Source organism: Helianthus annuus, chromosome 7 (assembly GCF_002127325.2).
Source record: "Helianthus annuus cultivar XRQ/B chromosome 7, HanXRQr2.0-SUNRISE, whole genome shotgun sequence".
NCBI lineage: Eukaryota > Viridiplantae > Streptophyta > Magnoliopsida > Asterales > Asteraceae > Helianthus > Helianthus annuus.
The window spans coordinates 30,376,978-30,521,156 of record NC_035439.2 but is presented as its reverse complement, the minus strand read 5'-3'; the positions used below and the strand labels follow the sequence as shown (position 1 = coordinate 30,521,156).

At 38.3% G+C, this 144,179-nt stretch overlaps 6 protein-coding genes and 1 long non-coding RNA gene across 7 annotated transcripts; 6 read left to right on the top strand and 1 right to left on the bottom strand.

Annotated features, from left to right (window-relative positions):
* The first annotated feature begins 81,768 nt into the window (after positions 1-81,768).
* On the top strand, positions 81,769-83,347 carry LOC110866267. Its single transcript, XM_022115500.2, has 6 exons — positions 81,769-81,805; positions 81,912-81,966; positions 82,090-82,383; positions 82,484-82,756; positions 82,848-82,940; positions 83,034-83,347. The coding sequence occupies exons 1-6, from the start codon at positions 81,777-81,779 to the stop codon at positions 83,307-83,309; spliced, it is 1,020 nt and encodes a 339-aa protein (XP_021971192.2). The 5' UTR covers positions 81,769-81,776; the 3' UTR covers positions 83,310-83,347.
* An 844-nt stretch (positions 83,348-84,191) lies between these two features.
* LOC110943722 lies at positions 84,192-84,845 on the top strand. Its single transcript, XR_004863113.1, has 3 exons — positions 84,192-84,313; positions 84,404-84,705; positions 84,793-84,845. It is a non-coding gene; the product is annotated as an uncharacterized LOC110943722 (long non-coding RNA).
* Positions 84,846-85,196: 351 nt separating this feature from the next.
* On the top strand, positions 85,197-86,050 carry LOC110939242. The gene is made up of 4 exons (XM_035974886.1): positions 85,197-85,202; positions 85,323-85,502; positions 85,599-85,667; positions 85,770-86,050. The coding sequence occupies exons 1-4, from the start codon at positions 85,197-85,199 to the stop codon at positions 86,010-86,012; spliced, it is 498 nt and encodes a 165-aa protein (XP_035830779.1). The 3' UTR covers positions 86,013-86,050.
* A 19,211-nt stretch (positions 86,051-105,261) lies between these two features.
* LOC110943720 (ATP-dependent DNA helicase PIF1-like) lies at positions 105,262-105,849 on the top strand. Its single transcript, XM_022185454.1, has one exon. It carries the CDS (start codon positions 105,262-105,264, stop codon positions 105,847-105,849), a length of 588 nt encoding a protein of 195 aa, XP_022041146.1.
* Positions 105,850-106,368: 519 nt separating this feature from the next.
* Positions 106,369-108,035, top strand: LOC110941481 (acyl-lipid (9-3)-desaturase). The gene has a single exon (XM_022183116.2). The coding sequence runs from the start codon at positions 106,522-106,524 to the stop codon at positions 107,863-107,865; it is 1,344 nt and encodes a 447-aa protein (XP_022038808.1). The 5' UTR covers positions 106,369-106,521; the 3' UTR covers positions 107,866-108,035.
* Positions 108,036-108,899: 864 nt separating this feature from the next.
* On the bottom strand, positions 108,900-110,191 carry LOC110943719. Its single transcript, XM_022185453.1, has 2 exons — positions 109,213-110,191; positions 108,900-109,102 (listed from the first exon to the last, which is right to left on the bottom strand). The coding sequence occupies exons 1-2, from the start codon at positions 110,189-110,191 to the stop codon at positions 108,900-108,902; spliced, it is 1,182 nt and encodes a 393-aa protein (XP_022041145.1).
* Positions 110,192-125,391: 15,200 nt separating this feature from the next.
* Positions 125,392-128,013, top strand: LOC110943718. The gene has a single exon (XM_035974885.1). It carries the CDS (start codon positions 125,392-125,394, stop codon positions 128,011-128,013), a length of 2,622 nt encoding a protein of 873 aa, XP_035830778.1.
* Positions 128,014-144,179: the final 16,166 nt, after the last annotated feature.

Below are 144,179 nucleotides of genomic sequence, written 5' to 3'. Positions count from 1 at the left end.
GGCTCTAGATATTCTAAGGTAGGCTTGCGTTTATTGAGGAGCTCAAAACATGTTTTATTATGCTTCTTCACAGTAAGAACCCGGTTGAGTGTATAGCAAGCGGCAGATACAACTTATCCCCAAAAATTGATGGGAAGCTTTGAATCAGCTAACATCGTTCATGCCGTTTCTATCAGCGTCCGATTCTTTCTTTCTGCAACTCCATTTTGCTGCAGAGTGTACGGCGCGCTGAACTCTTGCAATATACCTCTTCGGTCACAGAATTCTTCCATATTGTTGTTTTTGAACTCTGTACCATTATCACTTCGTAATCGACAAATGCGGGACTGGTACAAGTTCTCAATCTTTTTGAACAATTTCAGCAAACTCTCGAATGTTTCATCTTTGGACTTCAAGAACATCACCCACAAAAATCTTGAATAGTCATCGGTAACCACTAGATAGTATAAGTCTCCAGTAATACTCTTGGTTCACAGGACCAAAGAGATCCGTGTGAAGTCTTTCAAGTGGCCTAGAGATTGAGTTCTCCATTTTTCTAGGATGAGATTTCTTGTGTTGCTTTCCTTTCAGACAACTTATACACTCTCCCTCCAGATGGAAACTCTTCAGATTAACACCTTTAACAAGATCGTTGTGAACCAGGTGATTCATCTTACGTAGGTGAATGTGGCCCATTTTCCGATGCCACAGCACTGACTCCTTCTCGGTAGCTTTCGATACGAAACACTAAGAATGACCCATAGTAGTTGTAGCAAGGCTCATATGTAGCACATACAGATCGTTTACCCTCGGAGCTCGCATAATGATCCACTCCTCGGGGATAACAAACCTTGGCTTCAGAATCAGACACTCCTTATCGGTAAAATGCGTTGTGTACGTCTTGTCACAAATCTGAGAAATGCTGAGTAAATTGTTCTCCAGTTCTGGTATGTAGTTGACTCGTTCAAATGTAACGACACCGTTAGATAACGTGCCCTCCGTGATAATTCGACCACCTTGGTTTCCAGCGAAACCAACATAACCACCATTAAAGCCTCTAACGTCGTACAGTAGGGTCTTCCGCCCTGTCATGTGCCGGGACGCTCCACTATCCATAATCCACTTTGAAATAGATCTTGGGAGCTCCTGCACATATCACAAGAAATTAGTTAGAAGTTGAAGCAACCCAAGCCTCCTTTGACTCGGGTAGCTCGACGTTAATTTGAGTTTTCGTTGGGTACATTTTCAAACTTTCCTCAGTTCCAACCTCAACCTCTTTGTATAAAAAGAATTCTTCCTTTTTAGGTTGACCAGATGGTTGAACCTTCTTTGCAACATACTTCTTTCCCAGTGGGGTCGAAGAAGTTTGTTTTTCAAGTTTCTCATACAAATCCAAAGGTACATCCATATTAAACGGTTTGGTTGAAGACGTTTGTTTTGACTGAACCTTTGGTTTTACATCATTTGATGCCTTTGCTTGCGATTTTGGTATCCATGTTTGTTGTTGTCACACCCTGACTTTTGCGGAAGCGTGATTATGTGTGACTAGCTTAATATCACTGAATTCAACCATAACAAACAACTATTTGATAAAACTAAGATGTTCATCCATTAATTTAAGTTTAAAACATCACAAACGACATCGTCTTAATATCCAAACACAGAATTCAAATCCACAATACGAACCATGCAAATTGTTTAGAGTTCTCGACAAAGACTTTAATAAAAACTAGGCTTTGAAAGATGTGTCTTAACCAGGATAAGAAACACTATCCAAACCCTTAGACTCCGGATGACATCTTTTATTTCCAACATTACTTGAAACTTCCAAACGCCCGCCGGATCCAAATTTAATTGCCTGAAATACATGTAGTTTGAAAACATCAACAAAAGTTGAGCGAGTTCATGTGTTTAGTGTGTGAGCTCGAATAAACCTTGTAATCATTGTAAGTAAGTATGTATTCGTAAAACCCTGGTATGAAAGCAAACAAGGAAAACAGATCGATTAATGGTTTGCAAGGCCATTAATATGTGTGACGTGATACAGAAAGGCTCAAACCTAGTAGATTTTGCACCGGGCTTCAGTTTGAAGACATAGTCACCTCATGAGCCAAACCCCGGTCCACATGGGTGTGGGCTCGCTACACCCAAATAGATCTATCACTCATGTCCCTCGGTCCTGCAACGAGGATTAATGGTCTTAAGCGTTGTACCCACCACTCACATGATCTAGCAGTACCTTTCCATAGCTACCATACCACATATAAACGTTTGTAAACAGTTTGTAACATGTACTTCACCCCCGAAGTTATAAAACTGAAAACAGTTAGAAGAAAAGGGGGACATGAACTCACAGTTTTGCGTTCTTCAACTCAATCCAACGTAACTCACAGCTGATACTCGTGTGCACGACTACCGACAACGTACTACGGTCTATTAGACGAGCGGGTCGTGCCTTGACTTAGTCTTATTTAGTGCCATTGAGTTACGTTTCATTGTGTCTTTAATATTATTCCAAGTTATATAATTATTTGTTAAAATAATAAATATTTTAACTTAATTATATTTATTATATTTTGGAATAATAGTTAAAATAATATATTTTAACTTGTTGCTTTTTATGTATTTATACATGTATATCCTTCCCAAGGATGGGTGTATTTGTATTCGCATTCTTATACTTGTATATTTTTGCCAAGTATCGATGACGTATTCCGGTGTGTATTTATACGTACAAAAATACGTATTTTCTTGTGTTTAATAAGTATCATTATACTTAATTTTGTATTAGCTTTTCCGGAATAATATCTTTGATAAAAAAATACATCAATATATATTTCCAAAATATATATTTTAAGAAATATTACTTAGAAAAATTATTCATAATTTTTCCCTTGGCAAAATATTTATAAATCTCATACAAGTCTCAAAAATAGTATATTTCCAAGTCTAACTTAGAAAATATATATATAAACTTATTATTTTTTTTACCCAAAAATAATGTATTCCATGTGTATCCAAGAAAATATATTTTCACTCCAAAAATATAGTATTTCATGTTTGTTTGAGAAAATATATATTTTCTTCCAAAAATAATACATCTTCTAATAATTTCAAGAAAAATATATTTTTACTTGCCAAAAATAATATATTTTCTCCTTGTCAAAAACATGATATATTTTGTAATAATTGTAAAAATCATATTTTTGTTCTTTTAGTTTCCAAAATATTAATTACCAAAATATTCTTATGAATAAAATTTCCGTAATTTTTTACAAGTTATATTCCTTGTTCGGTTTCCTCCAATATTTTGGGTATAATTTATATATTCATTCTCTTGGAAATTTTGGTAATATTTTGGATTGTAATTTTTGGTATTTTGATGAGTTATATTATTTCAAGTCCTAAAATAATATAACTAATACAAATAATATACAAATAATCACGCACACGGTGACATCTAAATATATATTCTCCTAAATACATATTTAGTCACTTTCATTTACAAAAACCAACTTCCAATATTTATACTTTTTGTAACAAAAATTATGGCAAACTTTATATAAAATTCATGGTTTAAAATATACTTGTAAACATTCGTTTAAAAATATTTTTCTAAATGTTTAATTTTTAGAAAAATTTTGCCACAGTTTCCCATAAAAATGGAGGTTTCCATGCCTTCAAGGCATATCATTTTCTTTTGTAAATCAACACAATCAACAACAAATTAATCCACACTTACGAATTTTGCCAAAATCAAGCATAAACTACTACCTCATGAACTTGAAAATTTATAAAAATGTGTAGTAACTTACTAGTGTATTTAGTAAGCTTAATTACCCTTTAAAGTGTTTATTTAAAAACATCATTATTAAAGAAGTTAGGTGTTTACAACTTGTAAACAAATTTTCTAAAAATATTTCTTCTTGAGTTTTTCTTGTTAAATATATATGTCTACACTTGATTAACCACTAAAAATATGGTTAATCTCCTTAAGAACCAAGCTTATGTAAATCTTGTATTTTTAACTTGGTTTCTTGAAAAATACTTCTTGAAATAATAGATATACAAGACTTTACACTCACTTTGATCATCACTTTACAAGAAAAACATTTTACACTTCAAGTTCATGATTTACATATGGATGATTACTTTGATCTTAACATAATCATCCTCTCATCTTGCTAGATTATGTCTCTAATCACTATCTAGCAAGATCACATGATGTTTAACATCATAAACATGAGCAATCAACAATCAAATAGCATAACAACACTTAAACATTATGTATTCTTATGATTTTAGTCTTATGTTATAGTTTTATGTTCAAGATTCATAGTGTCCTTCAAGATTACCAACTTGTATCATTCTTTAACCACTTAAACATGATGTAAAATGTAGTGTAGAAGATCTTACTACTAGCTCAAGGCTAGGGATGATCACAAGACGAAAAAGAAGTGGATAAAAGCTTGTGTGAGTGGTCCTTCAACTTCCGAAAGCTCCAAGCTTCCTTGTATGGCTTCTAACACCTTTGAGCATATGTGGATTAGATGGAAAATGATTGATGATGATGGTAGTGTGATGGGGTGTGTTCGGTCATGAGTGAAGGGAGGAGGAGAAGAAGTAGTGTGTGTTGTGTGAATGAAAATTATTAACTCTAAGATCTTCTTATAATCCACCACCCATGTTTAGTCTAATGGTTTTTGTGTTTAGTAAAGGAAAAACATGATCTAATATAATAACAAAATAAAATCACAATGTGGGGCCCTTGTTGGGCCGTGAACTAGGTGGGGGGGGGGTCTAGTCTTAGGTTGAAACTAGATAGTTTGTTTATGGTCAGATTTCAAGTATCTAGTTAGGTGTTTAGTTATTCGTATGATATATAGTGTGTTATGATGTTCGGGGACCATAACTAGCTTGGTAATGATAAAACAATGCTTCTAGTGAAAATTTGGTGTTTCGGGTAATGTCCGGTTGTTTGGTTAGTTACCGGTTCGTTAAGGTGCTAAACTATGCAGTTTAGTGTGCTTTATGTTACCTTTTATGACAGTTTTAATTCCTGACACTTAGGAAAGCATTCAGGGCCATTTAACCATATTTCTGCATGATATTAGAGTGTTTAAATGCTGAATATTGCTAATTTTTGATGATTTCTGCAGTTTAAGTGAGTTTCAGGCACTTTCCGGCACTTAAACTATCTCAAGGAAGGCAGTTTTGTGATCCTTACTTTCCTACACACTATACTAGTGTAATACTTGGGTTTTGGCTCATTCTGTGTCTTAACACAATGTCTGTCTATGTACTGAACTCCGTCAGCATTTTTCTGATTTGTCTAATAACTGTGTTGCCGGTGTTTCGTGCATCATTCGAATAAAAAAAGTTTGCATGCAGTAATGATATGTCATTTGCAATATATGATGCACATATATGTATATGGCAACAATCGGAAAGCAATTCAAGTCATTAACTGTAATTCAGCATAGTCATTAAGCACTAATCATTGTTTAATAATTGTATGGATGCATGGAAATTTGATAGTTGTCACATTCTCCCCCTATTAAGAAAATTTCGTCCTTGAAATTTATTCTACATTAACTCCTTAAGGTTACCTTATGAGTGTATGGATATGAATAACAGCAAAGTGATTAACCACGAAGCCGAAACAAGACTTATTCGAATCAGGTGAATCCAAGGACATATTACAACAATAAGAACCCAACGGTTAAAAGGTATGTGTTTCAGAATTTGATGTCAAAGGATACGAGACGTATAGATGTACATTCTAGTGTAACTTACTTCACAGGAGTTCAATAAAAGAGGAGTTTTGACCAATAGAATTCCAAACGATCGTTCACAATAAGCAAATGAGTTATAGAAACAGTAACATCTGCTAGATGAACTCAGAATCAACAAGCTCAAATGTAATAGTGTCATGAAAATGATTCGTCAACTTTCCAACAAAATGCGAGGGATGGTAGGGGTCTGAGGTCGACATGGAACACGGTGGGGACCATCGGAATGGCTCATCAAGTGGTGAAGAAGTAAATGGAGCAAACGGTGCAGACTGAGGGATCTGTGGAAAAGTTGCTGAAACAAAAGGATCATCACACGGGTGGTGGCTTGAAGTACCTTCCCTTGGACGGGGTGCGGGTGTGTCCTGCAAGAAAACGGTAGGTAAATAAACACGATGGACATCGGGCTCCACAGGATGAAAAGGAGCAACATCAGCGGGTGCGGGTGCAAGTGGATAAATAAGTGGCTCAATAAAAGGAGGGTCAACGGGTGCAGGAACTGGATCAGGTATGAGGGGTGCAATGTCAGGTAAGCCAAAAGGAATAGGGTTATGATAAGGTAAGGGCTCAGGATCAGCAGGTGCAACATCGAGCTGATCAACAGGAACAAAATCTAGCTCAAGATCAGGCTCGGGATCGTGTGGAGGAGATGGTGCAGCTGACATCGCAGTATCATCATCAGAATTAGTGGCACAGTGCTGTAATCCAACTGCCTGCAAAGCTGAAGACGTCACAGACTTAAAGGAATCTAAGACAGATTGCAAACTAGTATTAAAGGAAATCTCAATAACAGGGATCTCAAGAAGCGGAATAGCAAAAACGTCCTCGTCTAGCTCTCCATCACCATGGGCGTCATCAGGAGGACCATCAACAAACAGATCAAAGTCATCATCAAACAGATCATCAAAAGGCCAATCCTTGGGCGGAATGACCATGAGTGGAACAGGTTCGAGGATCGGAACCACAATATGCTCACCATCGGGATGCCCAATGATAAGATGATCATGGACTAGAATGGGAACAACAAAAGGATCCTCGTCTAGAATACCATCAGCAAGCGGTAAGTCATCTCCAAAATCAGGCAACGCGAACGGCTGAAAGTCGTCCTCGTCGTCTGACAGCATATCTGGGTCGCTCTCAGTATCAGATGTAAAGAACTCCGTTTCTTGGGCAATCTCGTCATCGGACACAATAGCCATGGGGTCATCAGTGTCAGACAATCCGCTCTCGGATGAAGACATAGTGTCTGTAACAGAACAGTCATAATATATGCACATATATTAACCACTGTCATTTAGTATGCAATCAAAGACAATGTATCATGAAATCATGTATCCTCATCATTCCTCACAAATCCTTTCTATCCTTCCTAGTCTCCCAGACTAAACTGTCACACCCCTCCAAGACCCCACCCCGCCTGGGAGGCGTGACATGCCCAGGATCATAGCCACCAATCATATTGAACAAGCATGTAGTTTACTTATAAAATCCAACACAATACAATTGGTGTCAAAACATAGTTTGAGTTTACAGTGGAAGCAAAACTTAAGTTTAATATAAGTTTTTCCCCACAACGACCACGCCTCCCAGTGCAAGCTCCTTAAGCTAGGGACCTAACAACCTGCAAGGCATGTAACAACGAGTCAACAACAAAGTTGAGTGAATTCACGGTTGGTTCACTGGCTTACTAGCCCGTATCGCGGTCTCCCAGACATGTGTGCGAAGGTTAGTATCCGTATCACGTCGCATCGCATATAATTACATCGCGGCCCTCCAGGCATGTGTGCGAAGATTAGTGGAGTGGCATCCTACCTCTGGTGGATGGCCGTGCCTTTTAGAAAGTTTGTGAACTCACCTTTGCTTTTGCTTTGCTCGGTTTGCTTATCTTCTTTGATTGTAAGGGTAGAGTTTAGCCTACTGATAAGCCTAATAATCTAATGCACACGAAATTAGGTAAGTAACCAATACAACATTTACGATAATTCACGAGATTAAACCCTCACAACGATTAACAAAGTGCAATACTTAACAATTCAGCGGATTCACAACGAATAACAGAGCATAGTCCGAACTCGAACAGCACTCAAATATTCAAGTCGAAATCACGACGAATCAATAAAGTATCAGCTCAATTTGAGCAGCACTTAATCATAGGTTGGATAGTTACAATCGATCGGACGTTGAATCGTAGCAGCGATCGAATTAATACCCTGAATCGTAGCAGCACTTAGTGATTGTGTGTGTTTTTGGACTGATTCTGCTATAACTCGACGTCAATTTGAAGTTTGAGCGTCGTTTTTGTGCCCAGAAGCAAGTCCCGAAGCCAGCTATTTATACACGAATTTGCTCCTGCTTACGGACCGTATGCCTTATCCCTTACGGTCCGTAAGGGACACCTATAATTCTTTGGCTTGCCCTCCACGGGACTAGCCTTGATGAGTCAACAGTTTTGACCAATTAGATTTCTACAACGAGTTATGTGGATAATCATCAAGTAGGAAATACCCCCCCTGAGTTTTAGGGGCCCTGATCCTAATTCTGATTGTTCTGAAAATCTTAGGGTTTCTGCAGAATCACTTGGGTTTCTCAATTTGGGTTTCCAATTAGACTAATTAAAATAATAAATAGGACTTTTAGTGAGAGTTGCTACATAAACCACAAAAGTAACCTTGCCTTGTGTTTCGTGTCTTTCCGTTTGTAAAAATGTTTGTTTCCCTGGATCTGGGCGTTTCGTGTATGCAATGAAAAACATGTTGTAAAAATATTTTCGTGAGAGCCCTAATGATTGTAGTCTAGACTCGAGAAGGAATCCTAGTTCGCTACAATCGAAGCTCTGATACCAAATTGTCACACCCTGACTTTTACGGAAGCGTGATTATGTGTGACTTGCTTAATATCATTGCATTCAACCATAACAAACAACTATATGATAAAACTAAGATGTTCATCCATTAATTTAAGTTTAAAACATCACAAACAACATTGTCTTAATATCCAAACACAGACTTCAAATCCAAAATACGAACCATGAAAATTGTTTAGAGTTCCATAAGGACTCGACAAAGACTTTAATAAAAACCAGGCTTTGAAAGATGTGTCTTAACCAGGATAAGACACACTATCCAAACCCTTAGACTCCGGATGACATCTTTTATTTCCAACATTACTTGAAACTTCCAAACGCCCGCCAGATCCACATTTAATTGCCTGAAATACATGTAGTTTGAAAACATCAACAAAAGTTGAGCGAGTTCATGTGTTTAGTATGTGAGCTCGAATAAACCTTGTAATCATTGTAAGTTAGTATGTATTCGTAAAACCCTAGTATGAAAGCAAACAAGGAAAACATATCGATTAATGGTTTGCAAGGCCATTAATATGTGTGGGGTGATGCAGGAAGGCTCAAACCTAGCAGATTTTGCACCGGGCTTCAGTTTGAAGACATAGTCACCTCATGGGCCAAACCCCGGTCCACATGGGTGTGGGCTCGCTACACCCAAATAGATCTATCACCCAAGTACTTCTCTGTCTATTATGCCAATTTTATCTGTCAGCTCCTAGAGTCTCGTTATTGAGAGATATTCGCGTGTGTTGCAGACTTTGCACTCTTTTGTGCAACCTCTCCAAACATTTTCAGTTTTAGCACTTTCATCCTTACCTGGTTCATTATCTGTACCACTAATCATGACCTTTTTTCATGACTCATACTTAGAAGCAGACTTGGAATCTACCTCAAGGGCCTTTGCCATTAAGATTTGATCTGCCATCTTTGTCAGATTTTCGGCTATCATCTCTTTTTCAACGTTGATAATCCCTTCGTCCACTTTCTTTGGCTCCAGAGACCTCAGATATCTCTCATGTCTCTCCTGTTTGCTGCATCTATCTTGATTTGTTCCTCTACTTGCGGGATTGATTTAATAAGAGCTTCTAAATCAATAGTTGGTGGATCAATACAAATGTTTCCCTTTGGATCCAAGTAACACTCTCGGTCTGGATCCCATCTTTTTGCCTTTTTAGCTTCTTTGTAAGCTAGGTAGATCTTTTTCTTCTTTATTTGTGCCAAACTTCTTTCTCGGTTGTATGTTGAGGGTGGTGCTAGTGGTTCGATATGTGCCATAAATGCATAACCGACAGCATCCTCTTCAGGAAGAAATTCACTCTAGTTAAAACCCTCATCGTCTTGGATCACCGCCATAGCTCTCGACTTTTCTTTCAGATTGTCTTCAATCTGCTTCATTTTCGGTGGCTCCTCACGATTTCGATGATAGACTGCCTTTCTGTAGTAATCGTCGTGAAACGGGTTTGCAGTCTCGTCAGCAGCATAATTTCGGCATACTCTTTTGAAGTGGCCCTTTTGCTTGCATTTAAAGCAAGTAACCTTCGACTTTTCGAAACCTAACTTTGTTGAAGGTCCTCCAATTGAGTTTCGCCCGGTAATTTCCATGAATCTCTGAGCTCAGCGAATCACGGTAGCCATACACTAGCGAATGTCGATAAGTTCCATCTCTTCCGGATCTATTTGATTGTAGTCCTCTTTGGTGAGATTGGTGTTGCCAATTTTCCCGGCGACTAGGCTCTCGTAGGATTCCAGAAATGATGCTAGAAACACCATTTGCTGCTTAGCCATTTCTTCATTGAAGTTCTGCGAATTGTTCAGATTGACGGCTGTGTTGCACTGGAAGACATTGGATTTTGGAGCAGTTCATGATTGCTGATTGTTTGATGCAGTTGATGAAGATGCACTAGAACCAGTACCATGGTAACCGTGATTGCCTGATGAAGACCCACTGTTAGATTTCTCTGGTGCAACAATATTTAAGCTTTCGGCGCTAAAAGCAGTTTTTGGTGAAGTCGCTTTTGAAATCAAACTGCCTCTATAATACAGATCAACATTTTGTTGACGCTGTGTGTTGCTTACTTTATTCATCATCTTGATTTCCAACTTGTGCTCCTCAAGTCGTTCAATCAACCAGTTAAGTGTCATTTTTGTCGTCGGCTTTGTGTTTTTGAGCACTAGACCAAAGTACTGCCAATCCTGCTCATTCGGCAATGCCTCAAACATCTTGTCAACCAACTCTTCCTCATCTTTCTTGATTCCGAATCTTGCTAATTCTGCCTTTAAATGACAGAATCTTTCGATCATTTGGCGCATATTTTCATTTTTCATACACGTAAATAAATCGAACCCCTTTTTTAACAAAGATTTCTTATTTTTCTCTATCTCTTCACCACCAGTACATTTCTTTTCAAGCTTTCCCCACAAATCCTTCAAGTTGTCATAATCGATCAGCGAGATGATATCGTCTCTGACAGACTGATGTAGCAAAGCAATGGCTTTTTGTTCAGCTACAAACTCTTCTTGCTCAGTATCGTCTAAGTTCTCATAGTCGCGCCTTGAAGCAGTGTAACCTTTCTTAAGACATTTCCAACTGTCATAGGCGAACGCTCTCAACCATCCATCAAACCGCTTTGCCCAGCGATTGTAATCCTCTATCGCCATGAGTTTTGGAGGTTTGTTGTAAGTGTCATACGCGTTGTCGACACTTAGCGAATCAGATATCGCCTTCGTAGCAGTTTTGGGATTTGCATTGGAAGATGTGTCTCCTGTGTTGTAGGCAAAGATATCACCAATCGGATTCATGAACTCGTCTCCCATGATTAACGTACTTGAAAAGTCAAACTTGGTCAAATTTAAAAATTCAAACACAAACAGTTGAACGAATGGTCGTTCGTCCGAATGACTGTCCGGACGGATGACCAATATGAAATAGGTAACAAGAGTGTCAGGTGACGAATGGCCGTCCGGTCGTATGGAAATCCGATCGAATGGTCGTTCGCTGATTGAGCCTTTAACTTTCAAACACTACAATACTGATCCGGTCGGATGTCAATCTGATCGGATGAGTATGACGTCAGCAAGTAATAACTAGTGATAACAAAGGCAATTCGATCGGATGAGTGACGTCAGCAACGTTTGGTTCAAAGTTCATGTTTTTGATCGATTTCAATGTGTTTTAGCTCGAATTTTGCCATGAAAATTTGTAGGAATGATCTATAACAGATTGCGAACCAGATTAGATCAATTTTAGTCCATTTTATCCGTGAATTCTATGTCAATTTTGGATTTTTAGCAGTTTTAGGTGTCAGAAGATACAACACAGATAGAAATGAAGAAAAAGATGAAGAATCAGGCAAAATATCCGGTGAGATTGGCTGAAATCGGCTGAAATCTTCGTGAAAACGCTGTAATCCTCTCCAAATCCGACCTCCTGGTGCTCTGATACCACTTGTGATTGCCTGAGGAACGGTTCTCGAATGAAGAACGTAGATCGGATCGATCAATGCAGAGGTGCGTAATCCCTATGCAATGTCAAAGATGAATCAACAACGAAATCAACGATTAACGCATCCATTCTCATTTAAATATTGTGAAAATACAAGGTTCCATAGAGATCTGGACAGAACTTCACCTAGAGACAAACTGCCAAAAGTTCTAACAAAGTGACCCCTATGTCTCTATTTATAGGCAAAGCTGGACTAGGAGCAATAATGCCATTCGGTCGGAGGGTCATCCGTCTGGATGGTCATTCGTCCGGATGACCTATACCATCCGACTAGATGAGCTTAACAATATACGCTTCACTCCCGTTTCACCCAGTTATAATATAGCATTTACACAAAACTATACATAGACACATACAGGACAAAATATAGTCTCAATACAGACGGAAGCTATAGACATATTGCACCTACAATCTTTTTCAACAGTGCCTCGTATCTCGACAGAGAGACTACCCTCGTTAATAGAGGCATATTGGGCTTTACGAATTCGACTCTTAAGGTCATACACGAGTTGGAGACAACGAATACTCTTCACATGAATTTTACGACTAAGCGCGTCGGCTACTACATTCGCTTTACCTGGATGGTAGTGAATTTCGCAGTCATAATCGTTTAAGAATTCCACCCAACGACGTTGACGCATGTCAAGTTCCTTTTGGTTGAAGATATGTTGAAGGCTCTTATGGTCGGTGAAGACCACACACTTAGTACCATAAAGGTAGTGTCGCCATATCTTCAAGGCAAAAACAACTGCACCAAGTTCAAAGTCATGGGTAGTATAGTTCTTCTCATGTATCTTGAGTTGTCTCGATGCTTAGGTGATAACCTTGTCTCGTTGCATGAGGAAACAACCAAGACCAAGGTTTGAGGCATCGCAATACATGACGAAGTCATCGTTACCATCGGGAAGTGCGAGGATAGGAGCATTACAAAGCATGTCCTTAAGAGTTTGAAAAGATCCCTCTTGTTCGGGACCCCAAACAAAAGGTCTCTCTTTTTGAGTCAAAGAGGTTAGATGAACTACGATCTTAGAGAAGTTGGAGATGAAGCGACGATAGTAACCAGCAAGACCAAGGAAAGAACGAATTTCAGATGGAGACTTTAGTGCAATCCAATTCTTTACAGCTTCGATTTTAGCGGGATCAACGTGAATACCAAGTTCGTTGACAGTGTGGCCAAGGAATTGAACCTCTTTTAACCAAAATTCACACTTGGAGAATTTGGCGTATAGACGTTCAGTACGAAGAAGTTGAAGGATAAGACGCAATTATCGCTCATGCTCTCCTTGTGTCTTGGAGTAGATAAGAATATCATCGATGAACACGATCACGAAACGGTCCAAGTATGCTTTGCACACGCGGTTCATCAAATCCATGAAAACGGCAGGTGCGTTGGTTAAACCAAAGGGCATGACCATGAACTCGTAGTGACGGTAACGTGTTCGAAAGGCAGTCTTAGGTATATCTTCCTCGAGGATTTGAAGTTGATGATACCCAGAACGAAGATCGATCTTTGAGAAGCAGGTCGCGCCTTGCAACTGATCGAAGAGGTCGTCAATGCGAGGAAATGGGTGTCGGTTCTTGACAGTGAGCTTGTTGGGAGCTCAAGATATTCAATACACATTCAGAATGACCCATCTTTCTTTTTGACAAACAGGACAAGAGCGCCCCAAGGAGATGTACTAGGGCGTATAAAGCCTTTATCAAGAAGCTCTTGAAGTTGGCTCGAAAGCTCTTGCATCTCAGAGGGTGCTAAGCGGTAAGGAGACTTAGCGACAGGCGTAGCGCTAGGCACTAAATCGATACGAAAATCGACAACGAGCAGGAGGCAGACCAAGAAGATCGTCGGGAAACACATCAAGAAAATCATGTATGACAGGAACGTCACTCATGCTTGGGCCTTTGTTCTTCTTTTCCATAATGTGGGCGAGAAAGGCGAAGGTACCCTTGCGCAAGCACTTTTTCGATTGGATACACGACATCAACTTGAGACCTTGAGAAGGTTTCTCGCCATAGATGTGCAGGGAATCACCATTTGGAAGAGGAAGACGTATAAATTTTTTAGAACAAACGACTTTAGCACGAACTCGCCTAAGCCAGTCCATGCGTACTATGATGTCAAAGCTACCCATTTGGATAGGTATAAGATTGATTGAGAATGTATGATCGTTGAGAATTAAGGAATACTTGGAAAGAACGGAATCGACCGCAACGGATTTACCATCAGTGACTTCGACAGCGAAAGATCTTGGCAACTTATAGCATTTACACTTAAGCAAAGGTTCAAATTCTAACGACACAAAACTTTTATCGGTACCAGTATCAAATAAACACGAAGCATAAACATGGTTCATAAGAAACGTACCAGTAATGACGTCGTTTGCATTATGCGCTTGAGCGATGGTAAGGAGAAAAGCTCGGCCTCTAGCAGGTTGTTGTTGAGGCTGCTGTTGTGGTTGATTACGCTGAGGATACACGTTGGCGAGATGATTAAGGTCGCCACACTTGAAACATGCTCACACAGGAGCAGCTTGAGGTTGAACCTGGGTAGGAGCATGGTTGGCAACAATGGCTTGGTCTTGAACAGGCTTTTGGTTAAAACGACAGTGATTGGCGAAATGCCCAAGCCTATTACAGGTTGCGCATTTGCGATATGGGGTGCCAGTAGGGTGATGGTAAGAGCAGTGGTTACACTTGGGCCATGTCCCAGTGTAGTTTCTTCTTTGAGGTTCGAGAGCGTGGAACTGATTGTAAAGGCTGAGGGTTTGGCGGAGTGATGACCGCAAAATTTTGGCTTGAAGCCTTCCGCTTCTTACCTTTGTTCTTTTTGGGTGGTTAGGAGGGTGAAGGTTCAACAATGGTGGTATCGGTTGTGGTTTGGTGCGCACTCTTCGTTGAAACCTTGTCATAGGTTCCATGAAGAACGCAGTTGTTGTTAAGCTCAGTAGCAATACGAAAAGCATCTTCGGTGGTTCTGGGACAAGTGGAGGCAACATGGTTCATCAAGGAAGGTGAAAGACAGTGGATGAATTTGGCTACAGATTTGGGGACAGTGTCGACCTATCCAGGGCAGAGGACACTAAGTTGCTTAAAACAGGTAATCAGACCATCGATGTCGCTCCCCTTCTGTGTTAGGTTCCAAAACTCGTTCTCCAACTTTTGGAGCTCGTGAGGAGGACAAAATTGGTCCTTCATAAGTTGCTAAAGCTCGTCCCAAGGTAAGGCGTGTGCAGCATCGTTTCCCCTTTTGTTGCGTTCGATGATCCACCATTCGAGTGCCCTCAAACGGAAAACTCCAGTTGCATTTAAGGTTCGTAGGTCATCAGGACACCTACTTTGCAAAAATGTGAGTTCAATCACGTCGAACCAATTCATTATGGCGGTAGCGCCATATTTGCCAGTATACTCCAAGGGTTTACAAGCCATGAATTGCTTGAATTGGAACGTCGGTTTGGGGGTTTCGACTGTCGAATCAACAGAAGCATGGGGGGAGTCGGTGTTGGTCTGGATCCGACTGACAGTATCTGGTATGAGCTTGGCCATGAATTTCATACAATCCATTTTCGACATGGATTCAGAGTTGGCGTTGGAGGTCGAATCTTTCTTCGATGTGGAGTCGGGGGTGGATTGATTCTTGCTCTTCTTTGTCAATTTCTTTGAGACGGCATTGGACGACATCTAAGAATCGAAAAGACAAGGAATGGATGAGACTTGGTCATAAATTCAAAATAAGTTTTGCATGTATGAGCATGTAAGCATGACGTATCACGTATGGTTCACATATTTAGCATGACTTTAACAAGTATTCAACAAGTATAAACATGTATGAATGCGTAAAAAGAGTATAAATTAAGTTTGTTCATGAGAATTATTATTGTTTTTTATTGCGCGAGACGTGCGAATTGTGTAACGGTTTCGAAATGAACGAAGTAACAAGTATAAAAATCACATAAAAATTGAATCACATAAAAGAGAGGCTGATAAAACATAGGATTGTTTCGGGTAGAGAAACGTCGACTATTCCAAAGTGAATCGAAAGTCCTTTCAAATTAGAGAAACGTGTTTTGGCCTATAGGTAATATACTCTCGTCGAGAAGCGATTAACGGTCTCTTACCCTTCCAGTTACTACACGTCTCTAACCGATTGAAACAATCGAAACTTTGACGAGATTGAAAATCGAGCAATGAGACTTAATCGACAAGATGCGGGTTTTACCCCTAACTTGACGATCTCGTACCCTAATTTGGTTGGTACTTGTCGGGTCAAAATATAATTTCGACACCTTGACGAGGGTCCACTAGAGTTTGAATTGGAAATTTACCATTAAGGTGTGGATTTCACTCCTGACTTAATGGTGTAATTTCGTGCAAAATAAAGAATAAGTGGAATGAGAGCCGTTCACCAAATTGTGGGTTTCACGCCAATTTTGGTAAACTCGTCTCTTTTGTATAAAGAGTGTCTTCAAGTCTTCAAGTGTATTGTGTAAAATGTCTTAGGAAAGACATTATGTAAGCATTAAGACCAAAAAGAAGAGAAAGAAGCAAAGTAGGAAGAATAACATTTTAAGCATGAAACAAGAATGGTTAAAAACATGGTTCCTACTATAGACTAGGTCGAACATGACAATTCTACCTAATTCTCTATAGTTATGTCTCTCATACCAATCTGTCACACCCCAACTGATGGCGGAATCATCAGAGTGAGACGAAATAGATTGCAAGAGACTTCATAACACTATTTGTGACAATATTTAAATCCAAAAACCGTTTTTCATTAATAATCATAAACTGTCAATACAACAAAAGAAATATAAGTAAACAACATGGAAATGACAAATATGACAACAATAACATAACAAAGCATAATCAAATCTAGTAATTGTGAGCGTGTTTCTAGTCATCCCTACTAGATTCATCATGGCATCAACATCAACCTGTAACATGTTTAAAATAAAGTTCAATGCAAAAGCAAAGGCGAGTACACAAGGTTTGTATAAATAGCATGAGTATAAAAGCATTTTCTCGAATGCACATGGCAATTTGTAAACAAGGTAACTAGCATGCATAACAATACGTCAAACCCAAGTGTCCCCTAGTATAAAGCATGTATAATCTAGCATGAACCTAAGAAAACAAGTAGCATGTATAACGGATTAAGAGAATAAAGTATGTTTTAAGTGTGTGAATGTGAAATTTGTATAATAACATGTTACAACCTAAAGTGTTTTTAAAAGGTAAATGGGTCAAGTATACTCACGGTTTTGCAAGCTTCCACTTGATAAATACGCGAGAGTTGTTGGTTGATTAGGATGGAACACCGATTCCTTCTACATGAAGAAACAAGGCGTATGAGTATTGGAGTATAACGGTGGAGTAAAGATTCAGAATTTAAAAACGTATAAAGATAAACATAAGAAAGTAATCATATTTAACACATAATACTTGTTTGACACTATGAAACCCCAAGGGTTAGAATGTTTTCATGGGTAGAATACCCATTAGAATCATAACAAGATATTAGGTCTTAGATGATGCAATCTAGTACTTTGACGAATGAACATAAATTCATCATCAAAGGTTCGAATATTTGGATAGTATATATAAGTATTATATAAATTATGTATATCAATAAGTCCAATAGTTCAAGCATGAGGTAGGAGGATGAATCCTCCATTTAGGAACCTCTTTTGTGTCATAGAAGTCATGTAGGAGGTAGGAAGAACAAGTCTTCCATATAGGTACCTCTAGGTGTTCACCACTACACTTGATGTTATTCAAGGAGGGTCATGAACATACAATAAAATAGGAAATAAGACAACTAATCTATGGAAAAACATCAAGCAATGTGTGGATTCTCAAGTAGGATAGCCCAAGCTAATCCTAAATCACATAATCATCAAGCTTTAGGCTTGAACATCACTTGTGGGTTAAAGCCTTGAATAAAACAGAAAGTTTGTGAGGTTTACACCTCTGATTTTACATGTCTCAACCTTGTTTTTAAGCCTAACTAACGATAGATGTGGTTATAAGTATATGGACATAGGTTTGAGATGAGATAGCTCAAGTTTAATCAAGTTTAACAAAGATTGAATCAAAACAAAAAGATCAGTCAACTTTGGAGCCTTTTTATGGACATTCCAGACCTTGGTTTTCCATGGAGAACCTGTGGAAATGTTCCTAAGGTCAATCCAAGCAAGTAGGAAAAAGAATCAAAGAAAATGGTTAAGAAATGAGTGAGATATGCTCACTTTTGTAAGAAGGTATGAATCTGTCTTGTTCACTGAATTCAGCTGCGAATTTGAGAGTTTGAGAGTGAATGGAGAGTGTTGAGAAAGTGTGAAATGCTTGGAGGAGGCTTGGTTTATATAGGGGATGGATTAGGGTTGGGTTGGTGAGGTTTAAATGCATGAAACACACCTTAAACCAATAAAAACACACCAAAAATCGACCAACCAGCGTGCTGTTTATGCTGAACCTGGATTACACTGGCTCGCGGCCCGCGTAAATGTCTGAAGGGCGAGTCGCGGCCCGCCAGAACTACCCAGACGAGTTTTCAAGTTTTGTTTGTTGACAACTTTAGTCCCTTAGGTTTGTTTCAAGGGTCCTTTTTGTCATATAAGCATATTATAAGGCTAAAACAAGTAATATTAACATAGAACAAGTATAATGAAGTATGTTTAGGCGTTGAATGCATTCGAAATACGTATGATTAGCTTGTTTCACGTATTTGCAAGTTTAACACATAGTTTCCAATAATTCTAAGTAATCATCAATTGTTTCACGAATTTGAATGTACGAACATGTATCAAGTATGTATAACACGAATTTAAAGAAATACAAGTTTTATTTATGATTCAAGTCTCGGATTTTACAACGATTACAACGAAAGAACGATTATAAGAACACAAGACTTCCAAAAATAGAAATACAACCATGACCTTTTAATTATGGAAAGTACGAAGAAGCAGGGCGTTATAGTTTTAGTTTGGGTCATGACCACACCCTTTGGATTAGAGGTAGGTGACATGACACTGACTTGAAGGGTCATGGTGATCATGAGGGTCATGACTACACCTTATAGCCTAAATATCGTATTTGGATAGCAAGTTAATTTCCATTCATGGTCTTAGTTAAACATACTTGTTTAGACGTGAAATTAAGTAGTTAATTGCATGGCAAACGATACTGTGATAGATTTTTTATATAAGAGTCTTTGGATTTTTTATTATTTTTGCATAAATGATGTAGTTAACAAGAATGTACACTTCCTTAAAAGAACAACATAACCATTTGTAAAAACACGTCAGGAAATGTGTTCACTATTTTTTATTAATGTCTAAAGGTCACTATTTTATTTTAAATGTGAAAAAGTTGGTTTCAAATAAGAGATGAGTCAACCTTTCAAATAAGGGATTAGTTTTGAACATATAGGAAAAGAGAAAATCAAAATATGGTATTTTGTGACCTTGTCATTTTTATGATATCTGATTCCGAAGGTTTTTTATATATACTACCTTATTAAGCAAACTAGGTTTTCTACCCTTGTGGTAATTTTACATTGTGTACACATTTTGAAGCAATATGTACAAGAGAGCCAAACTATTTTAGACGGAGTAAACTTCCGCATTGTCCAAAAATTTTAAAACACTTTAGGGGCAATATAGGAATTTTAACAATGAAATCTATTTTTCTTTTAATGACATCGTCTACTCAAGTGTAAAACCGCCCTCATCAATGGAGAATTTAGATGGTCTTCCTCTTCACCACCATGATACTAGCTCTTTTTAACCAACGTTAGTTGTCTTCCTCATTCTGAACACTAACGTCTCTGCTAACCCAAATGAAAATTAGGTTTATCAAGTTTCAACAATATACAGATCAAATTCGGTTTCTATTCACATTTTTGTCATAAATTCGATCGGTATTAGACGGGTCGATTCAGGTTTCTCCCAAACCCTAAATTACTCCACCACAGGTACTTGGAGTCATCTCGCACTTCTACATTTCCGACGAGTAATTAACGACGCATAAATGATATTTGGAGATCGTGTACGATGTCTGGCTATTGTGCGGAGGAATTAATTGTCGCTGGTTAGGTATGGATTAACATGTGTTTCGAGCTCTGCTACTGCTTCATTTGTTTCTGGTGGTGGTGCGATGTGGCGGAGGTGTGTATGGTTGCGGTGGTGGCGGGGGAGAGGTTAAGGTTAATCAAATTGTTGTTGGAGCTGATGATGCTTCTGCTCTTTGGTCTGATGTGATTGTTCTAGATGTTGGAGTAAGTATTTTTCTTCTCTTTGCTTTTGTCTGCTTATAGTTGATCTTTATAAAGGATAATTGATTATGATAATTATCTTTGCCACATTTAGGGCTTGGACGAGTTTGTTTGGTCGCATATGCCGAATATCAGAGCTCCAGTGACTAAGAAAGTTATGACTCTCACTGTAAGTATTTTGATAAATTAAATTGGTTTTTGAGATTCAAATTTAAGTTTAGTTTATGCAGAGTTTCGTTAACAGGTTGTTGTGAAATGTAAGGTGACTCTTCTCTGAGAATTTTACAAGTTTTTCTGATGGATTTGTTATGTATGAAAGAGTAAATGTGTGTGTACTCATAGGAACATGGAATTTAGCCAGTATCCGATTTCTTTTTGCCATCAGTATAGTAAACGTTATTCCATTTTGGCATTAAAAAAGTGGACTGATTTGTTTCTTTTAATTGTATGATTACAGGTGTATGAAAAGGGCACTAAAGTCTAGCGCATGTACAAAACATTATTGGGAAGCCAAGGGTTTCGAAAGGTAAAGAAAGATGTTTACGTCGTTATTTTGTGATAAAACTGACACATTTTTATTTTAGGGGACGGATTTGTACTTTGAAAGGCACGATGGACAAGCGGTAACTTGTGAAGATTTCTTTGTTGCTATGCAAGATGCTAATCATGCAGATTTTGCTAATTTCTTATTATGGTATTTGCCATACTTTTTTTACACAGGTTTTTCAATATTTATTTCCTAAATTTTGTGACTTTATGGTGCAAATATAGGTATTCACGAGCGGGGACTCCTATTGTGAAGGTTACTTCTTCTTACAATGTTGAAGTTCGTATATTTTCTTTAAAGTTTAGGTAACTTTTTTTTTCTTTAAAGTTTTTACTATGTGTATATTTTGTAATAACCCGTCCATTTTGACTTTTTTCAGTCAAACAGTGCCACCTACTCCATGTCAGCCGGTAAAAGAACCCATGTTTATTCCTGTGGCAGCAGGGCTTCTTGATTCAAGCGGCAAGGATATGCCATTATCATCAAACAAAAACTGAGCATTTAAAAGACGGTGTTTAACTATTTTCATTGTTATTACAGTTGGGAAGCTGGACAAATATTGGTGAGGAAATTGATGCTTAGCCAAGTTGTTAATTTCCAAAAAGGTTGTCCATTGGTTCTAGATCCACAATTTGTTCATGGTATTAAATGAAGGTGTGCCTGCTCTTCATATTGCTCCACTATATGGGCATGTTGATAGTTTGTGTTTACTACTTGACTTGTGTGACAACCGGTAATTAACGGCTTCTAATTACGCGATTAACAGGCGTTTAGGTGATAACAAAGAGTGTTTAAGACACAAATTAGCTTAATTAGGCTTTTGGAATGCCTAGGAACGCCTTCTATCTCTACAATGCACGTATAGTGAGTTTCGGAAAAACTGCTGAACGATAAGCGATAACGAACTGACACCGGACAAAAATACTGACAACGCCGACTAATACAAATTTTATATGTATGTTAAATACACATGAACTTGATTTCACGGATTTATCGTGCTTCCAAACATCACAAAACGCAAAGGTGAAAAAAAACGAAAACGAGCGTTGGTGTATCGTGTCTAGTACACTGTAGAAGATGCTGGCATGGTTTCAATATTCCTCCTGGAACTTTAAAATTTATGGTATTATTCTTTGTTTTGTATGAATAATAGATAAAACTTATTACGGATAAAAAGGTATCGTATTCTTTCTATTTATCGCGTAAAGTTTAGTTCAATTATGTTTTAACATGTATACTAGTCGTTTTTCAGCAAACAATGTCTGATTTTGTGACGTTTCATTTTGTCTAGTATGTATTATATCCTAACTAATGGATTAATGCAACATTAGAAAACCTAAACATGCAAGATAATTTAAACACCTAAATATCTCAACCTATGCCATTATTGCAAGTAACAATAGTCAAAACCCAATTCACCAACCCAAACTCCCCCATACGTCAACCACCCACCCCCATCCCCTTCTGTCTTTATGAGTTGATTGATTGGAAATTGGGGTCTTGAAAAGAATGGTATGGCAAGAATTTCTTTACTGGACAAATGGAAAAGTCAGCATATAAACTACATGTAGAATCCAAGAGAACACAACAATTGCAAATTTCCTTTCCCTCTTTTCCTTAAACTCTCTGCCGAACACCCCTATTTCCCTTTTCTTTATTCTTTTAAACCTCCATTACACACACACACCAACTCCATGCTCCTCTCTCCTGGCTACATACAAACATACACACCTGCACACCATGTTCCATCTCTATCTCTTCCGGCGACCGGAGTAACTCCGGCGCCTCTCCTACTCGACCGGCCACACCCCTAAAACACATCCTCCCTCTTCACCTTTGATTACCCGCAGCCCCCCCTGTTAATCAGCCAACCACCACCATATTAGGGTGATGGCGGACTACAACAACAACACCACCACCACAGGCGGCGGCGCTGTGGTGGGTGGTGCCGGTCGAGACGACTAGCGAGAAAGAGAGAGAGAGCAGCGAGAGTAAGGGAGAGCAGAGACAGAAATGGGAGGCAACGGCGAAGAGGCATCACGCCGACGACCGGAAACACGGGTATCGGTGGCTGTTGGAAGTGATTCTGGTGAAAGTTTCTTTACTGTTTCGGGTAAACACTCGTTTGAACACATTTGCTAATTTTTTTTGAGCTTGAAAATGGTTGTGGTGGTGGCCGACGGAAATGTCGGTCGACGACGGGGACGAAGGCAGCCAACAGTGCGGCTCGAGTCACAGCTCTGGTTCGGGTCAGTTCTGGGTGTTACTGTTCAAGTTTCGAGTGTGGTTCAAGACCGGTCAAAATCAGTCAAACTACGGATCCAAGACAGTCAACGGTTTGTTTCAGGTCTCGGTTCAGATTTCGGTCACGGTTCTCGGTTAAAGCAGCAGGTTCGGGTCATAGATGGTGCTTGGTTCGGGTTTAGTTCATCTCAGATGTGGATCGGGATTTATTTTGATGTTCGGTCAACTCAGTCAACTGTTAGTCAACTGAGGTCAACACGAGTCAACGGGTCAACCGGTCAAACTGTCGGGTCCACGATTAATTTGAGACGCGGTAAAGTTTAATTGACGCGAAATTTATGAAATTATTGTTATTGCGTTATTTTTAGAATTCCAGTTATACGTGACCGAGCTCGACCCGCTTCGACTAAATATTAGTTATGTTATGACATATGACGAGAAAAATATATATAGTTATTACATTGTGTTAAAATGTTGTTGATTTGCGTCGCGTTGAATTTCGATAAAAATATATCAACACTTTAGTTGTCGGGTCGTCTAAAAACAGAGGAAACTCTGTCCGTTTTCCGTTAAAAACCCGTTATACGACACGCGAATTATATTCTAAAACGACACTTGTCGAAGCTCAAGTTTCTTATGAAATAAATATATATGTATATTTACTTTTGACGAAGCTTTACGACGTATAAAATGAAATCATAAGGTTTCGACAAAACACGAGTTACTAGTTTACGAAAACCGATACTTATATAAAGTAAATATAATTATTTATATTTATTTCGAACACGTAAAACTCGGAAACTTTTACAACATAACTATAGTTATTTATATTTCGTTCAAACATCATTATCCGTATAATTTTTATAAAATAAATATAATTGTTTATATTTATTTCAATTAATGAGGATTTGAATATTCTTATAAAATGAATATATTTGGTTGTATTCGTTTCAAACGTCGGGTTTCCGAATATATATAAATGTATATATATTTATTTTCTTCCATCCTACGAAAACTACAACGGTATATTACCGACTCACTTACGACATTTTGCATACATACCATTTCATCTACGCCCTCTATCGCTACGACTATCATGACTTCGCGTATATATATTTGGTTATATACATAAAAATAAGTATAAACCTTTTAACACTCGAAACTAAGTCGATTTCCAAGACTTAGTTTTATCCGTCAAAATAACAACACCTTTGGAGAGTCGTTTTCTTTACGACTCGGTAGAGCTCGGACACGTAGTTTAGCTACGTTTAAAATAGAAACTGATAAGTTATTCCCTGTTAGGAATACTATAGATGCACGCTAGCTAATGCACGTTCTTGGAACGACACTTCGGAATCACGCTAGGCTAGCTTTGCATAGGAATATTCAGGTGAGTTCATAACCCCCACTTTTTACTGTTTTACATTTTCATAAATGTTTTCGGGGGTGGAAAGACATGCAAGTTTTGCAAAATCACACAAGGTTTCGTCAAATGAATATTACATATTTATAAACCATTTTGCGACAGGATTTTAACAAACTCAAATGGTTTACGAAAAGATTATGCTAAACATACCGGTTTTATAAAAACATAAGTGTTTTTCAAAACATGCATGAGTTTTAGTAACACGAATGACGTGGGCAAAGGCCCAAGGACATGGGAAGAGGCCCAAGGACATGAATAACTCTCACATTATACGTTAGCTAGGGTATGGTTAAGCTAGGGAATGAACTGTTAGATCAGGTGAGCGAATAGTAATCTCTCTTAAGTGCCATTAATCTTGTATAAGACCGAGGGCAAAAGTGGTAGATCTATCGGGTGTAGCGAGCCCCACTCTTGGGTCCTTGTGTGGCCCATGTAGTGCTTTTGTTGTTCTAACCGGGTGGACCGGGGGAAATTCGCTAAGGTTGAGTGCTTCCTATGTCGCCACATATATTAATGTCCTTGCAAAACATTAATGATCTGTTCATAGACGCTTACATACCAGCTTTTGATACTCAAGTTTTCAAATGTTTTTAAGATTCATTTGATGGAAACTCACAAATACATGGATTTACAAACTTTGGTAACGCTTTTCAAATTATACCTAAGTAAGAGGACGCGCTGATCCTGCTTACAAAGGCTCGTTTGGGCTTGGCCCATTCTCTCTCGTGCAATGCACAAAGACTCTCGTGGGCTAGACTCACAGTTTTCATATATCATGCCAAGAAAATGATTTTACTATATTTTCTCAACAACTTTAAAACCGGTTATCAAACAGATTTAATTCAAATCTTTTCAAAACAAACTATGAACTCGCTCAACATTATGTTGACTTTTTCGCATGTTCTTTCTCAGGTTACATTTTCAAACTACGGAACGGTTGGAGTAGGAGAACCCACGGGATTTCGAGTACTTAGCAGGCGTTCAATTTCTAGAAGCCTTAGCTTATTTGCTTCCGCTGTGCAATGAAGATAGCGGTCCAGTCATGCCAGCTCTGATATTTCGGGGTGTGACAGATTGGTATCAGAGCTATAGGTTTCAGCGAATTAGGTTTCTGTAGAGATACCTAGGCTTTAACCTCACTTTCCTCTGAGGACTTAGATTATTAAGACTTGAACACATACAAAATGCCTAAGACTCGAATATGGTCTCTAACCGTTGCCAAAAACAATGAGTAAACATTTTGGTTTTAAAAATATACAAATGTTGTGTCGATACACAGTACACGAAACAATTACACACAAAAAGCAAAAACTTTGAGAGTTTTGGTAACACGCATTTAGGACCTTTGGAAAACTCTTGATGAGAACTTATGTCGAAACTCATTAAAGGTCCTCACGTAGGAGCCGCGATTATTAACTCGCGCAAACGCCATTATATTATGTCTTCTATGCTTTCCTAATTACCCGAGCAGGTAGTCTACGTGGAACGAAACACTAGTGCGCGAATATACGTGAAACTTAAACTATACGTCAGCGGACGTCGAAGCACATCACACACGACTTTCGAGACAAGCCTTGAGGAAAACAATAATGGTCACGACAACAACGATGCTTCCCGTCAGCGGGAGAAACAACAATCGAAATGCAATACTTTGCCACCATGATCCTACGAATGGCACTAGTCACACTGAGGTACGTTAAAACAAGATTTCATAACAGTCGATGCTTAGTCCGAAGAGACTCACAATGGTTGGCACTGCAAAGGATGTCACACGTCTTCGCATTCCCCATATTCTATTAATGGCGACTGCACTATGTTCGACATTCCAGGGTAATGTCAACTAACAACCGGCCATCACTTAAAGTTCCAGGTAAAGTCCTTAAACTTTTTTTCTATTGAAATCCTGACTTTTGCATATAGTGAGTAGATTTTCGCATTTCTACCCCCCCCCCAATGGTCGTTTCATCACGGAGATTTTATTTCATAGTAGCGAACACTCGATTGCTCCATTTCTTGACAAATTCATATGTTACACATGCATTGTTTGTTACGCATGTGTTTTCACTTCGAATGTTGGTTTCATTAACGTTTCATATATTATTTTGCTATACTCTATCTTTGCATTGTGATCTATATGACACGTATTATTGTTAGTGTTGACTCCTTGGTATCGAGTCAATGGATCTCTTGGAAAACTCATTCTCTTTTGATACATAAATTCATTGTTGGATTATGTTTCAACCAAGTTTAATTGATTGAACTTGCTCGTATTATATATTCGATTCAAGATTCCATATGATGGATAGAGGCCATCATATTCGAAATAATCCCGACAAGCACTTCGTTTGCTTTGAACCATAACATGCTTGTCTGGTCTTCGACTTCGTTGAATCGTTTCTTTAATCACGATCACCTTGTGGTGGCGTTTTTCACAAGTTTGAAGCTTGCGCTAATCTCGTTGCTTACCTCATATACGGATTTAATTATTTATTTTTTTTATTGATATTAAATCCACTTTGTTGGTTTATCATATTAAAGCAATCTTAACACAATCGTGTGTTAAGATAATGGTACACAAATTCATGTCATATTCCGGTGTACCTCCTAACGGTTCTTTCAGCATCGATCGAACATTTTTTGATATTCATTGCTTTTTCATCTTCGATCAGAAAACATTATTTACTTGTTTCATTTTCAATTAGAAATCCTATGAGATTTGTTTGAAACAAATATTCAGATTCACTTCGTTGAACCTTTCATCTGATTTCAAACACGGTGAACTTGTTCGATCACCGCTATTATTGAATTGTTTCAATCACTACGACACCTTGTGGTGTCGGTATAAACTTGTAGCTTGTGCTAATCACGATCATCCGCCTCATGCGAACTATATATGCTTTTCGTTTGACACATCATTTAAATAGTCTTAATGCAACTATGCATTAAGACGATGATACACCAGGTTCGGTTGTATTTCATTTCGGTGTATCCTTGCAATTCAACAATGTTAACACGTTGATTTGTCTTATTCATTTATTGGTTCGATAGTTGACAAATCATTTCATGATTCTATCTGTTTGAGCTTGTTGATTCAAGTTTCAATCATACAACAACCAACACAAGTTTCCGTTGGTAGAAAATTCGATTGTTTCCAAAAGTTGATTTGCATATTGTGAACGCTCATTTGGAATTCTACTGGTCGAAATTTCTCTTTTTTCGAACCCCGTAAACTTAGGCACATTGGTGATAGTATCACTACGCTTCGTTCACTTGACATCGGTTTCTAGAACAAACTCAGTTGAACCATTGGGTTCTTATTGATGCAAAATGTCCTTGCATTCATGTAATTTGAACAAGTCTTGGTTCAATCAAGTTGTCATTCACTTTGGCATTATTCGGACTTACCTAGGAACGACATAACTCTGAGTAGATAACATAGACAAAATCTCGAGGACGAAATTTCTGCAACAGGGGGAGAATGTGACAACCGGTAATTAACGGCTTCTAATTACGCGATTAACAGGTGTTTAGGTGATAACAAAGAGTGTTTAAGACATAAATTAGCTTAATTAGGCTTTTGGAATGCCTAGGAACGCCTATCTATCTCTACAATGCACGTATAGTGAGTTTCGGAAAAACTGCTGAACGATAAGCGATAACGAAGTGACACCGGACAAAAATACTGACAACGCCGACTAATACAAATTTTATATGTATGTTAAATACACATGAACTTTATTTCACGGATTTATCGTGCTTCCAAACGTCACAAAACGCAAAGGTGAAAAAAAAACGAAAACGAGCGTTGGTGTATGGTCTGGTACATTGTAGAAGATGCTGACATGGTTTCAATATTCCTCCTGCAACTTTAAAATTTATGGTATTATTCTTTGTTTTGTATGAATAATAGATAAAACTTACTAAGGATAAAAAGGTATCGTATTCTTTCTATTTATCGCGTAAAGTTTAGTTCGATTATGTTTTAACATGTATACTAGTCGTTTTTCAGCAAACAATGTCTGATTTTGTGACGTTTCATTTTGTCTAGTATGTATTATATCCTAACTAATGGATTAATGCAACATTAGAAAACCTAAACATGCAAGATAATTTAAACACCTAAATATCTCAACCTGTGCCATTATTGCAAGTAACAATAGTCAAAACCCAATTCACCAACCCAAACTCCCCCATACGTCAACCACCCACCCCCATCCCCTTCTGTCTTTATGAGTTGACTGATTGGAAATTGGGGTCTCGAAAAGAATGGTATGGCAAGACTTTCTTTACTGGACAAATGGAAAAGTCAGCATATAAACTACATGTAGAATCCAAGAGAACACAACAATTGCAAATTTCCTTTCCCTCTTTTCCTTAAACTCTCTGCCGAAGACCCCTATTTCCCTTATCTTTATTCTTTTAAACCTCCATTACACACACACACACCAACTCCCTGCTCCTCTCTCTCGGTTACATACAAACATACACACCTGCACACCATGTTCCATCTCTATCTCTTCCGGCGACCGGAGTAACTCCAGCGCCTCTCCTACTCCGACCGGCCACACCCCTAAAACACCTCCTCCCTCTTCACCTTTAATCACCCGCAGCCCCCCCCCCCTCTGTTAATCAGCCAACCACCACCATCTTAGGGTGATGGCGGACTACAACAGCAACACCACCACCACCACAGGCAGCGGCGCTGTGGTGGGTGGTGCCGGTCGAGACGACTAGCGAGAAAGAGAGAGAGAGCAGCGAGAGTAAGGGAGAGTAGAGACAGAAATGGGAGGCAACGGCGAAGAGGCATCACGCCTGTCACGGCCCTCGGCCCCGGTTTGACCCGGTCCAGAGCCGCGAGGCAGGAAATCTCATGGTATTAAATTTAAGTGACAGCGGAAGTCTTTTTAAGCAGGATCTTGAAATATTAAAACTGCCTGTTTTCATAACTTAGGGATAAATCCCATAATTTACAATAAGGTGATTTCACTGGGAAATCTTTATTTCTCAAAACATGTTTCTTTATTTATTTACATTGAGCCACTTTTCTAAGCTTTGTAGTGCTTTATGGCACTTTTTCTTTGCTCACAACAGATCACCTGAAACATGTTTGAAAAAGGTTTTGTCAGCGGGGAAATACTGAGTGAATCATTCATTTTACTAAAACGACTCATTTGTTATAATTTACAGTATTAAGAGAGATTACAATGTTTCTGATATCAAACCAACTACCCACAGTATTTGTCACTCGACTTATTTCGGTGACTGTGGTCATATCCCCCATTGGCTGCCCCAATGGTGACGAATATCACTAATTAGGTTCGCCCACCTAAAGTGATAACAATAGTAGTAATGTGCACAATACCCCACATACCGGCTGTAATTTGGTGATTACATAAACTTAATCACTGTAATTATAACTCTGAAAACAATTTGGAGTATTGTAAAATAGTTGATAAAAAGAGAATGACTCACATTGCAGATTTAACGAGCAGAGTATAAGCCTACTGATTAGCCTTGATTAACCTAATTTAAATAACAATGCACACACAAACGGGTTAGTAACTAATACAGCAGTTACGACAATTCACGAGATTAAACCCTCACAACGATTTACAAGTGCAATACTTAACAATTCAGCGGATTCACAACGAATGACAGAGTATAGCCCGAGTTCGGACAGCACTCAAACATTCAAGTCGAAATCACGATGAAGAATAAAGCAAAAACTCAATTTGAGCGGCACTTAAACAATCGTTGGATAGTTTCAATCGATCGGACGTTGTATCGTAATAGCGATCGAGATATTACCCTGTTTGTTGCAGCAGCGTTCCGTGATTTGTGTGTGTTGATAGTAATTTGCGTATAACTTAACGTATACTGTGAATTTCTACGTCGAAGTAAAGCAGAATGTCAAGTGCCAACCCCCTCTATATATACTGAAAATTGGAACCGCTCGCGTGTCGCGAAGGGTTCCTTGGTCCCTGTCGCGTGTCACGGGGCACACCCCTATGGCCTAGGGTAGCCTGGTCATCTGCATAGCCTAGGTGAGTCGACGTTGCTCGAAAATTCAATTTAGACAGCGAGTTTTTATGATAATTATCAATCAGGGTTTACCCCCCTGAGTTTTAGAGGCCTTGATCCTGATTCCAATTGTTCTAAAAATTTTAGGGTTTATGCAAAATTACTTGGGTTTCTCAATTAGGGTTTCCTTAATAGATAATTAATATACTAAGTATTAATTTTAGTGAGAGTTGTTACATCCTCCCCACCTTAAGAAAATCTCGTCCTCGAGATTTACTGGAATAGATGAGGGTATTTTCGCTTCATTTCTGATTCCAGCTCTCAAGTGTATTCTGGTCCTCTCTTTGAATCCCATTTGACTTTGACTAGCACTAGACGTTTGTGCTTGAGAAACTTGATTTTTCTATCTTCTATCTGTAGTGGTTTCTCTATAAATTTTAATTTTTCATTTACCTCTACATCTTGAAGAGGTACTACCAGGGACTCGTCAGATAAAAATTTCTTGAGATTGTATACATGAAATACATCATGTACTCCAGCTAGTTCTTCTGGTAGTTGTAAGCGATAAGCAACTGGTCCTATTCATTGCATTATTGAAAATGGTCCTACGTATCTTGGACTCAGCTTTCCTTTCTTACCGAATCGTACTACTCCTTTCCAAAGAGAGACTTTCAAAAGTACTTTCTCTCCGACTTGAAACTCTAGTTGTCACACCCTCAAATTACCACCTAGGGAGTGTCCCTGTTAGGCGTGTGACGACTAGCAATGAGCCACCAATTACATTGAATCACAAGATTAAAATGAAGTTCCATTGTTTAATAATACTGAAATCCCAAACATAAATTATCCAAAACCATAAGTTCAGCGGAAGCGTAAATAATTCATAAAGTAAATACTAAACGATTATAATAAATAAGTGTTCGATAAATAAGTCCTCAGCATGACCATGACCACTCCTGCTCTCCAGCCAACAAGCTCCTGTTCCAATCACCTAATGACCTGCGAGCATGTAACAAGTGTATCAGACAAAGCTGGCGAGTTCACAGTTTTAGAAAACGTTTGTTACCAGTTGTATGTAAAGCAGTTCAATAACCAATGCAAGTAATATTGTTAATATCTCAATTCCGAACAAGACGGCTCCCAAAATACATGACTGCCCTTCCCACGTACTCCTATCTAGTACTGGGCCACGACTGGGTCATTAGTTCACATCCGTCCTATCTAGGAGCGGTGTGAGGGTGCCAAACCTAAGTAGCGCTACCAACTAATACCCGTTACCCTCCAGGTAACATAATAAGGGACTTACAAGAATGATAGGTGAGATTATTAACCAATATACCCGTTTTTTACCCAAAAGACTTATCCCTCCATAGGATACCCACTGACTGTCCCCAACCACTGGGACGCATGCTCGAATGTAGTGAACTCACCTCAGAGTGCTCGGTTGGTTACGTTTCTTGTGTATAGTTGATTTACAGTGGATCAAAGACTCCCTATCATGAGTACCAATATAAATCAGTTTTGAATGCACTTATTTTTGACATATCATGCATGTTTAATTCACATACTCTCTAATCACATACCACACAGTTCCATGTACATGTGACACACTCACACTATACTTTGCATTGTAACAGTTAACTATGAAGTGAAATCAGCCACATACATCATCATATCACATAATCATGCAATCAACATTTATTGTGGTCTAAGATTTCCCCAAATTCATGTCGGCCGACCCATGTTTATACGGCCCAACACTACACCCGGCCCCCAAACAACAATGATTTTAGTTGTGTGGGCCGAACAGCATGGTAATGGCCAACACAGTCCATTAGTGCTATCTAATCATGTTTCTGGCCCAACTAGCAAACTCATCCAATAGTTTCTACCAATTCATTACCAAGCATTAACCCAAACAATATGTATATGTAACCTGATAAGGTATTCGATCCAAACAAAATCCAAGTCACGTGTTCGATGTATACATCAGTAGTCCGAAAATCATCCTAATCATGTGGTCTAAGAAACAATCAAACCATGCAATCATGAGTAGCATCATTATCATTCTTATTTAGTGAGTACTAGAATCATGTTATGCATACTGTCCACTTTCATAAGTTTCAATCACACACACAAAGCATATTCTCATCATTAACATGATAAGATTTATCACTTTTGACCAATTTTTCTACATATTCAGGAGGTGGCCGCCATTTAAATATCAATACTTCCACATCACTAGTTTAATCGGTAATTCTTGTCTCTTGTCAAGTATTAAATATTGGTGAGGGTTTAGTCAAATATCAAGTTCACAGATCCCAACATAACCCACCGAATTGTCATATCACATTGGCTTTGATGTAAGTCCCACTAGCATTGGTAATTATCCATATCAAGTAATTACTCTCACAAATATTTCATGCATATCACCGATTTATTCACCATTACAAACCCTACATGTATACATCATCTACTACTTATTAGACCACAATTATTCATGGTTATCATATTACATAAAACCGTCTTATAATTTTCTCATGATTATATAACTGATCACCAAACACTCATAATCTTGCAATTGATCGACGCACATGATATCATGAACAACATAAATAATCGAAACAACTATCACTCATCCTTATGCCAATCGGCTCCCAGTTACTATCATAACAAACATACATAAGCACACGCTTTATTAATTTAGCATCCACATAACAAAATCAATTTATTAAAATTAAACATCAAAGCAATATACTAACCAAGAGGCTGTTCAACTTTGGTGACCCTTGAAGGTGATGATGTCTACTGCCGTAAGAACTATGGAGATGCTTAGGGTTTGCAACTAGTGGGGATGTGAGACTTAGAGCATGATTTACGTAATATAAGAAGGGAAAATCAGATTTTTGGGCCACTAATCCACTCAATAGGTTTGGGCCGAGGTACTAGGGAAAAATCGGAGAATTGGGTTGGGTGTTAACTAACAACATAATGGGTTTGGTTATGGGTTTTGTTTGGGCGACACAATAATAATCCGGTTGGGCCTGGTCTGCGCAAGAGATCACAACAAAAAAATGCAAAGGTTGTATCCACAACAACCGGCCCAGTCAACAGGCCCAAGTCTAATCGTGGTCGGTAGTGTGGTCCAATACAAGAAGTAAAACAGAATTACCACAGTTTAACGGGGCTAAGGTCATAAGATTAAGACGTAACTGACCTTGAAAGTTCGCATTGTCACATCATCCCCAACTTGAAAGAAATTTCGTCCCAAAATTTGACAAGTAAACACAAAGGAGTGAAGCGAGAAATCAAGATTGTTGCAGATTTTGCTCAGGTGTGACATCATCCCCAACTTGAAGGGGAATCTCGCCCCGAGATTCACCAGTTTTGCTTGACTCTGCGTTGTCTTTGGGAAAGAGGTGAGGGTACCTTAGTTTCATCTTATCCTCGCGCTCCCACGTGAACTCCGGTCCACGTCTTGAGTTCCAACGAACCCTAACGATGGGAATACGACTGTGTTTACGCACTTTGACCTCACGGTCCATGATCTCGATGGGTTCTTCAATAAACTGTAGCTTGTCGTCGATCTTTAACTCTTGAAAAGGTGCCGCTAATGGGTCGTCAGCATAACACTTCTTTAACTGTGATACATGAAATACGTCGTGAACATTACCCAGCTCAGTAGGTAACTCCAACCTATAAGCCACCTTACCGATACGCTCCAGAACCTTAAACGGCCCAACATAACGTGGGTTCAGCTTGCCACGTTTCCCAAAGCGTACAACCCCTTTCCACGGTGAGACTTTCAGCATGACTCGGTCATTCACTTCAAACACTACCTCTTTGGCACGCTTGTCCGCATAGGCCTTCTGGCGGTCACGAGCAGCTGCCATACGTTCTCTGATTTTCACGATCATATCTGAAGTTTCGAGTACCATCTCAGGACCTGTGATCTGACTATCACCCACCTCAGCCCAGCAGAGGGGTGAACGACACTTCCTCCCATACAGTGCCTCAAATGGTGCCGCTTTGATACTAGTGTGGTAGCTGTTATTGTAGGAAAACTCTACCAACGGCAAGTGCTTCTCCCATCCTTTCCCAAAATCAATAACGCATGCCCGCAGCATATCCTCTAGTGTCTGAATAGTGCGTTCACTCTGACCATCCGTTTGTGGGTGATAGGCCGTGCTCATATCGAGACGCGAGCCGAACGACTTATGCATAGCCTGCCATAACTCCGAAGTAAAACGAGGATCTCGATCAGAAATAATAGAAGTCGGCACCCCGTGCCTAGAAACCACCTCTTTAAGGTACACTGCTGCGAGCTGTGAATACTTATCTGTCTCCTTGATCGCTAGGAAGTGTGCTGACTTTGTGAGACGGTCGACGATCACCCATATAGTATTGTTCCCAGCCTATGTTCTAGGTAACCCCGTAACAAAATCCATAGCGATCTGTTCCCATTTCCACATGGGTATCTCTGGCTGCTGAAGTAGACCCGAAGGTTTCTGGTACTCTGCTTTGACCCTAGCACAAGTCAAGCACTTACTCACGTATGTTGCGATGACAGCTTTCATATTCGGCCACCAATACAAAACCTTGAGGTCCTGGTACATCTTATCGGACCCTGGATGAATAGAATATCGTGACTTGTGTGCTTCGTCCATCACAAGCTCTCGAAGATCACCGAATGAAGGAACCCATATTCGTTCCATGAAGTAGTAGATATCGTCTGACCGTTGCTCGAACTTCTTCTTGTGTAGACCTCGTAATCCTTCAGCTTCGATATTTTCTTCCTTTAATGCTTCAATCTGAGCTGAACGAATCCGAGCAGGTAAATCAGAGTGAATAGTAAGCTGTAGGGCACGAATACGCTTCGGCTTTGGTTCCTTGCGGCTAAGAGCATCCGCTACAACGTTAGCTTTACCCGGGTGGTACTTGATGGCACACTCGTAATCATTGAACAACTCTACCCAACGACGCTGACGCATATTCAATTCTCTCTGGTTGAAGATATGCTGAAGGCTCTTGTGATCAGTATAGATGGTGCATTTCGTGCCGTATAGATAATGCCTCCAAATCTTCAGCGCAAAGACCACAGCTCCTAGCTCCAAGTCGTGTGTCGTGTAGTTTTTCTCGTGTACTTTCAACTGACGAGAAGCATAAGCTATCACCTTCTCGCGTTGCATCAACACGCAACCGAGACCCTGAATCGAAGCATCACAATAAACCACAAAATCCTCGGTACCATCTGGTAGAGATAGAATTGGAGCGCTGCATAATTTTTGTTTCAAAAGCTGGAAAGCATCCTCCTGTTTCGTTCCCCAAGAGTAAACTACCTTCTTCTGTGTTAATGAGGTGAGTGGCTGAGCAATCTTCGAGAAGTTCTGAATAAAACGATGATAATACCCTGCTAGACCGAGAAATTGCCGCACCTCCGAAGGATTCCTTGGTGCCGCCCAATTTCTAATGGCGTCGATCTTGGCAGGATCCACATGTATGCCCATCTCATTAACTATATGCCCCAGAAAATGTACCTCCCGTATCTAAAAATCACACTTAGAAAATTTCGCGTACAACTGCTCCCTCCTCAGGAGTTCTAAGATAAGGCGCAGATGCCGCTCATGATCTTCCTTGTTCTTGGAATAAATTAGAATGTCGTCGATAAAAACGATAACGAAGTCATCAAGGTATGGCTTGCACACGCGGTTCATGAGATCCATGAAGACCGCGGGTGCGTTGGTCAACCCGAATGGCATAACCAAGAACTCATAGTGACCGTATCGCGTCCGAAACGCTGTTTTGGGAACGTCTTCCTCTCTGACTCGCACCTGATGATATCCCGACCTTAAGTCGATTTTTGAATAAAAACTTGACCCTTGCAACTGGTCAAATAAGTCGTCAATACGAGGCAAAGGATAACGGTTTTTAACCGTCACCTTGTTGAGCTCGCGATAATCTATACACATCCGGAAAGACCCATCCTTCTTCTTCACAAATAGGACTGGGGCTCCCCAAGGGGAAGAGCTAGGTCGGATGAAACCCCTATCCAACAGCTCTTGGAGTTGGTTTGACAATTCCTGCAACTCCCCTGGCGCAAGACGGTATGGCGCACGAGCAACCGGGGCTGCCGCTGGGGCGAGGTCGATCTGGAATTCCATCTGACGATGTGGAGGTAAACCAGGGAGTTCCTCAGGAAATACGTCAGGATATTCACGAACAACTGGAAGATCTTCAATCTTCCTTTCATCAGACTGTGAATCAGTGACAAGAGCGAAAATAGCAGGATAGCCCTTACGCAGATACTTCTGAGCCTTCATTGCTGAAACAATACTAACTGGGGTCCCACTGCGATGACCCTGAACCGATAAAGATTCTCCACCAGGAAGGGGGACACGTACGATCTTCTCCTTACAGAGAATCTCCGCCTGATACTTGGACAACCAATCCATACCAATAATCACGTCGAAGCTTCCAAGAGTAATGGGAAGTAGGTCAATGTCGAATACTTGACCCAGAAGATCGAGTTTACACCCAACTAGGACATGTGAGGCTTCGATTGTTTTACCATTTGCTATCTCTACTATGTGTTTCATTACGAGAGGTGTAGGACTTAACCCTAACTGAGAACTGAACCCCAAAGACACGTAACTCCAATCGGCACCAGAGTCGAATAATATAGAAGCAAATACACCGTTCACTGAAAACGTACCAGTAACCACATTGCCGTCGTTCCGCGCTTCCCCAGCTCCTAACACGAATCCGCGCCCACGCGCTACATTACCCCCATTGTTTCCAGCATTGTTATTCCCGTTGTTACCCCCTGTGTTCTGCTTCAGCTGAGGGCAGTCTCGCTTGAAGTGCCCCTCAGCCCCACACTGATAACACCCTTTTTGAGTACCCTGGTTCTGCTGAGTCTGTTGCCTACCCGACTGCTGTGATGGCTGCTGCTGAGCTGGAAGTGTGGCCCTACAATCCCTAGCCACATGCCCTGATTGGTTACAACGATGACAAACCCGAGCACACTGTCCCTTGTGATGATAGTTACACTTGTTGCACAAAGGTAGTTTCCCCGCATATGATCCCTGCCCTGGCTTGTTACTCTGGTTTTGATTCACTGATGATGACTGACTGAAACTACGGTTGTTGCCAGTATCCGTCTTCTTCTGAGGCTGAGCAGAGTTGGACCCCTTGTCCATATCGTTCCACTTACGTTTGCTATCAGCAGCAGATGCAGTGGAAGTAGTAGCGGCTGTAGCAGTGCTGGAAATACGTGGTGGCAATGAGTTGCTTTCCACCTCCTGATCAATGATCTTGTGAGCCAAACGAACAATGTGAGTTAAATTATTGAGGTTTGCTGCCGTAACCAAACCTTTCACCCGTGGAGGTAACCCCTTGATGAACAACTCAATCCTTCGAGGCATAGGTCGGGACAAATTCGGACACAAATCAGCCAACTCATACGACCGCTTCACGTACGCTTCAATTTCGGATCCCACCATTTTCAGATCATAGTACTCATTTTCTAATTTCTGTATTTCATCACGAGGACAATATTCCTCCCTCATCAATTCTTTAAAGTCGTCCCACGTAGTGGCGTTCGCCGCCTCGATGCCTAACAGCTGAACCTGGGCATTCCACCAGGTCAAGGCACCATCTTCGAGTGTGCCCGCAGCAAATTTCACTTTGTCCCCAACCGGGCAGTTACACATCGCGAATACGGACTCTGCCTTTTCGAACCAGCGCAAGAGTCCTACAGCCCCTTCAGTCCCACTGAAGGTCTGCGGCTTACAATCCATGAAGGTTTTAAACGTACAAACAGGCGGTTGGTGCGGATTCTGTTGCACCTGTTGACCTATTAAAGAAAGAACATAAAACAAACGGGTAAGACTCAAGCATGCGACTCAAGGATAAAGAATGTTTGGTACTCATCGTACCAGCCTGATAAGCCGCTAAGGCTTCAGCCACGCGAGTGTGAATAAGATCGGTTAACTCAGCCTGAGTCATAGCTATATGGCCACGTCCACCACCGCGGCCTCCACCATGTCCACCACGACGACCTCCACCACGTCCGTTCATGATTCTATAAATATGGGAAAAAGGAATGAATTAACAGACAAGTTCAAGTAGATGTCAAGTATTGCTAGGGTATTCCCAGTTTTCGACGTTCTAATACATGATTGACTAACAACGCGGAATTCCTTTTTCACACTAGTCGAAATTTACTGGGACTCACATGCACCCCACGTTGTTATTATGTGTGCACCCATAATAATAACCCAATTTGCATGTTTATCTCAGTTCCTCCCAACTCATGTTAAAAGGTTTCCCCCAAATTCAAGCAGCACGACCAATGACATCACAACATAGAGCATGTAAGTTCAAGAAGAGTCCTACTCTTAAAACACGTAGCATAGACTGTTAACATATGAGTTCATATTGTAGTGTCAAGTATGCGGTTGAGTGTGATACTAATCATGAGTATGTACTAAATAGGCTATGCATTAGTAAATAGAGACGAACCTTGCTGCCTGGAGCTGAGTGTCATGGTCAATGTCGGATCAGTTCAGTTATAGTCTGGTTTTATAAAACGTTTTTAAAACCGAGTTCACTATAACCAGTGGCTCTGATACCAAACTGTCACACCCTCAAATTACCACCTAGGGAGTGTCCCTGTTAGGCGTGTGACGACTAGCAATGAGCCACCAATTACATTGAATCACAAGATTAAAATGAAGTTCCATTGTTTAATAATACTGAAATCCCAAACATAAATTATCCAAAACCATAAGTTCAGCGGAAGCGTAAATAATTCATAAAGTAAATACTAAACGATCATAATAAATAAGTGTTCGATAAATAAGTCCTCAGCATGACCATGACCACTCCTGCTCTCCAGCCAACAAGCTCCTGTTCCAATCACCTAATGACCTGCGAGCATGTAACAAGTGTATCAGACAAAGCTGGCGAGTTCACAGTTTTAGAAAACGTTTGTTACCAGTTGTATGTAAAGCAGTTCAATAACCAATGCAAGTAATATTGTTAATATCTCAATTCCGAACAAGACGGCTCCCGAAATACATGACTGCCCTTCCCACGTACTCCTATCTAGTACTGGGCCACGACTGGGTCATTAGTTCACATCCGTCCTATCTAGGAGCGGTGTGAGGGTGCCAAACCTAAGTAGCGCTACCAACTAATACCCGTTACCCTCCAGGTAACATAATAAGGGACTTACAAGAATGATAGGTGAGATTATTAACCAATATACCCGTTTTTACCCAAAAGACTTATCCCTCCACAGGATACCCACTGACTGTCCCCAAACACTGGGACGCATGCTCGAATGTAGTGAACTCACCTCAGAGTGCTCGGTTGGTTACGTTTCTTGTGTATAGTTGATTTACAGTGGATCAAAGACTCCCTATCATGAGTACCAATATAAATCAGTTTTGAATGCAGTTATTTTTGACATATCATGCATGTTTAATTCACATACTCTCTAATCACATACCACACAGTTCCATGTACATGTGACACACTCACACTATACTTTGCATTGTAACAGTTAACTATGAAGTGAAATCAGCCACATACATCATCATATCACATAATCATGCAATCAACATTTATTATGGTCTAAGATTTCCCCAAATTCATGTCGGCCGACCCATGTTCATACGGCCCAACACTACACCCGGCCCCCAAACAACAATGATTTTAGTTGTGTGGGCCGAACAGCATGGTAATGGCCAACACAGTCCATTAGTGCTATCTAATCATGTTTCTGGCCCAACTAGCAAACTCATCCAATAGTTTCTACCAATTCATTACCAAGCATTAACCCAAACAATACGTATATGTAACCTGATAAGGTATTCGATCCAAACAAAATCCAAGTCACGTGTTCGATGTATACATCAGTAGTCCGAAAATCATCCTAATCATGTGGTCTAAGAAACAATCAAACCATGCAATCATGAGTAGCATCATTATCATTCCTATTTAGTGAGTACTAGAATCATGTTATGCATACTGTCCACTTTCATAAGTTTCAATCACACACACAAAGCATATTCTCATCATTAACATGATAAGATTTATCACTTTTGACCAATTTTTCTACATATTCAGGAGGTGGCCGCCATTTAAATATCAATACTTCCACATCACTAGTTTAATCGGTAATTCTTGTCTCTTGTCAAGTATTAAATATTGGTGAGGGTTTAGTCAAATATCAAGTTCACAGATCCCAACATAACCCACCGAATTGTCATATCACATTGGCTTTGATGTAAGTCCCACTAGCATTGGTAATTATCCATATCAAGTAATTACTCTCACAAATATTTCATGCATATCACCGATTTATTCACCATTACAAACCCTACATGTATACATCATCTACTACTTATTAGACCACAATTATTCATGGTTATCATATTACATAAAACCATCTTATAATTTTCTCATGATTATATAACTGATCACCAAACACTCGTAATCTTGCAATTGATCGACGCACATGATATCACGAACAACATAAATAATCGAAACAACTATCACTCATCCTTATGCCAATCGGCTCCCAGTTACTATCATAACAAACATACATAAGCACACACTTTATTAATTTAGCATCCACATAACAAAATCAATTTATTAAAATTAAACATCAAAGCAATATACTAACCAAGAGGCTGTTCAACTTTGGTGACCCTTGAAGGTGATGATGTCTACTGCCGTAAGAACTATGGAGATGCTTAGGGTTTGCAACTAGTGGGGATGTGAGACTTAGAGCATGATTTACGTAATATAAGAAGGGAAAATCAGATTTTTGGGCCACTAATCCACTCAATAGGTTTGGGCCGAGGTACTAGGGAAAAATCGGAGAATTGGGTTGGGTGTTAACTAACAACATAATGGGTTTGGTTATGGGTTTTGTTTGGGCGACACAATAATAATCCGGTTGGGCCTGGTCTGCGCAAGAGATCACAACAAAAAAATGCAAAGGTTGTATCCACAACAACCGGCCCAGTCAACAGGCCCAAGTCTAATCGTGGTCGGTAGTGTGGTCCAATACAAGAAGTAAAACAGAATTACCACAGTTTAACGGGGCTAAGGTCATAAGATTAAGACGTAACTGGCCTTGAAAGTTCGCATTGTCACACTAGTGGTTTGCGGCGATTATCTGGATAGCTTTTCTAGCGATCTCGAGCCGTCTTCAGTCTTTCTTTGATTTAAGTTATCTTGTCTGTGGTCTCTTGTACAATTTCTGGACCTGATAATTGACTTTCTCCTATTTCTGCCCAACAAACTGGAGTTCTGCACTTGCGTCCATAGAGTGCTTCGAATGGAGCAGCTTCGATGCTTGAATGATAACTATTGTTATAGGAGAATTCAATTAAGGGTAAGTGGTTATCCCAATTACCACCAAAATCAATTACACATGCTCGGAGCATGTCTTCCAAGGTCTGGATCGTCCTTTCACTTTGTCAGTCTGTTTGAGGATGATATGCAGTACTTAAGTTGAGTCGGGTTCCCATTGCTTCCTGGAAACTAGTCCAGAAATGGGAAGTGAAATGACTATCCCTATCTGATACAATGGAGAGTGGGACTCCATGTAAAGATACTACTTCATCTATGTACAACTTGGCTAGCCTTTCCATGCTAAAAGTTTCCTTCATTGGTAGAAAATAAGCTGATTTGGTTGATCGATCCACAATTACCCAAATCGGATCATTACCTTTTCTGGTTTTGGGCAACTTAGTAACAAAATCCATTGTTATGAGTTCCCATTTCCATACAGGCATTTCCAACTGTTGTAGTAGTCCTGAAGGTTTCTGGTGTTCTGCCTTAACTTGTGAACAAGTAAGACATTTTGATACGTATTCAGCTATATCCTTTTTCATTCCTATCCACCAGAAATTGTTTCTTAAATCTTGGTACATCTTATTGTTTCCTGGATGTACGGTATACCGAGATTTATGAGCTTATTCTAAAATCTTATTTCTTAATTCTCCCTGCTTAGGTACCCAAATTCGTTTCTTGTGGAATCTCCAAGTTCCATCATTTCCTTGCTCTAGTTCTTTTACATAACCTTTCATTCCTTCAGCATCGTCCTTGATTGCTGTTTCCTGAACTTTCTTCAATTGTTCCATTAAATCTACTTGTAGATTTAATCTAAGAGCACGGACTCGTTTTTGCTTCTCCTGATACTTACGACTTAAGGCATCTGCGACTACGTTCGCCTTTCCTTCGTGATATTGAATATCACAATCGTAATCGCTTAGGATTTCCATCCATCTTCTTTGCCTCATATTTAACTCTTTTTGCCCAAATATGTACCTTAAACTTTTATGATCTGTATAAATAGTAAACTTACTTCCATACAGATAATGTCTCCAGATTTTAAGGGTAAAAATTATGGATCCTAATTCTAAGTCATGAGTCGTATAATTTTCTACGTGCTTTTTCAACTGCCGGGAGGCATACGCAATTACCTTCTTGCGCTGCATCAACACACATCCGAATCCTAATTTTGAAGCATCACAATATACTTCAAAATCTTCTGTTCCTTCAGGTAAGGCTAAAATTGGAGCATTCGTCAATCGGTGCTTTAAAATCTTAAAAGCTTCTTCTTGTCTATGTCCCCATTCAAACTTAACGGCTTTACAGGTCAAATTAGTCAAACGTATAGCTATCTTAGAGAAATCTTTAATAAGTCGTCTGTAGTATCCAGCTAAGCCTAGAAAACTTCTAATTTCCATAGCTGTTTGCGGGACTTTCCAATTGGTGATTGATTCTATTTTAGTAGGATCTACGTGAATTCCTTCGTGATTCACCATGTGACCTAAAATTGCACTTCCTGCAACCAGAATTCACACTTTGAGAATTTAGCATAAAGCTTTTCCTTTCTTAACAAAGTTAAGAGTGCATGCAGGTGCTTGCAATGTTCTTTCCGACTTTTGGAATAAATAAGTATATCGTCGATGAATACGATTACAAATTTATCCAAGTATGGTTTACAGATCCGATTCATCATGTCCATAAATGCTGCTGGGGCATTTGTTAGTCCAAAGGGCATGACTGTAAACTCATAATGTCCATACCTAGTTCTGAAAGCAGTTTTAGGTATGTCTTCTTCTTGTATTTTCAATTGATGATATCCGGAGCGCAAGTCTATCTTAGAAAAATACCTAGCTCCTTGAAGTTGATCAAAAAGATCATCAATCCTAGGTAATGGGTATCGATTTTTAATTGTAAATTTATTTAGTTCCCTATAATCGATACACATCCTCATCGATCCATCTTTATTTTTCACAAACAACACTGGTGCTCCCCAAGGGGATGAACTAGGTTGTATAAATCCTTTGCTTAGTAATTCATCTAACTACCTTTTCAATTCTAGCATTTCGGTGGGTGCTAATCGATAGGGTGCCTTGGCTATTGGTGTAGTACCCGGAATTAGATGAACTCTAAACTCTACTTCTCTGTCGGGTGGTAACCCAGGTAATTCTTCAGGAAAGACATCTGGGTATTCTGAGACTATAGGGATGTCCTGGAGTTCTTTACTTTTAGTGTCAATGATTACAAAAATCATATACACCATTTCTTGTTTTCTTGAATAACTAGCCAACTTCATTACTGAAATGAATTTCAGTGGCTTTCGAGGTTTATCTCCTGTAATTAAAATTACCTCTCCTGTGGGAGTACGGATTTCTATGGAATTCTTATCACAAAGGATTCGAGCATGGTTGGCTACTAACCAATCCATTCCTAATACTCCATCGAATCCGACTAATTTCATAGGTAATAGGTTTGCAGAAAACTTATGGCCTAAAAGTTTTATCTTTCCTTCTTGCAAAACTTTATCTCTGTTAATATAATTCCCATCCGCCGTTTCGACTGTAAACATCTGCCTAAGGGTGGTTAAAGGTAAGTTAAGAGCTTGGCAGAATGAAGTATTGATAAAACTTTGGTTTGCACCAGAGTCAAATAATACTTTTGCAAACACGTCATGAACTAAGAACGTACCGGCTATCACATCTGGAATGAGTTCTGCTTCCTGGGTGGTTAGCTGGAATGCTCGGGCATTCTTCTTTGTTGTTCCATTAGCTGGTTTGCCTTTATTGTCTGTGGTTTTGATCAATTTAGGACATTCTGTTTTGTAATGTCTTGTTTCTCCACAGTTATAGCAGACTATGGTTTTCTTTTTGTAGTTTTCTTCACTATGTCCTATAGCTTTGCAAAAAATTGCAGGTCACATTGCACCTTCCAAAGTGTTTCTTCCTACAATTTATGCAAAAAGGAGGATTTGAGGATTGCCCTGTTCCTCTTTTCTTTGTATTACCCATACGAAATCCTTGGGTAATCTTTTGAGCCAAATCCTTCCTCCTGTTTTCATCTCTTGTGCGTACCAGTTCATCGGTTAGGGTATTAGCTAATTCCACAGCATCGTCAATAGTACGAGGTCGTGCAGCCTTAACGATGTTACAGATTTCACTAATTAGTCCCCAAATATAGCGAGAAATGAGTACCGATTCTGGCGAAGCCAGTGTTGGTACCACTCTAGCATATTCAAAGAATGTCGAGGTATAACCGCGACACTCTACGCCTACCATACGATGGCTTAGGAACTTATTCGCCATTTGTTCCTTTTCATATTCGGAACAGAATTTTCTTTCTACAAGATTCTTAAATTCTTCCCAGTTCATAGCATAAGCCATCCTTCTTCCTTTTGCTTGTAATACAGTGTTCCACCACTCTAGCGCCCCTTCTTTGAACAAATTTGAAGCATACATGACCTGATCTTCTTCGGCACACTTACTTATTGCAATTACTGCTTCGGTTTTCTCTAACCAACGCAGTTTTGCAGTTGCCCCTTCATTACCTGCAAATTCTGCTGGTTTACAAGCAAGGAATTCTTTGTAAGTGCAACCAGGCATTGCAGCTTTTATTTTCTTAGGAAGTGGGGCCTGTCGTGGATTATTATCGTCATTATTGCCGCCTCCATTTATGCTGTTACTATCGTTATCTTCCGGAGTACGTTTACTAGGAATGATTTGTTGTGGTTCAGCAGGTTTCTGAGCAGCAGCCATAATTGTTGGAATAGCATTGGCTATCCCTTGAGCAATGATATTTTCAATATCCTGCCTAGTCATATATTGATTTTCTTGATTTTGCTCAGACTGGTTTACTTCATTAACTGGTTCATTTGCGTTTTCCATCTGATAATTAGTATTGATATGAATTATTAGTATCCAATAATTGATAGTTAGATGTAACAAACAATTACACATAAGCACATAAAATCTTACAACACATATATATATCCAAAGTCGTCGATGTCTCGACTTCTATTTTGTTTTATAGGTTATATAGGCATCCATACACACTGTTTATCTTACAAGGTTTTATTTCCCATTTTACAGAGTTATATTTTACTATTACTGTTATGATACAGACATATTTCCCCCCTACTATTCTTTGGTCAACTGGCAGTTTAGTAACGATGCTCCCTTTCATCATATTTCCAGGAGATTTGTTCCCCCATTTCCCGGATTCTATTCCCTGTACCTATCAGTTCTTCACCGAACTGACGAAGTTCGGCTAAGTTTTCGTTGCTCATTGGAGGATTGGGGATAGGTTCTGGATCAAACTGTGGGAGGAAGGAATAAGGACTATTAATCATGTTTTGGAATTGCCAGTCATTCGTCCACCATTCTTCCATTTGGCCTAAAGGTCGAGTGTGGATTAGAGGGTCTAGAATAGCTAGTTCCAGATTTACGGGAAGTTGGATTTCGGCCGGGTAAGGGTATAGATTGTTGTTGATAGGGCTAATGACATCACAATTTGCCAATAGACGGTCTATTTCGTCTTGAAATGTGATTTCTCCAGGTTGTCTAGAGCTCTCTCCAATTTCTATTCCTTTTTGTTTAGAATTTTCCCTGATTTCTATCTCTGCTGGCTTAGAACTCTCTCCGGTTTCGATTCCTTTTCCTTTGTCTATAGGGTTTTCTACTTTGGGGAGTTTCCTAGTGGTTGGCTTTCTCCTGTGCATTTTCCTCCATCCTACATATCTTCTTCTCTTTTTAGGTTTTGCTTTTTCCAGCGGTGGAGCTTGGAATTCCAGAGGTTCCTCTATGTCAGCAACATAACCAGTAAAGTCATGGGAGACTTCAATTGCTACTGGGTAGAGGTTGAGATTCTGAAATGCTTCTGATATCTAACTCATGTTGTATAGCATATATGCAAAATGCACAAACATGCTAAGTTAAAACTTTGGAACAAAGTTTTACAAATAATCATTGAAGTTTTATTGCATACTAATTTGTCCAAAAGACAACAGGAAAGAGAACACACTAGGATTTATTTTTTTTATTTACTGGGTAGTAATTTTCTACTAGACCAGGCTTATTGGTAGTTTAGAGGTTTGCAATTCTCTGCTACAGTAGCTAGCATATAAAGATTTGCCCATTTTTCATCTAATTTGTCTTCCCAAGGTGAATCATTGCCTAATTCCTGGATTTTTGGATTGAACCTCACTTTCTTGAGTTGGGGTTTCTGGCTTTTCCTAATAATCGAATTTCTTTTCTCTGGGGTAAGGGGATTTTCATATTTTGCTTTCCGGACAAAAATCCCTTCTTCCAGTTTTGCTGGGTGTTTTGAGGAAGAGGTTCCTTTTTCTGTGGGTGTAGTATCTAATTTGTGGTAGATAGCAGAAAGCTTTTGTTTACCCATACTGTAACTTAACAATTAATCAGTTAATAAAACATATATTCACAGAATGGCAATTAGAATTCCTAAGTATTTCTCATTTACTTTAATAGGCTAAAATCAATAGTAAGCTTAAATCAGTGGCTCTGATACCACCTTTTTCCTGTCACGGCCCTCGGCCCCGGTTTGACCCGGTCCAGAGCCGCGAGGCAGGAAATCTCGTGGTATTAAATTTAAGTGACAGCGGAAGTCTTTTTAAGAAGGATCTTGAAATATTAAAACTGCCCATTTTCATAACTTAGGGATAAATCCCATAATTTACAATAAGGTGATTTCACTGGGAAATCTTTATTTCTCAAAACATGTTTCTTTATTTATTTACATTGAGCCACTTTTCTAAGCTTTGTAGTGCTTTATGGCACTTTTTCTTTGCTCACAACAGATCACCTGAAACATGTTTGAAAAAGGTTTTGTCAGCGGGGAAATACTGAGTGAATCATTCATTTTACTAAAACGACTCATTTGTTATAATTTACAGTATTAAGAGAGATTACAATGTTTCTGATATCAAACCAACTACCCACAGTATTTGTCACTCGACTTATTTCGGTAACTGTGGTCATATCCCCCATTAGCTGCCCCAATGGTGACCAATATCACTAATTAGGTTCGCCCACCTAAAGTGATAACAATAGTAGTAATGTGCACAATACCCCACATACCGGCTGTAATTTGGTGATTACATAAACTTAATCACTGTAATTATAACTCTGAAAACAATTTGGAGTATTGTAAAACAGTTGATAAAAAGAGAATGACTCACATTGCAGATTTAACGAGCAGAGTATAAGCCTACTGATTAGCCTTGATTAACCTAATTTAAATAACAATGCACACACAAACGGGTTAGTAACTAATACAGCAGTTACGACAATTCATGAGATTAAACCCTCACAACGATTTACAAGTGCAATACTTAACAATTCAGCGGATTCACAACGAATGACAGAGTATAGCCCGAGTTCGGACAGCACTCAAACATTCAAGTCGAAATCACGATGAATAATAAAGCATAAACTCAATTTGAGCGGCACTTAAACAATCGTTGGGTAGTTTCAATCGATCGGACGTTGTATCGTAATAGCGATCGAGTTATTACCCTGTTTGTTGCAGCAGCGTTCCGTGATTTGTGTGTGTTGATAGTAATTTGCGTATAACTTAACGTATACTGTGAATTTCTACGTCGAAGTAAAGCAGAATGTCAAGTGCCAACCCCCTCTATATATACTGAAAATTGGAACCGCCCGCGTGTCGCGAAGGGTTCCTTGGTCCCTGTCGCGTGTCGCGGGGCACACCCCTATGGCCTAGGGTAGCCTGGTCATCTGCATAGCCTAGGTGAGTCGACGTTGCTCGAAAATTCAATTTAGACAGCGAGTTTTTATGATAATTATCAATCAGGGTTTACCCCCCTGAGTTTTAGGGGCCTTGATCGTGATTCCAATTGTTCTAAAAATTTTAGGGTTTATGCAAAATTACTTGGGTTTCTCAATTAGGGTTTCCTTAATAGATAATTAATATACTTAGTATTAATTTTAGTGAGAGTTGTTACAACGCCGACGAGCGGAAACGCGGGTATCGGTGGCTCTTGGAAGTGATTCTAGTGAAAGTTTCTTTACTGTTTCGGGTAAACACTCGTTTGAACACATTTGCTAATTTCTTTTTTTTAGCTTGAAATTGGTTGTGGTGGTGGCTGACGGAGATGTAGGCCGACGACGGCGACGAAGGCAGCCAACAGTGCGGCTCGAGTCACAGCTCTGGTTCGGGTCAGTTCTGGGTGTTACTGTTCAAGTTTTGAGTGTGGTTCAAGACCGCTCAAAGTCAGTCAAACTATGGATCCAACACAGTCAACGGTTTGTTTCAGGTCTCGGTTCAGATTTCGGTCACGGTTCTCGGTTAAAGCAGTAGGTTCGGGTCATAGATGGTGCTTGGTTCGGGTTCAGTTCATCTCAGATATGGATCGGGATTTATTTTGATGTTCGGTCAACTGTTAGTCAACTGAGGTCAACACGAGTCAATGGGTCAACCGGTCAAACTGATGGGTCCACGATTAATTCGAGACGCGGTAAAGTTTAATTGACGCGAAATTTATGAAATTATTGTTATTGCGTTATTTTTAGAATTCCAGTTATACGTGACCGAGCTCGACCCGCTTCGACTAAATATTAGTTATGTTATGACATATGACGAGAAAAATATATATAGTTGTTACATTGTGTTAAAATGTTGTTGATTTGCGTCGCGTTGAATTTCGATAAAAATATATCAACACTTTAGTTGTCGGGTCGTCTAAAAACAGAGGAAACTCTGTCCGTTTTCCGTTAAAAACCCGTTATACGACACGCGAATTATATTCTAAAACGACACTTGTCGAAGCTCAAGTTTCTTATGAAATAAATATATATGTATATTTACTTTTGACGAAGCTTTACGACGTATAAAATGAAATCATAAGGTTTCGACAAAACACGAGTTACTAGTTTACGAAAACCGATACTTATATAAAGTAAATATAATTATTTATATTTATTTCGAACACGTAAAACTCGGAAACTTTTACAACATAACTATAGTTATTTATATTTCGTTCAAACATCATTATCCGTATAATTTTTATAAAATAAATATAATTGTTTATATTTATTTCAATTAATGAGGATTTGAATATTCTTATAAAATGAATATATTTGGTTGTATTCGTTTCAAACGTCGGGTTTCCGAATATATATAAATGTATATATATTTATTTTCTTCCATCCTACGAAAACTACAACGGTATATTACCGACTCACTTACGACATTTTGCATACATACCATTTCATCTACGCCCTCTATCGCTACGACTATCATGACTTCGCGTATATATATTCGGTTATATACATAAAAATAAGTATAAACCTTTTAACACTCGAAACTAAGTCGATTTCCAAGACTTAGTTTTATCCGTCAAAATAACAACACCTTTGGAGAGTCGTTTTCTTTACGACTCGGTAGAGCTCGGACACGTAGTTTAGCTACGTTTAAAATAGAAACTGATAAGTTATTCCCTGTTAGGAATACTATAGATGCACGCTAGCTAATGCACGTTCTTGGAACGACACTTCGGAATCACGCTAGGCTAGCTTTGCATAGGAATATTCAGGTGAGTTCATAACCCCCACTTTTTACTGTTTTACATTTTCATAAATGTTTTCGGGGGTGGAAAGACATGCAAGTTTTGCAAAATCACACAAGGTTTCGTCAAATGAATATTACATATTTATAAACCATTTTGCGACAGGATTTTAACAAACTCAAATGGTTTACGAAAAGATTATGCTAAACATACCGGTTTTATAAAAACATAAGTGTTTTTCGAAACATGCATGAGTTTTAGTAACACGAATGACGTGGGCAAAGGCCCAAGGACATGGGAAGAGGCCCAAGGACATGAATAACTCTCACATTATACGTTAGCTAGGGTATGGTTAAGCTAGGGAATGAACTGTTAGATCAGGTGAGCGAATAGTAATCTCTCTTAAGTGCCATTAATCTTGTATAAGACCGAGGGCAAAAGTGGTAGATCTATCGGGTGTAGCGAGCCCCACTCTTGGGTCCTTGTGTGGCCCATGTAGTGCTTTTGTTGTTCTAACCGGGTGGACCGGGGGAAATTCGCTAGGGTTGAGTGCTTCCTATGTCGCCACATATATTAATGTCCTTGCAAAACATTAATGATCTGTTCATAGACGCTTACATACCAGCTTTTGATACTCAAGTTTTCAAATGTTTTTAAGATTCATTTGATGGAAACTCACAAATACATGGATTTACAAACTTTGGTAACGCTTTTCAAATTATACCTAAGTAAGAGGACGTGCTGATCCTGCTTACAAAGGCTCGTTTGGGCTTGGCCCATTCTCTTTCGGGCAATGCACAAAGACTCTCGTGGGCTAGACTCACAGTTTTCATATATCATGCCAAGAAAATGATTTTACTATATTTTCTCAACAACTTTAAAACCGGTTATCAAACAGATTGAATTCAAATCTTTTCAAAACAAACTATGAACTCGCTCAACATTATGTTGACTTTTTCGCATGTTCTTTCTCAGGTTACATTTTCAAACTACGGAACGGTTGGAGTAGGAGAACCCACAGGATTTCGAGTACTTAGCAGGCGTTCAATTTCTAGAAGTCTTAGCTTATTTGTTTCCGCTGTGCAATGAAGATACCGATCCAGTCATGCCAGCTCTGATATTTCAGGGTGTGACAACTTGGGGGCATCTGTGATTAAAAAGGTAAAGTCCTTACCCATTTTGGTATGTAGTACAAAACTAGAGGTGTCAATTTCAATCTGGTGTTTTATCTCAATGTGTCAAAACAGAGGTCCCTAGCTACAAATCTGTACTAAACTACTTGACCCGCGTTGACTGAATTGACCGGGTTTGACCCGTGTTGACTGAGTTGACCCTAACTACAAATCTGGCCTGAAACTTAAAGCATGAACAGAAACATGATGAACCCGAATCTTGAATCGAATCTGATGTTAACCTGGCTCATGACCGAGTTATCCCAAACCAAATTCGAGCATCTAAACTGCATCGAGCCGAGCCCGTGTTTCATTGTAAACCAAAACCGAGCCAGATCTGTACCGATGTAACAACCCGCACTTTCGCGCTTGTTACCCTCGTTACTCTCGTTACGCCTAGAACCAGAGATTCGGATCATAATGTAAACTATATCGCTTACTACGCTACTTCGCATATTTTCGCGCTACTTCGCTTATTACACACGCTATATCGCACATCACAACGCATACGCTTATATCCTGCTTACACGATGACATCACGTGAGTATCTAAACTACTCGCTCTCACTCATCACAACGCAAACACAAACTCTAAACGCAGATACTTATGCTATGACCTATGATATTATATTAGCTATAAATATCTAAGTATTAAAACTTGTTTAAACGCGCACACGCGGGCATGCGCAACTCAACTTATCGCACTGAAACGCAACATAACACGTTACTACTTATCTCGCTAAAACACATAAGGTACCCACAATGCTTAACGCAACAAAAGGCACCAAACGAACCAAGTTGGAAACTAACAACAAACACACTCGGTCGACCGAATGGGCCATCCGCCCGGATGGAACCCATCTGCCCGGGTGGAGTTGTCACACCCTGGCTTTGCGAAAGCGTGGTTAATTTTGGTGTGACTTCTTAATACCATAGCTTAATCATAACAAAGCTATATGAAGTAAAAACCATGCAAGATCATCCATTAAATTAAGTTTTAAAAACCAAATACAACAACATTGTCTTAGGACGTTGACTCAAGCAACTGAAACTACAACCTGATAACATATATCATTGTTCAGAAAACACAAACATCGACATGAAACAAACACAGTTTAAGGACTGTGACTCGTCCAGGAAAAAGTCACATCCCCTAAACCCGGATGACCTCGGACTCTTATGCAGCGGGAAAACGCAACATACCGCACCAGATCTTTAGTTCCCTGAAATACATGTAAGTTGAAAAAAAATCAACAATAATGTTGAGCGAGTTCACGTGTAAGTGAGTAATAAAACCTTTGTATGTATAAAATCCTGGTATGTAGCAAATAAGGAAAAAGAGATCACCAATGGTTTGCAAGGCCATTTATATGTGTGAAGTGCAAGTAGGAAGACTCAAACCTAGCGGATTTATGCGTTGGGCACAAAGTCACCCCGAGGTCCGTTATGCTAGGCCTGGGGCTGGGCTCGCTACACCCAGATAGATCTACCGCTCCTGTCCCTCGGTCCTACCCTGAGGATTAATGGCCTCAAGTTTCCGCCTACCCACTCACATGATCTAAGTAGTAAACCTTCTTACGCTAACCATACCATGTATAAAGTATTCATAAATATAGTAACATGTATTTTACCCCCGCAGTTTAGAAAAACTGAAAACAGTTAAGAGAAAAGGGGGACATGAACTCACAGTGGTGCGTCTCTAATAAGAAGATCTCCTGATCAAACCCCTGAGCGACGACCTACACGTACTAAATCTATTAGACGGACGGCCGTGCTTTAAGGTTTAAGTTTTGGGAAATAGTTAGACAACTATTTCGTAATTACACTTAGTAATTATTTTGGTAAATAAATTCCTTCCCAAGGATGGAGGATTTAATACATGGGCGTTCGTAAAATTCGAAATATATTATTAAGTCTCACTTAAAATATATTTTATTTCTAACTCCAAAATATAAATATTTTTCCCAAAAATATTATATTTCAGTACATATGATTTTCCCAAAATAATACCTTGACAAAATACGCGTTCATAAATATTTTCTTAAAAAGCATAAGTTACGTTGTAAAGATCGGGTGGTATTAACTATACCGTTGTAACTTAAATATTTATCGTAAAGGCGTTCGTATTATTTTGGAATCGTTAACATTTTGTAATATTATTTTTACCCTAAAAATAATATTTGTATAGTTCACAGAATAATCATAAACATTTATACAAGTGATGTTGCGGAAAATATATATACTAAATATATATTTTAGCAAGTTTTATTTCGTGAAAATCCCACCTCCGACACTTAGAAATTTTGTAAATAAAGTCATGGCGAAATCTATATTTGAAAGCAAGTTAAAAATATATTTATAACACTTGTAGTGAAAATATTTTCCAAGTGTTAGGTTTTTGGAAAAATTTCGCCAGAGTTTCCCCTGTAACTGAAGGTGGCCACGCTTTCAAGCGTATCATTTTCTTTTAAAATTCAAATCAACAATTTTCTCGTTCACAATAACAATTTCCAAACCATCAAACTAGTCAATATATATGTAAATCGCAAAAAAAATTACATGAACTTGTGGTTTGTCCAAAATATGTAGTAATTTCCATTACTTTCAGTGGATCTTTGCAATAATCTACTTGGTTTCTTGTGAATCTCGTTTTTAAAGAAAATATATTTTCACATCTTCTTGTAAAATTTGACAAGAATAATTCTTTGTCGGAACTTAGTGTTACACAAGTGTTTACACACTTGTGTGTTTAAAAATCACTCTTGTTCATGAAAGATCCGGTTTTAAAGTATGTTTTCTCTTAACACTTGGTCCTTTGAAAATACCGTTTGTAGATCCGTAGATCTACTAGTTTAGAACACTATTTCGTAAGTAAAATCGTTTTTACACAAGTTCATGCTTCGTAAGTGGTAGTGTTCATCATTTAACCCCTTTTTACACTTAAACATACTCTATGTCATGATCCATGATCATGACTAATCCGGGTTAGATGATGATTACCACAACATAGATCGGCACTAAATAATTACACAAAACAAGTCTTACAAGATTTACACAACTCTTATGCTTTTAACCAACACATTTAACATTTATGTAAACTTTTATCATGTCTTCTTGTATGTTCATAAATTTTAACCGACAAAGTTCGTTTTAACCACTTTAAAATAGATCAAGAGTGTGTTTAAGGCAACTTACTACTAGCTCGAGGCTAGGGAAGAAACTAGTCGAAGAATGAGTGGATAAAAGCAAGGAGGTGAGGTTCTTCACGATCCGAATGCACCAAGCTCCTTTGTATGAGTTCCTTGACACTTGTAGGCACTTGGAAATACAAGATCAAAATCGAAAGATGGATGGGTGGATGTGGGAGTGTTCGGCTGAGAGTTTGAGGAGAGGGAGAGAGAGTGATGTTTGAGTGTTGTGGTGAAGAATATGGTGTGTTCTTGTTTATACTTATAGACAAAATTCTTCACTACTAACCAATGGATTTAGTGTCTAAGTGATATGGGACAAGGATGATTAAATTAACCAACAAGTACAAAGAGTGTCCCCCTAGGGGACGAGTTCGGTTAGAGAGGGGGGGTCTTGGTTAGAATTCAACTAACAGTTAGCCATTTAGTTAAGTGATTAGAAGGTAAACTCGGTTACTAACGTGTTATGCATTATAGCGGGTGTTAGGGTATTCGGGGACCCTAACTGGCTCAGAAAAAGAAAAACAATGTTATTGGCAATATTTTTATGTTCCGGGTAAAGTCCGGTTGTTTGGTTGGATAGTGATCCGTTAAAGTGCTTAACAAAGCTTTAAAGTGTCGTTATTACTATTTTTAGTGACACAACTTATTCCCGACACTTTGGAAAGTGTCTAGTAATATTTTTCTCATGTTTTGGCACTTTATTAGTTAGCTAAATGTTGAATTTTAATTAAAGTGCTGAATTTTGTACTTAGAGTACGTTTTAGGCACATCCGGTCACTGTAACTTATACCTAGTGACGCAGTTCTACAACCTTCTTTTCCCTACACTCTCTACTAGTGTAGTAAACTATCTCGGGCTCATGCAGGCCTTAGAGGCAGTACCTGCCTGGTGCTAGTTATGACAGCACGTTCAATAGGTTATCTGTTTATTGTGCTACTGTGCTTTTGGTGCATCAAGGTTGTCACTAGAGTTTTCCATGTAGTTAATGGAGTGACAGCAAATAAAGTATGATGCAAGCATGTACATGTATCAGTATTCAAGTAGCAGTTTATCCATAATTTCAATCAAGCACAGTAATTAAGCAGTAATTAATTATTAATTTAAGTCGTACAGATACCTGTTTTGGTGAGGGTTGTCACATTCTCCCCCCGTTAGAAAAATTTCGTCCCGAAATTTTAAGTTCTGCTCCTAGAAGCAGGGTTCTTGGGAAATAAGTGGGGGTATTTCTCTTTCATCCGGTCCTCACGCTCCCAGGTGTATTCAGGACCATGTCTGGCATTCCAACGAACCTTAACGAGCTTGACACTGCTCCGGCGGGTTTTGTTCACTTTTCAATCCGTAACCTCAACAGGTTCTTCGACAAAATGGAGCATGTCGTCAACATGAATCTCGTCGGTGGGAATGACAACGGTATCTTGCGTTGGACTTTTCTTCAAGTTTGCTACATGAAATGTATCGTGAACACCATTTAGTTCGGCAGGTAGATCCAACTTGTATGCTACTAACCCAATTCTTTCCAAAATTCTGAACGGACCAATATACCATGGATTCAACTTTCCACGCTTCTCGAAGCGTGCCACACCCTTCCAGGGTGATACCTTCAACAAAACCATATCACCTACCTCAAACTCTAGAGGTTTCCTTCTTCGGTCCGCATAACATTTCTGACAATCACGAGCCGCCTTGATGCGATCTCGGATCTGTGCGATCTTGTCTGTGGTTTCCTGGACCATATCAGGACCAACCAATTGCCTATCACCTGCATCAGACCAACAAAGCGGTGATCTGCACTTGCGGCCATATAGAGCTTCAAATGGCGCGGCACCAATACTGGTATGGTAGCTGTTGTTGTATGAAAATTCGACCAATGGCAAATGCTTATCCCAGCTACCGCCCAAATCCATAACACATGCTCTCAGCATATCTTCCGAAGTCTGAATCGTCTGTTCGCTTTGTCCGTCGGTCTGTGGGTGAAATGCAGTGCTCATATTCAATTGTGAGCCAAAAGCTTCTTGGAAGGATTGCCAAATCCTTGATACGAACCTTCCGTCTCTATCAGAGATGATTGAGAGAGGTACTCCATGGCGCGTAACGATTTTTCTCATGTAAATTTCAGCCAACTTGCTCGTATTATCCTTCTCTCTGATAGGTAAGAAGTGCGCTGACTTCGTTAATCGGTCCACTATTACCCAAATAGGGTCATGGCCTCTTGGCGTTCTTGGCAACTTTGTAATAAAATCCATGGAGATTTGTTCCCATTTCCACTTGGGAATTTCTGGTTGTTGCAGAAGTCCTGAAGGCTTCTGGTATTCCGCTTTCACTTTAGCGCACGTTAAACACTTGCTTACATAAACAGCAACATCGCCTTTCATCCTAGGCCACCAGTAGTAATATTTAAGATCTTGGTACATCTTATCCGTTCCTGGATGGATAGAGTACGTGATTTGTGTGCCTCATCAAAAATAACTTTTCTCAAACCACCAAACAGAGGAACCCAAATCCTTTTCTCAAAACATAACATTCCTTCCTCGTTTGGCACCAATTTCTTCTCCATCCCACGGAGATATTCTTCTTCAAGGTTTCTTTCCTTAAGAGCTTCTTTCTGCGCGGCACGAATGCACAAGGAAAGATCGGTTTGGATAATCATCTCCAAAGCCCTAACCCTTATGGGCTTGATCCTTTCTTTTCGACTTAGGGCATCGGCGACCACATTCGCCTTCCCTGGATGATACTTTATCTCGCAGTCGTAATCATTCAACAACTCAACCCAACGTCTTTGTCTCATATTCAACTCCTTCTGATTGAATATGTGTTGTAGGCTCTTGTGATCTGTGAAGATCGTACATTTCGTACCATATAGGTAGTGTCTCCAGATCTTTAAAGCAAATACCACTGCGCCGAGTTCCAAATCATGTGTGGTATAGTTCTTTTCGTGCACTTTCAGTTGGCGCGATGCGTAGGCTATAACTTTCTGGCGTTGCATCAACACGCAACCCAAACCTTGGCGTGAGGCGTCACAGTATACCACAAAATCATCCGTACCTTCCGGTAGTGCTAAGATTGGCGCATTACAAAGCTTATCCTTCAACAGCTGAAACGCTTCTTCCTGTTTGATTCCCCAATCAAACTTCTTATCTTTCTGCGTGAGGAGCGTCAATGGTTGAGCGATCTTTGAAAAATCCTCAATGAACCTTCGATAGTAGCCCGCCAAACCCAAGAATTGCCGAATCTCGGTTGGCGTCTTTGGCGTTTCCCAATTCTTGATCGCTTCGATATTGGTGGGATCCACATGAATTCCATCTCCATTTACCACATGTCCAAGAAATTGGACTTCACGTAGCCAAAACTCGCACTTCGAGAATTTGCCATACAACTGTTCTTTCTTCAGCAGCTCCAAAATAGCTCTTAGATGCTGTTCGTGCTCAGCCTTTATCTTTGAATAAATCAAAATGTCGTCGATGAACACAATCACGAACTTATCCAAGTACGGCTTGCAAACTCTATTCATCAAATCCATAAAGACTGTAGGTGCGTTTGTCAAACCAAACGACAAAACTAGGAACTCGTAGTGTCCATAGCGAGTTCTGAAGGCTGTCTTCGGGATACTTTCCTCCTGTATCCTTAGCTGATGGTATCCAGATCGCAGATCGATTTTTGAATAAAAGCTTGAACCTTGCAGTTGGTCAAATAGATCATCGATTCTTGGCAGAGGGTATCTATTCTTGATCGTCAACTAGTTCAACTCCCGGTAGTCAATACACATACGAAAACTACCGTCCTTCTTCTTGACAAACAGGACCGGGGCTCCCCAAGGCGAGAAGCTTGGTCGGATAAATCCTTTGTCTAGCAACTCTTGAAGTTGTGTCGATAATTCCTGCATCTCAGACGGGGCAAGTTGATAAGGTGCCTTAGCCACAGGCGCGGCACCTGGGACTAAGTCGATGCGAAACTCCAGTTGCCTCTGAGGCGGCAATCCAGGCAAGTCCTCTGGGAAGACTTCTGGATATTCCCTCACGACAGGGATGTCTTTGATTTTTGGTTCTGCAGCTTTCTTGTCCACAATGTGTGCCAGGAAGGCAGCACATCCCTTCTGTAAACACTTTCGCGCTTTCAGGCAGCTGATAATTCTCAAAGGCGTATCACGCTTCTCTCCATGAACCACAATTGTTTCACCATCTTCGGTCGGGATCCGAACGACCTTTTCGTGACAAACTATCTCAGCCTTGTTGCCTGATAACCAATCCATTCCTACCACCACGTCGAAGCTTCCCAACTGGACTGGTAGTAGATCCAGAGCAAACTCACGCTCTCCCAATTCGATTACACAACCTCTGACAACTTCATTGGCTTCTACTAACTTTCCATTCGCCAATTCGATTGAGTAGGGAATATCTAACTTACTAGCGGCTAACCCAAGCATATTCTTAAACTCTAACGATACGAAGCTATAATCGGCACCAGTATCAAATAAAACGGATGCATAGCGTTGGTTTACAGGGAACGTACCAGTAACGACATTGGGATCCTGGCGCGCTTCCCTTGCTTCAATATTGAAAACTCTTCCACGGGCTTGGTTCAATTCTGGGCAGTTTCTCTTATAGTGCCCAATATTACCACAGTTAAAGCATCTAGGTCTTTGCCTGTTTCCACCTCCATTTCCAGCTTGATTATTCCTTTGGTTACGATTCACGGCGCCCGCTTGATTCACATTATTGCCTCGATTCCCATTACCTCCATTGTTTCCTTGTGGGCGATTTCCATTTCCACCCCGGTTATTATTTCTGTTTCCAAATCCTCCTTGGCCTCCCTGGCCAACAGTGGCCCAACAAGAATCCTTCAAGTCGCCAGGTTTCCCACACGCTTCACATACTTTCAAACCACATCGGCCAGAATGGTGACGCTGGCAGGTGTTGCACTTGGGCTGGGTGCCCATATATCCCTTTCCTTTCTTTCCACTACCAGCTGTAACCTGAGCTGGCGCGCTTGACTCTCCTTTCTTAACAACCCCACTAGTGCCTTGCTTGAAGTTTGAGAACTTTCTTTTGTTACCTCCGGATGACTCGACGTGAGTCTCCTTTTTCTTTGTCTCGACATCATCGAACTTGTTTAGGCGGATAGCCTCCTCAGTGAGAGCCACGCTCAGATCAATTGCCTCAGTGATTGTCGCAGGCTTGGATGAGGTCACCATACTTATGATTTGAGGAGCTAGTCCCCAAATGAAGCGCTCAATCCGCTTGAATTCTTGAGTGACCATATAAGGTACCACATGAGACAGGTCATGAAACCTCTGAACATACTCTGCGATCTTCGGACCTTCCATTTTCAAATGCCAAAACTCAGTTTCCAGCCTTTAGATTTCAGCGCGAGAGCAATACTTTCGACGCATAAGCTCTTTCAGCTTGGTCCATGTCATTGCGTAGGCTGCGGCTTCTCCAAGAGTCTGCACTTGTAAATTCCACAATGACAGGGCTCCGTCCAAGAATAGCCCGGAAATGTAGGTAACTTGCTGGTCTGAAGCACACTTGCTCATGCGGAGAACTGAGTCCATCTTCTCGGCCCGACGAACAAAAGCGATAGCACCTCCGGTGCCATCAAAGTTGACAGGCTTGCAGTCTAGAAACTGCTTGTAGGTGCACCCTGCACATACGTTACAACATATGAATGGCATTAGCAACCTTGCTAGAGATATCCAATTAGGTCATGGTATGTCTTAATGACTTAGTATTACCATGAGGTGGATTGTTGTTGCCAGAATTACTTCCACTAGTCCCTCCTTGAGAGGCGGCGTACTGTGCGATGGCAGCAGCGATGACTTGCTGAAGCTCTGCCTCATTGGTAGGCATCGGCGTTTGACGTCTCGGCGGCATCTTCTAAAAGATGAGTTCACGTGGGTCAGGCCATAGTAAAGCGTACGTATATAATGATAGTAATAGTACATAACATCTCATGTTATAAATAGACCAATCACATAACATCCCATGTTACAATCATATCAATCACACAACATCCCATGTTATAAATATATCAATCAAACAACATCCCATGTCGTAACACATAAATAATCAATCAAAACATCACATATGATGAGAATACTGCGATTGCATTGCTATAAATCGAGACCACATGGTAAAGTGTACAAGTACATAATAGTGTCATACATCATCATCGACTAAGGGCTACATCACCCCAGTCCAAAAGAATATCAAATCAGTGTCAATACATCCCATATACATGTCAACAAAAGTCAGAATCAGAATGCAGTCTCCAAAAAGTAGCTGTGCAATCAGAGCAATCGCCGTCTTCTCACCAACATCCACCCATGCTGTACTAAAGATGCCCTATACTGATGGCGGTGGAGGAGGGGGAAAATGGGAATAAAACAAACGTCGCAAATGGAGCCAGTCCTCCTCCATGGCTCTCTGGGAACGCAACCAGGACGCCATCTGCTGCTCTAGTGCCAAAAGGCATGCAGCAGAGTCCTGTGGTAATGGTCGAGAGGGCTGCGAAGAAGCAGGGTGGGTCTGACCCTGACACTGGCACGGCGGTGGCTGAGCTCTCTCGAGCTCCTGAATGCGTCGTGTGAGTGCCTCCTGTTGGACAACAAACGACATCAGAACGTCCTCAATAGAATACCCCATATGGAAAGGATGGTAGGGGTCGGTCGGTGGCATAACAGGCGGTGACGTCCAGAGAAATGGCTCACTGGCTGGATCGAAAGGTGGCATAGAGAATGGAGGAACAGGGGGAATAGCAGTAGAAAACTGTGGTACCACTGGGATAGATGCCGGCACATGTCCAAAGGGATGAGCCGAGGAACCCTCTCCAGGTCGAGCTGGAGGTGTGAACTGAGGGAACGAAAAAGAGAAATCAATGTGACGTGCATCGGTGGTATGAGGGGGAACAGGTGGGAGCTCATCATCAGCGTCAATCCACCCATTCTGGGTGTGTGCATACCGGGGATCAATGTGGGTCGCGAATAGTGCATGCTCGGGCTCCAGGGGAACAGGATCAGGTAGGGGAGCAACAACAGGGTCAATGGGTACGTCAGCGATGAAAGGGACATCAGCCTGATCAGCAGCAACAACATGATCGCCCTCCAGAAGTGGAGCATCGCCAGGGTGATCATCAATGGGTAGATCAGCAATCACGGGATCAATAATGGGTGCGCCGGCATGAATCGGGTCATGCTCAAACACAGGGTCTGGAGCGGCTACCGGCTCGAGGGTCATGGCAGGCTCGGGGTCATCGAACGCCATCTCAAAATCAAACGCAGGGTCAATGGGATCAACTGGGCCAACTGGGTCAACCGGGTCCTCCATAGGCTGATCCAGTGGTATAAACTCTATGTCCTGATCTGGGTCGAACCCAGGGGGAAAGACAGGATCGGAATCCTCCTCAATATCGTGCTCGAAAGCAAAGCTCGGGGCAGGGGCAACAGAGGATGCCCTATCAGGATCTGAACCGTGTGAAAAGTGCTGCGCACTCCGAGTGTGTAATGGTGCGGAGGCCACAGACTCGAAAGAGTTTGGGACCGGTGAGTGAGCAGGTGACTCCTCAGCGGGAGCATCTGCGAGCAACAAAAGATCACCAGCAGCTAGAAGGGCCTCGCCCTCAACATCATCCTCTAGGGGCTCATCATCAAATAGATCGACGTCGTCGTCAGCGTCGGCGTCGAGGAGCATATCGTAAGCAGGATAAACAGCCAAAGGTCTGGGAGCAGGGATCTCTACGAGCGGTAGGTCCCCAGCAAAAGGGCCATCAGCGGGCTCATCGAAAACGTCGGGTAACGCAAAGGGCTGGAAGTCATCCTCATCTGTGCTGGTAACATCTGATGTGTGGACCTCGTGCTCCGAAGACTCTAGGTCGTCTGATACAATGGGCCTAGGGCCCGTGGTGTCCGAATCACCAGTGCCTGACGAGTCCATGGTGTCTGTAACACAAACACAGATATGCACAAATAATCAATCATACAATCAGATAAACACATTAGTCACCAATTAAATAATCAAATAGTTCTCCTAGTCCCACTAGCCTCCCAGCCTCCCAGACTGATCTTCCTAGTCCCACTAGCCTCCCAGCCTCCCAGACTGCTCTTCCTAGTCCCACTAGCCTCCCAGCCTCCCAGACTGCTCTTCCTAGTCCCACTAGCCAATTCTCTCAGCCTCTCAGACTGACTCCCTAGTCCCACTAGACAACTACCTCGGTCTCCCAGACCGAGCCTCGGCCTCCCAGACTGAGCCTATAAATAAATAAATAAAATGTGCTCAACATTTGTTTGTAAAAACGTTTTGTATCTGGACTTAAGTGGTATGCAGTGGAAAAATGTTTTCGTGAGAGCCCTAGTGATCATAGTCTAGACTCGAGAAGGAATCCTAGTTCGCTATGATCAGAGCTCTGATACCAAGCTGTCACAACCTGGCTTTGCGGAAGCGTGGTTAATTTTGGTGTGACTTCTTAGTACCATAGCTTAATCATAACAAAGCTATATGAAGTAAAAACCATGCAAGATCATCCATTAAATTAAGTTTTAAAAACCAAATACAACAACATTGTCTTAGGACGTTGACTCAAGCAACTGAAACTACAACCTGATAACATATATCATTGTTCAGAAAACACAAACATCGACATGAAACAAACACAGTTTAAGGACTGTGACTCGTCCAGGAAAAAGTCACATCCCCTAAACCCGGATGACCTCGGACTCTTATGCAACGGGAAAACGCAACATACCGCGCTAGATCTTTAGTTCCCTGAAATACATGTAAATTGAAAAAAAATCAACAATAATGTTGAGCGAGTTCACGTGTAAGTGAGTAATAAAACCTTTGTATGTATAAAATCCTGGTATGTAGCAAATAAGGAAAAAGAGATCACCAATGGTTTGCAAGGCCATTGATATGTGTGAAGTGCAAGTAGGAAGACTCAAACCTAGCGGATTTATGCGTTGGGCACAAAGTCACCCCGAGGTCCGTTATGCTGGGCCTGGGGCTGGGCTCGCTACACCCAGATAGATCTACCGCTCCTGTCCCTCGGTCCTACCCTGAGGATTAATGGCCTCAAGTTTCCGCCTACCCACTCACATGATCTAAGTAGTAAACCTCCTTACGCTAACCATACCAAGTATAAAGTACTCATAAATATAGTAACATGTATTTCACCCCTGCAGTTTAGAAAAACAGAAAACAGTTAAGAGAAAAGGGGGACATGAACTCACAGTGGTGCGTCTCTAATAAGAAGATCTCCTGATCAAACCCCTGAGCGACGACCTACACGTACTAAATCTATTAGACGGACGGTCGTGCTTTAAGGTTTAAGTTTTTGGGAAATAGTTAGACAACTATTTCGTAATTACACTTAGTAATTATTTTGGTAAATAAATTCCTTCCCAAGGATGGGGGATTTAATACATGGGCGTTCGTAAAATTCGAAATATATTATTAAGTCTCACTTAAAATATATTTTATTTCTAACTCCAAAATATAAATATTTTTCCCAAAAATATTATATTTTAGTACATATGATTTTCCCAAAATAATACCTTGACAAAATACGCGTTCATAAATATTTTCTTAAAAAGCGTAAGTTATGTTGTAAAGATCGGGTGGTATTAACTATACCGTTGTAACTTAAATATTTATCGTAAAGGCGTTCGTATTATTTTGGAATCGTTAACATTTGGTAATATTATTTTTACCCTAAAAATAATATTTGTATAGTTCACAAAATAATCATAAACATTTATACAAGTGATGTTACGGAAAATATATATACTAAATATATATTTTAGCAAGTTTTATTTTGTGAAAATCCCACCTCCGACACTTAGAAATTTTGTAAATAAAGTCATGGCGAAATCTATATTTGAAAACAAGTCAAAAATATATTTATAACACTTGTAGTGAAAATATTTTCCAAGTGTTAGGTTTTTGGAAAAATTTCGCCAGAGTTTCCCCTGTAACTGGAGGTGGCCACGCTTTCAAGCGTATCATTTTCTTTTAAAATTCAAATCAACAATTTTCTCATTCACAATAACAATTTCCAAACCATCAAACTAGTCAATATATATGTAAATCGCAAAAAAAAATTACATGAACTTGTGGTTTGTCCGAAATATGTAGTAATTTCCATTACTTTCAGTGGATCTTTGCAATAATCTACTTGGTTTCTTGTGAATCTCGTTTTTAAAGAAAATATATTTTCACATCTTCTTGTAAAATTTGACAAGAATAATTCTTTGTCGGAACTTAGTGTTACACAAGTGTTTACACACTTGTGTGTTTAAAAATCACTCTTGTTCATGAAAGATCCGGTTTTAAAGTATGTTTTCTCTTGACACTTGGTCCTTTGAAAATACCGTTTGTAGATCCGTAGATCTACTAGTTTAGAACACTATTTCGTAAGTAAAGTCGTTTTTACACAAGTTCATGCTTCGTAAGTGGTAGTGTTCATCATTTAACCCCTTTTTACACTTAAACATACTCTATGTCATGATCCATGAACATGACTAATCCGGGTTAGATGATGATCCGTGCTACCACAACATAGATCGGCACTAAATAATTACACAAAACAAGTCTTACAAGATTTACACAACCCTTATGCTTTTAACCAACACATTTAACATTTATGTAAACTTTTATCTTGTCTTCTTGTATGTTCATAAATTTTAACCGACAAAGTTCGTTTTAACCACTTTAAAATAGATCAAGAGTGTGTTTAAGGCAACTTACTACTAGCTCGAGGCTAGGGAAGAAACTAGTCGAAGAATGAAGAATGAGTGGATAAAAGCAAGGAGGTGAGGTTCTTCACGATCCGAATGCACCAAGCTCCTTTGTATGAGTTCCTTGACACTTGTAGGCACTTGGAAATACAAGATCAAAATCGAAAGATGGATGGGTGGATGTGGGAGTGTTCGGCCGAGAGTTTGAGGAGAGGGAGAGAGAGTGATGTTTGAGTGTTGTGGTGAAGAATATGGTGTGTTCTTGTTAATACTTATAGACAAAATTCTTCACTACTAACCAATGGATTTAGTGTCTAAATGATATGGGACAAGGATGATTAAATTAATCAACAAGTACAAAGAGTGTCCCCCTAGGGGACGAATTCGGTTAGAGGGGGGGGTCTTGGTTAGGATTCAACTAACAGTTAACCATTTAGTTAAGTGATTAGAAGGTAAACTTGGTTACTAACGTGTTATGCATTATAGCGGGTGTTAGGGTATTCGGGGACCCTAACTGGCTCAGAAAAAGAAAAACAATGTTATTGGCAATATTTTTATGTTCCAGGTAAAGTCCGGTTGTTTGGTTGGATAGTGATCCGTTAAAGTGCTTAACAAAGCTTTAAAGTGTCGTTATTACTATTTTTAGTGACACAACTTATTCCCGACACTTTGGAAAGTGTCTAGTAATATTTTTCTCATGTTTTGGCACTTTATTAGTTAGCTAAATGCTGAATTTTAATTAAAGTGCTGAATTTTGTACTTAGAGTACGTTTTAGGCACATCCGGTCACTGTAACTTATACCTAGTGACGCAGTTCTACAACCTTCTTATCCTACATTCTCTACTAGTGTAGTAAACTATCTCGGGCTCATACAGGCCTTAGAGGCAGTACCTGCCTGGTGCTAGTTATGACAACACGTTCAATAGGTTATCCGTTTATTGTGCTACTGTGCTTTTGGTGCATCAAGGTTGTCACTAGAGTTTTGCATGTAGTTAATGGAGTGACATCAAATAAAGTATGATGCAAGCATGTACATGTATCAGTATTCAAGTAGCAGTTTATCCATAATTTCAATCAAGCACAGTAATTAAGCAGTAATTAATTATTAATTTAAGTCGTATGGATACCTGTTTTGGTAAGGGTTGTCACAGGAGTATGACCATCCGTCCGGGCCCATCCGTTCGGATGGAGCTCGCCCATCCGGACACAGCCATCCGAACCTTGCCATCCGGAAGTTGCAGACCTTGTCTCAACTATAAATAGGGGCCTTGTGTCTTATTTCAACACTCTTGTTTCTCCAAACACTCTCAAACACTCTCCAAGTCCCGGATTGCGATCAAGACCATTTTGAAAGCTCTTCTCTTCCGATTTCCATCTCCTTTTCGCTTCTATTCCATCTCCTTCATCACAATCACACACACGCACTCAAACTTTCTCAAAACAGTGATTCTAAGCATCTTGAAGATGGTTTTCACTCGGTTTGCCTAGGTAAACCACTGTGGGGCATCATACACTCGAGATGGAATCAAGTTGGTGAAAGATTTCAATGTTTAACAACCTCTTTATGAACTTCTTTTCGATTTACTACAAAGATCGGTGGAATCAAGAACCGGTTAGGCTCTCGACTCGCTCCATAGACGAGAGTCGGCTCTAGGGCTGATATCCACCGAAGAGATGGACCGACTGACGGACCGAACATGAATCTCCGTCAAGAACAAAACATCAGATCGAATGGGCAAAGCCCATCCATCCGAATGGGCTGGACTTGGTGTTTTCCGTTATTTGAATCCGTCAACACGTCCGTCTCCGTTAAACAAAACCATTGTTCAAAGAAAACTTTTACAAAAAAAAACTTAGGCTCAGCCATCCGTCCGGATAAACTGACCCTGACGATTTCCATTGTTTAACTCTTGTTACCACGACTGTTAAAACGTTTTCAATCAAGACTTTAAAATATTAACGGTTCACAAATAAGACCATCCGCCCGAATGGGCCATCCGTCCAGATGGAGTGTCACACCCCCAAAATCCCACCTGCGGAGTACTACCGCTTGGAGGCGTGACTGACCAGGATCCAGCCACCAATCATACTGAACAAGCATATAAGTAATTATAAAAGTTTAACCAATACGATTGGTGTTCCAAAACAAATAAGTTTAAGTTGTAAGCGGAAGCATAAGTTTAAAGTTGTAACATAAGTTCCAAAAGTTTCAAGTTTAACATAGTCTTGTAGCAATCCCTGTCCCACAACGATCCTCCTCCATGCAAGCTCCCACTGAGTACCTATGGTCCTGCAAAGCATGTAGTAACGAGTCAACAACTAGTTGAGTGAGTTCACGGGTGGGCGTTCGTTTTAGTTGTTTCGAAAACAGTTTACTTTATCTGGCATCCTGCCGTGGGGGTTACCCCATAGTTTTAAAAACGTGACCAGTTCGTTCCCAGTTACTCCGGCACTCCGGCCGTGGGGGCTACCCCATGTAGTTATCAGGCATTTCGGCCGTGGGGGCTACCCCATGTACATCATCTGGCTCTCCAGCCGTGGGGGCTACCCCATGTGTATACTAGACTCGTTACCGTATCGATTGCTGACTGTAGTCATGTTTATGTGCCCTGAAAACATCAATGTCTATCATCATTGACGTGCCCCAGATCCATTAGTTCACGCCCGTCCTCTACGGCACGGTGTGAGGCTTGTCAGACCTAAATAGCGCTATCTAACTAATGACCCGCTCGCCATTGGCCCGGCGATTAGTCGATACAAAAAGGAGGGACTTCGTGATAGAGTTTTAGTCTAGTACGTTTATCCGTCCATCCGGACGAGGAATCACATTCCTGAACCACTGACGTCCTGCCCAAGGAGGACGAGGAACCCACGTTCCTTAACCCAGTTCCCAACCCAGGGAATCCCATGCTTTGTAGAGGGTGTGAACTCACCTCGGTTTGCTCGGCAGTCAAACACAGAAAGTCAATCAAGTCGCAAGTAGTCAATAACGTCCTAACACGGATATCACGTATAATCAGATTCGAACCAAGTAGTGCACAAATGTTCAACACGTTTGGCAAGCACGTTTAGCAGTAACAGTTAACAGTCAACCGTAGCACATACGGTTCACAAGTTCAGCCCAACTACTTAGGCCCAAACACGTAAAAGCAGTTAACACAGAAGCCCATCAGTCTGGCCCATTAACTAAGGCCCAAAAAGTGTGGTCTCGAGTCGCAACCGGACTCGCAAGCATGGTCTCGAGTCATGCTGTGTGTTGATCATGGATGGTTGCGAGTCGCAACCGGTGTCGCAACCGTAGTCTCGGTTCATCATGCTAAGGTCTCGAGTCGCAACCGGACTCGTAACCTGCGGTCTCGGCTTGTCCTGTTATGGTTGCGAGTCGCAACCGCGTGGTCTCGAGTCATCACGCTGTGGTTGCGAGTCGCAACCAGGTGATTGCGAGTCGGTAAGCTGTCATTTTCCACGTTCAGGTGCTGATGCAGATAGTCAGATTAATGGTACAATATAATCAGGCCCAAATCAGGAAACAACCAATAGAAATCCACTAACATTTTTCCTAATCAGGCCATTAGTCAAAGATGGATCAAAATCACAAGGGTTTTCAATCCTCAACATTCATTCAAAGTGTTCTTCCTATGTTCAAACACATATTCATCAAGTATTCAACCTTTATTCAAACAAAACTATGAACAAGCATCAAAACACTAAACATAACACACAACTCGGTTTTTATATATGTCCGATTTCATGAGAAATGCAAATCCGATTTCATGTATCATCAAGATCTAGTAGTTTAACTCTATTTAACACAAGATGTCATGAGTTCTTTAGCAACACATTCCAACACTATAACTTGTTAACATACATAAAACTTCATCTCATTCATGCATCCATTTAAACACAAACATAACATAAACTAACAATAATCATCAAGAAATACTAACAATAAACATCATCTCATGCATTTTATCATTTAACATGATTAACATAAATCCATAAACATTAAAAGCACTAACCGGTTAATGAAGTGTGTGTGTGTGTCGATCCGAAGTTCCAAGCCCGAGAGTTCTTGTGCTAACCGATTAGATCCGAGAGTCTTGGAGGTGGGTTTGTGTGCTTAAGGCTTAGAGAGAAAAGTAGGAGAGTGTGTGGGTGTAATGTTCAACAAATGGTAAAAACTAACTAAGGTATGGTATATATAGTCAAGTTCCAAGAGTGTGCACCCTTAGTGGGTTTCGAGTGGGGGTTCACGGCCCAATGGCCCAACCGGCCACAAGGTTCTCGGCCCAAAGGCCTATTCGGTCACTATTCACTCGAGACCTCTTGGTCTCGAGTCGGGTCCGTTGTTTCGTGTCGGGTTCTCGGTTCACATATAACACGTACACACATATATATATATACAATACACGCGTAACAAAGCACTTATCACATAAAAAGATTCACGTTATCATTTTAACTAGTCACATAACGTACAAGTAAGTTACAACGAAAGGTTCTAAATTTCGAGTTGTCACATCATCCCCAAGTTGAAAGAAATTTCGTCCCGAAATTTGATGGCACTCACTGAGGAAGCTAGTCAAGTTGCAAGGTTTTCCCGGTTTTCCTGGGGTGTCACATCCACCCCCCGTTGATCTGGAATTTCGTCCCGAAATTCCGTAGCTTCAGCCTCAGTAGCGTTTGTACTGTTCTCAAACAGTTGGGGATACTTTTGTTTCATCCGATCTTCGCGCTCCCAGGTAAACTCTGGGCCGCGACGTGAGTTCCAACGAACTCGTACAAGAGGTATTCTAGTGCTCTTGAGGACCTTAACATCCCGGTCCGTGATCTCGACAGGTTCTTCGACGAATTTCAACTGTTCGTCGATCGTGAGTTCCTTCAGAGGAACTACGTGCGTCTCATCTGACAGACACTTCTTCAGATTCGACACATGGAAAATGTTGTGAACTGCACCGAGTTCTGCTGGTAATTTCAGTCTGTAGGCCACCTTGCCTATTTTCTCAAGAATTTCAAAAGGTCCAACGTATCGTGGGTTGAGTTTGCTGCGTTTACCAAAACGAACCACACCCTTCCAGGGTGAAACTTTGAGTAATACCCGCTCCCCAACCTGGAGCTCAAGTGGTTTCCTGCCCTTATCGGCGTATGCCTTCTGACGGTCACGAGCGGCCGCCATGCGTTGTCGTATTTGAGCAATCCGCTCAGTAGTGTCTACTACATGTTCTGGACCAGTGATCTGACTATCCCCCACCTCTGCCCAACAGAGGGGTGACCGGCATTTACGTCCGTACAATGCCTCAAACGGAGCAGCTTTAATGCTGGTGTGGTAGCTGTTATTATACGAGAATTCCACGAGTGGCAGATGTCTTTCCCAGCTGTTGCCAAAGTCGATTACACAAGCGCGAAGCATGTCTTCTAAGGTTTGAATAGTACGCTCGGACTGCCCGTCCGTCTGTGGGTGATATGCTGTGCTCATATCTAAACGTGAGCCAAAAGACTTGTGCATTGCCTGCCACAGTTCCGAAGTAAAACGTGCATCTCGATCAGAGATGATAGAAGTGGGCACCCCGTGCCTCGAAACAACTTCCTTGAGGTATATCTCCGCTAGAGTGGAGAACTTATCCGTTTCCTTGATTGCCAAAAAGTGTGCGGATTTCGTGAGTCGATCCACGATCACCCAGATAGTATCGTTTCCGCGCTGTGATCTAGGTAGGCCAGTAACGAAATCCATGGAAATTTGCTCCCATTTCCATTGTGGTATCTCTGGTTGCTGAAGTAGGCCTGAGGGTTTCTGATATTCCGTCTTGACTCGCGCACAAGTCAAACACTTGCTGACATACGTTGCTATGTGGGCCTTCATGCTAGGCCACCAATACGTGGTTTTAATATCGTGGTACATCTTGTCCGAACCAGGGTGTACCGAGTAGCGAGATTTGTGCGCTTCATCCATCACAAGTTCTCGTAAATCGCCATAGAGTGGGACCCAAATGCGTCCTGTTACATAATAAGCACCGTCTTCCTTCTGTTCTAAGCGTTGCCTTGACCCGCGTAGGGCTTCGGCTCTAATGTTTTCTGGTTTCAGTGCTTCTATCTGAGCAGCTCGTACCTGCGAAGGTAGACTAGAATGGATCGTGAGTTGTAAAGCTCTTACACGCTTAGGCGTAGTGTCCTTTCGACTGAGGGCGTCTGCCACAACATTGGCCTTGCCCGGGTGATACCTGATAGAGCACTCGTAATCATTCAGCAGTTCGACCCATCGTCGTTGCCGCATATTCAGTTCCTTCTGCTTGAATATGTGTTCTAAACTTCTGTGGTCGGTGTAGATGGCGCACTTGGTTCCGTACAGGTAATGCCGCCATAGTTTAAGTGCGAAAACAACAGCTCCCAGCTCTAAATCATGTGTCGTGTAGTTCTTCTCGTGAACTTTAAGTTGTCGTGAGGCGTAAGCTATGACTTTATCTCGTTGCATCAATACACAACCAAGACCTTGAATTGATGCATCACAGTAAACCACAAAATCATCTGTGCCCTCTGGCAGTGAAAGGATAGGTGCACTACAAAGTCTATCCTTTAGATGTTGAAAAGCTAACTCTTGTGCATTTCCCCAATGATAAACAACGCCTTTCTGCGTTAGTAAGGTGAGAGGCTGCGCGATCTTAGAAAAATCCTTAATGAATCTCCTGTAGTAACCTGCCAATCCCAAGAATTGGCGAATCTCCTTTGGTGTACGAGGCGCAGGCCAGTTCTTAATAGATTCCACTTTGGATGGATCAACGTGAATCCCATCCTTGTTCACCACATGCCCTAGGAAATGGACTTCACGAAGCCAGAAGTCGCATTTCGAGAATTTTGCGTAAAGCTGTTCCTTCCGAAGGAGTTCCAAAATAAGTCGTAGATGTTGTTCGTGCTCTTCTTTGCTCTTAGAATAGATCAGGATGTCGTCGATAAAGACTATAACAAACTTATCCAGGTACGGTTTGCACACTCGATTCATCAAATCCATAAAAACTGCCGGTGCGTTCGTCAACCCAAACGGCATGACCAGAAACTCATAGTGCCCATATCGAGTTCTAAAGGCCGTCTTGGAAACATCCTCTTCTCGAACTCTCAGCTGGTGATATCCCGATCTCAGATCGATCTTTGAGTAGTAGCTCGACCCCTGCAACTGGTCGAACAAGTCGTCAATGCGCGGTAGAGGATAACGATTCTTCACAGTCACCTTGTTGAGTTCGCGATAGTCGATACACATTCTGAAGGTACCGTCCTTCTTCTTCACAAATAACACTGGAGCTCCCCAAGGCGATGAGCTAGGACGAATAAAACCCTTATCCAAGAGTTCTTGTAGTTGCGTGGAGAGTTCTTCCAACTCTGATGGCGCTAAACGATAAGGTGCACGGGCTACAGGCGCGGCTCCAGGAGCTAGATCAATCTGAAACTCGACTTGGCGATGGGGCGGAAGACCAGGTAATTCCTCAGGGAATACCTCAGGATAGTCGCGTACAACGGGAAAATCTTCTAACTTCTTCTCCTTCTCTGTGGTATCAGTAACTAGAGCCAAAATCGCAGTGTGGCCCTTTCGTAAGCATTTCTGGGCCTTAAGAAGAGAGATGATGTTCTCAACAGCACTTCTCTTGTCGCCACAAATCATGAGAGGTTCACTACCTAAACCAGGAACACGAACGATCTTCTCGTTGCAAAGAATCTCTGCTCGGTGTTGGGATAACCAATCCATCCCAATGACAACGTCGAAACTACCCAAGACAATAGGAATAAGATCGATAGAGAAGGTCTGGTTAGCGAGAATAAGCTGGCAACCCTTGACTACGTGAGAGGCTTCCAAACTCTTACCATTAGCTAGCTCTACAGTGTGCTTGTCGCTCAGGGGTGTAGGAATACGCTTAAGCATCTTACTAACTTCTAGTGACACATAACTAGTATCGGCACCCGAATCAAATAAGACTGTAACATAAAAGTCGTCGAGAAGGAACTTACCCGTCACCACGTTGGGATCATTCCTTGCTTCACCTTGGCCAATCACGAACACACGTCCCCTAGCACCATTGTTGTTGTTCCCATTGTTACCATTCCCCTGATTATCGTTGTTGTTCTGGTTCAGTTGGGGACAATCCTTCTTGAAATGACCTTCAGCTCCACACTGAAAACACCCTTTGTTGTTACCCTGCTGCTGTCGCTGGTTCTGCTGAGGTTGCTGACGATTCTGATTGACGGGATATGCGCTCCTGCAATCTTTTGCAACATGACCAGGCTTGTTGCATCGATGACAGTTGCCCCTGGTGCATGGCCCACTGTGGTGTAGGCTACAACGATTGCACTTGGGGTGATTTCCTTTGTATCCACCGTGACTTTGACCACCAGACGACTGCTGACTGGGGCTCTTGTGATCGTCCGTCTTTCTCTGCTGAGACTGAGTTTGCACTGAAGTTGAACCCCTGCTTGAAGTTCCATCCCATTTCCGTTTATCCCCACTAGAAGCACCAGAAGTAGTTGCAGCACCTATTCGCTTCGGTAACTTGTTCTGCTCCACCGCTTGGTCGGTGAGACGGTGAGCCAACTGTACAACCTGCTGGATAGTAGTCAGCCTCGCTGAAGTCACATGACTTTGGATTTCCGGCACCAAGCCCTTGAGATAGAGTTCAATTCGCTTATATGGAGGGTCCACCATAGTAGGACACAACAAAGCAAGCTCATGCGATCTCTTAGTGTATGCCTCAATCTCCGACCCCGACATCTTAAGATTGTAGAACTCATCTTCCAGTTTGTGAATGTCGTCACGACTGCAGTATTCCTCCCTGATCATTTCCTTGAAGTTTTCCCATGGGGTGGCGTTGGCAGCAACCAACCCTAACATCTGCACTTGAGCATTCCACCACGTGAGAGCCAAACCCTCGAGAGTACCAGTAGCATACTTCACCCTGCGCGCTTCAGGGCATTCGCACATTTCGAACACAGACTCCAGTTTCTCAAACCAGTGTAGGAGACCTACTGCTCCTTCAGTTCCGCTAAAAGTAGTGGGTCGACAGTCCATAAAGGTCTTAAAAGTGCACACCGGTGCCTGAGCATACTGACCTAAGGTAGGTGAAAGAAAAGACAGAGTTTAACACAAAGGTTGGTTCACGAGAGTAGGATCCAAACGATCCTAGAACAATTTCGGACTGCAGGATATACCTCCTGCGCGTGCAGCTGCGAGCGCTGCGTCAATTCGCTCGTTGATCAAAGCCGTCAACTGGGCTTGTGTCATGTTAACGCGTCCAGACATGGTTCTTCATAATAAAAGCAATACGTGTGAGAGAGGTTCGCGAAAGCACGATAGTAGGACAGAGTAAGTACGCATGTGTTCAAACAACAGTAGTTATACTAGTCAAGCATACCATGAGCAATGTACTACGCAACTAACAAGTAGGCCATATACATACATTATATTACCTAGAACGTCGAGCCTTGCATGAGGAGCGAAGTGTCGTTGTGGACCGTTGAGCACTAAACCGGTTATAGTCTGGTTTTAACAAAAACGTTTCTCCTTTATTAAAACCAAGTTCACTATAACCAATGGCTCTGATACCAATCTGTCACACCCCCAAAATCCCACCTGCGGAGTACTACCGCTTGGAGGCGTGACTGACCAGGATCCAGCCACCAATCATACTGAACAAGCATATAAGTAATTATAAAAGTTTAACCAATACGATTGGTGTTCCAAAACAAATAAGTTTAAGTTGTAAGCGGAAGCATAAGTTTAAAGTTGTAACATAAGTTCCAAAAGTTTCAAGTTTAACATAGTCTTGTAGCAATCCCTGTCCCACAACGATCCTCCTCCATGCAAGCTCCCACTGAGTACCTATGGTCCTGCAAAGCATGTAGTAACGAGTCAACAACTAGTTGAGTGAGTTCACGGGTGGGCGTTCGTTTTAGTTGTTTCGAAAACAGTTTACTTTATCTGGCATCCTGCCGTGGGGGTTACCCCATAGTTTTAAAAACGTGACCAGTTCGTTCCCAGTTACTCCGGCACTCCGGCCGTGGGGGCTACCCCATGTAGTTATCAGGCATTTCGGCCGTGGGGGCTACCCCATGTACATCATCTGGCTCTCCAGCCGTGGGGGCTACCCCATGTGTATACTAGACTCGTTACCGTATCGATTGCTGACTGTAGTCATGTTTATGTGCCCTGAAAACATCAATGTCTATCATCATTGACGTGCCCCAGATCCATTAGTTCACGCCCGTCCTCTACGGCACGGTGTGAGGCTTGTCAGACCTAAATAGCGCTATCTAACTAATGACCCGCTCGCCATTGGCCCGGCGATTAGTCGATACAAAAAGGAGGGACTTCGTGATAGAGTTTTAGTCTAGTACGTTTATCCGTCCATCCGGACGAGGAATCACATTCCTGAACCACTGACGTCCTGCCCAAGGAGGACGAGGAACCCACGTTCCTTAACCCAGTTCCCAACCCAGGGAATCCCATGCTTTGTAGAGGGTGTGAACTCACCTCGGTTTGCTCGGCAGTCAAACACAGAAAGTCAATCAAGTCGCAAGTAGTCAATAACGTCCTAACACGGATATCACGTATAATCAGATTCGAACCAAGTAGTGCACAAATGTTCAACACGTTTGGCAAGCACGTTTAGCAGTAACAGTTAACAGTCAACCGTAGCACATACGGTTCACAAGTTCAGCCCAACTACTTAGGCCCAAACACGTAAAAGCAGTTAACACAGAAGCCCATCAGTCTGGCCCATTAACTAAGGCCCAAAAAGTGTGGTCTCGAGTCGCAACCGGACTCGCAAGCATGGTCTCGAGTCATGCTGTGTGTTGATCATGGATGGTTGCGAGTCGCAACCGGTGTCGCAACCGTAGTCTCGGTTCATCATGCTAAGGTCTCGAGTCGCAACCGGACTCGTAACCTGCGGTCTCGGCTTGTCCTGTTATGGTTGCGAGTCGCAACCGCGTGGTCTCGAGTCATCACGCTGTGGTTGCGAGTCGCAACCAGGTGATTGCGAGTCGGTAAGCTGTCATTTTCCACGTTCAGGTGCTGATGCAGATAGTCAGATTAATGGTACAATATAATCAGGCCCAAATCAGGAAACAACCAATAGAAATCCACTAACATTTTTCCTAATCAGGCCATTAGTCAAAGATGGATCAAAATCACAAGGGTTTTCAATCCTCAACATTCATTCAAAGTGTTCTTCCTATGTTCAAACACATATTCATCAAGTATTCAACCTTTATTCAAACAAAACTATGAACAAGCATCAAAACACTAAACATAACACACAACTCGGTTTTTATATATGTCCGATTTCATGAGAAATGCAAATCCGATTTCATGTATCATCAAGATCTAGTAGTTTAACTCTATTTAACACAAGATGTCATGAGTTCTTTAGCAACACATTCCAACACTATAACTTGTTAACATACATAAAACTTCATCTCATTCATGCATCCATTTAAACACAAACATAACATAAACTAACAATAATCATCAAGAAATACTAACAATAAACATCATCTCATGCATTTTATCATTTAACATGATTAACATAAATCCATAAACATTAAAAGCACTAACCGGTTAATGAAGTGTGTGTGTGTGTCGATCCGAAGTTCCAAGCCCGAGAGTTCTTGTGCTAACCGATTAGATCCGAGAGTCTTGGAGGTGGGTTTGTGTGCTTAAGGCTTAGAGAGAAAAGTAGGAGAGTGTGTGGGTGTAATGTTCAACAAATGGTAAAAACTAACTAAGGTATGGTATATATAGTCAAGTTCCAAGAGTGTGCACCCTTAGTGGGTTTCGAGTGGGGGTTCACGGCCCAATGGCCCAACCGGCCACAAGGTTCTCGGCCCAAAGGCCTATTCGGTCACTATTCACTCGAGACCTCTTGGTCTCGAGTCGGGTCCGTTGTTTCGTGTCGGGTTCTCGGTTCACATATAACACGTACACACATATATATATATACAATACACGCGTAACAAAGCACTTATCACATAAAAAGATTCACGTTATCATTTTAACTAGTCACATAACGTACAAGTAAGTTACAACGAAAGGTTCTAAATTTCGAGTTGTCACATGGAGCCCATCCGCCCGGATGGACTAGACCCATTCGTTCGGATAGTCTGTTGGACACTTAACTCGCTTTTTACCCCACTCGACACTCTGATTTCGACCGTGTCAGTACTTGGAAGACTTATGCTACTATTCCCATATGCAGGCTGACCCGACGCTCCCTTTAATCCAACCAAATTGTGTTTAAGCTGTTAAACACACACTGTGAGTATACTTGACCTCTTTTTACGCTTTAAAACACACTTTTGGGGTGTAACATACGTTCATATCTAAAACACACCATCAAAACCCAGTACACACTCTAGACGTACATATTTGCACGCGATGCTTGATACATATGTGCTAGGATTCTTACTCGTGACGTTCCACCTTAACTAGTATGGTACTATAGTTCGACTCACACCCAACAGGGTCTACTTAAGGATAACACGCCCTGTTGGCTCTCCTTCGCAGTCATCTCGGAACTTAGCTGGTAGTATTTGTCTTGTGAGTATATATGTTGTGTTGTATCATGTTTATGTATGAGGAAGTTCGCAACGCTTATCTATACTACTACTATATCAAACCTGTATACTCGCCAATACATTTTTGAATTGACATTATTTTAACGTATGTTGCAGGTTAATCGCAGGTTATCTCGAATCAAGATTAGGAAGTCTAGAAACCCACATAAAATCTAGGCTATCGGATTTGTATTGTTTGAGAGACATCAAATCTGTATGACTCTTTGTTGAAATATTGTTTATTAGTATGGGATAATGAACGCATTAAATATTGTCACTAAATAGTTGTTATGGATTCTCTTGAGTAATCTAATTCGCCTAGTGCCGAGCCCCTATGATTCCGCCATCGGTTGGGGTGTGACAACCAAAACCTCCGTCGACCGTCGCAGCTCGCCGGGAAAACGGTGTCACCGCCGCGCTGTTGCGCGCCTCACCACCGTAGAGGGTGGCCGGTCCTTCTCTCAGTCTCGTAGTCCTCTCTCTTTATGGTCTCTCTCTCCTACAGGTCTCTCTCTCTCTCTCTCTCTCTCTCTCTACGAACAAGATAGGTGTGGGTGAGAAACGGTGCAAGGGAAGGAGTTGCAGGTGTGCATGCTTCGCCGGAGAAGGAATAGTCGGAAGTCACCGGAATTCGGCCGCAATTTAGAGAGAATGCAGGGAGTTTGGGTGTGGGCTAGGTTAGAATGAGGGGGATGAAGGTATAAGTTAATATTTATGTGTAGGGTTTTAAGTGGGTTGGGCCCAAGGCCCGTTAGTTCATTTCGAATCGTTTGCGTGGCCCAATAGCATTTCCGAGGCCCGTTTTAAAACCCGAACTTCGTGTAACGTCATAGAATATAATATTAGGGTCGTAAGTATGTAAAATAGTGTTGGTAGTCAACGTTTGACACATTTGTTTGTCGGTTGCGTTAAAATTGCGAAAAATGCTTCGGTGGTCGTTTCTAATCCATTTTTCGATTCGATTTCGACCGTTGTTACTAAAATTCGATTACGAAGCTAAATTCATCATAATATTTTAGTTTTTAAGGTAATACATGTGGCCGATGCTTCCGTTTCGTTGTCGGTGCGTTCCTGCAATCGCGTTTTTCGTTCACGTATGCGTTTTATGACGTTCGAAAGCATGATATTTTAGTGAAATCAAATTCATATGTATAAATTAGACGTATAAAATCCGTATCTGTCGGCGTTGTAGTATTTTTTTCGATGTCAGTTCGTTACCATTTAACATTCAGCAGATTTCCTGCGAACCACCATTCGCGCGCTGTAAGTCGGATAAACGTTCCTAGGCATACGAAAGGGCCTAATTAAGTTAATTTACGTCTTAAACACTGTTTATTGTCGTCTAAACGTTTGTTAATCGCGTAATTAAAACCCGGAAATTAGCGGTTGTCATAATGTGTAGGTGGGACCCAATGTTTTCAACTAATCAGATTTTTTCCTCTTTATTTTTTTGTGTTTTGTTTAATAGGTGACTTTAAAGGGGCTTATGTGGTGCATACGTGGCTCTAACATGGCATTATAAAGCTCCTAGGGGCTTTAAACCACACCACCAGCCTTATTATTTTGAAATTTTGAGATCTAAAATTGATTCATAAGTTATATGTATATTGTATTTTGTTTAATAGGGGACTTTAAAGGGGCTTTAAACCACACTGTGCAAGTTAACGATAAACCCCTCGCTTATGTGGTGCATACGTGGCTCTAACGTGACACTATAAAGTCCCTAGTGGTTTTAAACCATACCAACCAGCCTTATTATAGGTATTTATTTACTATATATACAAAGAGAAGTTAGGGGAATAGTGCCATGAAGCTGCCTGACACTTCCCTATTGTCCAACCAATTTACGATTTTGCCCTGAGTTTAAAATAAAATTATGCTTTTGACCCCAACTTAAAATTACGATTTTGCCCTGAGTTCAAAATAAAATTATGCTTTTGCCCCCAGCTAAAAATTACGATTTTGCACTCAGCTCAAAATAAAATTATGCTTTTGCCCCAATCCTAAAATTACGAAATTGCCCTCAGTATAAAATTATGATTTTGCTCCCTTTTGAAAAACTACGATTTTGCCCCCAATTAAAAATTTTAGTCTTGTCATCATTTTAGGTTTTCTTTTTCAAAGATATAGTAGTGTTTTATTTTACTTGGTTGACTCGATGTACCTTTTTGTGTTAAGCACCCGCTCATTGGTCCTGAAAAATTACTATTTTATCCTCACCTTAAAATTCACAGGCTTGCCATCGTTTTAGTTTTTTTTAGCCAAACTATAGAGTCTATAGTAGTGTTTTGGTTTGCTTAATGTATTTTTTTATTGAGATCGTGTTATAAATATCATATACAAGTAACCAAAATATATACGTACATATTATAAAATTAAGAAATATTTGATTTATCGCCAGACATGACAATATGACGAGCATAACACTACTTACATATCTATCTATTATACTAAATGAATTCTCTTTAGCCACAAGGTTTAATCTTAGCCAATCATTTTGATGATGTGGCATTGCTCAAAAGGCTGATAATTCAGCCAAAGGCGGGCTATTCTTTTCCTTTCATATGCGCTCTTTATATAAAACGTATTCATTCTATTCAATGCCATTCATTACCCAAAACCTACCACCGCCTTCTCTCTTCAATTCTCTGTAATCATATCGTTCCATTGATCAATCGATTTTCGCAATCAAGTTCATGTAAAGATTTGTTTTCTGCATCTTCTTCATCATCGTCTGTCTTTTCATCCATCTATTCCAGGTTTTTTTTCATTAATCCATATCGACATTTGTAAGTCTTGATTGTTAAAATTTTGGTGTAATCGGACTTTAATTATAGATCTATTGTTTATGTTTAATGACTGTATGTTTTAGGTATAGATTTTGTTTGTGATTGTTAATCATAGCCCTAAATCGATTGTAATTTCTCTGTTCTAGAAACCCTAATCCTATTGTCAGCATCGATCTGTTGTTTTAGGTATAGATTTTGTTTGTGATTGTTAATCATAGCCCTAAATCGATTGTAATTTCTCTGTTCTAGAAACCCTAATCCTATTGTTAGCATCGTTCTGTTGTTTATATTTATTTGTTGCAAGTTTTTTTGTATATGTTTTGATTGTTTCTCATAGATTTAAACCGATTATAAAGTATAATTATTTTTCTATTCTAAAAACCCTAAATCTGATTTTCATCCAATATCTGTTGTTTATGTTTAGTTAATGTCTTCTTTTGTTATACAATTTTATTGTTACTCATAATCCTAAACTGATTTAAATTTTTATGTTTTACAAACCCTAAATCCGATTGTCAATGTAGATATGTTCTTTATATTTATTTATTGTAGTTTTTTATTATAGATTTTCATTGTTACTCATATCCCTTTACCGATTGTTAGGTATAAAAATGAAATATGTCATTTACTCAGTAAAAACCCTAAATCCTATTATCATTATATAACTGCTGTTTATGTTTATTTTGTGTATTTCTTTGTTATAGATTTTCATTCTTACTCATAGACCTAAACCGATACATCACTTTTAATTTTCTTCCTTATGTTAATTTTTTCCTACTGGAATGCAGGTTTACAATATGCCTGGGTCATCTTCATCTTCATTAAGGTATATATATAACTGTATTGTTTGTTTATTGTTCTTTCATTCTGTATCATTTGTTTCGAACAATATCATATAAAAATGTTTACTAACATTCTAATTTTAAAATCAGTATCAGAGAACCCTGTTTCTGTAGGCATATGAAAAAAGCAGATGAGATAATTCTGGTAATTAATATTTCATATTTTCTGTTGTTATTATTATATTAAATTTGTTACACTTTTTTTATATTATTTTTTTATAATTTTTTTCTATAATTATTTTTCATCTTCCACTGTTTGGTTTGTTAGTCTATTCCTTCTGATGCTGCTTCGAAGCTGTGGGGTGTTGATATGGGCCCTACAAATGTGGACATACATACTGATGATGGCCACATTTTTAATGTTTGTTTAACCTACTCTAAAGGAAATTTGTTCCTGTTTCATGGATGGTCCAATGTAACACAACATTTGGGACTATCCGAAGGATGTTTTATAGTATTCAACCCCATCGATTGTACTACGTTTAAATTAACCCATTTCATTGATGGTGTTAGTGGTAGCTCTTTTTGGACATATCTCCTACCTACATCATCGCATTTTTATGTAAGTTATCATTTACTTTTAAGCATCTTAGGCTATTTCTGTTTATCTTTATTGATATTAAAAATAGTTATCTTATATGATTTAATTATCGTTTTTATAGGTAATACCCGAAGTTATCCTGCCGGAAACCTTTTCTACATCCATTGATTTAATATCCACTATAATGATAAACAACAATCCGTTTCATGTTAGGATTGAAACGGATGGCGGTAAATTCGGATTTACCGTTGGTATTGACGTTATTGTTAGTTTGTTACATTTAGAGCCTGGTTGTTTTTTGATATTTACAAAGTATTTTGGTAATGATTTTAACTTAAAAGTATTTGGAAAAAATTGTGTTGAAAAGAACTTTCTTGATGTAGACGTTGATGTGGTAAGGTTACATTTTGTTATTATATGTTATTTATACAATTGTTAATTTAATAATGTAATATATTGTACTAAATGTGTTATTTAATTTGCAGCCTTTAGTTCCTCCTATTGATGCTGTGAATGAAATTTATGAACAACCACATAGTCGTGTGTATCGGTTTTCCCGTACCGTTGGTACCGATTTTGTAAGATATAATAATATCTTTTGTAATTAGATTCATTTCATTATTTAAAATCCGTATTTGTTTTTTATTAATTATGTTTTGTTAACAATACAGATCCTTCCCGATCGTGTCTCTGAAATGGCCAAACTTAATATTTGTTTGAAAGATATAACCGTCAGACTTTTGAATCTGGAACCTCCAGTTCAGTTTACCAATGGTACAAGACGTGAAAGGACACATAATGGTTTTCGATATGCGTTAAGGCGATGGTCTAAGTTCATGAAAACTGCTGGAATTAAGGTCCGTGACACCGTTGACTATTGTTTTGACGAAAATGATCAAGTGCTAAGTGTTGAAAAGGTTGTACCTTACGTTAGTGGTCGTATTTAGTTATTTGACTCTTTCGATGTTGTTTTTTCCTTTAACATTAGTATATATTTTTACTTTTTACGGTTTTTTATTTTTCAACATTGTTATGGTTTTCAATATCAAGATATTACATGTTGGTTTACGTTATGTTTGAGCTATTAAGGAAGTGAGCTATACACAAAGGATATGTCAAATACGGTTTAGATGATACATGTTCAAGGTATTAAGAAAAACTCTCTGACGAATTAGCGACCATTTTTAGGGTTTTGCTTAAAAGATGGATGTGTCGGTGATGTTGTCGAGGAGTGTCCGGGAATGCTTAGTGATAGCATTTTCTTATACTCCTCGACAATGTCACCGACCCCTCTTAAAAACTCCATCAAAACTCTCACACCGGTTGCTTCTTCAACAGAGGGTTTTTATTTTTTTTTTGTTAAATGAACCTGTATCATCTTAACTTTTTTTGACTGACCGTGTATTGTTATTACATCAAGACTCAATTAAGATTAATTTCTTAATTAAAGTTGATCCGAATCACTTTTCATCACCACATCTCATCTCATTTTTATGTAAGTCATTTATTTTATTTATCTATCTTAAAGCCTTTATTTAGCTCTTTATTTATATTAAAACTAAAGTTATAAGTTGTTTTGTTGTTTATCTTACAGGTCATACGTTAATTTATCAACCCCGGTAACCTTTCGTATTGACGTTATACAATCATTGATCTAATATACACGATATCGATATCCAACAAAACCTTTGACGTTAGGATTGAAACGGCTAATGGTAAATGCATTTTTACGTTTGATATTGATGGTATTAGCTACTAAATCTTTTATCCGCTGTTATACATAGTGTTGGTTGTAACCAAACTCTATAAACTGTTTGTTGTAGACACCAGCAGATTTACGTTACTCTGTGGGGGGTTTATGCTGATCAGATTATTGAATTTCAAAGAGAACATAAGGATGAAAAAAATGTTGTTGTGGTTGTTCAGTTTGGCAAGTACCGTTTTTGGGGAGGTATTTTTTTATATTGATTGTCAATTTAAAAAAACTTCATATTAAATTGTTGAACTATATGTTTTTTTATACTTTCATATAACTGTACAGGAAATTTGTTCGTATCCAATTTGTATACTGTAACTCGAGTGTTCATAAACACTGAAATTCCCGAGATTTTGGAATTTAAAAGAAGGCACGTAATCTTATTACGATTTTGTTTTATAGTCTACTTTATGTACATATTAGTCTAAAAAATGGCATTATTTCTGTACAGTTTCCTTGCTCAGATGAATACGTCAACGTCTTCCGGTTACTCTGGTTTGAGTTCCCCTGTTATGAAGTCAATGGCTGAGGAGTATCTTTCTGATATTTCCTTCAGTACAATTGGAGCATTAACCGGAATATCAGAAGTAATATTACGTTTAATAGTATTTTATTGATATACCCTTTATTTTAGAAAATTCCTGTAATTCACTTAAATACAAATATGTATGCAGGAAAAGTTTGTTATTATACTTGGAACAATTAAAAGCTTTGCTTCAGAAGACTCTTGGTTTTACAATGCATGTAAAACTTGCAACAAAAAGGTTTTTACCAACACTATTTCCAAGGCCAAAGAAGATGGTAGCGAAGGATATGATGAAGTAACTGTCTTGGAATGCCAAACTGATCGGTGCAATAAAAGGACTGTTGTCTCTGTTCCCAGGTGAAATTACTTGAATCAGTTGTTGCTATATTATAAAACATACTGATTATTAACACCATCTTATTTTGTTAATTTTTTAGGATAAAACTGCTTATTCGTGTTCAGGATTGTACCGGGATTGTTACTTTGACGTTGTTTGAACGTGAAGTTGTTAAACTCCTAAATGTTAACGCAAACCAACTTTTGGATAATAACATGGAGGTAAGTTATGGTATCCAAATATAAGTTGTTAAACTCCTAAATGTTAATTTCTTTATACGTATATATATTTTCTTATTTTCCATTACGTATCTAACTTATATATTAACTCATTTGTAACAGTTAGCAAGCGAAGGCAATTTTCCGAGTGAGATGAGGGCATTGATAAACAGGAGGTTTGCGTTTAAGATAGCCATATGTTCGTTTAATATAAATAAGAAATTAGATGGCTACTCTGTTTCGAAGTTGACCGAAAATCCTTCTATCATCAAAGATCTTGATGCTCATTTTGATGTTTACCAGGTTCTATATGTACCCTACACGTTAACTTAAAATTTTTGTTATAGAAATCTTTTGTACCACTTATGAATAAGTATTGTTGTTTATGAATGCATACAGGCTGCTGATGATGAACCTTTAGGTCCTCATGCTTCTGATCCAACTCCAATTGTTAACGTTAACATCCAGGTTTGTTAAGCAACTTTTTTATTTCATTAAACCTGTATTATTTTTTTGTATTCAACATTTATGTCCATTTATATATTTTACCTTTTTAATTTTGTTGTACAGGATTCTGTTTCCCGTGTCGTTGATGAAGATACTCCAATGTCCAATTTGAACAACAGCATATTTACTACACCATCTGGAGCTCATATTAGTTGTTCTTCAAAGATGCTGGACAATGAGCTGAAGCGCAATTTGGAGGCGGTTTATGATGTGGATCTTTGTTCTTCTCAGTCTTCAACTAAACCGCGTCAGGGTGATTGTGAGAACAATGAAGGTTTGAAGATGAAAGCAAAGCTGGAAGATTAGTAATAACATTTATCAGTCATTTCAGTTTTTTCGAACAATTTGAGATGTTTTATTTTGGTTTGCTTATTTCGTAACATTTATTTCAGTACTTGATGTTTGGTTTCTTATGGATATTTCGTTTATTATCGTGGTATTAAAAGATGATTTGATTGCTTTAATTTTTTTTAACTTGCGTATTCTTTATTGCATCAATTCAAACATTTTTTATTTTGTTACATGTATATTGAATAGTTTCATGGATTAAATTATTTTACATAACGAGAATAATTAATTTACTTTGTTACATAACATTTAATTTTACACAATTAGTTTTTTAAAACTATTTAATATAATTTACAATAAACATTTTGAGATCAACGAATTTGACTAACATCATTTTTTTGTCTAAAATTCCGAAATCACATTTTATTGGTCTTAATATTCGATCATCTATTCCAACCGATTGTAAAATAAAAGTCACCCGTTTCTATTTTATGTTACATGGCATTGTATAAACTTATATTTATATACTTTTTTAAAGAGTCAATGAAATCATAAACTGCAAATGTTATTTGATGTTATTATTGACATATTTTTAATCTACATCTACATTGGATAGTTATGATATTAACTTTTCAATGTATTTGAACTGTAATATACTTTTACAAAATTAAAAAAGATTATTTCCTTCCCTCCCTTTTTTTTATTATTTTTTTAAAGAATAATCTTTTACAATTTATAATACACACATTGTAACAAATATTAAACTTTGTTTTTAAAGAACATGTTACTTGAAATGTAATAGTGATGAAATAATATTTATCCCTTATTTGATTAATGTAATTGATTAAATAACAAAAAATCAAAAAATATTTAAAATATATGTTCTTTTAAATTTCGAAACACTAATTAATCATAAGTCTAGATGATCTAAATAAATCTTCCATAAGTTTTGCATTATTTGCTGAAATCATATATTAAAAAATTAAGGTTTCCAAAATTGATATCCACTATATGATGAAAGTCCTATAAATACCCATATTTCGTGTACTTCTTGCTCATTCAGAAATTCGTATACATAACACCTCCACTCACACGGTTAGTTACTTTTAACTGTAATATAATTGTTTAATCTTCCATTGTTAATTATCAATTTTTTATACAATAACTTTTTATACTGTCGTTTTTTTTAGTTGTTCTTTCAGATTATTGGTTCTCATGGATCATATTGGGGATGACATGATATTTGAAGAGATCTTAACGAGACTACCCGCAAAGGCAGTTTGTCGTTTCAAATGTGTATCTAAACACTGGTGTTATGAATTATCCACACCAAAGTTTGTTTTCATCCATACTCTGCGAGTTGGAAAGTCAACAAAAAATAAGCTGCTTTCCTTGAAAGAAAATTCCATAGTCGTTGACGACATAGTGTCTGGCGACTTAGGCGACGATACTATCAAAACCGTAAATTTCCCTTTGGAAGTTCATCCATCCTCTTTAAGCATTATATGTTCGTTTAATGGTCTGATTTTAGTTTCCATTAAAAGGATTCACAATGAAAGTAATGACCTGGTCCTTTGGAATCCAACGACGCGACGTTTTAAGTTAATATCGGACGACTACTTTATTCGTTATTTTGGTCGACATAACGATACGGGTGGAATGTACTTAGACGAGGACAACGACCTAAAAGTGCTTCATATTAATTGTTACTGGGACGTAGTTACTGCTCGTGTATATTCACCACGTCATGACTCATGGAGAAAATTAAACTTCTTGAACGGAACTCAATTTGCTTCAAACTTTTATTCATGGTCTTCTGGAGTGTATTCCGGGAAAACAATATATTTCATTGTTTACAATTACTGGATTCCACCTGGTGAAAGGAACATAGTTGCTTTCGATGTTATCTCTGAATCTTTCAGTTTACTTCGTTTTCCGGAGCGTATTGAAGTCAATCCTTGCCAAGTACATTTTCTAACAATTTCGAACAAGCTCCATGTCATTGTCGTTCAATATGCTGGTGAACTAATTGCAGATTTGTTCAAATTTGAAGATGATGATTGGAACAAGGTATTTTCTTTCAATAAGGCTCGCATAGTTCAACATTTGGTCCCTCAGCAAAGGACAAATGTAATTCAAGACAACAAGTGGTTGATAACCAGTATTTGTGGAGATACTGTTGAGGTTCTACTTTGCAATGATTCTTTTAACTACATCCAACATGTTGACAGCTACAACGGACCGAAAGGCGCATTATTTTTGGAGACAATTGTTTCCCCTTCCGATTAAAAATTAGGAATTTTTTTGGTACTGTTTCATCTTTTGTTACTCCAACTATCTAATTTGTTTCAAGTATCCCAAATTTTATCATTTCGTTAATTTAATAATAAAAGAGTTTTTATTATGTTTCACATTTTATTATATCCAATGAACGTGTACTTTAAATTACGTATTTTAACATTCATTGTCGTGACGGTATTCCTTATTAACAAATACCATCGTCGATTAAGATCCATCCTAATAAAATTACAAATCTTATAATAAAAAAAATTATATCTTTTTGAAGTTTATTAATATAGATAATAGATTGTAATAAAATGTTAAGCATAAACAATAAATATGGAATTTTTTTTAAAACAATTCGTATAAAATTGATTATACAAATTAGATATATATTTCAATACAAAATATGCTTTGAATATGGAAATTATTATATTAATGTTTTGAATCTAATTATAGAAAAATGTAATTTTTGTATATAAACATTCTAACGAATTTTTATTTAATTTTCGAAATAATAATTTAAAGTCCGTTTCTTTATGTAGTCACTGTTTCTACAATTATGTTGATGTTATATTCGAAAAATTATTTGCTTACTATATTTTCAGTTATTGTTCCAATAATCTTTTCAACTTCACTCCAATCATATTCCAATAAAACACTCGGTTTCCATATAACAATTCATTACTCCAATGGAGCTACATATATACATAGTTTTACATTCCTAACCGTGTTCATCTACATTTTCTTTTTTTTCAATTGAGTTCTGGATTTCACATATCGATCTAAAAATCTGTAAGTTGTTTTTTGTTAAATTCCATCTGTATTCATCTGTTTTTTATTTTATTGAAATTATTTAAACTATCTTTATGTTTACTTAATCATAAATCTGTAAGTTTTGCTAAGAGTTCTTAATTTTTTTGTCTTCATAATATGTTGTTGTTAAATTATATGTCGTATATGCAAATCCCTAAATCCGATAACCGTTCATATATTATTTTTTTATTTTTATTTTCTTTTGTAATTTTTATTTATTGACTGTAATTTTTATGAAAATATTAATCCGTTTGTCATAAATATATTTATTAAGTTTTTTTACAATTGATGTAATATAATTCTTAATTAAATCGTATTGTTATTTAATTTTGATCAAACGGCATATGTATTTCATAACCGTATACCATTATTGTATATTTTAAAGAGTGTTAAAATTTGTTAACTGGATTTGTAAATAAATTGGTTTGATTAATTTTTTTCGAAGTATTATAATGTTATATCATATGTTTCCTTTTTTTTTCAATTATGTTATAAACATGACGTATCATGAAGAAACTATTACATATCTATTTTATATTATAAGATGATGTTGACATATTATTTATGTTGTTAGTAATATCTTTTTTAACGACTCAATAGATACGTTTTGTTTATGTAACGTACTTTTGTAGGTATTTCTTATGGCTGAAGGGTCATCAAGGTATTTATTTTGAATTTTGTTACTTTATGTAACATGTAATTTGTATTATCTTTGTATGTTTTTCAAATTTGTTTATTTTTCTCACACTAACATTTACTTATTACTCTTTTTTAATGTTGTAATTTTAAAATCAATTTCATAGGATACTTCTTCTGTAGGCTAATGAATGTAGCTGACGAAGTTATTTTGGTATTTTGATAACTTACTTTATAATTTATATTTATTATTTTGTTTTTTATCATTATTAGATACACTTTAATATTATTGTATTGCTTATATATTCTTATTATACTAATAATTAATTTTGTATTTGTTTGTTTTTTTAGTCTATTCCGGACGACGCCGCGTGCAAACTATGGGGTGTAGACCAAGGCCCTACAAATGTCACGATACAAACTGAAGATGGCCGGTTATTTAATGTTTCTTTAAGCGCTGCTAAAAGAAAGTTATTCTTTTTTCACGGTTGGTCCAAAGTTGTAGAACATCTACGCCTAACCAGAGGTTGTTTGGTAGTATTTAATCCTGTAGAACCTACTACCTTTAAATTAACATATTTCGTTGATGGGGTTAGTCGTGGCTGTTTCTGGACTTATATGCTTCCTCCATCATCTCATTTTTACGTAAGATAAAGTATTTTTTTTTTTTTGATATATATTGATGTATTACGTCACTATTATTAAATACAATTTTTTTTCCTTTTTTTATCATTCCCACAGGCTATTCCTGAATGTATCTTGCCAAAAGTTTATGATTATTCTTCAAATGATGTAATATCTACGGTAATAGTAGACAACAAAACTTATGACGTTGCCATTGAAACGTCTGATGGTAAAGTCGGGTTTACAGTTGGCTTTGTTGTAATTGTTAGTCAGTTACAGTTGACGGACGACTGTCTTTTGTTATTTACGAAAGGGTTTGGTAATTTATTCTATTTAAAAATATTTGGGAAAAACTGTGTTGAGATGAAGTTTCCTGATGTAGATGTCGATGAAGTAAGTTACTTTTTATTACTTAATTGCATGCTTTATATATGTTAATGTAATACATTTTATATATTTAATTTTAAGGGTGATGTTGTACCTATCGATGCTGAAAATGAAGTCAATGAACAAATACATGGGGGTGTTCGTCGTTTTATTCGTATGGCTGGTGATCGTTATTTTGTAAGTTCTAATATTATTTTGTTAAACTGCTAAAATACATTTCTTACTGTTTGTTGTTTATTAATAAACATTGTTGGTTTAGGTTCATATGTATTAATAATGTTATTTTTACGACAATACAGAGGATTCCTGATCCTGTTTCACGGATGGCTAGACTTGATGAAGGTTTAAAAGATATCACCGTTAGGCTTATGCATTTGGATCCGCCACATGAAATTACCAACGGTACCAGACGTGAAAGAAAATCCGACGGAGGTTGGCGATACGCATTTACCAGTTGGAAGAAGTTTATGAAAGCTGCTAGAATTAATGTCCGTGACAGGGTTCACTATTCTTTTGATGAAAACGAGCAGGTGTTGAGTGTTGATCTGGTTGTACCCTTCGTTAGGCGTACTCACTAGATATGAAAGCTGTTACAGTTTATGACATAAACTTCAAGTTATATGCCTTTCATATGCTAGATATTAAATTTTTACATCCGGTATTGATTACACATTTGTTTGCTGTTTATTTACGTTATTAATTTCATCGAAAAGCATTGTAAACACAATTTTATCGCAATCGTTTAAACTTTTAACATGATTTAAAAAAAAGGTCTGTAATTATAATAGTTGTTATTTATAGTAGTTAATAACTAATAAACTTTTATTATATATAGTTTATAAAATTGTTAATTTTATTGTTTTTTAAATTAATTGTCCGAATTCATTAATTAGCACAACTTACCTTTCGTATATTCGTTTGTTTTATTATAATTGTTACGTTTCCATATTACTTAAAATATGTTGATAAAAAATAATGTTATATATCATTCCAGTTATAATTCTATTTTCAAGTAATACACTATCTTAATATACTAACTACTAATCACGATATTTTGTTAAAATATAAAGAGATATACAATTCTATGTTTAATTTTTTTTAAATTTACGGAAAGTTTCTTAAATTAAAATCTATAATTTATATCGAATACGCACAAACACATAGTATTAGTTACAATGATTTTTTCTGATTATGTAATATAAAGTTACAATTAGCCATTTTAAAAATAAGACATTTTAATTATTGAAATATACACTGAAAGTATAGTTAGAGATAATATGGGTAAATGTATTAATTTATGATTATTGGTTACATTTACAAAAGTATTCGATTACAATAATATAAACCCAATCAGTTTTACCAAAATTGATTTAAATTTACCTTAATAACATAACTTTCTGTTTATAAAATCATTCTATATGAATATAAATTACAACATACATATGTATTATATATGCAGTTTTAAGCTATTCATTTGTTTCTTCAACCAGGTATTATCCAAAATTTGTAATTTATACAAAATATATTTTCATGTGGAATATGCAAACTAATGTAATATATGTTTTATTATACGTTTTTATTTTTCTAGGTATTCCATATAATGGAACAAATTCCGTTTGATGTTGTCATGAGGGAAATTTTTGTTAGGCTTCCTATGAAATCAATATGTCGGTTTAGAAGCGTATGCAAAAAATGGTATGAAGATCTTTCAAGTTTTGAGTTTTTACAGAGACACACCAATCGCGTTAGTAGTAGAGTGGTAAGATAATAAATTTGTTATATAATTTCAATGATTACAATATTAGTTATTCGTTAACATTGTTCATACTTATTGTTAAATTTATTTATCATATATGTTTTAGGATGAACTATTGGAACAATGCATGTTTCCAGATCCTTTTGACATTTGAGAACCTGCATGGGTGTACGTTGTCTTTATATGTTTTGAATATTTCTATTATTGATCATTTTTAAGGATTAATGAATAATTTATCAATCGTAATATTTGTTTCATATATTCAAGCACAATGTTTATTTTTTTTTTTTGTTTTGCAATCTTATTTATTCTTATTATATATATTTTGTATTAGTTGTATGTATTATTATCAATCAAAACCCATTGACTTGCAAACCGCAATTTTATTTTTAATCCATTCAAAATTAGAACTAATAATATTATTCAAACATAGGAAACACTTATTATAACAAACAAAAAAGCCAGAACGCTAATGTTCGAAAATACTAATTCTTTTTTTCCCCAATCGTTTTATCTTCTTCAATTGCCTCATATTCTTCTATTTTCTTGCGTTTCGATTCAGAAGTAAAAAATCTTTATAATGTTCTCCATTTAACGATAGGCAATCCTCCCAAAAACTTTCCTGTGTGTATAATTGGCAAATAAATTTCAATTAAAAATCCAACAATTTTCATACATTTAATTTAAATTTTGAAAATTAGAAAAAAACAACTATAATATAATACCAGACATTCGTTAGCGTAGTTGACGTGTAACCATTCAAACGGCCATGATGTTAGCCCTTCATTCCACTGTTTGCACACACATTTGTTTTGACAAATGTATCTTACATTGAGCCTAATCAAGATTTCAAAGAGTATAATATCGAAAGGAATATAAACCATTGTTTATAAACTTCAAAACATATGACTGAATATGCAAAGTATATCCTTTATATAATTGTTTATGTTTTGCATTATAAAAAAAATTTTCGATTTGTATTTAAAAAAGGCAAGTCGATCTCTGTAATCACAAATTTGAATATGTTAATGTTTTTAATTATAATTCAAATTTATTTATACATCTATCTAAGTCAAGTTCATTATTTTTGGCGTATTTTTATTTGTAATTAACAACCATATTTATTTAAGTAAATCTAAACATCTAACTTTAGAATGTAAATTAGATTTTATTTTTACTAATTCATTTGTTAGGTAATGATGTTTTAGCCAATAAAACCATTAATATTTATATACATAGTTTGTAATTTATAACATACAAAGATAAAAACATGTTGTTGTAAGTTAAATAGAAATCCATTATTAATGTAATTTTTAAAAGTTTGTGGGTTGATTGTGTAAAATATTAAATGACGGTTGCTTGAAGAGAATAGTCCATCATTACATAGCAACCTATACCATCATAGCATGTCTCAAATTCTCATGACCAGTCACTTCACCGGCGACGGAAACTAGGGCCCCGATACTCTCCATTTTCACCGATCTTAAGCTTTCCGTCGGAGTTGTCTTAGATGGATTCCTCATCTAAAGGTAATAACATTCCACTTCACCGCGATTTTTCTTTTATTTTGTTACTTAATCGTTTGAATCGTTGATTGATGATATATAATTTTAGATATTTTATATCTAAACCGGTTGTAGTGTTGTTTTTTTAGGGTTGAATCTTTAATTGTTTGGGATTTATTGTTCGTAGTTGTGATTTGTTATGATTTCTTCATTATATACATTCACTTATAATTTCATAGATACAGTTATTAGAACATTAGATTTCAAAATCATGATAGTTTTGTCTTTGTAAGATTCAGTCTTTATTTGTCCGAAATTAAGTGTTTGTAGTTATCTTTTGTTCAAATTTTGTTTACATACCAACCGTAATTTAGACATTATTTACATTGATTATTTGATTTGTATTCATTCAGTTAGAATCTCATAGAACCTTTATTAGGAACAATAGATTTCCGATTCTTACAAATTAGTTATCGGATTTAATGTAATAAGAAAGAAAATGTATGTTTTGTTAACCTGATACATTTTGTTTTTTTCATGAATTCAACTTTATATGTTAAGATGTAACAATATATATATATATATCTTCAAAATTCAGGTGAATTCATGAATGTTTCGTTTGTCAAGATCCTAGAAGATCCAAACTCTTTAAAGCTGGTATCATTAATTACATTTTAATGAATAGTATGATGTTTTGTACCCAAATTCATATAATATTTATTTAAGTTCATTATATATACTTAATAGTATTATCTTTGTGATCAGGGGTTACCTCTCAGTTATGTTTATAAACATTGGGGTCGTCCATGGCCACGTATTCATCTCAAAATCGTTCATGAATCTGGTAAGTCTTGGACCGTAATTATGAAAACATTAGACTCTAGACCGGCTTTGGCTGATGGTTGGGCAGCAGTTGTTAAAGGCCTTCAATTGCAAAAGGATTCACTCTTGGTTTTCAAGTCGATCCTACATGATGTTTTTGAACTGAAGTTTTTTATTGACGGTGTATGCGGTCAATCGTATTTCACATATCAGCGATACACACAATTGGGCTTCACTGTATGTATCTTTATTTACTTTTGCACATTATTAATCTAACTGTATACATGTTATTTAGTATATATTTATGTTACATTATATTATTAGTTATGTTTACTATAATGAATCAACATTCGCGGGAAGTTATTTATTTTAGTTTCATTTAATACAGGTAATTCCAGATGCTTTTATTGAAAAGTTTTTTCAAAAAGAAAATCTAAACGGCACTTATGAAATACTAGCTGCTGGTAATCGATGGTCTGTGGAATCTGCTAAAATACATAACTGCTATGTATTCATGGATGGATGGCCTACTCTTTGCGAAAGGCTTAAAATCGTTGATGAAGATTTATTGATTTTTAATAAGATTGATAATGTTTCCTTTCAATTATCAGTTTATCGTGATTGTATTCCTGTTGGTTTGGTTGACGAAGTTGATGCAGTTGATGATGATGAGGTTGTTGAAATAAGTCATGGTCAATTTGTTGATGAGTTAGACAAGGTATTTATTTAATTTTTTTTTGTTATATACACCTGACTTTATTAAATAATATTTCTGAAGTTACAACGATGTTTTTGTTATAGGCATATGGTACACATTCTGGCGACATCATCCGACATGAACTAAAAACAGATAACAAGGTAATGTTGTATTTGATATTAGTATTTATAATGTTTACACTTCATAATGAAATTAAGGATGTTATATAATAAAGTTATATATTTATAATAATTTTTTTTTATTGTTTAATGATTGATATGTGTATCGACGAAGCTATCTGACATTCATAAAGGAAAAGGTATCATGATTAAGAAAGAACTTTTCAAACCAACGAAAACGAGAGAAGATGCTGTTCATTGCACTTTCAAGGTATGTATCCGTGTTAAGTACGACCGTGTATTTGAAAACGCTCATTTTGTGTATGATACTGTTTTAATTTTTTTACGATAATAACTATTTAGTATACTTTTTTTTAACATCTATCAGGATAAAAAGATCAAACAAGTGAAGAAGTCTAGCCCGCCGAAGAAGGTACAAACAAGGAATGTTAACACGGACTCGGAATTTTTCAACTTTACTCGGAAAGGAGAATATAGGCTGGTATGATTTGTAGTATATTAAAATCTGATATACATTTTGGCAGTTAATAATTAATTTTAAATATTGTTTATTTTTAACGTATGTTGATAAGCAATGTCTGTTGTTAATGCAGCGTCTACCCGTCGAAGTTGCTAATCGAGCTGGGTTCAAGAAGAAGAGACATTCATTGAATGTTCAAAATTTGGAAGGTGAGGTTGTTGTTTACACTGCCAAGATTGAAAAAAACGGAACTGCGAAGCGTTATTCTGTTGAAAACTGGCAAAAATTCATGGATGACAACAACTTGATTGATGGTATGATGCTTGATTTCACCTTTGTTACTTCGAAAAACACCATAATACTGAAAACCGTCCGATCCGGTTAGTAAAACTTTTGATATTTGTATTTCCAAGTTAAGTGGAAGTTGACATGAACTAAACTTTTGTTGGTTTGTTAACTTTTGTGTATTTGAACCAGTACTTTAGCATTATCGTTTTTGTTTGTATGTTACTCTTTGATCTTTTAAATCTAATTGTCAAGAACTTGATTAAACCATTTTGTTTGTATGTAGCGTTATTGGGTTTTCTTATGCAAGTAATAATGTATAGTATTAACATGAATGTTACTTATCAACGTAAACATTAACTTGCAATAATCATAGGAATCCATGTTTGTTAAACTTATTAATTAATGTCAATCGATTTTTTAAATGTATTTAATATATCCAGTTCATATTATTTCTTTCTAAATGTTTCATTACTTATATAAAGACATTATAAGTATATGCATAAATATAAGCAATGTAAACATTTATGATTTTACATACAATATACCTAATAACTTTACAACATAGTTTACAACCATAGTTCTGAAACAAGTTATTCCGATACATTTTTTTATTTGATAGCTATAGAGACATTAATATTTCTTTACACAAACAAATATAATTTTCAATTTAATATCTTTATTAAAACAGACATATCGAATTTAAAAAAAAACAAAAAAGAATAACGTGTTTACTTTGTAAATTTAAACAAAATATTGTAATAATTATTTTAAATTGTTTGATTTCGTTTATATTTAGCAATCGATATGCAATACATATTTTTAGTTTTTAAATTAGATGATAAATATCTTTACAAATTTAGATATTAATATGCTGTCAAAGTTTACACAATACGTTTAGCTTTTAAATTTGAACAACTAATTTTTCTTATTTCCATAAATTAACGTTTACATTATTTTTGGGAACTGCTAAATCAAAGAAATTATTTAACCTTGATTCGAGTATTTTAGTAAATTTTCATTACCAAATTTTGAAATTTAAAATTGATTGATAAAATTTCAAAGCCACCCTCTATTATAAATATCTTTCTTTCATTGTGTTTCATTCACATCTAACATTAAGAGTTTTTGTCAATCCATTCTACACGATCAAAGGTAATGCTATTATCTATTTTATCATTCATCCATTGTACGTTAATATCAACCTAAATTCTTTGACTTCTTTTCAACTGTTGTTTTATTTATTTATAAGAATGTTTTTTTTTAGAGTAAACGTTACATGATCATGTACTCTTATTAGTATTAGTATTCAGTCTACCTCTTATTTCCAGAATACAATTTAAATTGTTATACGGAATTATTAAGTTTAATGCGTATGTGGAATAATATTTTTTATAATTCAGTAACTTATTGATTTTTTTTATATTCTATGCAATTGGTTCCGGATATACTTAATTCCGATTATTTTTATACATAATAAGTTTAAGAGAAATAATAGTTACTGGATATTTTTGAATCTTTTAGCTTTATATTTTTATACCATGCAATTGTCTCCGTTTGTAGTTAATTTCGTTTAATGTAACACATACTAAGTGAATATTATAAAATTTTGTTGTATAAGCATATATAAATTTTAATGTGTATTACAATTACAATTTGTTTTTGTTGTTATTCTTCCATTGAACTAATAACATTAGTATAAATTTATTTATTGTTTAACTTAACAACTTAAATTTCCGTTATTATATATTTTCATACTATTTTATAGATTTTTAATTAATGTTCTTCTATGTTGTAATACACAGGTACAAACATGCTTACGTGATTTTTGTATTATATTTAATTTTTTTTATTCTCATACATAATAGGTTTTTGAATTAAAAATTTATTGTGTAATTATAGCAAGAAATAACAGATAGTTTTTTTTAATGTATACATAAAGTTTTTTTTTTATTTCTTATATCTTTTATTGTAGCAAAATTTTATCATAAAATGGAGAAGCTTGGTTCTGAATTGATTGTGGACGAGATTTTCATGAGGCTGCCTGCAAAAGCTATAGGCCGTTTCAAGTGTCTATCTAAATTTTTTCGTGATGAACTATCAAATAACAATTTTGAGATTACGCATTCTAGGCGAATTATAACTTCGCTACAAAAGAAGCTTCTTTCCTTAAAAGACAACACAATTATTGTTGACAACATAGTTGGGGGTAATTTGCAAGCCGATACAAGCAAAACTATAATTTCTCCATCTAACGTCCATCCTTCATACTTACGTGTTTTAGCGTCCTTTAAAGGTCTGATCTTAATTTGCAATGAAAGGATGTTTTGTGAGCTCATTCTTTGGAATCCAACAACAAGGCGCTACAAAATTTTGGCCGATGACTACTTTGATCGTAATTTTGAGCGAGACGCTTCTACTGGTGGAATGTACTTTGACGACTCGAACGATCTCAAAGTTCTCCACATCAAACGTTACCGTAATGTTCTTTCTGCACGAGTTTACTCACGTCGCCGTGAGTCATGGAGAAAGATAAATTCATTTAACGTCACTAATTATGCTTCAACATATTATTCATGGTCTCCCGGAATTTATTCTGGTAGAAGCATTTATTTTATGGTTTCCAATTATTGGTTTCCACCAGGTGAGAGACACATGGTAGCTTTCGACGTTGTCTCCGAAACTTTCAGCACAATTCCTTTTCCCGAAGTTTTGGATTTGAATCCTTGGCAAGGACATTTTTTGAGCATAGAAATGAAGCTGCACGTCATTGTTGTTGGACGTTCTGAAAACCTATATGCTGATTTGTTCAAATTTGAAGATGATGCTTGGGTAAAGGTGTTGTCTTTCGATACGCCTCATGTTGTTCATTATCTTGAAAGGCGTCGAAGGAATAATATAATTCAAGACAACAAGTGGCTCATAACAAGCATCTGGGGTGATATTGTAGAAGTTGACATTTCCAACGAATCTTTTGAGTACCTACAACATGTTGATGACTACATTGGTCCTAAAGGAGCTTTATTTATCGAGACCACTATGTCTCCTATAGTTTAAATATTTTTATATTATTGTTTCAACTGCTTAATCTTATATCCTATCTTAAACTGAATAACTAAAGACCTTATTATACTTTCTTTTTTCATTGGTTTAATACAGCATTTGAAGTTATGTATTCACATCAATTGTGTTTTGTTTCTGTTTGTGAATTTTTTAATTTTTGTGATGCATTTATATTGTGGTTGTATAATGTTAATTTAGGATAATATAATTGACGTATCAATTACTATATAATACATAAGAATAAGAATGTTTAGAATGTCATACTTAAATATATTTAAACTTTACTACAATTTTGGAATGTCGCATGCTTAAATCGTATCATATTATGATTTCAGGAATGTCTAAAAGAAAAAACGAGTTTTCATCTGAATCTTACAACAAAGGAAAAGAAAACATTTCTAACGGTAATGTCGTTAATTTAAATATCGATTTTTATTTCATATAGTTTTATTTTATTTACATATTTATACATAATTTAATCATGTTAATTACAGGTGTTCCGGCCATCTTAAATACGAATGCATCTACAAATATTACAACTGGTCATACAAATGGTAATTTAAGTTGTTATAAATATTCAAATCTTTTTGCTTTACCATATGAGTATATTAATTTTTATATTGTATTACGTTTATTTTTTATCATGTATATCTTAACAAACAATCTGTTTTGCTAAACTGTCTATATTTTTCCCTTACAGTTCGTAGAGGTAGAAGGCCATTATCGACAATTACTAATGGTACTAATTTACTAACTTTTTTTACTTTCCTGTTTTTCTACATTCATGTTCATTGACGTCTAGCTATTTTTTCCATATTCTTTATAAAATTAATTTTTATGTATGTTGTTGTTTTAGTTGTTGTTCCCACTGTAACACAAGATCAGGCAAGACATAGTCGAAAAATTAGGAAAGTATTATTGGATAACAAAAGATCAAAATTAGATGGATGTCCATCAAATGTTGACCATACAATTGTCATAACAACTGATTCGATACCCTCTCCTTCTATTCCGACCGTTACCCAAAAATTATCTGCTTTATCTGCAGGTTAGTTTGTATTTTGTTTTTTTTATTTTTAATAGCCGTATTTAAAATACCTTATTTTATTAAACTTGCATTTCACAATATGTTTAATTCAACGTTATCATATATTTATTTAATGTTATTTTTATATAATAATCTTTAATAATTTGTATATATAGATAACAGCCGCTTTAGGGAAGTAAATTTGGAGAATACAACATCTCCTCTGAGAAATAGTATATCATATTCCAATAGGAGTATACATCGCTCTCCTGATATAGAAGCAACTCCAAATGTCATTACTAATCGTACTGCATCATTCATGGGAACAAGTAAATACTTATTAACTTTTATACACTTCAATGTTTTTGTATATAAATTTATATCATGAAGATTATGTTTTTTTTATATATATTATAGGCAATTTAAGTTGTGTTACGAACAACGGTACACCACCAGCAGACGCTACTCCCGGTCATATTGCTAGCAACATTACGTCATTTAGTGGCACCTCCGGTATTCTTCAAAATTCTTCTTTTGAAAGGTTGTCATCCGGTAAACGTAAGTTAATTGGTAGGCCACGAATTACTACTCCAATACCAATTATTGACTTTACCACATAGCAAATTGTGGTTCAAGATCCCTTGAAAGGTGTTTCAAAAGGTGCATTTCAAATAATTTGTATTCTTATGCACAAAAAGTATAAAATTTATCGATATAATGTTATCTTCTTTATTAAATAACATTGTTAACAATTTTTTTTGTTTATTTTCACAACAGATTATTTGGACCATGGTGACCAATGCGTTACTTGTGAAGTATGTAATGCAAAGTTGTGGAATGCAGAAAAAGGAAAAGGAAGAAAAAAGGATGGAAAAGTTTGTTATTTCATTTGTTGTTCTTATGGCATAGTAGAGCTTCCAGATTACAAAGATGCAAGAGGAAGTTATCGGATTCTGTTTACTAACAATGGTGATGAAAGCAAGCACTTTTTGAAAAATATTCGCCGTTACAATTCTATGTTTGCATTTACTTCAATGGGTGGTAAGGTTGATTCGACGGTTAACAGAGGCAATGGTCCTTTTTGCTTTAGAATTAGCGGCGAGAATTATCATACAATTGGAAGTCTTATGCCAATCAACGGAGCTCAACCAAAATTTTGCCAACTATACATATATGATACTGAAAACGAAATTTCAAACAGGCAATCGATATTTAGGTAAAGTCCATTTTATATGTTACCATAAATCCATTTTTTCAGATTAATAGTTCATATTTTGTTAGACTGTGAATAATCTTTGATAACAATTTTGTAACAGGGGTTCAGATGGTGCGTCTTCTTCTTCATCGGCAAATGTTGATATTAAATTGATCGAACATATAAAGGATGTACTAGACAATGACAACGAGTTGGTCAAAACTTATAGAAGAGTTAGGGATTCCTTCCAAGACAACCCTAATGTAAATGTGAAGCTTCGAATAATTGGAGCAAGAGAAAAAGATGGTCGCACGTATAACTTACCAACGGCTGGTGAGATCGCTGCTCTTATTGTTGGTGATATCGAAAATGTGGTTGACAATAGAGATATTATAGTTGAGACTCGAACAGGTGAACTAAAAAGAATTAGTGAGTTGCATCCATCATATCTTGCACTACAATATCCGATTCTGTTTCCGTACGGAGATGATGGCTACAGAATTGATATCCCTCATAGAGGTGTTGTTGATGTTGTTAATAAAACACGTCCAAAGTGTACTATGAGAGAGTTCTTTGCCTATCGTATCCAGGATCGTATAAATCAGTTTTCATTAATCCTTAATTCTAAGAGGCTTTTCCAGCAGTTCCTGGTTGACGCATATACTATGATAGAGAGCGAGAGACTTAGGTACATACGATATCAACAAAAAGATCTTAGGTCCGACACATATGAAAGCCTCCGTAAATTACGAAGTAAAGGTCAAGATGATATATCTAAAGCTGGAAAACGCATTTTTTTGCCGTCTTCTTTTACTGGTGGAGCACGATATATGATGCAAAACTATTTAGACGCTATGGCTCTGTGTAAGTGCTTTGGTTATCCAGATTATTTTATTACCATAACATGCAATCCAAAATGGCCAGAAGTTCAACGGTTTCTCAAAGACACCAATCTTAGTCCGGAAGATAGGCCTGATATCCTGTCTAGACTCTTCAAAATAAAACTCGATTCTATCTGCAAAGATTTAAAAAAGAATCATCTATTAGGCAAAGCGTCAGCAGGTAATGTTAACAAAATAATTCAATTATTAGTCATCATCAAAGCTAACACTTTGTTTTATTTTTCTGTAGTTGTTTACACTATCGAGTTCCAAAAACGTGGTTTGCCTCATGCACATTTATGCTTATTCATGGAACCTGAATTCAAATTACCTACTGTGGACCATGTTGATTCATTTATATCTGCTGAAATTCCAAACAGAGAAGAAGATCCAGAGTTATTCATCCTGGTGAAAGAGTATATGATACATGGTCCATGTGGTAATGCTAGGTTGAGCTCTCCATGTATGGTAGATATGAAGTGTTCAAAAGGCTTTCCAAAAAAGTTTCAAGATCATACAACACTTGATTCAAATGGGTTTCCATTATACAGAAGGAGAAACAATGGTTCTTCTGTTGTGAAAAATAAAATTGAGCTTGATAACAGGAGTGTGGTTCCTTATAACAAAAAATTATTGAAAAGATATCAAGCTCATATCAACGTTGAATGGTGCAATCAAGCCGCGTCTATAAAATATCTTTTTAAATACATCAATAAAGGTCCTGATCGAGCCACTATAGCTGTTGCGCGTGGTGATAGTCAACCGGAAGAGCAACCACAAGACGAGATCAAAGAGTATTACGATTGCCGTTATATATCAGCTTGCGAAGCATCTTGGAGGATATTTGCTAATGAGGTACATTATAGAAGACCTTCTGTTATGAGGCTTCCATTCCATTTACCTGGCCAACAACCTGTTGTTTTCGGCCCTGACGAGGATATTAACTCCGTTCTAAACAAACCTTCAGTTAAATCTTCAATGTTTCTATCATGGATGGAACGTAATAAAGACCCAAATGACCTGTTGGCACGTACACTTACATACGTTCAGTTCCCTATTTTTTATGTATGGAAGCTTGACAAGCGAGTATGGGAACCAAGAAAAGGGAAAAAAATCAATTGGCAGGATTCATTCCGTATCTCCAACTTTAGGTGAAGCGTATTTCTTGAGAATTCTTCTTAACAAGGTTAGAGGACCAACATCGTTTGACGACATTAAAACAGTTAATGGTAAAGTTTACGATACATACAGAGATGCTTGCTACGCACTTGGCCTTTTAGATGATGATTCAGAATATGTAGAGGCAATAAAAGAAGCAAATTTAACTGGAAGCGCTTCATACATTCGCAATTTATTTTCTACGATGTTGTTATCCGGTAGTCTTTCTAGACCTGAGGTTGTTTGGGAAACTTCGTGGAGATACATGGCGGACGATTTTGTTTACAGATTAGCAAAATACCATCGAGTGACAGGTACGTTTTGTTTACACTGAAATTTAGTACTTATATTTTTTTAAAAAAATAATTTGATTTGTTCATCATTATTTAAGTTAATTTATCTTATTATGATGAAATGGTTTCCGTATTCATTAGATGAATTTGTTTTCTTTCTTATTTCGTAGCGTTATCAATTCCGGATCACCAACTGAAGAACTATGTGTTGGTCGAAATTGAAAAGTTTTTATTGCGAAATAATTCTTCTTTGCGAAGATTTGAATCAATGCCATATCCAGATATGTCGTCTTCAGGTATTTCCGATTTTTGTTTGATATACGAGGAGCAGGCATATGATACAACATACCTTGGAAATCTGTACGATAGTCATTTGACAATGTTAACTGATGAACAACGCACTGTTTTTGAAGAGATTATGGCAGCAGTAAACAGTGATAACGGTCAGATTTTTTTCCTTTATGGCTATGGCGGAACAGGTAAAACTTTTCTATGGAAAACATTGTCCACTGCAATTAGATCAAGAGGTCAAATCGTGTTAAATGTGGCTTCCAGTGGAATTGCATCGTTGTTGTTAGATGGTGGCAGGACTGCACATTCCAGGTTTAGCATACCGTTGAATCTTACTGAAGATTCCGTATGCCATATAAAACCAGAAAGTGATTTGGCTAAATTACTTCACGAGACTAAATTGATAATTTGGGATGAAGCACCTATGGTTCACAAACATGCATTTGAAGCGCTCGACAGAACAATGAATGACGTTTTCAACATTGACACATCTCTAAATTCTGAAATCCGCTTTGGAGGTAAAGTTATTGTTTTTGGAGGGGATTTTAGACAAATATTACCTGTTGTTCCAAATGGTGGCAGACAAGAGATTGTTAATGCCTCCTTATGTTCGTCTTATTTGTGGAGTAAATGTAAATTGCTAAGACTAACTAGAAACATGAGGTTAACGGTTGGAAGATCTACGGCTGATGTTGATGAAATAAATAGTTTTGGCAAATGGCTTTTGGATTTGGGTGAGGGAAACGTTGGTGGTCCAAATGATGGAGAAGCAACTATTGAAATACCACGAGATCTTTTGATACTGATCCATCTGATCCAATTGGAAGTTTAATTGATTTTGTTTATCCATCAATCTTGGAAAACGTAGACGCCCATAACTATTTTAGTGACCGGGCCATACTTGCACCTAAAAATGAAGTTGTTCATGAGATTAATGACAGGTTGCTAGCAATGTTTCCTGGTGAAGAAAAAGAGTATCTTAGTTCTGACAGTCTTTGTCCGTCTGAAGATGTAAATTTTACACAACAAAGACTTTACTCTCCAGATGTGCTCAATGGTCTTAAAATATCTGGCCTACCTAATCATAGGTTAGTCGTTAAAGTTGGTGTTCCAGTCATGTTATTAAGAAATATTGATCAACGGAATGGATTGTGCAATGGTACAAGGCTACAAGTAAAGAAGCTGCACAACCGTGTAATAGAAGCAGAGATAATATCTGGTTCAAATATTGGTACTTGCACATATATCCCTCGATTAAACTTGATACCTTCTGATAAAAAGATTCCTTTCTCTTTTCAAAGAAGACAATTTCCACTGGCCGTATGTTTTGCAATGACCATCAACAAAAGTCAAGGTCAATCTCTTTCAAGAGTAGGTTTGTACCTCAAACAACCAGTCTTCTCTCATGGTCAGTTGTATGTTGCCTTATCAAGGGTGAAAACAAGAAATAGTGTGAAGATACTCATACTTGACAACAATGGAAAACCTACGGATAAAACAACTAATGTGGTGTATAAAGAGATATTCAACGATTTGTGATATATACGTTATAATTGTCAATAAAAAGTTATTACATGATCTGTTTAAATATGTGTATATAGTGATAACATTTAATGTAAACAACTATTATTAATCCATATTATCTTTTAACAACCCGTGTAATACACGGGTCGTTAGGCTAGTAACTTATAAGCGAATATAAAGAAGATAAGGAACTCGTGCATCCCAACTCTCAAAATAAAATATTATATGATAAGTTTTCCTTACATATAAATCCTTAATGTTTATAATATCTCCATAATCAAGATGTGAGTAAAGGTACACCCAAATCTAGTTCCATTCACCACAAACATCCTGACACGTGTCTACTTTCACTCTCTCATCACATATCTCTTGCTGTCTTTCTGCTTAGCACATGCCACTGTCCCAGTGGCTCTCCAATCTTTGAAAGAATATGCTCGGTTCAAACTCCATTGGCGCTAATGCCAAATAACACCCATCACACTTCACCGAAAATATCTACCCCATAACACCAATACAATAATAATAACTGCACTCTATAAATAAACAAAAAACTGAACTCAAAATACAGCTCACAAGAAACCCATCTACACCAATAACTCATTACCATGAATAGATAGAAACTGTGCGTCTTTAAATCCCCTTTACATTTCAAGAAAAAAAAAGTTTACTTTTTTTTTTTTATCATCAATGGGGGAACCCAAGAAGTATATTACTTCAGATGAACTCAAAACTCATAACCAATCAGGCGATTTGTGGATCTGCATTCAGGGTAAAGTGTATGATGTGTCAGAGTGGATGAAAACTCACCCAGGTGGTGATCTACCATTGCTGAATCTTGCTGGTCAAGATGTCACAGATGCTTACATTGCACTTCATCCACCCACTGCTTGGACCCATCTTGATAAGTTCTTTAATGGGTATTATCTTAAAGATTATACAGTTTCTGATGTGTCAAAAGACTATAGAAAGTTGTACTCCGAGTTTAAGAAAATGGGTTTGTTTGAAAAGAAAGGACATGGGGTTTTGATATCCTTGATCTTTATTGCAATGCTGTTTGCTGTTTGTGTTTATGGTGTGTTGTGTAGCGAAAGTTGTTTGGTTCATTTGGTTTGTGGTGGGTTGATGGGGTTTCTTTGGATTCAAAGTGGGTGGCTTGGGCATGATTCTGGTCATTATCAGATCATGATTGACCGGAAGTTTAATCGGTATGCGCAGATCTTGACCGGTAACTGTCTTGCTGGAATTAGTATTGGGTGGTGGAAGAGGAACCATACTGCTCATCATATTGCTGTCAACAGTCTTGAGTATGACCCTGATCTTCAACACATGCCAGTGTTTGTGGTGTCTTCGAAGTTTTTCGATTCTTTGACATCAAAGTACTATGAAAGAAAATTGAATTTTGATTGGGTGACTAGGTTGTTAGTTAGTTACCAGCATTACACATATTATCCGGTTATGTGTGTAGCGCGACTCAATCTGTTCGCGCAATCTTTTGTGTTGCTTTTGTCGAATAAACGTGTGGCGAATAGGGGTCAGGAGCTTTTGGGGCTTTTAGTGTTTTGGATATGGTACCCTTTGTTGGTTTCTTGCTTGCCTAATTGGGGCGAGCGCGTTATGTTTGTGTTGGCGAGCTTTTCGGTCACTGGGATTCAACATGTTCAGTTCACTTTGAACCATTTTTCGTCTAGCGTTTATGTTGGTGAACCACGTGGAAACGATTGGTTCGAGAAGCAAACCAATGGGACACTTAACATCACTTGTTCTGAATTCATGGATTGGTTTCATGGTGGGTTGCAGTTTCAAATTGAACATCATCTTTTTCCAAGGTTGCCTAGATGTCATCTTAGGAAGATTTCTCCATTTGTAAAGGAGTTGTGTAAGAAACATGGGTTGCCATATGATTCTGCCTCTTTCTACAAGGCGAATGAGATGACGATTGCAACCCTGCGCACCGCGGCTCTACAGGCTCGTGACTTGACGAAACCTGTCCCGAAGAATCTGGTCTGGGAAGCCATGAACTCTCCTGGCTAACGCTAAGATAATGAGGGCTGTGGGGTTGGCCATTATTTATGTTTATGCAAAGTAATCTTGTTTTGCTTAATTTGTTGTATGTTCAATAATTTGCTTTCAAATTTAATTACTCAAAATTGTATTGAAAGTGATATTTTGATAATTAAAGATTATAATATTAGGTGATATGATTTAACGTATAAACCATCAATTTTTGTTATTTTGAGAAATCTATTATCATGTGACACTCACATAAAAGGACAAAATAGAAAGTGTTGGAAATAACAAATTTAACAATCCAATTAACAAACAACAATTATATTATTATTTATTTGTAAAACAATATACTATTGATGTTATATCCCTTTTAGTATTAAAAAAATGGTAAAATATGGAGTTGTGTATATTATACGTAATTATTGTTATTTATGTAAAATATATTTTTTTACAACAATAAATACATATGGATGTGTGTATAAATATATCTAAAAAATGAATAGGTATGATATGATACAAGTATCAGTGTGTCTGTATTTGAACTATTTAATTTTCACGTTAAGCAACATAAGTAGTATAGTTGATGAAGGAAACTTTTATCACGTCATTCACCACAATTGTACATCACATTACTAAGTATAATCATGTTTAAAGTGGTGTAGCATTCAATGAAACATGTAATAAAGGAGTTTGCTCGGTGTGGTACTTGTAGATGGAATTTTCTTGGCTCCTCTCATTACTAAAACTCCTAAGACTAAAGGGTATGGTTTGGCTCATCCCTACGGGGATGAGCCTCTACGTAGGTGCCACGTAGGCGGCTCGGGGGGGGATGGGCCTCCTTCATAATTGAGGGGGATGGAGGATGGGACTACCCCACCTCATTATTTTATAATTTTCTAAGTTTACTTTATTAACTTAATAAAAACTTTATAAAAATTAACAAATACAACATAAATAAATTCATTTCATAACATAAAAAAAATTACATTTCCTAAAAAAAAAAATACATTTCCGAAAAATAAAAAAAAATATTACATTTCCTAAAAAAAAAAACTAAACTACTCGTCTTCGTCTTCCTCTTCTGCACCGTCCGTTACGTTAACGTTGTTCCAAATATGTTCTACCAAATCCTGTTGAAGGTTTATATGCGTGAAGTCGTTGGTTAGCGCGAACGAGTTTAAATCCTGTTGCGTCGGATCTACCGGGACAGTATTCCCGTAAGATGCATTCTCATCATACTCACAAATCGCCCGACCTTCGTCTTCAATAATCATGTTATGGAGCAAAATGCAAGCGTACATAATCAGGCGCAACCGCTTCGGTGTGAACGCACGTGCCGGTTGTTCAAGGACGGCCCATTTTTTTTAAAACACCAAAACAACGTTCGATGTCTTTTCTTGCACCTTCTTGACGCTTGGCGAATTTTTTTCCTTTTTTCGTCCTCAGGATATGAAATAGTCTTGACAATTGTAGACCAAGACGGATATATTCCGTCAACAAGATAATACCCGCGTCTATACTCAACCCCTGAAACTGTAAAACGGGTGTCCGGTCCGATTCCATTAACGATATCGCTAAAGATCGTCGATTGGTACAGCACGTTGAGGTCGTTGAGTGAACCAGGGAGCCCAAAGAAAGAATGCCAGATCCACAAATCTTGTGACGCCACGGCCTCAAGTATTAAGGTTGGATAGCCGTGATCACCTCGCGTGTATTGGCCTCGCCACCCAGTCGGGCAGTTATGCCACGCCCAATGCATACAATCAATGCTACCAAGCATTCCCGGAAACCCGTGCCTTGCTTCATGAGCTTGGTACAACTGTTGAACATCATACGCGTTTGGTTTCCGCAAATATTTTTTGCTATACAGTTTCACCACATTATGGCAAAACCGATACAAACATTCCCGCGCGGTTCTTGCCGACATTTGTAAGTACTCGTCCAACGCGTCGGCCACTGTCCCGTACGCCAGTTGGCGAATGGCTGCAGTAAACTTTTGTAACGTGGTGAACCCTTCATAATTACGAGCATCGGGTCGTTGAGTGAAAAACGGGTCTAGCCCCGCCAAATCATCAGCAATCCGTGTGAATAAACGGCGACTCATTCGGAACCTTCGTTTGAAAGTGTCGGCGTTGTAAAGGGGTGCATCAGAAAAATAATCGTTAACCAATTTCTCGTGCGCTCCTTCGCGGTCTCTGTTAACCTGTATTCGTCTGGTAATAACGTTTTCAGACGAGTCCTCTTCCTCTTCCTCTTCCAAAAGAATCTGCGCCGCCTTTACCACAGCGTTTGCGAAAAACATCTCCTCTTCATCCGAAGAAGAGCCGGACCACCAAGGATTAGATGCCATTGTGGATGAAGAGATATTTTTTTATAAAAGATTGGTATAAAAATGGGAGTGTTTTTTTATAAAAATGGATGAGAATGGGAGAAGAATGGGTGAAATATTGAAGAAATGGTATAAAGAATGGGTATATATTTACATTGAAAAAGGTTTTTTTTTTTTTTTTTTTTTTTTTTTTTTTTTTTTTTTTATAAAACTAGCCGTTATTAACGGCTATATGCTTCAAAGGTGGCCCGGCGAGCCCGGCTTGGGTTTGCTGGTGAGGACGGGTGGGATGGAGGGGGGCGGTGTGGGGGACCGGCGCCGGTCCTAGCCGGGCCTCAGCCGGCCCCCACTCCTTCTAGTCTAATTTATAATCAATACAAACAATTACAATTACACACACTTAATGTTTTTTAACTACATACATCAGGATTATTGTAGAGTTTTTAAAGATTTTTAAAAATTGTGACATGAGTTTAGCTTTAGTTGCTACTAATTTAAAGCATATTTGAGTAGTTTCATTCTTATTTCTTCACTTCTTTTAACTCCATCCATCAAATATATTGCTATCACACCCCAACCGATGGTGTAAACATCGGAGTGAGACGAACAAGATTGCTCGAGACTTCATAACAGTAAATGTGACAATTATTTAATAAATAATTTCATTGCTAATATCAAGTACATTGTTTGAAATATAAATTCAACAAGTTTGGAACGAACAAATTACAACAAGTATTGAATGACTAAACTAGTAAACATGAATTTAAGTTTGGTGTGTTTCTAGGTATCCTACTAAGTTCCGTGCATCATCATCATCATCATCAAAAATCCTGCAATACGTTTCAAAGTATAGTTCAATACAAAAGTATTGACGAGTATACAAGTTTTGAGCACTAGCATATAAGTATAAGAATTTGAACAATCCACATGACAAAAATAATGAACGAGATTCATGTAAACATGGCATGCAATTATACAAGTCAATCCTCTGATTACCGCAAGTTTAAAGGACTTAACATGACCTCAAAAATACAGGCGGTGCGTTACTCCTATAGCGCTATACATGTTAAGGGGGGCTCGTACGAAGTTAATGACAAGTAAATCGCATAAAAGAATCATCCAAGTATACAAATCAAGTATCACATATTTAAGCATGTATGATTGGATTGTTTGTGTTTGTGATTTAAGCATAAAGTATGATTTCGTGTGTTTAAATAGTATAACGTATTGCACCCAAAGGTGTAAAAGGAAAAAGGGGTCATGTATGCTCACAATTTTGCAATGCTTTCCGATTATCCGTGAGTGACAAGTTGTTAGAGAATGGAAAATCAAAAGTAAGGCCATACGGCGTTTATGGAGTGGTTAGATTCAGAATTTAGAATTTAAGTATAAAAGTATGTATGCATAAAAGTATATCTAGTCTAAGTAATCGTTTTGACACTAAGTTGTATGTGATTTCATGGGTCCTAGTTTGCCTACTAAAATTAATCAATGAGAGACTTAGAATCATAGATAAGTTAGCCTAAGTTCATGATGAATAATCATAACCCGATTGTTATCACAAATTCGGCCAAGTTCATATATATATATATATATATATATATATAGAGTTATAATAATAATCCTAAGCTAAGTCCATCATGAGTTTCATAGATTGTCATGTAAGTTAAGCATTGAGGATTATCCTCATTGTATGATTCACCATTACACAAATTATCACAAGGATGATTCAGAAGGTTATGAATGAAAAGAATAACAACTAACTAATACATCATCAAGTAGCCAAGTAAGTGTGACAACTGGCACAAAACCGGTAATTTCCGTACTATTTTATTTATTTTTTCTATTTCCTGCAATTATGTGCTTAACCGTCAACATTATGTGCTTACTTGCTTTACATATGAAATCATGCATGTTTTATACTTTGAATATCGTGTTGTGCATTAAATTAAGGTTGCGTCAGAAAGATTAGTAAACTCACCGGTAAGACAAGTTGTATCAGCATCAAAAATACATATACACTTTCCGGAAGCTAAAACAAGCACTAAAAGGCACCCGAAACTCACTTTAAATGCTGAATTCTGCAGAATTCAGGATAATTCAGCCATAAAACAGCATTTAAACACTGAAATACTATGCAGAGTTGATGTTTTAGTGTCCAGAATAACTTGTAAAGTGTCGGGAATAAAAACTGTCACAAAAGGTACTTCATACCTAGTAAAACTGCGCAATTTAGCATTTTAACGAACCGGTAACTAGACGAATAATCGGACACTACCCAAAACATCAAAACTATACTAGAAGCATTGTTTTTATGATATAAAGCTAGTTATGGTGATAAAACACCTTAAAAATCATAAAAATACATAAACACACTTAATATTACATAAACCTTCTAATTTACACTTATAACCTTCAAAGTTCCAAAAACTTACACTTAACACCCCCCCCCCTATCTTGACTGACCCCATAGTGGCCCACCAACAACTCTCCATTAAAATATTCAAGTGTAGGCAAGATATTAGACATAAAACCTTGTGGTTAAAGGATGGTTGGAAGGTTATAAGGACTAACTCAAGGACTTGAAACATTATCTTCCTACTTCAAATTTCATCATCTTCCTTCTCCTTCTTCCTCTCTTATTCTCGGCCCTACATACATAGATATACATCCACCATTTTCAACCATCAACCAAGCAATCAAAGGTTATATCAAGGTGTAAGACGGTTATCTAAGAAGGCTTGAAGTGCTAGAAGTTAGAGAACCACCTTGTGGAGCTTTTAACATCTCATACTCTTCTATCTTCATCTTCTACTTGGTTGTGCCATTTCCCTAGCCATTAGAGCTAGTAGTAAGCATGCTAAACTCTATTTTACTTCATGTTAGTGCTATGTACAAGTTACACCATCTAAGACACTAAACTTTAAAAGATGAAGATATGAAGATCTAACATAATCTAAAGAAAAACAAGTGTTTTTAGTGATGTTTGATGCATGTTATGAAGTTGTTGTTGTTGAATCTTGTGTTTATGTTTAGATACACCATGTTAAAGCTTGTTAGAAGCTTAGATCTAACAAGTTTAAGCATGGATCTTCAAAGATCCATGGTTAAACTTGAAGATGAACTTGAAAAGTCTTTATGTGAACTTGAAAAATAAGTTTTAAAGTATGTTCTTGTGTTCTTGTGTGACTAAGTTTATGTAAAGTTAATTTATGAAACTAAACATCATAACAAGTTGGTAAAAAGTTCATCAAGAGGCTTACTTTTGAAAGGTTCAAGTATGTTAAGCATGGATCTTGAAAGATCCATGATGAAACTTGATGATGAACATAAAGATCTTCAAAATAAACTTAAAAATGGTTTTAGAATATGTTGTTCATAATTTTGAAACCCTAAAACTCATGGATGGTTTATTTTGTAAGTTAAAGTTTCATATAAAGATTGTTAAAACCTAACAAGAACACATGTTTTTGAAAGATTCATGTATGTAAAGTGTAGATCTAAAAGACTACACCTTTTTAACAAAGGCCAAGTTCATCATGGTATTTTACATGATGGAATTAGTGTATGTAACTTGTGATCTTGATTGGAAATTGATTTTGATGATGAAAAGAAAATAAACACATGTTTTGAAAACATGGGAAACCGTCATTTTTAGGGGAAACTATGTCAAAATTTTTATAAAATTTTGACACTTAGAAAAATATAAGTTTTGGTGAAACTTATTCCCTAAAAATTCACCTAAAATATTTACTAAGGTTTCCTTATTTTTATACAAAATTACAAGCTAAGAAATAATGTTTCCTTCAAGTTTAAAATCGATATTAAGTATGTATATTTTTAGAGAAAAATATATATATCTAGTTGTCACCAATTTATGTGCTAAGTGTATATTATGTGTATTATATGTAGTAGTGTATTAGAAACTTAAAAATATACTAAATACTCCCAAGGAGTATAAATACCAAAATACACATACAAATGCTTAAGGATACTTAAGTATACAAGTATACAAAATTCCTCAAAAAAGAATATATGAACAAATGCAAGAGTATATATATATTAACATAAATATATATTCCTCAACACATGTGGACTTGGACAATTTTGGACATAAATATATATTTGGACAAATATATATAATTACTACCTAGTAATGGAAATTATATAAAATCGGAAAATGACAAAAATAAATATAGATATTTTACAAGCACAACAAAATATATATTTTCACACAAGTCTTAAAAATATATTATTTTTAAGAAATATAATTCCGCAAAGTATTAAAAATCAAAGTATTGATTTTTTTGGCAAATAATGTAAAATACACAAGTATTTACATAAAAATACAAGTATACTTTCCTAAGTATACTTGCACAAAAATAATATAGGAAATATTATTTAACAAAATACTTATATTTATTTTCGAAAAATAATATAAGTAACATATTTTGGATAAGTTAAAAATATAGTTTATTTTTAACACTTATTGATCTTCACCTATCACATAAACAAATATATATTTTTGGGAAGTAAAATATATATTTACAAGAGAACAATACAAATTCAAAATACATGAACACGACGAACAGGCGAGACTCGACAAACAAGGGCACGACCGTCACAAACGATGAACATACACAAAACAAATACTAACTTAAGATGGTGACTTGTACATAATGTGTTACAAGTCTAGTGATTAACGCACATAGAACGCATATAGGTCATGACGCCTAGAAGACAAGCCGGTGAAGTTTACAACGCATGATACGCAAAACTGTGAGTTCACGTCCCCATTTTTAAACATTTTCTTTTTTCTAAACTTGGGGAAAATACATGTACTATGGTATGTAGAAACAAAACTAAGGAATGATACTATAGATCATGTCACGAATAGGGAGAGACTTAAGCACCATTAATCAACGTGATACCTAGACCGCAGAACAAAAGGTTAGATCTAATAGGTTTCAGGCAGCCACACTCTTGGCCACTTTGTTACCGAGAGTGCTTTTGTGTCTCAATTCCTTACATTTACAGAATACTTTTTTTCAAGTACAATGACATACCATGATTCTTACAGCAAAATATTTAAATGTTTTACACAAAACTGCATGAATTCACACCAACTTATGTTGACGATTTTCCAAAACTTACATGTATTTCAGGGAACTAAGTGGATGTACGCATGGTCTCTTTGCTCAAGGATGTCGTATGTGTTTCAAGTGATTACGTGTCGACGCTCCATTGCCACTTTTGTAGGATTTGTTTGTTATATCTCGCTTCTTTGGTGACGACGTCCCTTTTGTTGATGACGTTCTAGCTTTTCCTCTACCCATTCACGATTAGCTCATCATTGGACATCCCGATAGCGAGCATCTTGTCGAGCCTATCCCGATTCATCATATTCTCCTTGCTGCCATCCCTGCTGAGGATTAGCCTTTCATTGTTGATTTGGAGGATGATGTTGACGTTCTTGGGTTTGAGCTGAATCACCCTGAAAACGAGCTGGGCGATGGTGAGGTATTCGACATCGCCATCCTAGACGTAGCATCCCCTGTTGTCTCTGTCATTGACATTTCTTCTGATTCTGACCTTGATTCTGACACAGATTCCTTCGAGTCAGTGACCTCTTCTGGCCTTCGAGTCGCATGACTAGAGGCTTACCCTGCGGATGATGATGATGCTATGTCTGTTGCACCAGCTACACCCATTCATGTTCCCACACCTACTGATACACCTCCTCATACTCCCACTCACATTGCCAGTGACAGCTCCTCACAGCCACCCGTCCCAGTGGACCATTCTAGCTGGATATGTAGTATTCGTTTTGCTTCATCCTTTCCGCATACACCCCCTACTCATGAGGGAGAGCCCTCAGGTCACCCACATGTACCACCACCCGAGTTGTGTCACACCCCGATTTCCACACGTTTCACCGGTGGGCCCGGTGGGGGACTATCGTGACGTAGTTGGCAACAATATAGTCAAACAACACAATATGTAAATGCACAGCGGAAGGAAAAATAGATATATTTCAACCGAATGTTATTGTAATATCAAGTATCACAAATAGTTGAAAATAATCCACAGGGGATCCAAAAATAAATAGGAATATTGTTCAACAGGTTGACATCCAAGCTCGCGAGACTTATTGTGGACTCTAGGAGGAAGCCAGCCTATTTCGTTTAGTACCTTCAGTTAACCTTTTAGGGAAAATACGTCAGTTTACACTGGTAAATACATTCAACCGACACTTTTGTAAAAGGTTTAATAAAATTGATTTGAATGCACAAGGCACAAACTTTTATAACTTAGGATATTTATTTTAATATAATACTTGTAAACGAATTACATGTTTCTTTGCGTTTAGTAGCCCGTTCCGTAGACCGGGTTAAAGGCTAATAGACACACCACAGGTATAATGCCCACAAGGTTAATCCTTAAGTGAGATACCCTTTTTCATATGCAACTGTCAGGTGTACGCCTACACCCCGTGCTTAGGTCGTGGCCATCTCGTAAGATGAAGCCAGGGATATCCGGGACATGGTCATTAACCCCCCAAAGGCTTTAAGCAAACAAATCAAATTTCTAACGGGTCATATTGATAATACTTAACCACTAATCGGTTAAGGTCAATAGCCCGACCAAGCGGTATTTTATATACCGTACCCCAAGCCCGTATAGGGAAACAAGTTAAAAGTATTTACCTTTGCAAGTATAATTCACAAACAACTAACACATGTAGCTTTTACCGGGTCTTCTATTATAGAACGAAGGTTTATAATAACCTATTAGAATCCTAACGGGTCTTTTAATTTAGCCTTAGCTTAGACCGGTTAGTGTTAACGAAAGATGCGGTTCGAACACACGATTAAGCGAAGACCGGAGTAAAACGTGATTTAGACCTGACAGGTTTGAAGACTTGTTTAATATGGGTAATCCAACCACATTCTGGATTTTGAGATAAAAATGACAAGGTTTGACCCGTTTCGGCTAATTTATGTAAACTAGTTACATAAACCGAACCGAACGCGTAAATGGCGTCGGGTAACCGTGAGAGTCCTACACAGGTTTCCTAAGTTAATATGCTCTAAAGAGGTTGTGATATCAGTAGGATACCTTCCATTATGCTCATGACGAGTTTAATCTCAATATACGCCCCGTAGGGGTATTTTGGTCCTTTTAAAGATTACAAAAGAGATTTCTGGGTTAACCAGGAAATCTGAGTTTTCTGACCAAGTTATAAAGTTCAAAATACTTTATTTATTATATGAAGTTAGTAGTAATTGGATTCGGGTCAAAATACCATGTAGAACTCATTTTAGGTCCGAAAAGGCTATATTCGGTATTCACCGAATCAAAGTCATAACCGTAGGTTATGAGCAGGTTAAAAATAACTAAAAATCTTTAAAAATCCCAAAATATTATTTTACATCAGTGTGTAAAAGGTTTGGTGTCGAAATTCGGGTTTAGATAGGCTTTATGCTAAATGCGCCGCTTAATTACTAAAGTTTTTCTTATTTGCGCTTTTTAGCATAACTCCTATTCTAGACCTCGGATTGACATGAAATTTTAGGGACATGCTTAGAAATCAGTAACTAAGGTTATTGTCCTTTCACATATCCAAAATTCTCGTTTTAAAGTCAAAAGGGAATTATGGTCAACTTTAAGCATATACCGGAAATGTGCAAACGACTCGGACAAACAACGGACCAGCCACAGAGGGTTATACCATCATGTAACCTAGTCCTAAGAGAGTCCTAAGGCATATCTAAGACATACCAAATCGGGTCAGCACTGAAGTCAAAGCAAAAGTCAAAGTTTTGCGACTTTCGGTCCCGAACCGAGTCAAAACAGTAAATGGTCGGATCAAACAAGCTTAGATCAGTTATAATACTTATTATCAAGTTATATTAGTGATAAAACAGGTTACATGCCATCTACATTGTTAATTATGCATTAAATCGAAAATTAGCATTCTGTTGACTTTTTCTAAGCAACTTTGACCTGTCATTTGGACTAGTTAGAGTGGGAATCAGAGGGTGCCCTTTTAAGGGTTTAATTCCCACATAATTACCAACATATAACTACCTTTGATTCGACTAACCACTGGACCATTTGTGATTAATCGTTAAGTCAATCGTTAATTACGACGGATTGACTTTTAAGCAATAACTAAGCAAAAACTTAACTAAGAAGGGTTAAGCACACTTACTGAAGTCCTATGCATGACCAGAGATGAGTAGTGAAGACACTTGAGCTCTAGAAATGATCAGAAATGTTGAAATAAGGTGTGCTTACAATGGTTGCACATAAGGCCTTTATATAGTAGTCTTAGATGCATTAGATCATGCCACACAACTCTACAAGTGTAACCAGATCATCAAAAAGTGTCGCTGAGTGCTAAGGGTCGTTTAGGGGGCGCCCATGCTCTTGTAATAATGTCTAGAGTCGGTTAAAACACCAAACAGTGCTTATGTCCACGTTTTCTGCATCTGGGAGTCTGACGCGGCCCGCGTAAGACCTTTACAAGGTTTACGCGGCCCGCCTGGATCACCCTGACAGATTTCAAATCATTCACATATTGAAGCGTCCCGCGTAAGCCCTTTTTAAATCTTACGCGGCCCGCCTGAGTCCTGATGTAAGATTTTCAAATCTTTATCAATTATTACAGTCGGCTCTTGGCGTTTCGAAGGGGTAACTTTGCATTTTGGGCCTTTCTTATTTACGTATAAGGGCCTCGTGACTTTTACCCGCTTTGTTAAGCCCTCGGTTAGTTTACAACTACCCGAAAAGTCCTAACTCTCAAAGTTGACGCTTTTAACCCCTCGCGTACGAATTCGATCGTAACTTTCTCATTCTATAACGGAACTTGATGAAATTTATATCGTGCATTGTAGTGAGCATATTTTACCGTTACAAAGCCTCAGGTTTGTTAAAGGGTCACTCAGAGGTATAACTTAAACATGTTGACACATTTAACCCTTGTAGTTTGTAATCTCTCACTTTCTTCCACATTTCGTTCCGTATGATCCATGATTCATTCGTTTGAAGGTACGAGTATCATTTAGGGTTACTGTAAAGTATATTTATCCCTTTTTGACATTTTGAACCCTTAAATTCACATACTTTCCATGTTTGTCAACTTTAGTCCCTCTATAGTAATTATTGCCACGTGCAAACTTATGACACGTGTCAACACATTATAGGTCGCGAATTTTCGAGGTGTTACAAGTTGAGTCCATGCTTTCAGTCATCTCGATCTTTCCCTCCATATACTATGCCATTATCCGATCCGTATCATCCTTCTCATCACTCTGGATATACCAGAGATGATCTTTTGTTATCACTCCAGCTTCAGGTTGAGATCCTCTGTCGTAGGGTCTATGAGCTGGAGAATGAGCTCGATGCTAGACGACTTCTCCACCGGATTACCCACCACCAGTCACACCACCACCACCATCTTTAACCCCACCAGCATCCCCACTACCACCGGTATCACCACCACTACCTGTTCCTGCACCTGTTGATGGTTATGCTGCTCGAGTCCTTACACTTGAGCAGCATATGAGTTTCCTGATCCGTCAAATCCACGAGATCGAGGATGAGGTAGCTCATCTCCGCAGTTTAGTCTTCGCTACACCCCCACCATCTCCCACAACCATTGGCGCCATGTTTCTCCAAGAAGTATGGTCCGCCTAGGAGAATGGTGAACACCTGAGGTTCTGACCAACCTCCACCTCCGCCGATGCCGAGGACTGCTGAAGAGTTGAACTCTCTTCTGGAAGAACAGATTTCTGAAGCTATTGCCTAGTACGAGGCGAACCGTGCTGAGCACAGTGGAGGCTCAGGAGGTACTAGAAGTAATAGACATGGAGATTCATCTGGAGGAAACCCTAACCAAGGTAACTTTGAGTTGATTTGCTACAATTTGATGAAACTTATGAACGGTCTTTGTTTCATTGTTTCATTGATTGCTCATGTGCGAATTGGTTGAATAAATTCCAGGCTGCACCTACAAGCAGTTTCTAGACTGCAAACCACTGAATTACGATGGCACCGGATGTGCAGTGGCTTTCGTGCGCTGGACGGAGAAAACTGATTCCACGATCCGAATGAGCAAGTGCACCGTAGATCAACAAGTCACTTTTGTTACTGGGTTATTCGTCGATGAAGCTTTGACTTGGTGGAACTTACAAGTCCAGACTCTGGGTGACGATGGATCTTATGGTATGTCATGGGATGATTTGAAGGAACGAATGAGGGAGAAGTACTGTTCGCGTGATGAGCTTCAAAAGCTGGAGACTGAGTTTGGAATCTGTCCATGGTTGGTGCGGACATTGTAGGTTATACTCAGAGGTTCCATGATCTCTCGAGAGTGATCCCCTATCTTGTGACTCCTGAATTTAGGCGAATTGAGCGCTACATCTAGGGATTGGCTTTGGAGATTTGTAGTATGGTGACATCGGCAGAACCTGCAACAATCACTCAGGCTGTAACTCTGGCTGTCAGCCTTACTGAGGATGTTGTTCGTATGAAAAGTTATCATTGAAACCACTGAGAAAACCGAGACGCATGCTGAGTTGTCTGGTGACAAGAAAAGGAAACATTCGAATCTGAATCAAGCGACCTGTAACAACAACAAGGGCTCCAACAACAAGAAACGTGACCCCAATCCACCCAACGAGACGAAAACATTTGCAACTGCGAATAACACTGCGACTAGAGGATATTAGGGCACCCTGCCCAAATGTAACAAGTGCAAGCGTCACCATGAGGGAGCTTGTCGCATTCCGAAGTGCGATAAGTGTGGAAAATTGGGCCATCGTACCGAAGACTGTTGGGGAAGAAGAAATGGAGGCGGTAATAGGAATGGGAATGGAAACCGAAATGGTGTTGGTAATGGGAACGGTAACGGAAATGGCAATGGTATTGGTAGTAGGAATGGAAATGGAAACGGGAAAACCAAGGATGTTTTGGTTGTGGTAGTAAAGAGCACTTCAAGAAGGACTGCCCGAAGGAAAACAACGCTCAAGCTCGAGCATTTGTTATAGGAGCAAGGAACGCCCGCGAAGACCCTAATGTGGTTATCGGTACATTTCTCATTAACAATCACTTTGCATCCATATTATTTGACACTAGTGCCGATTATAGTTTCATGTCTGTGGAATTTAAACGTATGCTTGGGATTGAATCTAGTAAGTTAGATATTCCTTATTCGATAGAACTAGCCGATGGAAAACTTGTTGAATCAAGTGAAGTTGTTAGAGGGTGTATATTGGAACTTGGTGAATTAGTATCGATCTTCTGCCTGTCCAATTGGGTAGTTTTGATGTTGTAGTCGGAATAGACTGGCTATCCAAGAATAGAGCCGAAGTTGTTTATCATGAGAAAATCATTCGCATCCCTCTTGCGAATGATGAAACACTCATAGTACACGGGGAGAAGCGTGACACGCCCCTGCGAATCATCAGCTGTATGAAAGTGCAGAAATGCTTACGAAAAGGATGTGTCGCCTTCCTGGCGCACGTGGTGGATAAGAAGGTTGAGGAGCCGAAGCTTGAAGACATCCCTGTGGTAAAGGATTTTCCTGAAGTCTTCCCCAAAGACTTACCAGGATTACCTCCGCAAAGACAAGTCGGGTTCCATATTGACTTGGTTACAGGCGCTGCTCCTGTAGACAAGGCCCCGTATCGACTTGCGCCATCCGAAATGCAAGAATTATCTACACAACTCCAGGAGTTGCTGGATAAAGGATTTATAAGGCTGAGCTTCTCGCCTTGGGGAGCTCCAGTTTTGTTCGTGAAGAAAAAGGATGGAACCTTGCGGATGTGCATTGACTATAAAGAATTGAATAAGCTCACTGTTAAGAATCGGTATCCGTTACAAAGGATTGACGACTTATTCGATCAGTTGCAAGATCGAGCTATTACTCCAAGATTGACCTTCGGTCTGGCTATCATCAGTTGAGGATTCAAGAGAAGAGCATACCCAAGACTGCGTTCAGGACTCGTTATGGGCACTACGAGTTCCTAGTGATGCCATTTGGATTGATGAATGCACCGGCTGTATTCATGGATTTGATGAATCGCGTTTGCAAGCCATATCTCGATAAATATGTGATAGTATTTATCGAAGATATTCTGATATATTCACAAACGAAGGAAGAGCATGAGCAACATCTGAGAACCATTCTGGAACTGTTGAAGAAGGAGAAGCTTTATGCAAAGTTCTCAAAGTGTGAATTTTGGATTCGCGAGGTACGGTTCCTTGGTCATGTGGTAAACAAGTATGGTATTCGTGTAGACCCGTCAAAGATTGAAGCAATAAAGAATTGGGAAGCCCCCAAGACGCCGACTTAAGTACGACAGTTTTTGGGATTAGCGGGCTATTACCGAAGATTTATTGAGAATTTTTCTAAGATTGCTCAACCGCTCACATTCCTTACCCAAAAAGACAAGAAGTTTGACTGGAGAGACAAGCAGGAAGAAGCTTTGAAACTTCTCAAAGACAAGCTATGTGATGCACCAATCCTATCCCTACCCGAAGGTACTAAAGACTTCGTGGTATACTGCGACGCTTAGCGTCAAGGTTTGGGTTGCATGCTCATGCAACGCCAAAAGGTCATCGCATACGTATCGCGACAATTGAAGGTTCATGAGAAGAATTATACCACCCACGACTTGGAACTTGGCACGGTGGTGTTTGCTTTGAAGATTTGGCAGCATTATCTGTACGGTACTCGATGTACTATCTTCACAGACCACAAGAGCTTGCAGCACATATTTAATCAGAAGGAATTAAATATGCGCTAGTGACGATGGGTTGAGTTGCTGAACGATTATGACTGTGAGATTAAGTACCACCCTGGAAAGGCAAATGTGGTAGCAGATGCCTTGAGTCGTTAGGAAAGGGTCAAAACCCTAAGGGTTCGAGCTTTAGAGATGACGATTCGAATGAACCTCACTTCGCGCATTCATGATGCACAACAAGAAGCCCTTAAGGAGGAGAATCTTAAAGTTGAATATCTCCGGGGTATGGAGAAGCAATTGGTTCCAAACGAAGAGGGAACCTTATACTTCATGGGACGCATTTGGGTTTCGCTCTTTGGCGGTATTCGGGAAGTAATCTTCGATGAAGCTCACAAGTCGAGATACTCGATCCACCCATGATCAGACAAAATGTATCAAGACCTGAAGGAGTACTATTGGTGGCTAAAACTCAAGAGCGACGTTGCTGGTTACGTTGGAAAGTGCCTAACTTGCGCTAAGGTTAAGGCAGTATCAGAAACCATCAGGTCTATTGCAACAACCAGAGATACCCGTGTGGAAGTGGGAACAAATATCGATGGATTTTATAACGAAATTACCCAGGACCCCCAGAGGGCACGATATGATATGGGTAATAGTTGATCGATTAACAAAGTCTGCACACTTCCTACCAATTCAGAGAAAGATAGCACTGGAAAGCTTGCTGAGCTGTATCTTAAGGAAATTGTGGCACGTCATGGAGTGCCTATTTAGATAATTTCAGACAGATATGGACGTTTTGTATCAAGGATCTGGCAATCCTTCTAAGAGGCCTTTGGATCCCAATTGAATCTAAGCACGACCTTCCATCCGCAAACAGACGGCCAGAGCGAACGGACCATACAAACTCTTGCAGACATGCTTCGCGCATGTGTAATTGATCTAGGCGGCAGCTGGGATACTCACCTACCTTTGGTCGAGTTTTCCTATAATATCAGCTACAATACGAGCATAAAAGCCGCACCATTCGAAGCTCTATATGGCTGCAAGTGTCGCTCACTGTTGTGTTGGGCCGAAGCCGGAGATAGACAACTGATTGGTCCCGAACTTGTTCAAGAAACGACTGATAAAATCATGCGTATCTTGTGTTGATTTTCAATTAATTGCTCGTTTCACATGAATGAATCTTGATGAATGTCTTTCATAGAATAGGTTCGTGTTAATTATCTAATCTTCACGGGTTTGGGTAATTTTTGGGTGAATCGCCTGATAACCTTAGAAATGGTAATTAAGAGATTATTAAAACTTGATATTCTACGAATCTTGTCGCTGTGAGACTCGAGGTTATTAATAGGTCCCGGTTTGGTATATAGTTAGGATTAGGTTTTGTGAAAAATCGGTTTTAGTTCCCTAATCATACACGTGTCTATTAAACCAAGTTAAAATCCATAATTGCCTTAGACTTTCGCGCTGTGAGGTAGATTGTCATATTAGGGCACTTTCCAAGAAGTTAGAGGACTGTGAGGAAATCTAACAACCGGTAGTCGTAACATCCTTGTAGAGTCTCACAAGTTTCTTCCATAGAAGGGTCGAGAGGTCTTAGTAGGGATTTCTTAGGGTTTAGCATTAAAAGATCCCGGTTCCATACCACGCTAATTTCGAATAGAAATCCATTCCTAGTTGAACATGAGTCTAGCCTAGGTAGCCTTCATCATCACTGAGTTAAGTCTTCGTCCAAATTCGCGTGTAGTTAATTTAGTTAATTTAATTTAATTTTTAATTGCAAATTTAGGATTTTTAGAAACCCCCCCCCCAATCAAATAAAAAATTAGTTAAGTCGTGTCAGTCTTAGTCTAGATAGAGTCTTAGCGTAATTTAATTGAGTCTCGTGGGTTCGATATCCGGACTTACTTAGCTTTACTAGAGTCGATCGGTTCACTTGCCGGTTAGTAGTTTAGTCGAGTTTAGAGAGTCTAGAGTATTACTTTGAGTCTATATTTAGGTTAATTTTAGTTGTTTTTATTAAACTACTTTTAGCACATCAAGTTTTTGGCGCCGTTGCCGGGGACTCTTTGGCGATTGCGTTAATTACTTTGTTTGGACTTGTTTGACATCATACGTGCTATTTGTTTGTTTGTTTGAGTTGTAGGAGTCTAATTATAAAAATCAAAAATAAAAAAAAAAATATTTATATTTTGTCGAGTCTTTTGTTAGAGTCTTTTTACTTGTTTTGTATTCGGTTTTGTTGTGGATGCCCCATACGCGCTCGCAGGGACCTCCGCCGAGTCCGCTTACGATCAAGTCTTCCTTCTCGTCTTCATCCGAGGTAAGTTCTTCTTATTCTTGACACTTCGCCCCTTCTGACTCTACTCTCCACTCTCTAAACCACCAGCCTTCGACTTCACACCGAAGCCGTCACCACACAATTCCCCACCACCCACCCGTCCTCCGAGTCCGCCACCCACAGTTCAAATGGCCAATCGAACTGTTTACGAGCAAGCCACCACCGGTTTCACCGGTGCTAATTCACCCATCACCCTTCCCAACATTACTAATGATAGGTCCTGGCAGATTCCATCCTACATCGTGACGGCCATCACTAATTCGTGCCAATTCCACGGTCGTGATGATGAGGATGCTCCCGCCCACATTAACCGCATCACCCGCCTTTGTAGCACCTTCTCTGTTGAGGGTGTTAATCTAGATGCAAGGTACCTTCAGGTTTTCCCATTTACTCTCGCTGGCCACGTAGCCATCTGGTTCGATTCGCAGCCAGCGGGAACTTTCACCACTTGGGCAGGTTTACGAGATGCTTTCTTAGCCAAATATTTCCCACCTGCCAAAGCATCTCATCTACGCGATCATTCGTTCCGGATGGAGCCTGATGAGCCGTATCACCTGGCCTGGGAGCGTTTCCAAACTCTGATTTCTCCTTGTTCTCAGCATGGTTTATCGGACCAGGCACTCGTTGAAAAGTTCTACAATGGTCTCACCCCCGAGATCAAAGCCCGGTTCGATACTTCTGCTGCAGGGCAACTTATGGGTAAAAAGACTGTTAATGAGTGTAATGATTTGTTTGAGAGTTTCACCCATTCTGATATGGATTATAGCACTACCAGCAGGACTTCCATTCCTGTGACTATCTCCTTGGCCACTCGAGGGGTAAACCAAGTTGGCTTGGATTCATCGGTAGCTGCTGCTTTAGAGGGTCTTAAACAAGAGCTGAATGAGATTAAGAAAAAGGTTGATAGGTGTGAGGTTTTTAGGGGAGGCCACCATACGATAGATTGTCCCACACTTACACTCGAGCAGGTAGAGTTTATAGCCGGTCAGTCTAGGGGTCCCACGAATCCTTTTAATAATTCTAATTATAACTCCAACTGGCGTGGTAGTGGCAATAATAGTGGTTTCCGCTCTTTCGGTAATCCTCCTGGTTTTCCATTTGGTCAGTATCAAAATAGGGGGCCCGGTCTATACACTAGTAGTGGTTCAGGTCAGGGAGGTCAGTTTAGTGGTTCAGGTTCAGGGGGTCAGTTTGCTAGTGGGGGGTCAAATCAAGAGGGTCAAGGTAGTGGTAAGGGTTCAGAGGGTAGTCTAAGTAGGATTGAGGAGATGTTTGCTCAGTTGATGGTGAGAGATCAGGCTACACAGAAAACTTTAACTGAATTCGGTAATTTCGCTAAAAATCAAGAGCAAATAAACAAAAATCAAGAGCTTCAGCTTAAAAATCAACAATCCGCGCTTTTAGATCTTCAAAGGACAGTAGGTGATATAGCTAAGCAGTTACAAGAATACCCTCCTGGTCAGTTTTCAGGTAACACTCACACTAACCCGGCTCACCATTTAGTAAAAGCAATCACCACCCGTAGTGGAAAGAGTTTAGGAGAGGTAGTTCGAGAGAGGGTAGAGATAGAGGATGAGGAAGAGGTAGATGAGGAGATAGAGATGGAGACTCCCGGTAAGGTGCAACATAGGCTAGACCCAGCAAGTACCGCACACACCGAGGAGCCTCAAGTAGAGAAGAGTGTAGAGAAACAACCGGTAAGGGTTAGACCGTCACCATTAGTTGATCATTTTCGCGTCCCATACCCCGGCCGCCTTAAGCATCAAAAATATGCTAAAGAATATGGGCAATTTCTTGAAATGTTCAAGCAATTGAAGATCAACCTTCCTTTCATCGAAGCCTTACAGTCCATGCCCAAATACGCCAAATTCCTTAAGGACTTTCTCAAGCGTAAGGATAGGATAGGTGAGTTTCCTAACACTCCATTAACCGGAGGTTGTTCCACGGTGGTCTTGAATAAGCTACCGGAGAAACTAACCGACCCAGGAACCTTCATGATCCCATGTTTATTCGGTGGTGATGTCCAAAACCATGCTTTGGCCGACCTTGGTGCTAGTACTAATTTGATGCCATATTCATTTTATGAGAAACTAGGCCTTGGTGACTTGAAATCCACTCGTATGACCCTATCATTAGCGGATAAGACGATTAAGTATCCCCAGGGGATTGTAGAAAATTTGTTAGTGAAAGTTGATAAGTTTGTATTTCCGGTGGACTTCGTAGTACTAGACATGGATGCTGATGAAAACATACCGTTGATTTTAGGGCGACCATTCTTGAACACAACCAAAGCTCTTATAGATGTCTTTTTAGGCACTATCACACTTATAGCGGGTGAGGAATCGGTAGTTTTTAAGGTTACTAATTTGAGAGGGTCGAATGATAAAGTGGAGGCAGTGGCGTCGGTGGGGGAGAGTGAGAAAGATGAGAGAGATGAGAAAGAGGTGGTGAGTGTTTTTAGTCTAAAGGAAGCGATAGGACCCAAGTGTGGGGATCCACCGGATAGAAGAATGGAGGAATTAGAGAAGAGAATGGCGTGTTTAGAATCTAAGCTAGAGACACTGAGCAAGCCTCAGTGTGGGGATGGAGAGATTAAGAATACATCTAGATTCAAACCGCCCGATGATGAGTTGAGAGGTTGTGAGATATATGAGGGTGTTTGGAGAAATGCGGGTCGTAATAGGTATGATGGTGCTACAGCCCGTGAGTTTTGGTACGGAGGTGAGCTGGATCTACATGATCCTCCGTGAGTGTTAGAAAAGTTGACATCCCTTTTTTGTAGAGTTTGTAGATTTTGAGTCATTATCATAGTTTTAGGTATTTTCGTGTTTATTTGTTTATTAAGTCGTTTATTTTGTACTATGAGTCTAAGTTAGTAGTTTTGAGTCAATCTTTTGTTTAGAGTTGGTACTTCTTTGGTTTTTGCTTGTTTTTGTTTATGCAGGTTTGAATATGTACCACCCGTACTCAATCTCCATTCGGGTGATTTTGGAGCTGCTTATCAAATTCCAGGCATTTATCGAGTGTACTAGTCGGTGTCAAAAGCCGATCGCGAATGAAATGCTATACGATCGAGCTGGATTGGACGAGACCGTGGGAGCTTACGCGTTATATAACCAGCTAAGTCCTTTCCATTTATACTCTTTGTCTTTTATTTTTTATTTATTTTTTAGTTTTTTGAGTCGGTTTCCATCCTACATTGAGAGCAATGTAGAGTTTAAGTGTGGGGATGGGAAACTATCGTTTAGTTTCGTTAGTAGAGTCATAAAAAGTCGAAAAATACAAAAAAATATTAAAAAATTTTCAAAAATCCAAAAAAAAATAAAAAAATAGAAAATGTCTATTGAAATAAGAAGTTTGCAAACTAAAAAGCGGAAAATGATAGAAAAGTCGGGTTTTTGTTCGTGTTCAAATAATGATAATATGAGATAATATATTCGAGCTTGTGTCTAGTTTGGGATGTGCGGGTAGCCTCGATTCGGTTCTAGGTTCCTTGGATCTTAATACACCTTAAATTGTCGGTCTCTAGTGGGTTCTCATCTAGGGAAAGTGGGGAAATTGAAACCACCAATAATAGCATAAGGGATGCCGTTATAAGCTAAGATCGTTAGAATTTCTTATCATATCATGGAAAAATAAAAATAAAATAGAATAAATGAGCTAGAAACTAATAAAAGTAGCGCAGACCTATGTAATCTTGGTTGGGGATAGTGACTCTGACCCGGAATGCCTGTAGGATGTGTGAAATAAAAATTGCAAAAAAAATTACCGATGCCTATTGTAATCTCTCTCGGGGATGGTGACTCTGATTGGGAATGCCTCTGGGTTAGGTAAAGCAACGTATAAGCTCAAAAGAAAAAAAAAAGAAAAAAATGAGAAAAGATTTGATTTTAAATTCTCTTGATCTTGGTATAAAACGGTTAGGAAATAACCTAGTGGTTGTTCCTTTTGTCCTATAAGCTTGAGGGGGGATTAGGTGGACCTGCGATTTTTAGTGTGAGACCCTAGGTAGGTTGACCGCACTTGAACCTAAATTGCATGATAAGGGCTTGGAACCGGGGTTGGGTTTAAGCGGACACGAATACTTGCAATCGCGGCAAACACAAGTTTCGATTTTAATAATTAACTAAGCTTTTGTTCCCGAATAATTATTCCGTCTATGATTCCGTTTTGCATAATTCTTTTTCGGGGACGAAAAAAGGTTAAGTGTGGGGACATTTGATGTGGAGTAAAATACGCATATTTGTCCCGTGTAAATTGTATAATTTTTGTATAAGTTTTATTTAAATTTATTTAGTTTTAATATTATATTACATTATTTTGTGTTGGGACATGTACTGGTGCAAATGGAGCAAAAACGAGTAATATGGAAATGACCAGCCAGTTGGGCAGAGTGAAGTGTCAGTGACCAAAGTAAAATTGACACTATTTTCCGTGAGTAGGACGAGTCCACTATCTTTATATCATAAAAGTTGTGGCCAATTAATATATTTTTGGAGTGGTGCAACTACATCGATCAGGAGGCATCATATATGTGTTATTTTCTTTAATGATATTCTTGGAGTTGTACATCATTTGATATATGCAATTGAAAGAAGCTGATAGAGTATATTTGAGGGAGGCCGGGAGGCGATACAAGATTATTGGGCCAACCCCGTTTGTTTTGTGTTGAGCGACAAGAAGAAACAAGGAGAACAAATTCTTAGACGCACGGAGGAATTAATAATCTTGGAGGGCAGCCATATTATAAAATCATTACGCTACGCAAACATTGGAAACGGCGGAACATTAGATGCACGTACATCAGAGACGAATTTTGGGAGTCTGCGATCAAGAAAATAAAGAGAAGATTGGTTCGAGAGTTCAAGCCATGATCAAGATTTAAATCCGGGTTTGCAATTTATTAGTATTCAATTTTAAAGACTTTGTGTTCTTTTTAACTTGATACTATGATTTGTTATTTATTTGAGACTTGTTTCTTGTTCTTGGTTATGGTTCTTGGCTAGAAACTTTAAACTACCTAGGCTATGACGATTGTTCGATAAAGTTTGGATTCTTATTCGTATTAATGTTGGTTTTAGATTTTCTTGAAAAGTAAACGACTTTGGAATCTTTAATTTGCTGTGTATGCGTATCTTATGTTGATTTTCAATTAATTGCTCGTTTCACATGAATGAATCTTGATGAATGTCTTTCATAGAATAAGTTCGTGTTAATTATCTAATCTTCACGGGTTTGGGTAATTTTTGGGGGAATCGGCCGATAACCTTAGAAACGGTAATTAAGAGATTATTAAAACTTGATATTCTACTAATCTTGTCGCTGTGAGGCTCGAGGTTATTAAGGGGTCCCGGTTTGGTATATAGTTAGGATTAGATTTTGTGAGGAATCGGTCTTAGTTCCCTAATCATACACGTGTCTATTAAACCAAGTTAAAATCCATAGTTGCCTTAGACTTTCGCGCTGTGAGGTAGATTGTCATATTAGGGCACTTTCCAAGAAGTTAGAGGACTGTGAGGAAATCTAACAACCGGTAGTCGTAACAGCCTTGTAGAGTTTTACAAGTTTCTTCCTGAGAAGGGTCGGGAGGTCTTAGTAGGGATTTCTTATGGTTTAGCATTAAAAGATCCCGGTTCCATACCACGTTAATTTCGAATAGAAATCCATTCCTAGTTGAACATCAGTCTAGCCTAGGTAGCCTTCATCATCACTGAGTTAAATCTTCGTCCAAATTCGCGTGTAGTTAGTTTAGTTTAATTTTTAATTGCAAATTTAAGATTTTTAGAACCCCCCTCCCAATCAAATAAACAATTAGTTAAGTCGTGTCAGTCTTAGTCTAGATAGAGTCTTAGCGTAATTTAATTGAGTCTCGTGGGTTCGATATCCGGACTTACTTAGCTTACTAGAGTCGATCGGTTCACTTGCCGGTTAGTAGTTTAGTCGAGTTTAGAGAGTCTAGAGTATTACTTTGAGTCTAGATTTAGGTTAATTTTAGTTGTTTTTATTAAACTACTTTTAGCACATCAGTACACTTGGGAATGTGAGGACCAGTTTAAATCTAAGTACCCCCACCTATTCGAGAAAGCTCCTGCGAGAGATAACTCAGCTTGAATTTTGGGACGAAATTCTATTAACGGGGGGGGGGGGGGGAGACTGTGACAACTGGCACAAAACTGGTAATTTCCGTACTATTATATTTATTTTTTTTATTTCCTGCAATTATGTGCTTAACCGTCAACATTATGTGCTTACTTGCATTACATATGAAATCATGCATGTTTTATACTTCGACTATCGTGTTGTGCATTACATTAAGCGTTGCGTCAGAAAGACTAGTAAACTCACCGGTAAGACAAGTTGTATCAGCATTTCTGCAGAATACGATTAGACAATAGATTTAGGGCCTAGATGTAGGTCCAGCATCAAAAATACATTAAAACCAAAGTGTAGGAACAAGGGTTAACATATACACTTTCCGGAAGCTAAAACAAGCACTACAAGGCACCCGAAACTCACTTTAAATGCTGAATTCTTCAGAATTCAGCCTCATTCAGCCATAAAATAGCATTTAAACATTGAAATACTATGCAGAATTGATGTTCTGGTGTCCAGAATAACTTGCAAAGTGTCGGGAATGAAAACTGTCACAAAAGGTACTTCATACCTAGTAAAACTGCGCAATTTAGCACTTTAACGAACCGGTAACCGGACACTACCCAAAACATCAAAACTAGACTAGAAGCACTGTTTTTATGATATAAAGCTAGTTATGGTGATAAAACACCTTAAAAATCATAAAAACACATAAACACACTTAATATTACATAAACCTTCTAATTTACACTTATAACCTTCAAAGTTCCAAAAACTTACACTTAACCCCCCTATCTTGACCGACCCCATAGTGGCCCACCACCAACTCTTCATTAAAATATTCAAGTTTAGGCAAGATATTAGACATAAAACGTTGTGGTTAAAGGATGGTTGGAAGATTATAAGGACTAACTCAAGGACTTGAAACATTATCTTCCTACTTCAAATTTCATCATCTTCCTTTTCCTTCTTCCTCTCTTGTTCTCGGCCCTACAAACATACATATACATCCACCATTTTCAACCATCAACCAAGCAATCTAAGGTTATATCAAGGTGTAAGAAGGTTATCTAAGAAGGCTTGAAGTGCTAGAAGTTGGAGGACCACCTTGTGGAGCTTTTAACCTCTCATACTCTTCTATCTTCATCTTCTACTTGGTTGTGCCACTTCCCTAGCCATTAGAGCTAGTAGTAAGCATGCTAAACTCTTTTTACTTCATGTTAGTGTTATGTACAAGTTACACCATCTAAGATACTAAACTTTAAAAGATGAAGATATGAAGATCTAACATAATCTAAAGAAAAACAAGTGTTTTTAGTGATGTTTGATGCATGTTATGAAGTTGTTGTTGTTGAATCTTGTGTTTACGTTTAGATCCATCATGTTAAAGCTTGTTAGAAGCTTAGATCTAACAAGTTTAAGCATGGATCTTGAAAGATCCATGGTTAAACTTGAAGATGAACTTGAAAAGTCTTTATGTGAACTTGAAAAATAAGTTTTAAAGTATGTTCTTGTGTTCTTGAAGTGACTAAGTTTATGTAAAGTTAATTTATGAAACTAAACATCATAAATAGTTTGTAAAAAGTTCATCAAGGGCTTACTTTTGAAAGGTTCAAGTATGTTAAGCATGGATCTTGAAAGATCCTTGATGATGAACATAAAGATCTTCAAAATAAACTTAAAAATGGTTTTAGAATATGTTGTTCATAATTTTGAAACCCTAAAACTCATGGATGGTTTATTTTGTAAGTTAAAGTTTCATATAAAGATTGTTAAAACCTAACAAGAACACATGTTTTTGAAAGATTCATGTATGTAAAGTGTAGATCTAAAAGACTACACCTTTTAAGGTTTCCTAATTTTTATACAAAATTACAAGCTAAGAAATAATGTTTCCTTCAAGTTTAAAATCGATATTAAGTATGTATATTTTTAGAGAAAAATATATATATTTAGTTGTCACCAATTTATGTGCTAAGTGTATATTATGTGTATTATATTTAGTAGTGTATTAATCACTTAACGAATGTGAGAGCACACAGATCGCAATCTTTGATCAACGACTGGGGTATTGCCACGTGGAAAATGGGCAAGTGAAGATCTCTCTTCGATTCTGTGCCATCATCGTGACTTCAAGAGAGCCTGGGATGATGACACGTGGCCAGACGGTTATAACCGTCTGGTGATGCACAATGGGGCCTTCTAGAAGAAGCACAGCTGTAATCCTGTGTGACTCCTTATTGTATGGCATCAGTGAAGTAAATAATATCCAAGTCTGGATATTAGTTATGCTGGAGTGTTTATCAGGATTTTCATCCTTATTTGTTGTGGAGGTTGGCACAAAGATTTGTTAGTTCCCTTTTGGCACACAGGTGTTGCTTGTTTTTCTTCTAAGTTCTCTTTGGCAAGGTCTAAAGAGGGTTAGAAGGATGAGGTTGTGGTATGGTCTCAAGTACTCGAAGCGAGGTTTTTGGGACCTTACCCCTTCAAGTCCCCCCCCAGTCTAGTGTTGCTCTTATGCAAATAAGTGGAGCACTGGACTATGAGAGAGAGGTGTTTTTGTTGTAGGGTTTTTGGTGCGGAAGTGGAGAATCTTTTGAGAAAAGATACTCATGCTCATTATTTTAATTTTGAAAATCCTGTCTTTGGAAAAATAGAAATCTTGTGGAGAAAAGGTATTTGTAGTTTCCTTTGAACTGTTCTTTTGAGCGAGGAGCTTTTGTAATTATGATCTGACTGCTGCTTACATCATTGTAAAAATGTAATTTGTGTTGCCTCTTCGTCTTCTATCTGAACTGTAGCCTTGGGAATATGTGTGGGCTTATTAGAGATCATTTAATGTGATATGACGGTTGCAGTGGCAGCGCCGTTTCTGAGGGGAGCGATTTAACACTCAATCATCACAAGTCCCCTTTTTTCAAAGCTGACGTTAGTCATTCCGGCCTATATATTCTTCTTAAGTATGCAGATATTTTCCAAATTTGGGGAAAATGAAGATTAAGTGACGGGTTTGATGCCGGAGAATTTCAGAAATCCTAAACGTGTTTGATGCTGCCGATGCTCCGCTTTTCCTCTCTGGTTTGCCCATCGGAGCTGGTGCCGGAAACAGAGGTGCTCGTGAAGTGTTTCTTCCTGAATCCTCAAAGGATCTTAGCCTCTCTCGCTCTACAGATGATAATAATGAGGGGGTAACCAGGCTGTCGGCCTATATTGTAACTCGATCATTTCCGGCTGACCAGAGGGGTAGTTGCTCGATTGTATGCTAGCGGCGTCGTTGTGGTCCCTGCTCAGTTCCGGCCGAGATTCCGACTGGTGACCATGCGGTTGCTCTCGTTGCAGGTGATGGGGAGGGTGCAAACCCTTGGATTGTTGATCCTCACCCTATTTCTGAGTATGGTGAAGTTCTACATACTCCATTGGGTGTTTTGGATATGTTTCCTGGTGTGTAGCTTGTTTGATTTGTAACTAATGTTTTGGTACACTGTCGTGTTTTGTAAATTTTGTTAAAGTGCTTTTGCTACACTAGTAACTTTCTTTTTGCTGCAATGTTATGCATATATGTTTCGTGTTCGTGTTTGAATTACAATATGTTGCATGTGTATAATTACTTTGTTTAGGTAAAGCGAATAAGAATGGTATTGAACTCATGTGTGAAAGTAGGTCTAGACTGTGCGCGGGATTTATGCCCGTTGGACCGTTCATGAGGCTTTCAATGTTTCACCATATTGTTTTCGCGTGTACCAAAAGGGTAATTACATGCAATTTGTAATAAACAATAACATATGTAAGATAATCTTCGTATTAATAAGGCGCGGGGCCGATGATACAAAGTGAAATGGAAAAAATACATTACCTGTATAAGTTTGGCTCTTTGTGGCGAATAGCTTGGCTTGTTCATATGTAGCACCTGCGCAGCTGCTGCGCGTTCCAGGTGCGGGGAACGGTGTTCCGTCGAGTCTTTTTAGGGTGTATGCCCCTTTGCCCAGGACCTCATTGATAATGTATGGTCCTTTCCATTTAGGTGCTAACTTGCCTGGCTTCTCTGCGTTGGACGCTTCGTTGTCGCGCATGACAAAATCTCCTCGGACGAAGGTGCACACCCGAACGCGCGCGTTATAGTATTTTTCTAATTTGGATTTGTACCTTGCTTCTGTGATGGCTGCATTTTCGCGCCATTCCTCGAGAAGGTCTAGATCCATCCTTCGTTCTTTTTCATTGTCTTGTTTCTCCATGGCAATCATGCGCGGCGACGGGAGGCCTATTTCCTCTGGTATTAGCCTCTGATCCATATACCAGGCTAAATGGGGTTTCCCCCGTACTAGTTTTTGGCATGGTGCGATAAGCCCATAGGATGCTAGGGAGCTCATCTACCTATCCTCTGCGCGTCGTCCCCAACCTCGCCTTGATGCCATCAGCTATTTGTTTATTTACACTTTCGACCTGCCCGTTTGCTTGTGGGTGTGCCACAGAGGCAAAGCTGTGCTCGATCTTCATTTCTTTAAACCACTTCTGGAGGTCTTCTGAGGCAAAATTTGTGCTGTTATCTGAAATGATGCGCAATGGTAACCCGAATCGACTGATAATAAGCTCCCATATGAACTTGCGGATTACCATTGCTGTGGTTGACGCTAATGCCTTAGCTTCTACCCACTTAGTGAAGTAATCAACTGCCACGACGATGAATTTAACGGCGCCTGGCGCATCGGAGAAAGGACCAACGAGGTCGATGCCCCACTGTTGAAAAGGCCAGGCTGAAGTGACGGGCACTAAAGGATTTTTTTGGACGGAGGGTTTTTGGCGCATGGCGCTGACATGCCGCGCATTTGAGCAATAATTCCACTGCGTCCACGTGCATCCCTGGCCAATAATAGCCTGCGCTCATTATCTTTGCCACTACCATGTGTGGTCCAGCGTGAATCCCACATAACCCTTCGTGGATTTCTCTGACTAAGTACTGCGCATCTATTTTATCAACACAGCGTAGGAGTGGACCCATGAATGATTTCCGGTATAAGATACCGTCCGCCATTTCGTAGTTCTGCGCTTTGTGTTGGATCTTCCTAGCTTCTGCTTTTCCTTCTGGAAGTTTGCCATGCTGCAGGTACATGATGATTAGAGACATCCAGGATGGATTGCCGACTTCGACGATGTTTACTTGCCTTAGAGGGACGAATGGATTGGATAGCACCTCGATGCGGACCTCTTTTGCTAGATGTTTGAAGCTTGTGGCGGCCAGTTTGCTCAGTGCGTCCGCATGTTTATTTTCACTTTTGTTTATATGAATGATTTTGAATGTTTGGAACTAGCTGATAAGCATTCGTGCTTGCTCCAGATATAAAACCATTGATTCGCCCTTAGCGTCGTAATGACAATTAACTTGTTCAGCCACTAGCTTTGAATCGACATTAGCTTTGAGGTTTTTTGCTCCCATTTTAAGCGTCAAACGGAGGCTTGCAAGAAATGCTTCATATTCTGCCTCGTTGTTTGTACTTTTGAAATCTAAGCGTATCGCGTATGTGAGCTCGTGATCATCTAGGCTAACCAGTCGAAGGCATGCACCTGCACCGTCATCGTTAGAAGCTCCGTCTGTGTGCAACGTCCAAACCCTATTGTCGAAGACTGGAATAGGGTTTTGGATTGCCTCACATTCTTGTATTTTGTCTATAGGAACTTCTGTGGCAAAGTCTTCTAATACTTGCCCTTTGATTGCTGGTCGAGGTCTATATAGGATATTGTATCCTCCTAGCTTGATGGCCCATTTTGCCAATCGTCCCGTGACATCGGGTTTAGACAGAATTTGGCCTAGATGATAATTAGTGAGTACTGTAATAACATGACCAGAGAAATACCGGCGTAGTCTTCATGACGCGTGTACCAGTGCGAGGACTAGCTTTTTCTATCATAGAGTAGCGTGTCTCTGGGCCAGTTAGCATCTTACTAATGTAGTATATCGGGGTTTGAACGCCCTCTCTTTCTATCATTAACACTACGCCAACCGCTACCTCTGCTGCGGACATATATAAGATTAGCGGTTCTTCTTCTCGCGGTGCTGTTAATGTTGGTAACTGGATTAGACATTCCTTCATTTGCTTGAAGGCTATCTCCGCTTCTGGTGTCCACTGAAAATAGCTCTTCTTGGCACAATTCCGCAATGTGCTAATCAACGGATAAGATTTCGCGGCATGATTTGCCAAGAACCTGTTCAAGGCTGCCAACCGACCTGCAAGTCGTTGCATTTCTTTAACTGTTGCTGGTGACGGCATTAGCTGGATGGCTTGTACTTTCTCCGGGTTGACCTTAAAACCGTCTCTCGTTACTATGAACCCTAGAAACTTGCCCTCCTCCATTCCGAAGGAGCATTTCGTTGGGTTTAGCTTTAAATTGACGCTGCGCAAAGAATCAAAGGTGCACTGAATGTTTGCAAGCATGGTCTCTTCTTCTTGACTCATGATGACAAGGTCATCCATATAAACTTCCACTGTTTTTCCAATGTCTTCCCTGAAGACTCTATCCATCAAGCGCTGGTAAGTAGCCCATGCGTTGCGGAGGCCAAAAGGCATTTTCGTATAGCAAAAGATACCTTTATCTGTACGGAAGGTTGTTTTGTCTTCATCTTCCTCTTTCATCTGTACTTGATGGTAACCTTTATTAGTTTAAAGGTTATTTTAATTTTTTTAAACTTGGTTTGTATTTTTCTATGTTTGTTTTTTAATTAGTTTAAATGATATTTTATTTTTTAATTAGTATAAACTAGTATTAAGTAGCCCCGCGTTGCGGCGGGGGCGAGCACTAATGCCACACTACTGCCAGTGACCAACGACACTGAAGTTGCGGTGTGTTAATGCGAAGAAATTAAACCGAAACGTAAAACATAGAATAAAATAACTAAGTTCATCTAGCACTCGCGCGTTACGATGAACCCGCGTCTATTTTTTCCCGTTTGACTGGTTCATCGTAATCTATATATAATATATATCATTACCACTATAAAAACCATAATGCATACATTACTACAACCATTGCATCAATATGTTGCAAATTATATTTATACATGATTTTGGCTAAATTAATTAGATTATTATAAATAATAATAATTTACAAATAAAACAACACAACTTAGAATGGATCAAACTGATTGAATATGGTAAGATATGAAACCATTATTTGATTAGGGTACAACCACTTAAGCACAATTTACACCCATACATGCATACAAAACAGATTGAATTTGGTAAAGTAATGAAACCATTATTTGATTAAGGTACAACCACTTAAGCATAATTTACAACCAAACATGCATACAAATGTTCCAAATTAATAGCATATAAATTTATAAATAATGTACAAATAACCAAAGAAAGGGTACAACTAAAAATAGCATAAACCACAACTAAAGCCAGACTTACAACTCTACATTGCACTAACATGTTGCAAAATAATAGTATATAAATGGTATTCAATTCTTTGTTGGGTGTTAGTGGAAGGAGACAATAGAGCCTCCTCACACATAGCCTGATGTGAGGCAATAAAGTGCATAGGGACTCCATTCTATACCAACCAGCCTAAACGGAATGCCTTTATTAATGAATTTTTATATAAGCTTTAAAAGTAAGAGGCTGTTAGGCAACATCTGAATGGTTAAATGCTAAACCAGTAAGAAGTCTGAATCATTAAGTGTTGAACCAATAAGAGGTCTCGTAAGAGGTCTGAACCACTAAGAGCCAGTATAATGTTTAATCGTTCAGAGGAGAATGTCTGACCAATTCAGATTAGAGGTCTTAACCATTCAGACTCTGTATAATGCTATCATTTAGAGGCAAATGTTTGAACCATTCAGACATCTGCTCGCGAAACAAACAGCCTGAACTATTAAGTGCTGAACCAGTAAGTGGTCTGAACCATTAAGAGCCTCATTAAGAGGTAAACAAACAGCCTCTAAGTCACTTATAATGCTAGCCTTATTAAAAAAACTAGTTGATTTTCCGTCCGCGCGTTGCGGCGGGGACCTAATGTCTGCAAAACGTGTGTCGGAAACGGCAAGTAGATACCGAATATTAAAACATAAATAAAAAATGATGTTGTAACGATAGTCACTTCGTCCTAAAAAACGATTTTAAATAATCTAATATGTAATAATAGGACCCACAAGTCCTAAACGTTGAAAATTCGGTTGTTTTCATTTTAGTTGTTACAGTGCTAACACATTAAATATGGGTGAGCTCGGTACCGATAACGGCACCGAAAGTACCGATCCGGAAAATCATCGAAATTAGGTACCGGCACTGAAAATGCTCGGTACCATACGGTATGGTATTCGAAGGTAAAAATCAGTAAATACAGGTATGGTGCAAGACCGGTGTCGAACGAAAGTAACGATTCTAAAAACGCTAAAAGGTGGGTACCAAATTGATATCGAAAATGAATGGTATAGTAAATTTGGTACCGATACGATACCGGATTGATTACATTATTTGATATGATTTGCTAATCAATAATCTAAATATCAAAGTTAATTTTACATGCTACAATTTATTCATTATAGAAAAAGACAAAAAAGAAAACAAAATAAGTTGTTGTGTATATAAAACCTCATTCAAACGAAATACAGTTTACTTATAGTGTGTATGAAAAGTAATCTAAACGGTACAATTACTTGCGTTGCTACGAGATCTGATGAGCTCGGTACCAACCAGTACCGAAATACGGTACAATTACTTGCGTTGCTGCTCGCTGAGTACGGGGCGTGTTCAGTCTTCTGCCTTCTCTGTTTTGCTCGGGAGGATGCTGTCGAGGGGTCGGGCAATCCACTTTTGTCCCTTTTCTTGTATTTATGTTAGATTTTGCTGTCTTTTTGCTTCTTTTGTTAATTTGAGCTCATTTAATACTGAAAATACAATAGGAAGACAAAAACACACTTTTTCCAACATTAGTACTATAAAAGGGTTAGTTTTATGCCACAATTGATATAATTTATATGTTGCATTTTGCGCGTATCAAATACCCCCACACTTGAATCTTTGCTTGTCCTCAAGCAAAACTCTTTATAATGTGGCTTTATTCACTCCCAAATGGAATGGGTAAAAGAGAAGGTTTTTGGGCTTGTCATAGACTGTCGGGATTTTCCAAGATCGTTTAGGTTTTATTTTTATTTATTTACAATCATATTCGTCATGATTTATTAAAAACATTTCATAAGATAAATTATTTATTAAGGCATAACATACCTTTTCAAAATTCCATTTATATACAAGTTCACATACCTCACGGGGGAAATCACTCACACTCGGCCGAAGGTGTATTTTTAGTGAATCACTCGAGAGCGGCGTGGAACTTATTTCTACCATAAGCTTGCCAAGCAATCAATCCTCCTCCTTTTTAACTTTATACCTTTGTAAATATCAAGATGACTTTTTGGGTGAAGGGTTAGGCTTGGGCTAAAGGTGGGTGGTTGGGTTAGTGGTTAGTTGAAAAGGGCGAAAGGCGTAAAAAGCGTTGGTTTTCGTAAAACATTTTGTTTTTGTGACTTTTTATTTTTAATGAAGTATTTATTCAAACAAGCTTTTGTTTGATGAGCTTTGTTTGTTTATTTCCAACTTCATCATCATTCATCATTTTTTTTATTTTATTATTTTTTATTTATTTTTTATTTTTTTCAAGAGTCACACGAAAACCAAGCTTGTTACTAAAATAAGGGGTAAAAAATGAAAAAGGGATTTTGGTGGGTAAAAAGGGTTTTGGGTTAAGAAATGAAATGGCTTAGGCTCAAAGGGTTAACTAGGGGGAGTTTTTGGGTAGGTAAAAAGAAAAATGAAAATAATGGTGTTGAAAGAAAAAGGGTTAGTCCTAATGCCTCCATCATTTACTTACTTGGGTTTAAGTTGGTAAGGACCGGGAATGAGTTATCGTGGCAAGTTCTAGAGTCGTAAGAACCAAGCGGCTATTCACACAAGAAACGAAAAATGAGCATTTAGTGTAAAGATATGTATTTGTATGCTCTTTAAAGGCTCAAAACTCACTTTTGTGGGAATGGGTTTTTACGTGATCAAGTATATATAATCAAATTTTAACTAAGTTTGTCATGCCGTTTCATAATTTTCTTATGTTGGTTCTTTTTATCACGACGTTATCGGTTGTAAATTTGTAAAAAATATAACCTTGTTAGAGTTAGAATTCCCAACTTAAACTTAGACAAGTAAAAAAATGCAAAATTTTTGAAAAAAAATTGGGGTGATTAGCGATTCCAAATAGAGTTTTGTGTAAGGCTTGTTATTAGGGCTTGCGAAATTCAAGGTTTTAGCATCCCCCCCCACACTTAAATTACACATTGTCGTCAATGTGTCCCAAAAATAAGTTTTTAGGTTGACTGAATGTGTAAAATGGTGTTAAAAACAAAATTTTATGTTACTGGTAGTCTGGACACGGCCCTGTGGGGACCGGGCACGGCCCCGTGTTCAGGTGCCAGTGACAAAAATTAAAGAAAAGAAACAGAAACCTGGACACGGGGGCGTGTTCAGTGAACATGGCCCGTGTCCAGTTACCTGAACTGGGCTATTTTCTGCAGGATGTTCAGCACGGGGTCGTGTTGGCTGGACACGGCCCGTGCTGAGCTTACTGTAATGAAGGAATTGTTGTCGGATGGCCTTGTTTTCGTGCATGAGCCATGTTTCTCGTTTCCCTTGTTATCCTTCACCATCCCGAGTGTGTTTTATTTCTCATAACACCATTCAAACCTTAAAACCATCCATTCATTAGAAACCATAGAGAGAACTACACAATGTTCCTAGGAAAGTAAAAAGAAATAAAAACGAAAAATCTTAACTAAATAGGTCAGGAGGTACACAAAGTTATCATAAAGAGTTCTACTTCTTTGTTGAGAAAATTTCGGGAATAGCTTCCCGATGTAGGACTCTTGGCCGATGTTTTTCTTCTTAGATGTTGTTAAAGCCATTCTTCTGTCTCCCTTGGGAGGAAGAAGGCGGCTTCATTTTCCTCAACATCTTGCGGAGGAGGGGGAACACCTACCGGGACTCCTTGTACTATTCCTTGCGGAGGTTCCGGGTGTATAGCGTACCATTCGGCGGGTATGATGACTTCGGGAACCACGTTCCATGCCCTTTGGGTTATTATAGGCACCAAAGGAGGAGAGGCGAGAAGGTTTAACCTCTGGTGCAAGAGGTTTACTTCTCGGAGACACCCTTCCAGTCCCACCGTTAGATGGTTGATACGGTCGACCAATGCTTCTTCCACCCCCGTCATTTCATCAATAGCTTCTCTTAGGGCGTAAACATAGTTTAAAGAGAGTCTTCCGCCGTTGACGATCTTCTCCCGTGTCAGTTATTTCTTGATGAAGACGTTCCACTTGTCCTGCTCGCCATTTCTGAGGAAATAGACCGAAAAAGGCTCAATTTTTACGAAACAGTTCCTCGGACACGGCCCCGTGCTCGCTGAGCACGGCCCCATGTCCAGTTGTCTGCAGGTTTTTAGATCAAGGAATCTTGGAGTTTTAAATTATTTTCATGGTTTTTATTCGAGTTTTAAGCACAGATAATTTAAAACAAAGTTACACAACTTACTTTGAGTAAGATCCCTTGGATAATAACTTTACAAACTTCACACTAAAGGTTGGAATCATGGAGTTTCCAAGCTTTAGTGGAGGAGATGGTTTGAAAAATTGAAAGAGAAGGCAATGAATAAAAGTGGAAAAGACAAGAGGGTTATTTGGAACCTTCTTTTAGAACTTACCTAGGATAGTATGAGTGAAGATCCCAGGAATCTCTGTCTTTTGAAGTGGTAAAAAATGAGCAGGAATCAGGCTGCATTTAAAGAAAACGACAGCGCGTTGGACACGGCCCCGTGTTGGTTGGACACGGCCCCGTGTTGGTTGGACACGGCCCCGTGTGCAGTTAAAATCCTGACACATTTTGTCTGTATTCTGACAATATCAGAAGAGAATCTTTTAGGTGGACACAAGGGCGTGCTGACCTGGACACGGCCCCGTGTCTGAAAGCTGTCTTATGGAGTTTTTCCATTTTCTAAGGAACTTATTTGTATCGGGGGGTTCCTTACTGGTTGGAACAACCCCAAAGTGCCTAAGATACCTTAATTGCTCTAGACTAAGACGAGAACGCAAGAGGTTGTCAGTGAGGGTAATTCCTATGTTTATTTTAGGTGGACAAGTCCAACCCTTTTCCGGGCTCTCGTTAAAGTAGGTATATGCCGAATCGCTCAGGTCTATGTATGCACCGAACGAAGTCGATGGAGAGTCCTTCATGGCACAATCGGCACAGGGACGACTATCGTCCATGTCTTTGCTAGAGTCGAATGTATTATCGGGAACAACGAGGTTGTTTGAATGCGATCCCAACACTTCTTCTTGGTTATTGTCTTGAGATGAATTTAGAAAATCCATCCTAAGTTCTTTTAACCAATTAAGAATCAGATCTTCTAGTTGAAATAGTTCATCAAGAATCATTTCTCCTAAAATATCTGGTTGGGCGCTTTCGAGGGAGAGATAAGGATTATTTTTACTTTCGCCCCTCTTAAGGATACAGGGAAACGATGGGTCTATATAGTGGGGCTTATAGTTTAGAAAATAACATTCTAACTCTTTATATCCGCCTCCACATAATTGACACCATGTACCATAAGAGTGCCGAAAGTAAAAAAAATCATCATCACTCATGTTTGTGTCAGAATTTACTAACCGTCGGGATCTTACGGTTCTGTTTTCAGCAACTGAATCTTGGGCACGGGGGCGTGTTGAATGGACACGGCCCCGTGTTCAGCTTACTGTCTGACTTAAAACAGGATTGCCAGTTCCAAA

What these genes read in the sequence shown, in the direction of transcription:
- LOC110943720 (XM_022185454.1), top strand. Translation starts at nt 105,262, where the DNA reads ATGTTTCCTGGTGAAGAAAAAGAGTATCTTAGTTCTGACAGTCTTTGT.
- LOC110939242 (XM_035974886.1), top strand. An exon ending in CTCATTTTGATGTTTACCAG is followed by an intron (nt 85,503 to 85,598) that starts GTTCTATATGTA and finishes GAATGCATACAG; the next exon opens with GCTGCTGATGATGAACCTTT. An exon ending in TTGTTAACGTTAACATCCAG is followed by an intron (nt 85,668 to 85,769) that starts GTTTGTTAAGCA and finishes TTTGTTGTACAG; the next exon opens with GATTCTGTTTCCCGTGTCGT.
- LOC110943719 (XM_022185453.1), bottom strand. Translation starts at nt 110,191, where the DNA reads ATGGCATCTAATCCTTGGTGGTCCGGCTCTTCTTCGGATGAAGAGGAG. An exon ending in ACATCGAACGTTGTTTTGGT is followed by an intron (nt 109,103 to 109,212) that starts GTTTTAAAAAAA and finishes TGATTATTGAAG; the next exon opens with ACGAAGGTCGGGCGATTTGT.
- LOC110943718 (XM_035974885.1), top strand. Translation starts at nt 125,392, where the DNA reads ATGGCCAATCGAACTGTTTACGAGCAAGCCACCACCGGTTTCACCGGT.
- LOC110941481 (XM_022183116.2), top strand. Translation starts at nt 106,522, where the DNA reads ATGGGGGAACCCAAGAAGTATATTACTTCAGATGAACTCAAAACTCAT.
- LOC110866267 (XM_022115500.2), top strand. Translation starts at nt 81,777, where the DNA reads ATGCCTGGGTCATCTTCATCTTCATTAAG. An exon ending in TTGATGTAGACGTTGATGTG is followed by an intron (nt 82,757 to 82,847) that starts GTAAGGTTACAT and finishes TTTAATTTGCAG; the next exon opens with CCTTTAGTTCCTCCTATTGA. An exon ending in GTACCGTTGGTACCGATTTT is followed by an intron (nt 82,941 to 83,033) that starts GTAAGATATAAT and finishes TTAACAATACAG; the next exon opens with ATCCTTCCCGATCGTGTCTC.